The sequence below is a fragment of the Struthio camelus genome, chromosome Z, assembly GCF_040807025.1.
Source record: "Struthio camelus isolate bStrCam1 chromosome Z, bStrCam1.hap1, whole genome shotgun sequence".
NCBI lineage: Eukaryota > Metazoa > Chordata > Aves > Struthioniformes > Struthionidae > Struthio > Struthio camelus.
The window spans coordinates 65,126,319-65,248,203 of record NC_090982.1 but is presented as its reverse complement, the minus strand read 5'-3'; the positions used below and the strand labels follow the sequence as shown (position 1 = coordinate 65,248,203).

General features: G+C 37.5%; 1 protein-coding gene and 1 long non-coding RNA gene across 12 annotated transcripts; one reads left to right on the top strand and one right to left on the bottom strand.

The window, feature by feature from the left end:
- Positions 1-659: 659 nt before the first annotated feature.
- Positions 660-5,127, bottom strand: LOC138064531 (uncharacterized). Its single transcript, XR_011137789.1, has 4 exons — positions 5,017-5,127; positions 4,029-4,221; positions 3,833-3,923; positions 660-1,592 (listed from the first exon to the last, which is right to left on the bottom strand). It is a non-coding gene; the product is annotated as an uncharacterized lncRNA (long non-coding RNA).
- A 468-nt stretch (positions 5,128-5,595) lies between these two features.
- LOC104146915 (erbin) lies at positions 5,596-120,514 on the top strand. 11 transcript variants are annotated; one of them, XM_068927481.1, is made up of 29 exons: positions 5,596-5,908; positions 6,413-6,497; positions 25,699-25,809; positions 45,377-45,433; positions 55,107-55,304; positions 61,123-61,240; positions 73,668-73,746; positions 74,563-74,652; positions 82,937-82,993; positions 87,280-87,343; positions 89,398-89,472; positions 90,761-90,905; positions 91,370-91,442; positions 92,518-92,647; positions 93,052-93,167; positions 94,269-94,338; positions 95,371-95,470; positions 97,558-97,679; positions 98,228-98,398; positions 99,119-99,301; positions 101,610-101,724; positions 103,432-103,615; positions 104,453-105,977; positions 113,967-114,110; positions 114,969-115,100; positions 116,829-117,038; positions 117,975-118,067; positions 118,667-118,741; positions 120,181-120,514. In XM_068927481.1, the coding sequence occupies exons 5-29, from the start codon at positions 55,116-55,118 to the stop codon at positions 120,286-120,288; spliced, it is 4,368 nt and encodes a 1,455-aa protein (XP_068783582.1). In that variant the 5' UTR covers positions 5,596-5,908; positions 6,413-6,497; positions 25,699-25,809; positions 45,377-45,433; positions 55,107-55,115; the 3' UTR covers positions 120,289-120,514. The 11 variants fall into 11 exon arrangements, with proteins under 11 accessions (XP_068783582.1, XP_068783583.1, XP_068783587.1 ...); XM_068927485.1 differs by having other exon boundaries at positions 5,609-5,908; positions 98,228-98,392; XM_068927479.1 differs by having other exon boundaries at positions 5,813-5,908; positions 101,607-101,724.
- The last annotated feature ends 1,371 nt before the right edge of the window (positions 120,515-121,885 follow it).

Sequence of the window (121,885 nt, the reverse complement as noted above, 5' to 3'; positions counted from 1 at the left end):
GTGAGCTGAAGACTCATAAAGAGAGAAATGGGAAAGACACAGTGATTCGCATTTACTTACACTTAAAATTGAACTTCTTTTATGACAAAGAAACTCTGTAAATATTTGAACAGATTCTGGAAAAAGTCAGTATCTTCCCCAAAGTAAAGTTCTCTCTTACCATGAACCCTATTTTGCAGATTGATGAAAATCAAAAAGATGGTTTTTTAAGCTCTCTTAAAAATACTTCAAAGTAGCTTTTCTACAAATTAAATTACTTGAAGTACAATATATTAGTCTAACAGATCTAGAAATAGGATATTTCATCTCACTGGTATGTCTGTATCTCCTCGCTTCAATGGGATTTAACCTGTGTTTCCAAACATGGCAATCCGTAAAGACAGTTAATGTTAAATATCATTGAGTCAACGCTGAATCTCACACTCAAATATTTTTCGTCCTCATTTTTACATGACTGAGATTACTAACAGAAAATAGATGAATGGGTTGACAGTGAAAAAGTAATGAATTTTTTGTGTGTGCACATGCATACAACAGTGTTGAGAAAAACTACTTAGAGATTTGGATTGTCAGCGTTTAGCCCCTTATGAGAAATATTAATGCTCGGAATAGAGATAAGAAAGCCATAAAAAGTAAAATAAATGAAATTCATTCCACAATTACAGAAATATGGATTCATTCAATGGTTAGCGTGATGGGTATCATTAGCATAAATGTGCCTATATAGAATATTTCTGGAATGGTAATTGTGATACATTTACAGTGTCTATTTTCACATCACTTATTCACCAATTCATTACTTCAGAAGGGATTCTTATGGGTTTTCATCAGCTTAAAAAATCCACCACCATTAATTTTAAATAAACTTGCCACATAAATTCTTCTTTCCTACCACTGGAGAGGGAGGAGTGATAGTTTTCCTACAGGAGGATGCAGTACTAATTACCGGCCTTTGAAGAGCAATGTAACTAGTGTACAGCTACTCTAGAGCTAATGTAATTGATTTGCTATAGAAAAGTTATTTCAGGTTTGATTAGAAGTTGGTACGGTCCTCTTTCAGGATTGCTTTTTTGGACACAAAAAGCCTCAGCAACATTAGATGTTACCCTTTTTGGATCCGAGAAGCTTACCAAAGGCAATTGTTCAAAATCATCACTGGGGCACAGGCAAAATACTGAGCAAATAGTGTATTTTGGGCAACTCCATATTTTGCTCTGTCTGCCAACTTCACATTTAACTCTGTCTTCAGGGTGGCCAGAAGCAACTCTGCAGGCTCTCGTGAGCAAGGGATTGATGGTTACAATTCACAAATGCCAGTGACCTCACACGGCATGGCTCTAGTTTTGGTTCCTTTCCATCTGTTTTGACCACTGCAAGATTTATGTGCCAGCATCAGCTGTCAGAACAGACTCTTAGGCTAAGAGACTGCATCACAGCTTAAAGTCAGTGTTAAGGTGACTGTCCAGGAGCAAAGCAGTCCGAATCAGGGAACAGCAAAGGTGCCTTAACATCACCTTTGGGCCTTTTCTCCTCCATGAGGAATGCTGTGCCGAGTGTTCCTCGGTCAGAATTCAGGAGCTCACCCATGGTAACTAAGGAAGAGAAATACAAACAAAAAGTCACAATAAAATGTTTAAAAATAACTCTAAAACATTCCTAACCATTTCTGGAACAGAGCATATACAAAATAGGTTGTGGTGTTACAAAGCTTTTTATTGGAACTTGCATAATACTCCAAATCTTAGTCACACAATACATTTATGTTCATCACTATATTTGATTACTATTTGAAATATACTGCAACCAAATATAGAGAAAACCTCTTTGTATGGTGTAATGTAATATTTAAGCAGCGTAAATTTGGGACTGTCACAAAGTTAAACTGAGTACGAACTGTTTACTTAGTATCTGTTCACATGCAGTGGATAGGAACCTACACACTTCACTTAGGAAGTTGTAACAATGTACTTCTAGGCTTAAATCCTAATACTTCTAGGCCTGACAATATACTTCTAGGCCTAAACCATACCAGTTTTGTGCTGATGTAACTCAGACTCATCAGCATGAAAGTGGTGTCATACAGTTGTGAATCAGATCAATTCAGAAAATGTTACAGTAAGACTTTTGGCATATGGGCATATTTAAGTTATGGAATATCCAAAATAAATAACAAAACTCCAATGTTTACTTGTTACAGAAATGATTGCCTATTGTCCCTTTATGTCTTTCAGGCAGTTATTATTTTTACTAATTATAATTTAATACTTATATTGCAATGATGCCTAGAAGCCCCAATTCAATTCAAGTTAAAATCCATTGTTCAAGTCATTACCTAAACATCTAATGAGAAAAACTGCTGACGCTGAAGGCTTTTCAATCTAACTCTTAGAAAAGCTGCAACCCATGAATATAACTAACAATAGTGGTAAGGACAGGAAAAAGCAGCAATAAAACATTGTTACTCCAAACAACAACATATACGTTGTTCAGACCATTTGAAGTCTTGAAAGGGATAAATATAGATGTGGCTCTTTCAGCAACTGTTCTTTCAGTTTAGCTGTGTGCTGTTGCAATATTTACTAATGTCAATTTTCAAATATAAAAATAGAAATTTGAATGAGAGACGTTTAGGCTTGGTGTCTAATGTGAAACCATGTATGAAGAATTTGTTTAAACTTTCACTAGGATCACCTGCATAGTCTCACTTGAAAGTGTCTCATTATGTAACTTTATATTTTGTACTTTGTGCACTTAATCTGTAATTATATGGTAACTGGGATACCAACTCTGGGAATTAATGTTGCTGGGGACTCTGTTGTAGCTGTAATCTAAATACTGTCTTGATATTTATAGCACTTTTAAATCCCTGGGATAATTCTCGGTATTTCTTAATTTATATAGATAGTTGTATCTTGTCTATGTAAAATGTCTTCAGGAGCTGTGGTCTAGCTATCTATAGTTTCAGTAATCTTTGGCTAGGCTTTTATTTTTGATGGCTAAAACTGTAAGTGAAACAAAATCTTACATTGAAACTAACATCGCAACTACAGTAGATCCTCCATGGGAACAACAGTTGCTATAAATTTCCCACACCCATCTATTATCCAGCTGCATCAATAAATGCATTGGGCAATGTGAAATAAACATTGCCAAAGAACAATTTCACGTTAAAAAAGGTTATGGTAATCTCATGCGTAAGGCAGGTGCCTTGAAGAGTTCATGAAAAGGAGGAGGACATCAGTTACAGACAGGCATTCATATTAATTATGATAAGGATACTTTATTGGAAATTTGACAGGAATGATCAATTGTTCACATGAGATAAAATATTAGTAACTTTATTAAAGCTTCGGTGTAGTGCAGTATACCGAGAAATTTTAGATCCTTTTGTCAGTGCTTTTTACTTTAGGGGCTGAAGTTCTCGTGCTTGGCCTTAGTATGAAAGAGACTCATCTGAAGAAAATGGCTTATCTGAGCACAAAAAGAATGGAGGCGATTTAATGCTTTGGGAAATATATATATATATAAAACATTTTTTTATATATATATAAAAAATTCTTTTTTACAGATGCTGATGGTTATAGTAATTTAGTTTAAAGGTTTGAAACTAAGCATAAATGTAATCCCCAAAGGGGTTTATATGCGCTGTTAAGATGGAGAGACAATTCACTGAAAAGTAAAGAAACAATAAAAAAGTTTCATTATTATCCTAATAGAAGTGTGTCTTTACTTTCTGTATCTGAATGGATACATGTTAGATAAATATATGAATCCCATACACAGATAAGAAGTTGTAAATAAATAACAGTACTGTTAAACATTGTGGACTTACATGCATGTGATCCACAGTACATCTTGTTGCTAATGATTAAACTATCTTCATCCAAAGCCCCGCAAGGAACTGAATGAAGCGATTAATGATCCTGAACAGGAAATATTAATTGGAGTCATTTTGAAGGACTAGTAATGGTTTAAACAACTTTCCACTTCTAGGTGCCTGCTAAAATCAGAGGCAAGTTGATACTAACCTGACATACTGCTTTCCATTGCTGTTTTGTGGCTCATGCAAAATGGCTTTTTTTAGCATTTTGTCCATTTCTCAGTAAACACACATTATCATAATAAAGCACTATCCCAGCTAAGTTGGTGGTAGTCCCAGCAGAGAAGCCAGAGATTAAACGGGCATGAAAATGAAACTACCTCTATCCTTAGACGTGGTCTCTGCAGAACACAATTAAGGAACATAAGGTGAGCAGCATGTGTAAATCTGACCCGCTGTCATCTATGCTCTCTGTTTTGTGGCCGAACAGAACTTGAGACTCCAGGCTGTTAAAATGGCATATTGCGTACACAATAGGTTATCAAATATCTGTGTCAGACAATCAAGGAAATTAAATACAAGAACATTTCCATCAACATACAGTTGAGATCTAACACAAACGAGTATCAGTCAGTGACCTACACTGTCTGCTTTTCAAATATACTTGTACATTAGTAGATATTACAGCATTTTACATACAGTAACATCCTGTTGTTGTATTGAGGGAGCTGAAATTCTTAAAGAGAAAATACAACTTTGTATTCCAGGGTTTATGTGAAAGTGTAACTATATATGTAACATTATTGTAATTGCTGTTACTTGCAACTAAGTTTGATATAACGTATCCAAACATCTTGTTTGGCGGCTGGAGACTGTTTTCTTTTCCTCCCCCCCCCCCTTGGTTCCTTCTCCCAGGCTCCTGATAACTCAGTTACTGGAGCAGAAGGCACAACGAGGTGACAGCTGCCAGGACCGCTGCCAGTGTAAGTCAGCAAACGTCTGATACATGATCGATTGTTTCGGCGACTGGGATACAATACGTGCAATTATTGAATTAGGAAGCCGAGCTGCTCACGCCCAAGGAAACGCTTGTCTTTCCGGACTGAATCTGTCTCGTTCCTTCAGAAGGAAAACGAGCCACCCCCTGAACCCGCTTTAGTGACTCTGCCAGATACACGAAGGAAAAATAGCTGCACCTTCATTCGCTAACTCCTGTGTGCTGCGCGGGCGAGACAGGGCACCAGCAGGCGCCCGCGGCCCGGCTGGCCCGGCCCGCCGAGGCCCCGCGACCCAGGCCCGCCGCCCCGGCCCGGCCCGGCCCGGCCCGGCCTCGGCCTCCCGCCGAGGCCCCGCGACCCAGGCCCGCCGCCCCGGCCCGGCCCGGCCCGGCCTCGGCCTGCCGCCGGCCCCCGCCCGGCCCCTTGCCCTTTGACCCCCGCCGCCGCCGCGCCCCATTCCTCGCGGCGCAGCCCGCCGCCCGCCGCGCTCCCGCCCCCCGAGCAGCGCCATTGGCTGCGCCGGCCCGCCCCCTTGCTCGGGATTGGCTGTGCCGCCGCCGCCCGCGCTCAGCGCCACACGGCTCCGGCCGAGGCGGGGGCGGGGGCGGGGGCGGGGGAGGGGGAGGACTCTGGCGCGACGGCGGCGGCGCTGTTCCCTTCCCCTCCCCTCCCGCCGCGGCCGGAGAGGGCGCGAGCGGCGCGCCTGCCCGCGGCGGCCAACCCCGGCGGCGGCGCGGCGCTCCGCCCCCCGCTGCAGTGCCTCCCGCGGCCTGGGCGGGCGGGCGGCGGCGGCGCGCGGCGCGGCCCGGCAGCCGCAGGGGCGCGCGCAGCGCGCGGGCGTCTCACCGTTTAACCGCCCCCCTCCCCCCCCCCCCCGTTTCCTGGCCTCCGGGCCATTTCTGCAGGCCCCCGCTCCCTCCCCAGCTGCCTTCCCGTCTCCCGGGGCTTCCCCTGCCGCCGCCGCCGCCGTTGAGGCCAGGAGAAGGCCGGGAGGGGGGAGGCTGAGAAAGCGAGAAAAAAGGGAGAAGTGTAAGAAAGGAGGCGGGGAGAGAGGGCGGCGGCGCGGCGGCGGCGCGGCAGGCAGAGGCAGGTGAGGAGGCGGTTGGCCGCTCCCCTCGTGCCCTTGGCGGCGGCGGCGGCGGCGGCGGCGGGGGGGGGGGGCAGGGCAGGCAGGAATGCGGCCGGGGTGAGGAGCTGTTGGGACGGCGCGGAGCGGAGCGGGGCGCAGCGCCGGCGGGGGGCAGGCGAGGAGGGGTGGCGGCGGCGGCAGGCCTTGCCGTGCCGTGCCGGCCCTCCGGAGGGAGGGTGGCTGGCTGCGGGGCGGGGGGCGCTGCGGGCTCGCCGCCGGGCACCGTTTCTGCGGGGCGGTCGCGGCGCCGGGCGGGGCCGGCGCGGCTCGGGGCCGCCCGCGGGGCAGAGCCCGGCGCCGCCGCCGGCAGGGGCCGGGAGAAGCCCGGCTTCGCCGCCGCCCTCCCCCCTGCACACGTACGTCGCACGCCCCGGTCTGCAAACGCCTCCGTCCTCGTCGAGAGCTGTTGCATTTTTTTCCCCCCCTCCTTCCTCCCTTCCGCCCCCTCCTCCCTTCTATGAGAAGAAAACTTGGTTGGATTTAATATATTTCTTTGGGATCGGAAGGAACTCCTGCCTGCTGGATCTGGTTTAGACGCCCGATAGACAAGGTAAATTAAATGGAGAAGGTTTGGGAGGTAGCAGCAACAACAACAACAGAAAGAGCCTTCCTCTGTTGAAGGGGGAGAGGAGAAAGGAAGGAGTTCCTGTTTCATTTTGATATCTTGTTTTTGGCCTTTATTTTCTGATCGGCTTGTGTTCTCTGCCTTTCATAGTTTGACTGCCCTTTGTGTTGTCCACCCTCCCTCCCCCGCTAAAATGCTGTTTGTATGGACGTAGGCGCTGTTTTCATGGAGGTTGAGGAAACAATCTGGGGAGCCCGAAAGTTTTTAAGCTCCTCGGACACAGAAGTTTCTTTGTTCAGTGGAAGAAGGTACTGAACTGAAACTGCCCGGCTCTGTAACTGTGCTGCTTCAGCTCCTTCCCTTTGAAAACAATTGCTAACCCTGCAAGTATAATTATCAGGAAATAAGAAGTCCTGAAGGAGATAATCTCTTTTATTTAATCGAAAGATCTTGACGTTTGGAGCTCCCTATATCTGCTATTTCTTGTTTGTCTTTAACCTTGTCTTCTGGAATACCCGAAGTGTGTAGCTCGCCTTCTTAAAAGTAACTGTTAAATTTCTTTTTTAAAGATTTGTCCTCGTATTCCCCTGTAAATACTGTCGCAGTTTTTTTCCCTCGATTATTGCTGCCACCTCTCTTTCTCCCCTCTGCCTCCTTTCTCAAGATGACGAGTTAGGCTGCCTATTTTTCAACTTGTATAGGAGAGGTCTGCATTGCATTTTGATCCTTGCACGAGTTCATCTCGAGAACCTCCGTTTAAAAAAAAAAAGAAAAAGAAAAAACCCAGTGCAACTTGTCTGATTTCTTAGAAGTGCCGTGGAACCTCTGGGATAACATAGCCTTGTTTGGTTTGGGTGACCACTTTCTCCTTTTTTTTTTTTTTTTTTTTTTTTAAAAGACTCCTGTCTGAAGCTGTTGATAGTAAACTAAACGTGTAGTTCTGGTGCAAGGTTTTTGTAGTGCTGGTGATTACTGCTTGTTATGTCAAATAGTTGCATTTAGTGAAAGCAATGTTGCTCACCACAGATTGATTTCATATGCCTCCAAGAGGTAATTATTGGTTAGTTTCTTCATGGAGACATGGAATTGCTTGTCCTGTGAATGTTTAAAATGAACTATAAGCCATAGCTCTGTACTAGCTTATTTTTCTAAATCATTATTCTTGTTTGACAAACTCAAAAGCAGTGCCTTTGTCAGACAGGATGCACGTTCTTCCGTCTCTCAGGTATCTGAGATGGATGTGTTGATATTTATGAGAACCGGACAAAGTAACTCTTATGCAAACACTTTAAGACTATGATATTTGTAGTTCTTCAACAGCATCAGTGTAGTCTAGTGTATGAGAAAACATTATTAATTCCACTCAGGCTGTTTCATTAAATGATACAGTGCAAGGAAAAATGTTAAACTTTAACTGACCTAAAGTGGCTTCTGTTGCTGATAACAAGTGATTTGGTTTGCAACTTACAAATTTACCTTTCTAGGCAGCAGTAAAGGTTATTCTTAGGTGACTGAAAGGACTGAGCAAAATAAATGGTAGTGAACTTCAGTTTCCTTATATGGCTGATGCTTGGCAGAAAAGCAGTGAAGTCTAAATAGAGTAATCCCTTTACAAAGAACGATCACTTTCCAAGGCAGTGTTACAGCCCCAATAATGACTTGAGATTCTATGAGAGGGTGTGTGTGGGGGGGGAACAACGACTTTTAGCAATGCATGACAAATTCAGTTGTAAACCCTATGTTCTTAATGGATGCATTTTTGTTTCTTTTCAGACCTTTTGTGTTTCTCATGATGCACTTGATATTTTTTCAATACCATGCAGAAGAATAGATCCTTGTAGTGGAGGCACAACTTCTTACACTAGTGTTTTGTCACCATGGTAGCTATGGATAAGTCCCTTTTTAATGATGAAAATGTAATTCACTACTGCTCACAGTTAATGGTATCATAGAATGCCGGTCACATCATTAATATAGTTTAGTAGTAATAAAGGACTGTGTTTCTTCTCAAGACCAACTGTGTCTCGGCTAAGAATTAGATTGACATTGATACTCATTTTATGAATAAAATGATTTAGGTATACCCATGGCAGCTCACGTTGTTTGAAACAGCACTTTCATAGGTATGTGTTGATGGCTTGGGGGAACAGTCTTCCTACCTGGCTGTTCCTTACTTGTTAATTAAATTTAAATTCACGTAAACGTTGGTAACTTGAGGTATGCTTACGATCAAAGAGCTAGAAGTTACATGTATGGCATGCTATCATGAAGACCATAGGATATTGTTTCAACAATTTTAGTGAAAATATGAACAGACTTGCCTTATAAATGGGTGAGTTAATAATGTGTAGTATAAATGTAGTGCACTGTAAAAATACCCATTTGCACATCGTGTTCATACAGAATTGATTGGGGGGCTCTGTGGAGAAAGCATTACTCATTGAGAATTGCCTAGTGTCTTAAGCTGTGGTGGCATAATAAAACAAGGTTATGATTTATCTCAAGTGGAATTCATTCAGAGTCTGTACCCTTAGGTGTAAAGAACAATACTTGAAACATCTAAATTAAGGGAAGGGATCATGCATATATATGTGTGTGTATATATGTGTGTATAAAATCATACATGTGATAAATATGTATATTGAAGTTACCACGTTAGCAGCAGGTTCTAGAAATAGAAGGGGATGGGAGCAGAATTCCTCAACTGAGCTTTCCCGTAGGGGTGTAATGAATTATTGGCTGACTGCTTTGGTTTTTTTTTTTTTTTGGTGTCCTTCCTGCTCCCAAACAAAAAGGAAAGTCTTCCAGGGAAAATCTTATATAAAGATCAAGTGTCTAGTATTTCTTCTTAACAGTAGATTCTCCCTATGGCATAACTTGATTCACTAAAGGAGCATCTAACATTTACTCCACATAGTGAAATTACAAACCTAAACTTTTCCAAGTGTACCTAGTTGACTTGAAGAAAAAGCTGCTCCTACTGATAGCAAAATAGTAGATTATACCCCTGTGTGAGCCTGCAAATGTTGATTGTGACAGCTGAGGTAGGTAGTTAAACGTGAACTATCTGCAAAATAAAGGTTTAGATATATCACTTTTTTCTTTTGCTTTTGAGTCAGCTTTTGAGTAAGTAAAGCAACTTGTCAGATAACTCCACTTTTCACGTCAGCATGAAAACATTGAGCATGAGTAACACTTTTCACTTTCCTTACTAAAAAGTCTGTAAATTACTATCTATGTTTTTAGTTTTAAAATTGAAAATGCACAGCATTTGATGTAACCTATTCAATTGCTAGCTTAGTGTCTTTGAAACATCTTGTAAAATCCGGTGCACATGTGTGAGGTATGGATTACTTTTTCTACAACTTCTGAAAGTTTAACTGGTATTGAGAGATTTTCTTAGTGTTTTGAATGTGTAGGGGATATCTCTCTGTAAGTATTGTGGGTAACTTGTAAACAGTTCCATGGCTACTCGCCTGGCAGACTCTGGTCCAGTTCTGGACAAGAAGTACCTTTTTTTTTTTTGGCTTGTCAAAGCTTGAAACACACCATGTTTTCCCACAGTCCTTACAGTTCCCCTCGTCCGTTGGGGGTCAGCTGCGGTATGCCACTGCAATTTCCAACTGTGAAGGTGGCATGCAGAGCCCACTGTATCAGCACAGCTGGCACAGTCTCTTGCTGGGTAAGTATCAGCAAAAATTATGTGCTGATACTCAATAATATTGCCTAGTGTACTTCAACCTAGAGCTAGTCTATGCAACTTTTTAAGATTGTAAGGGTGATCGAGAGATTAACTTGTCTGCTTTAACGACAAGATGCCTGGGGGTTTTTGTTTGAAAGACTTCTGGCTCTAAAACAATTGCTTTATAGCCATCTTTTTCACTTCCAATTAAGAATACAATGTTTATGTACTGTGAGTAAAAGGTTTTAAATATAAAGTTTTGAGAGTGAGGATGCTGCTTGAGGAGAGGGAGTATAAATCTCATGTTCTGCCTGTGTAAGAAAAATGAGAAAAGCAAATATTACTATGTTGAGATTGGTAGTATTTTTATTATATAATAATCTTGGAATAATTCAGCTTTTTCTGTTGGTCTTTAAGATACTAGTTTTTTCATGCTTTAATTTACGTATGGATGTTTGACCTATTTGTTTATTTTCATCTGTGCTTCCCCTGAGGGTGATAGAGGAGCGTGGTGTTTCAACACTAGATTGCCCCTTCCACCTTTAAAAATGCATCAGCATTTTGCATAATTGAAAGATAAAGTTAAGCAGATCTTAGTTTGGCTTCATGTAGACCAAATGGAAGTGTACTTATGTTGGAGAATATCAGCATTGTGACAAGCTTTGCTTGGGTAGCTTAAGTTGAAAAGTAGATTAGTTCTTTCTATATCTGGAGCTCATTTGTAGATACTTGATACTAAATAATCACTATAGATAAGAACAAAGAGTAGTGATGATTAAGTGGATTCTGAAGACAGCATGAATATCTCTGCTGCTGTGGCTGTTCTGGGGGTTGTAATACCATGAGAAGGTACCATGCCTTTGGAGCTTCTTGTGTTTGATTGAATGTTGTTAAGATAACATAGTATATACTGTCCTCTCCACTTTATCCATTTCAGTAGATAAAGAACGGCCTTACTCTTCCATCCCATTCTTTGGCACGGCCAAGGGCCAAGAAGATGTTAGGGAACAACACTTGTGCGCAGCCTTTATTGTACACAACTTCATTGATTAAAGAAGGAGGAGGAACGTTTTGTGCTGTCCTTTGTTCTGTATCTATGCAATGATTAGACACAGTCTAGACCTTGAAGATTACTTGTGATAGTAAGGAGGACTTGTTTCCCTATAAAAGCAGAGCTACTGAAGGGAAGGTAAGTGATTCCGAAGTGTGCAACTTTTTTTTTCATAGTTTCTAAGTTTTTAAATATCCAATATTATACACCTTTGCATCTTCTATAAATAAAACTGCTTCTCAAACTTTTGTTTCACATTGCTGTATAAATGAATCCTGCAAGCATAAAGCTGTATTGTATAAGCATAGTATAACAACTGCTAAAAGCAAATATTCTTTCTAGTTCTCTTATCTAGATGTATATTGTGAGAGTAATAACTGGAAGAAGCTGTAGATCAGGCTGGTTAGTTCAGCACTCACAAGATGTGTGAGCTCCCTTTCCAAACAAAGTCTTCTAAGCACACTGAAATCTCCCAAGTTGGTATAGAACCATATGTGCAGTGCGGTGCTTCTTGTCTTGTTGCCCCTGTCATGAAGCTGGCTGGGCGGAATGAGCAGAACTAAATATATGTGGTCCAAGAAGTTACTGATCTTTCTGTTTTGGATTAATGCACAGTTCCAATGGGAGACTTTGCAGCTATATGAGTAGAGTTTCTTTTCTGGAAGAGGTACTTCCCACCTACCCGTTTCTAAGTGTTGAGCTTTGTGTTCTCTTCAAATTATAATGGCACTTCTGAAGTAGATACTTGCCTTATAGTTGTCTTCCTGTGAGCTGTTAATGCCTGGTCATGACTACTTTTGTCACTTATCTAGTGCTCCCTTTAGGAGGAATTCTTAAGCTCTTTGAAATCTCAATGAAAGTTACAGGTACTTGAAAAATTTCTTAGGCAACTCTAATTTGGAATGGGTAGTATCTCCCTCTAAATTGGCCAGGGCCTTATTCTTATTGGTGGGATAAGCTCCAATATTAATAACTGAATTCAGAGTATTTGAAGTTCTGTTAGTTTACTAAAGGTAGCTGCAGAAGGATGTGTGAAAAACAGTATCCATCATAGTTTCCGAGGTATGGTGCTTTAATTTTTACTGCTGCCTTTGGAACCTTCTAATCATTTTTTTAACTGTAGTTGGCATGGGGATTCCCTGTAGCAGCTGTACAGAGGTCTGGCTCTTCCCAGTCAGTTCTGGAAGAAAATTTATGTGTTCTTCAGTAGTTCCGTCTCGTAACGTGGGGTCTAAGTTAATACAGTGGCAGAAGTATTATTATTATTATTTATTTTTTTCAGCCTCCCTGGCCCTCCTTGTCTTTGGAGTCTTTCAGTATATATCTTTAATTCTTCTAGCCCTGCTTTTCTTAACAGCAGCTGTTAAGAACTAGCGTCCTGTGTGTATGATCAACGTTGTTCAGTTTCTTTTTTCCTTGATGCTTCTGCTTGATGCTTAAGAATTCAGTTATTTTTCAGGAAGACTTCAACTTCCGAAGTCTCCTAAGAAAGAAAGGAGAAGGGTGTAGATGCTTCAAGCTACATCAGTACATCTCAGTAATATCTGAAATGCAATGCCAGATGCCTGCAAATGTCAGTCACAGGTTCAGCAAAATCTGATTTGGATGTCATCCCGAGTTTGGACAATAGAGAGTTTCCAGACTCTTCTGGAAGACATTCAGTAGGCTGAAAATAAATGTTTTGAGAACTGCTGTCCCCTCACCCCCGCAATGTGGCTGGAGCCTTCTTGGAATTAGTCTTGGAGAGGTGATAGTTTAGAAAATGAACCCTATTATCGGCAACTTTAGTCAAATTACTTTAGGTCTTCTGTCCTCACTTACAGATAACCAAGAAAATAGGATGGAGGTTTATATCTGAAACTGGATATGAGGAAACTCTTCAATTTAAATAATGATGCTAATGTAAATTATAAATGTCATCTTCCTCTGTGGAAACGTTATGCTTAATATTCTGCATGTGCTTAAGCATGCTTGTAGTTAAAACCAACAAAAAGCTTGTCTACATAAGTATTTGCAGGATTGAGGCCTGTATTTTCAGTAAAAGTAAACTGAAAAGCATGTCAGCATAGCAATTTAAGTCTGTCACGTGAAAAAAGCTTATGCTACAGAGTATAACATGCAGGTGTTGGATTTACTCTGTTGCTTCAACTTTGGCCTACTAGATAGGTGTTCCTGAATAAGGAGGTGGGTGTGTGGACTGCTTTCAGTATTCATTGATAGCCTGTTGCTGCTACATTTGTTTGCTGTGGCAAATTAGCCTGTGGTGATCCAGAATGTTAGCTTGGTAATTAGCTCCTTTTAGGAGAAAGTACTCATTTTGGGTTACTTTTGGTCACATAATCATATATGATGCTAACCCTGGAGTTGCAGGTCATTTACATTCTGAGGTGCTCTATAATTGTGTGTGTGTGTGTTTTCTTTTTTTTTTTTTTTCTTGGGAGTAGCATCTTCACTGAGGGAGAAAATTCAAAAGTTCACACATCTCTGAGGTATAGCTATAGCCTTTGTACCATTTATTTCAGTTGTGGTTTGATCAACTTGTGTAGGATAATTTGTTGTAAGTAATGGAGATTATTCATTAGTGTTTCAGCAGATCTCCTTTTGGGGAAGATCTGGAAGAAGAGGGGATGAAGTAAAGAATGTCAGATGAGAGTATTTGGAGCAAACCTGGAATTTTTCTTTAGGGTCATTTCTATTAATAAGATTCACCTATGGGTATTTCAAAAGCTATTTAAAGTAAAAATTAATTTTTGAAAACTCAGCTCTAAGTAAAAGGAGGAGAAAAAGATGTTTAAACCTGTGAGTTCCCCTTCTCCCTGGGAATGTGACAGGAAAGGGAAAATCAGCTGGAACTGTGAGTTTGGTAAACCATCTGACTTAATTCTGGTAGAAAAGATCATAAACATTGATATTGGAGAAAGAAACTCATGGATCAATGTGATTTAACTTTTTTTTTTAAGACTACTTTTCTGAATAGTGTTTGGGGAAGGGAGTGTTTTTGTGGCTACTGAAGTCCTGCTCGTTCAGTGCATTGTTCCTAATTAAGATTTTCATGCTTTGGATCTAGTACCAGAAATGTAATCTAAAGAAATAAAAATGCAAACAATACAAATATTAGAAAAGCAAGGTAGACCTAAATATATTTAGACTTTAACAGAATTAGGCAAGACTAACGTTCTCTTCCATTTGTGTTTATCTGGGTGAGATCCTCTACCTTTCAGGGAACACTTATTTTGTCTTGCTTTACTGAAACAAAGCAGAAATGCTGAGGGTCATGCCATTGCTGGGTGCTTTTTGCAGTGCTGCTTTTGCTAGAGAATGACAGTGAAGCAGGCAAGTTTTCCTGTGGGATTCTCCTGCTTACTACTAATAAAAGGGAAGAAAAAAGAGATATTGCCAGAATTTCAAGAGTCCTTTAGTCTTTCATGAAACCGAACTGGTTTTGTGATAGCAGTCTGTGACCCCCTCAAGGGAAAGATTATGGCCCTGTTGGTGGAGCAAGTTGAAAGAAAATTATGTGATAGAGAAACGCATCTTTAATCACTCCTTTCTTCTAGTCCCTTGCTTACTTCTCTCCTCCCTCTCCATAAAATAACTGATCAAGAACCAACAAATACTGTTACTTAGATTAAAAAAAAAAAAGGTGCTCTTTCTTCTGTCCCAAACGGAGAGAGTCCTTTTCTTTTTTCATTGAATGCAAGTATATATTGGCTCATTCTAAAGTCATAGATCACCCATCACACCATTTGTGTTAAATCTTGATGAAGTTTTAAATTTTAAATTGTAAATATGAAATATTGAGGAATAACCTTCACTCAAAATACAGATGTTATTCATTTGCCCCATACTTGTATTAATTTGTTTTTAACCTTTCAAAGATCTGAAAAGAACTATCCACTGGACAATTAAAATTTTTTAGATCAGAGTTATAGAATTTTCTGAAGTTCATACATTGTGCTGTTCAATTTCCTTATCCTGAGGAAAAGGAGGCTGACATGTTAATAGCAAATCAGTACACCACTATGCCACTTCAGTAGTGTCAGAGTCATATTAAAACTTTCTTCTTCCTACTAGAAAGCACGTGATATCAGGAAGTTAAGTAACACTTTAAGCTGAATTTTTATTAAATCAACTTTGAATTCAGTTTTTGATCTTTTAATTTCCAGTGTGATGGGGAGGAAGAATGTTAGTTCTACTTAAACCTCCTGTCAGGTGAAAAACATGTTTTTGACTTTTGATAGTGAGAGCTTATCTATGTTAATAACAGTACTTTAAGAGAAACTACTTCAATGTAATTGTCTAAATTCCAAATAATTCTCCCCCCCTCCCCCCCAATGTAAGCAGTAGCTATCACTCTTCCCTATCAGAGAGGCAAAAATCCTTTGGAAACTATTCAAGAATATCCGTCTGTTAATTTTGTAATAACAGTTGCTTATTTGATCTCCAAAATGCCTGATGTAATGAAATGAAAATTATGTAATGGCTCTTTCTTTTTTTAAATGACAATATTCTTTTGATTTAGGCACACAGCTAAGTGAAAATTAAAATAATCTAGTGTCAGAAATACTAGCTTGAATGCTTGCTTTCTGTGTTGAGGGTGAAGGGAAATTATGGGTTAGCAAAAACTAAATGTGCACTGTGAGAGTGAAGATGAATAAATGGTGGACAAGAAAAATAGGAACAAGTGCTCAGCCACACAATATGTGAAGAGTCTGTAGCTGGAACCATAGTTCAAGCAAAGAGGAGTAATTCCTGAGGATCAGGAAGGATGATTGGAATGGATCAGGATTTATATATTAGATGTGAAATGAATTTAGAAGAAACAAAAGAAACTGAGGTGCAGTTCAGGGATTCCTTTATTTGTCCAAGACAATGACTTTTTAAAAACTGCTGATAATATTAAGCTAGCATGTGTTATAACTTTTGTATGAACTAGATGGAGAAGATGCTTGGAATGGAAAAATACTATTTTTTAAACTTATACTTTCTATAGGAATAGACAGTGGCTGTGTTCTTTATTGCAGTAGTGATGAAGGTGTGTTAAAGGAAACTTTTTAAGTTTCACTGTAAATAGAAGCTTTTCATCTATAGTATTGAATTTTATACTACAAAAGTGCAAAAACGGAAAGGAAACTGGCTTGTTGAGATGGGTGAAGGCAGGGACAAAAGTATTCTTTAAGGGGGAAGGTTTCTGAAGTTGAACTGAAGTCCAGTTGTATATGCTGTTTCTTTGAGTAGTGACTTTCATTAGGGTACTGTATAGTATTTTGTGTGTCACAATATTTTTTGTAGGATTTAATTTTTGAAATATAACTACCAAATAGTCAATTAAAATGTGTATGTGCACAACTTGTGCATGTGTAAAAACTCTCACATCTTCCCCTTTCTTACACTGTGTTCTAGGAACATGTCTCCATTTGTGTACCTCTCAGCACAGATTGGACTGTGTAACTATCTAGATTTGGTGCAGCAATTTTTCTGCACAATTGATCCTTTTTGGTATTAGGTTTGGGGTGTGGTTCCTCCTCTTCCCATGTACTCAAGCCTTTGATTTCTTTTGATTTCTCTGTCTTACACTGTTTTGGGCCCACTCTGTTTTTCTGACCTCTGTTGTTTGGTCATCTGAATTTCAGGTAGAAATTCTTGCAGCTGGTTTTTGGGGGGAATGCATGTAAAACAGGGCCTCAGGGACTGCTTTATGTTAATGTATGGACAACACAATTTGGAAAAAAAACAAAGTAACCAGGTATCTTCTGATGGCTGTTGATATGAAATTGCTTTTTTTTTTTCTTTCTACTTCAGTTTGTGCTGAACTATAGTGCATTGTATATTGCCTGAATTTATGTGCAAGCAATTATATGGCAAGTCTGCTTTATAGGTTAGAACTTTTCTTATGTATTGAAATACTGTATATGTACAACAATGCAGCAAACTGGTTTGAAAACCTTTGGTGTCTGCTGCAGATGGCTGCATAGTCTAAGGAGTGGTTTCCTGGCTGCATTGTACATGGAGTGCCAAACATGAGAGCAGTTTTGTTCTGGAATGCCAAAATACATTAAATCCATTCAGGAAGTATCATATGTCAAATGAATAAAAATATCACTGTCTCATGCAAAACAGAGTATGGTAGATATGTTTTTCAAAACTGACTTTTTGCCCTGAATTATGGGGTTAAAAGAAAGACGTTAAATAAAGGACTTCTTGTATTAAGTACTGAGGATAGCATTTAACGTCAGTTGCTGTTTTATACTTTCAGCATTTTTTTCTTCTTTTTATTAACATATGCAGTATGTTGAAGTTAAAATATCCATAAAGTACCAGAAGGAGCTGCTGCATAGGGAAAGGAGTATTTTTCTTCCTTGGATATCTAGCATGTACAGCATACAGGGTTTGTGGGTGGTATGTGTTTGTTTTGTTGTTTTTAAGGATGGTAACTTACTTTTTTCTTTACATTGCTAGAAGGGATGTAAATGACTTCTTGGCTTTGCAGATAGGAATAAAAATGAACAGTGAAGGATGTTGATTTGGCCCGAAGTCTGTAATTCCAGCAAGTTTTCAAGGCAGGAAATGTAAACATGTATGAATAATGGCTCCAAACATCTCAGGATTTTTTTATGATAAAGAACCACGCCCAGGGCAGAGAGTATTCTGTTGCATTTTACTTCCTTGTCAATAAAGTGATAGTCGCTTTGATTCTTCTTTGTTGGCAGACAAAGATACTAAAAACTGCATTGACAGGAAAATACAAGTTGTCTCTCTGAACTGTAATTCCATCACAGATCAGATCAGTTTCTAACTGTATTTTTTGCATGAAATTTTCCTTTAATCTGAAGTAATATGGAACCCTTGATTTCATAGGTTTCTTGAAAACCAAAACACCCAAAAACAACCAACCAACCAAAAAACCCTGAGTAAAGTGTGTATCTTTAAAGAAATTTTGTTTGTAATTTCTGAATATTTTGCCTCATTTATTTTTTCTCTTTCATCACTATGATTAGGCATACAATTATAAATGAACTTCAGTGAATTATCTTACATAAGGTCCTTAGTGCCGAAACACTTAACGGCTTGCCATGTGATTTTTGTCCCCTGGATTGAAAGGGGAGATTGCTAGTGCTTCTTTTTCTGTTTTAAAATTTTCAGGAAGCAGGAAGGGCAGAGTTTAAGTGTTCCATGGTAATGATGCAGTCAACTAAGTATGTGTTCACATGCTGAGATGAGACATACAGCCCAAAAGAACTTTTGCAGTTGCTTGTCTGTGTCTAGATCCTCATTAGCTGGGTTCTCATGTGCCTTCACATTTGTTCTGGCTCTCTGCCTGTCTTCTCTGCTTGAGATGTATTTTAGTTTGTCTGGTCTGAGCCTTTTTGAAATAATTTTGGGAGGGTTTGTAGAAAATATGTTGGAGTATAGAGGAACTGTGCTTCTCCTCTATCTTAATTCTTCCGTAAGTGTGAGATCTATTTTCATTCAAGTCATCAAATTTGATGTGCTTGCTGAACATACAGTGGATCTGCTAGCCAAGGAAGGCCTAATCTGGTTGATTATTATGCATCTCTACTTTTCTTCCAGGTATCAATGGCTAAAAGTTTGTAGTGAAAAGTTTTGTAGCTGTTGAATTATAGGAAGAACCAGAAATAGTAGCATGTGGGTGTCCGTTTTTTCTTTTTCCTTTTTTTCTTCTCACCTTTGAGTTATTCTCAAGTATACCTATGAGTTATTCTTTGAGTTAACCTGCATTATTAAGAGGAAGATAATCTCCTAGAAAGTGGCTGCTTCTGATGCTATAGGAAATTTGAGGTGCATCTTGTGACTCTTCAGTAACTTCTTATTTAAGAGTACTGAGACATACCAAACATACATCTAGGCCAGTGTCCTGTCTCAGCAGTGTCTCCTTTGTGTATTTTATGCCTCAGATTTTTTCTTTTTATCAATCTATTCAGTGTTTAAAAAAAAACCTTCTTTTAAAGTTACAGGTTGATACTCATTTAAGATTTTGTACAAAAATAATTAACCTTAATATTATGACTACCTCCTCTCCCTCTGATGAACAGCTAAAACTCTTTACCAGGAATACTTCTTGACAAGACAGTTTCTTTTACTAGTTGTTTTGATTTTTTTTTCCAGAATTTTTTTGGTAAAATGAACTTAAGAGTAAATAGAAATTACCATATTGAGGATGACAGTCTGTTTTGTATGTGTAGTTCTATTCCCTCAAGCCTTCTATAAATGTGAGGCATTGCTTTGTAGGCAAGTAACTGCCTCTTTATTGCAAAAAAAAAAAAAAAAAAGTGCAGTGCTTTCTGAGAAGTTAAGACCACACATCCTGTAAATACTTCTTTCAGTTCTGAAATCAGGGTGTATAACATTAACTGCTGACATATCACTGTCTGGACAATAACTGTTTACTTATCTTACGAAACGAATGTTTTAGCTTCTGGCTGCCTGAAGTATCTGTAGGACTGAGATATTTGCTGTGGAAATTAGGAAATGTCTATTAAAAAATTGTTTTAGAATTATATTTCTTGCCTTCATGGGTTAATTCTTTCAAAAAAACTATGAATCCAAGGCTAACTAAATCATTAGATTATAAGAAGTCAAATTTATAAGCTGTCAAGCTTTGTAGGCTTTCTTCTATGGTTGTACTAAACCATCGTATTTTACTAATGTGCTGTTGCGAGCACTTAATTATGCTTGTAAACATAAGGACCTTTCCATCTCTCATACTAAGAGAAAAATGTTTAAGAGAAAGTGAAATTACAATCTTTACTTTGAAGAAATCTTAATTTAGAAAGCCTCTGACTAGAGGTATAGTCTTATCTGCTGAGTCTCCTCCAACAGTAGGCAGTAAGCTTCCTGTTCCCTTATTTCTATGCAGGTCCTTTGCTTCCTCTGTAAAGATTTTGTACTCCAGCTCAGTAAGTATGAGTTGATCAGCAAGCTGATCTTATTTAGAAAAAAATTCCCCCAATATTTTGTAGGGTCTTTTTTGGGTCCGTTCACTGATCTGATTAGTGATATTGTTGTGCAAACCCTAGATTTGAGAAAAGGTAGGTGGGAATGGGGGAAAGCAGGGCTTGTCCTTTCTTTAGCAGACTGTAGTTTGTATTAAGCACAGTGTGAACTGACTTCTTAGTTGAGCTCCAGTTGCAGGTTTGGAATATTCTTTCACTTGATCACAATAAATCTAAATTTCACTTTTCTAAACTGATCTCTAATTTGTTCCTCAATAGATCTTCCATTGAAGTCAGGAGTGCAGTTTAAAAACTAGAATATTTACCCAGGTATGTTTCTTTCAGGGAAATTTTAATTAGTCTTTCCTGCTCTTTAGACATATGCAGACTGGCTTTTAGACTCTGGACTGTAGGCTGGAAACTTCCAGCCTATCTTCCACAGACCTGAAGGTAGTTTGGCCTTTAAGAACAGGTCTGAAATATATCTTATTTAGTCAATTTCCAGAATATTTTGACAAATAACAATGTTTGATCTTCTTTAAAATATGCTGTAATTACTGTGATGATGGGAAATAATTAACTTTGGTAAGAACTGAAGCTTGGAAAACACAAAGCAGAAGAGGAATGAAGAGCTGTTCAGTCCCTCATTGCTGTGAGACATCAAATCCTTTTTTCCTGAAGGCTACCTTCCGCTTGCTCTGAGACTTTCATACCTAGTTTCTTTACTTCCTAGGGATTCCAGGTGGGTTGGTATTTTTCATCATCTGGAGGGTTTATTGACCAAAACGTGTAGTTCACACAGAGTTTGAATGTGGGATGCTTTGCTTTCAAGCTGGACCTTAAGGCTAGTGTGAACAGAGAACTAAGAGGTGATAGACAGCTGGTATGATTAGTAAGCAAATTCATATGTTATGCGCTATCACTTACAGAAGAATGATGCTGCTAGACAGGTTTGTCACTGATACTTTTTACTTTACCTTTTCATCTCTGATGAACAATGTATATCCATACTAATTAACTGAGACTGAAGGTGCAACATAGTTTAGGGAACTGGGTAAATAAAAGGCATTGCATTTTTGTAACTCTAAAATCTTCTGGAAAGGTTGCAGCCCTGATTTAAAGGTGCCCTGTGACTCTGAAGTGTGGCAGCGTAGGCGACAGCAGTCTTGCTCGGCTGTCTGCACCCAAGAAGTGCAGGTAACAGTCCTTCTGATCTTTTTCCCATCTGTGGCTTTTTTTTCCCCGAAGCATCAAGCCTGTGCAGAAGAGGAGGTAGTGTTGATTGGCATAAGCACTGTAGACAGAAACAGACTTTCTCTGTTTTGATACTAGTTTTTTTAAGACTCTCTAATACTCTGCTTCCTTCTTTTACTCTCTGAAGAGATTAGAGTGGGAACGAGTGGTTTTTTGTTTTTTTATTTTTTTTGCCAAGATATCTGTACTTGGAAAAGCACTAATAAGTTGTTGTCCCCTCCCAAGTTTCTGTAATCTCATGTAAAATTCTTTTCTTGAGATGTGAGTTTACATTGCTGTTCCCTGCAAAGTATTTCTTAGAGCCACTGCACGAGAAGCATTTGAGTTGAGTTGTGCAGAGTTTTTCCTTCTTCAGTCATACTAATGTTAACAGCAACAACTTCTGCAAGAGAAGCTTTGTTGGAAGATGCCTGCTTATTGAAGTAGTAGTGTGTCAAGGGGATATTCTTGAAAATGCCCTCAAGGAGATAAGAAGCTATTTCTTATGCCAGTTGTTTAGAATTTCTGCCCCCTGCCCTCATTTTCTCTATTTGTATGTCTTTCTCTTTAATCTATAAAATGACTGCTTATCCTGTTATTGATTGTTAAGTCTATTGCATGTTGCACATCAGAGGAAATACAGTGGTTGTTGAAGAGAATTTTTCTTGGGATGCAAGGATGGCAACACAGTCCTCAGAAAATATTAAATCAAGCCCTAAATAATTGAGTGGTACATTGGAGAACATACCGAATGTGTGTATTTTTCTTTCAAAACTGCATAGTACAAGAATTGACCTAAGCAGGATTTGGAGGCAGTTAATTCTTTCCTTAAGGTAGTTTTCTAATGGAGGAGTTCTGCATGCTTCAGAGGAACTAGTTAATGATATTAAATTCTCTAGAACTGAAACTTTATATTGTGGAAACAAAGATAATGTGATGCTGAGTGTGTCTTTCTCCCTCCTCCCCCACCCTAAGTCAAAATGTACTAGGTTTCCTCTTAAATGCATTCCTAGTCTATTTAGGAAATAAAAAATGAAGTGTCTGTTGATCTTGCAAACAAACATGAAACAATTGCATGTACGCTTCCTTCATGTGTACACTTCATTTGTAAGCTGACAGTATCTGTATAATAAGAATCTAGAACATGGTAAACTGGAATCGACTCTGAACCTGGGGGCATGTGTGTCTTTTGATGTAACTTCCTGTATGTATTTTTTTCCCCCAATAGTGAATATTTGACTTAAATACTATGAACAGCATTCAGACTTTCCTGTTTTTTCAAGTTGTCTTCTCTCTGGCTTTTTCACTTCAAACATGAAGTAGAAATTCTCTTCATTCTTTTGTTTGGACGCAGTAGACAGTCTTGTCTTCTTGGGAGGAAGATGCAGAGTGCTATTACCCATGAGAAACTGGATTCTAGCAAAGGTTCAGTGTATATGTGTCATATCTTAAAACATTGGGTAGAAAAGGTTTGTGAAAGGCAGTGACATAAATATATTTTTGCATTTATTTTTTCTGCTGTATGTTTAGAGTATGAGATGGACACTTCTTTGTGTTTATGCCTACCCACCCACCCCTACCTTAAAAAAGGGGGAAAATATGTATTTTAAGATTAAAAAAAAAATCTTGCTTTTTCCAGATACCTAATACTATAAACCATGTACAATAAAAACAGTTTCTTCTGTTTTAATTTGCAACTTTTCTCAAATGGAGCCTGACTTTCAAAAGCATGGTAGTGGAGAAAAATCAACTTGGATTTTTCTCCACTACTTGACTTTAGAGCCACAAAAGTACTTGTTCTCTATCAGATGTTGCTTGCAAGGGATGATATTGTGCATTTAACAGCACAGATCTGGTTCTGAAAAGTCCTAGTTGTCCATAACTCTTCTGAAATAAGAACTTACAGCTCAAATGTAGTATGAATGCTTTTTTAAAGGGTTACCTGCCTATCAGGGCTTTGAGTTGGAATCTGTTCTTGGTGTTAATTAGGCAGGATGTGTGTTAATTTAAAAAGAAGAGTATGTGAAAGTGAAAAACCGAAGATTAAGTTGTAGCTTAGTTCTACTTAAAATTTATCATATAACCATGTTGTGAGGAAAAAGTTAATTAGATAAAGAGGTGCCAGAACAAAAGAGCTTTCTTTTTAAAGGTGTATAAAATGCTTATTTCCCTCCTCCTTCTCCTTTTGGGGACTAGCTTAGCACTGAGAGCTCTTGTAGCATGTATACCAGCGTATGTGTCAAGAAGTCACAGTTGGGGGTGTGTGTGTTTTAAATTAAATCTTTTTTTTTTTGGGTATGGTAACAAGAAGGTGGTTAACAGTCACAGGAAATATATTGCATTTGACAGTGGAATTAAATTAGTGCCTTAGCTTGTGTAACAACTCTTTGGACATTTTTCTTTTAGGATGGTGTTGATCTTTATTATCTAAGTATATTTATGTGTTCAGAAAGAATCTTTCATGTAACAATCTATGCATTGCTCATTGTTTATACAGTTTTCCAGTTCCTGTTTTCTTGCCACCTGGGGGTATAGTGAAGGGGTCCATGACTAAAGCACTAAAGGAGGCTGCCACAGAATTAAGACTTGTTAGAGGCTGTCCCAAGTTGGAACACGTGCTCTGAAGGAGTTGGCGTGTCTATCTGCCTATAAGGATGCCATTGTAATCTCAAGTTCAAGTGGAAGTTTAACCTTCTGTGGACGAGACAGAATGCAGGGGAGTAGAAATTCATTCTGCTCTTGTTAGTTTAGAGCCAAAGAAATCAAGCGATTTCAATTTTCACATCATAGAGCAGCAGCTCCTAAATGGGGTGTATGAATGAAGTTGCTAGCTGAATGTAAACTTGATTTAGTCCTGTGCTTCTCTTAGTATTTTTAGTCATACAGAATTTTTGGCCATAGGTGGCAAAGCAATAGGAAAATTTCAGAAGGAAAGTTCCAGAGCCACTGCCATAAGGGATAGCAACCCAAATTTCTCGTTCTCCAGCAAGCCAGAGAAGTTGTAGTACAGTCGTGGAACCCTGGCATCCTTCAGTGGCTCTAGCTAACCTGGCCACGGCAGCCTGGCCAGCTGATACCAGCAGTGTTTTTGGAAATGGTAGCTGAGATGCAAAACAACTGCTAAACAATTATGTCAGTATGAAGAGTCTAGGGTTTGCTAAGTCACTGAGTATTCTGGAATTGGCAAAAACAGTTATTTTAACAATCACTCTGTTGCTCATAGTCTTAGTTAAATAATTCCTAAAATTTCCCCATTTTGCATCTATGCATAGAATGCTATGTGAAAACAGTGTATTAGTCAGAATCTGATATCCTGAAGAACTTTTTTTTGGTGTGGGATATTTGCTGTTTTGAAAGCGGATGACAAAACTATTCTTCTGTAATTCACTGTGCTCCCTTTTGTCTATATTTTGTCACCTTATTTGAACTGGCCCCAACAAATGTCATCAAGATGAGGTTATGGGTGTGTTCCATATACGTTTTAGACTTACTGTATTATTCCAGCATGCTAGCCAGGACCACATAATAAAACTTTGTATCCTCAACTTATAGAGTACATGGCAATACTCCACAAAAGCTCTCCAGGCAGAATTAGCTTCTCAGAAATAGATCCAACTACTTGTGAGCAACTGTCTCCACTCTTGCCAATGGCTGTGGCTGCGGACTTTCAATAAAAACTCGTGTTAAGCTAAATGAAAGGTGGCTGGCAGGTCCAATTAAAATAATTGCAGCTTTTTTAAAGCCTCATCTGTTGCTAGGGGTTGTATTTCCCCATGAGGGCTGTGGGAGTATTTGTGACACAGTGTGGGTGGTATAGATTCTTTCAGAGAATGTGTTTCAGATTTACTGGAATGGCAGCGCTTTAACAAGTTACCTAGTTTAAGTCCTGCAAAAAACTTACTACGTTTTGTTAACCTCAGACATGACAATTCCCTTTCTGTTATTTGTATGGATGGCATTGGTTTGAACTCAAACTTATTAGCGAGCCATATGTTTTGGCTTTGGCTGGTATAGAAGGAGTAGATGATAATACTACCTTTTCTGTGTTTTGGCACGCTGTCTCTGGTGTTCTTATCGCTTTTGAGATTTGGTAGAGGGCAAAAATGAATAATTGTAGAATGTTTGTGGTGGTGGTAAGTTATAGTACAGCTTCTGTGTTTTTGTGTTCTATTTGATGTTAATGTCTGGCTTCCAAACTGTATTACATTTCTATAAGACCCCTGATAGCCATCATCCTGAAAACATTTTTGTAATTATTTTTTGCAGTTCCATGTGAATGGTTTAATAAACTCCATTCTGCATCCTGGTGATTCTGTGGTCCAGTTCAGAAACTGATTGATTCCTATGGTGTGAATTGGAAGAGGTGCAGTGATTCGGGTAAGTGACTATCCAGATGTGTTGAAGGAGATAAGGAGAGGGATATGTTGTGAGTGCATTTGTTTCTGTTGTTTATTGTTGTTCCAATTACTCTTCAGTGTGCTAATAGGAAATCTCTTATCCTTACGTAAGAACTTTACTTTTTTTTTAATTGCTGAATCTATATTACAGTAGCTTGTAGGGAAGGTGCATAAAAACTGATGATTGTGGCTGCTTTCTGGCAAAAAGTGCCCTGGAAAGTGATTGCAAGTTAGCATTTATATTGTAGGTAAATACACACTTGCTCATGGGCAGGCTCCACACGCATGGATCACAAAGTATTCTATGTATCTGTGGTTTTAATGTGCTCATATTCTTCTATATGAGCACTTGTGTAGAGACAGTCTGTCTTCCATTGCTTCTGGTATGATTTTCTGCGTTGTTTACTTGGAATGTTATGTAACATGTGTAGAGCAGTCATTTTATGACAATGTGTTCAGGTACTTCTGTGCAAAAAATAATTTCAAACAAATACTTCTGCCTTGGGTAAGCTAACTTAAATACTGTTATTGTATCTAGAGAGATGTTAATATGAATGTATATTTTTCCCAATTACAAGCATGTACTTTCTTGGTTTTATGTATTTTTATATTTACATAAGGTTAATGTTGGTTTGTGATAGCCTTTTTTTTAAACAAGAGATGAAACTAAACTTTTTGTTTAAACTTATTTTTTATCTCATCATTCAACAGCAGATGCACTTAGTGCCTCTCGAAGAGTTAACAGGATACTATAACCAGAATGTAGTAGACTTTTTTTTTTTAATGTAAATGTATGCCTAGTTGAAATGTTGAAGAAGATCTTTAATAGACCACAGTACATTTCAATCTTAATACAGTGGAGGAGGAATCATTGTGCTGGTCCTCATTAGGACCTTTGAGCAAACACATTTTTCGCCCTTCTTGCCCCAATGCAAGAATGTGGAGAGAATACACACACAGATATTTGCAACTACGCACACAAAATGCTTGACTTTGGGAGGGAAGTACATTTTAATAGCAAAAATACTGTTGACAATGCTTAATAGCATTACAGAAATGATGCACTTGGAAATGCAGGTGCATTACGACATTTAAATTTATAACAGTGTTGAAAGCTAATACAGATTCCGGGGAAAGTGATTTGGAAAAAAAAGTAAAGAGAAAAAGCAATTTTGTTTTCAGAAGCAGATTTTCTCTTTTTGAGAGGAAAATCTTAACTGGGTTTATAAAAATACTTGAAGGTATTCTGTGTGAGTGCTTCAGATTAACCGATTCCCTGTAATCAAGGATCTATAGAAGCAATAAAACGTCCTTCCCCCCCCCCCCCCCCATTATATTTCTGAGGTTTCTTTCACTGTTCTCTGAAACAAATTGATGTCACAAGAGAGTTGCAGTTTTGTGATCTGGATAAGCTGAGACTTTTCATAAGCTATGACTTTCATATTTACTAGCAAGCTAGCAGAATGACAAAGCAGGGAGCTCAAGCAGCAGTGCATAGCTTTGATTTAGAGGTGGTCCTTTTCTTTGTTGTTATGCTATTCATATTGTTCAATAGTTTTTCCTAATGTGCCTAAGAGTAGACTGATAATAATCGAACATCTGTGAAACCAACTGTTTTAGATTAGATTCTTATTTTATTATCCTATTTTCATTGTAGATCTGCTTGTTTTGGCATTGAAATGCTTCTTAAGTCTACTTAAGATAATTCAAACGGAATGGTTAATCTGTAGTTCAGTTGCTTTGCATTAGTTTGCTCTTACTTTATGTGTAGCCCTTCATTCATTCGTAATTGTTGATTTGTGGGACAGACTCGATTAATAAGCCTTTTTTTTTTTGGGGGGGGGGGGGGGGGGTCTCAACTGACTAAGATGACCAGGACTGAGAAGCAAGTGATGTCTTTGCAATAGGCTTGTAGCTACAAGCCTATCTCAAGTAGTTGAATTGTACAGCATAATGTGATGAAGTATTTACTGTAGTATTGCAAGGGACATAATCAGTGTTTCTGATGTTTTCTGATCCTCTTGGATAGAGATTTCCTACCGCTGAATTGAGTGTATGTTCTCCAAATTCTTCTCAAAGTTTTGAAATAGATAATTTTCTGGAAAAGATGCCATAACTTGTCATGGTATTAAATCCAGAGTTAGCACACTGCTAAATGATTAGATCCAGAACAAAGATAATGTATTAATTTGTGTTTACAGGTACTAAAAATACCCAGTGATAATATAGATCATGAGTGACTTCTTACTTGAGTATAGCTGAAATGTGAAAGAAATTTTAAAATGCTAGAATTTCAGATCTTTATTTCCCTATTTCTAATCCATGTTCTACCTAGTAATTGAATTTGACAAGTCCCAGAAATCTTCAGTCGTATGGTATATTGTGGTCTCTTTTGCAGTGGAGTAATATTTTATATTTGGTCTTCTAACTACATCTTATTTAAGCTGCCTGAAGAGTTGCATCTGAATAAATAAATAACAAAAAAAATTGTTTAGAGAGGAGCCCTATCTCTATCCCATCCCTTCAATATTCTTGTGGCTCCTTTATTCTGAGTTTTTGGACACGTTCCAAGCTTCTTATATAAGCTTTGGTCTGCATATTTATTCTGTGAGCCCTCTTGACTTGCTGATTCATTTGTCCTTGTAGCAGTAAACATTGGCCCAGTTCTCCTCCTTCCTAGTTCTATTGACAAGTTTTGGCATGAAGTGCCTGCTCCAACCTATCTCAGGTGGTTCAGTTACGAACGTTAATTAAGTCAGTGCAAGACTTGTTTTATCCCGGCAATCTGTATCGGGAACCCTGTCTTTCTGTCAGCTTCGTGTCCTCTGTAACACAGAGGAGGCATGAACAAGCTATCTCGATAGGTAGATAAAACAACTTGGCTTCATGGACGTTCATAAAGTCTAAACTGAACATTCCACAAAACAGCCTGAAATATTTTAGTGTTGAAGGAGAGTAGTTAGTTAAAAATGAGTGTGCTGCTAATGGAGCCTGTCTAAAACAAGATTAGGTTATCAAAGGGTTGACTTGTGTGATAAGCTTCCTAGTTCTGACATGGCCAAAACTGGATATTTGAAGGAAAACCACATTCATCCTGAATGTATCTAGGCAAATTTGTTTAATTCTATGCAAAGACTAGGAATTAGGAAACTCTTTTGCATTGTGTAAGCAATTCTTGGATACTATTTCTCAATTCAGCAACTATCAAATAAAAAACATTTATTATGCAGTGCTATAAATATGCCTCGTGGTTTCAGAGGGAAAGTATGGAGAGAACACTTCTAACTTATTTAAATAGCATGACACATTCTGGCTTCCTCCTCCCCTTTCCTCTCTCCTCTCCTATTTCAGCTACATTGTTCAGTGGAGACAGAATTAAGTGCCAGCAAATGTATACAAGCAAACCTCCTTTTGATACTGTCTTTGAACTCTTGACTGACTGGAGTTTACTGGTTCAGGAGTATGTATGCCTATTTCTTCAGTTTAGAAGTAGCTTCTCTGTCATTCATAGAGGTTACTGAATGTTCCTTCCTCTTTGAGTGTTTTCCGTGGAAGAATTTTTCCCAAGGATTTATTTGCATCTGTCATAATATGGCCATATGTTTTCCTGCTGTTGGAAGAAATGGCAGTGACGCAGAAATGTCTAGTAAAATGCACTACTTTAAATGATGTCATAGGTAGCCAGGGGAGGATGTAAGGGATGTGCCATAGTTTGTTTTTACTGCCAAAATATTTTCTTTCACATAAAGTGCAAGTTGAATCATTTCTTGCAGTACTACTATCATGTCTGGAGGGCTGTACAACAATTGTGTGGAGAGCTGGAAAGACTGATGTGCTAGAAAACTCCACATCAGTATGAGAGATACTGCCCATCACTGAGGAGGAGTGGAAAATGGAGCAGGCTAGTTCACAGCTAGCTATTTTGCAGTTGGTTCAGACATCATACATGGGAAGCATGATATCACTAAGAAAATATCACTATTTCCTTAATAGGAAAGGGGTCATACAGGAAGAATACTTTGTATCTAAGAACATATAATTACCACCAATTTATCAACCTGCAAATTTCAGAGAGTCATTGAATGGAGAATGTCCTGAAGTCCAGGCTGCCTGGCTGGCAAGCATGTCCTTTTGCATTTCAGCATTGAATAGTGTGTTTTCAAAAGAATGAAGAGGCTGCAGGTGATCTTCAAACTTCTCTCCTGACAGCGAGCCAATGAAGACAAAAGGATTATAAAAGTGAGATAGCTGGCTAGATGAGCGATGAAAAAACAAAGTGTTGATTTTTATGAAAGGCAAAAGGATGGATTTTTCTAAGAGAGAAAATTTGAGGTAAGCATTGATTGTAGAGTACAAGCAAATAGAGTAAAGCATGTACAGGAAGGAAAAAGCTTTATTTCCAGTATCTTCTTTTTGTATTAAAAGAAGAGAGTTGATCAAGGACTGTGAATAACTTTAAGGATCTAAAGGGGAAAAAAAGTGTTAGGTTCTCAGTTTAAAAAAAAAAAAAAACGTTTAGGGGGAAAAGCTTGGTCTGTTCAATATCACTTGTCCTTGGTGGGAAGAGTCATGTGATTAGATGGTTAAAATAGCTGCCTATAACTTAGGAAGGACCAACTGAGGAAAAGGGAAAGAGTGTTATTTTTAGTTAAAAAAGCCTTGCCTATTAACTTCTGACAACTGAAAAATACAGGACATTAATACTTGTTAATTGGTATTCTCTGAGGTAAGCCACAGGATAAATACCTAGCTACTGCAAGCCATTAAATTGCAGTCATGTTCAGTATGATGAACTCTTGTAAGTACAGGAAACTTCATTTTTATGTGCAAGTGGTCTTACACTGCTAATACTAAAATGTTCATTTAAAAAAAAGATGATGGATGCAGTATTCTTAGAAGCCAGTGCAGAAGGATGAAGAATAGCAACTGACACTGAAAGGTACCAAGTGAGTGCATAATTTACGATGTCTCTGATAAAGTGTAAATGACTATGAATTGGTTTTGATTTTACATAATAAATATGAAGTGTAATCAATAGCATTTATTTATTCCTTTTTCCAAAGACCACTTGAAAGCCATTCAGCTAAATCATCTGTATAGAAATTCCTTTTCCCCTCCAATTTTAAAGGGAAATCAGTTAAGGTTATTCTATTAGATGCTTAGAAAGCTACAATTTTAAAACAAAATAATGCAGGAGTGAAAAGTGACCATCTGTTAATTAAATTAAAAAAGACGCAGAAGTGGCTATAGTTTAGAAGCTAAAGACTGCAGAAAGTGAAGGTAGCAGAAAATTCACCTAAAACATGTTGTATGCTCTATTAGGCCCACTGAGATGCTTGAGAAGGTGATTAAAAAATCCAATACTTTGTTTTTAATATACTCGGGAGATATAGTTCAGTTACTTGATGTAATTCAGAAAATCCAAGAAGACATGGTGATCAGACTCCTCTGTAGGCTAGTTCAACGGACAAGTGGCTCACTTCTTTTAATTCCTGATCTTTCACCATACTTACATCTGTATCTTCGATTTGTATTTAGTTTGTAGGATTCATGATTTTTCCCTAGTCTATCATGCAAAATAATACTTTCTTCTCATGTTACCCTTCTCTCCGCCTTGAATTAGTTTCTTCTGTCAGAGCAGACCACACTTCATCTTTTGCATGTTACTCTTGGTATTTGAGGATATAAAGCTGCTTGATCTGCCTCTCTTCCTTGGTTATATGAAGAAGCCTCTGTGATCTTTTGGCTACTATCAGGCTATTTAGAACTCAAGCTGTTCTCTTGCTTAATATAGATGCTTATATGGCTGGTGCTGATCCTGCATTCCTTCCCTACCCTCTGTGCTGAAATACAGACTTCTTCTATGTCTATTCACAGTTATAAATGTGTTCACATTTACTTAGCAGCTGAACTATCTCCTCTCTAATTCAGAGACAAAACTCCTTTAAAGCATGAAGGTAATTTCTTCAGCTGTAATTGAGTTAATCAGAGCACAAGAAAAAAATCTTGCTTTTAGATGTCAAGGAAATTGCTTGAATACTCTTTTTCATCATTTGCTCTCAATACAAATCAAATTAGAGTTGAAGGCTGGTTTCCACAGATCACTTATTTCTCTGTTATATGGGAATACATAGTCAGGTCATAGTGTATTTCTTCATTTGAATCTTATGTTTGTATCAAATTTTATTTGCATTTTTGCTAGCTCTTGGTCGGGACAGTAGAGAAGGAGATCCTGTGTACCTTTCTGATTTAAGTTTTTCTGGTTAAAAAGGCTGAATGCTTTTAGCAATGTAATTCTGTTGGTCTTGTTATGCATATGCTTCTACAAATGTAATGCACGTAATGCATTTTAATAAATGCCTAAAATCATTTTTTTTCCAGATGGCATGATTGCTCTTTGAGGATGTAACCCAAAGGAGTTGTAGAAAAGCAGCTGGAATCACCTGTCATGATTCAACAGAATTGTAGCATAAAAAACAGATTGTATGCCCTCTATGACAGGCAGAGATAACCTAGCTGGATGAAGGAACACACTGCAATGTTGGGGGGTGAGGGGAAGTATTGATTAGCTTGATGAACAATGATATTTGCACATCAGCAGCCTAGTGATTGTCATGATCTTATTTTTGAGCATTGTTTTGAAGGCAAGAGGTAAGGAAAGATGAAGGAATGCACAATGAATTAATACTATAGGTCTTTCTGAGGATGGTTTCAAATGCTGCTTTGAAAGTTTGAGAATGGTAATAGAACTAAACTTCACTGACTGATCAGGAATTTACCTCTTGATTCTGAACGAGATAGATAATGGTATGGAAAATAAAGTGAAAATTAGCTGCTCATCTGTAATAGGGAACTGGAAACCATAATAGGGGTCCTTGGAACAGCAACACAGCCAAGGATTTTACTAGAAATTATTTTTATAGTAAGGTTTTGTTTTGGATGTATGGGGCGGGGGGAAGTGGGACTACAGGAATATGAGGGAGGAATGACTGAGAAGAGATGTGGGTATGAGTAACAAACAGAATAGTGGTGATTTCCACTAGCTGGTGAATCACCACTATCTAGTGATAGTTTCCAAAGCTGTAGGAACAGCTGCTGATGGCGGCTGAGACCAGAGTTCCGGTTTTATACCTATTGAATTTAAGTAGGCAATCCACAGAGGTGCTCATCATCTGCAACTTTCCTGTGAAATGGAAGCGTCAGGGAAACCTTAGTATTAGAAAGGCAGAGGAAAGCAACTGTAGGTGGCAAAGAACATACAGAAAAGAAAGAGGAACGGGCAGAGGAGGGGAGAGGAGTGGGCTAACGAATGGAACAGGAAATCCCAATGGAATAAATGAAGCAGAAGAGATGGTTCTTTTGGGGCTCTCACCTTCTAGAGAGTCTCAATGAGGACTTTTATCACTGGAAGGATCTCCTGTATAGCATACTAGGTCTCTGAGAAGCTTTGAGCTGATGGAAGCTGTGTTAGCAAACAAACTTAAGTCTTTTCTCTTTTGTGTGTTGTTTTTTTTAAATTTTCTTTATTTCCACATTTCTCTTAAGAGAGAAGACTTTGACTCAGAGTAAAGGCTTCTCTCTAAATTTCACTACTTCCAAAGTTTACCAGCTATAGTTTTCTTTAAATGTCTATTTAAAACAAACAAACACTTCAGTGGATATAAAGATGTGTTTTATGTAGAGAATGATTGCCCAGACATTTTTACATCTAGCAAGAAGGCCTACTTAAACAGAGAGTATTAGATAAATTGGTCAAGTTTTGTCTTAATGTTTGCTGTTTTTGGTTTAGATAGTGGCCTGATAGGTCTAATTAAAGCTGTTCAGATTGCTTTTTTCTTTTTAATTGATATAATGATAGTACTAGTGTTGTCTAACTTAGTGCACCTTCTGGTCTTTCTGAAAGCATAGATCGTGCTGTAAGCATTTATTCTCAACCCACCTTCTCATTGATGTAAAACCCCAGACTACTATTAACCTTCAATGCTTTTTTTCCTATACCTATATAATTTTATAGGAACACTGGACCATGTGCTTAGTCTCCGAGTGACTGCATTAAAACTGTGTTGAATTATTTTATCACTGACACTATCAGTCTGTCTCAGTTCTGATCCCTTAATGGTATTAAAATGAAAGCTGGTATCTAGAGTGGAATTAGTTCATTAATCTTGCTACTGATCTCTACTGAAATTTTTCCCTACTAGAAAGAAGTCTTGTGCTTTTTCAGCTGTTAATACACATGACTGGTCTGTTAAAAATCAGCCTGTGGAACAAGTTGAGGTCTTGTTCCAAAGTATCCTAGTGCCATACAGAAAATTGCATAGAGGTGCCATCTAATACAGTTTAATAAGTGACTGATTTTCCTCTCTAAAAGGCTAGAATCCACTAATCTGCAGGTGATTTGCTTTGCTGCTAAGAAAGCTTTAGGTGCAGACTTAAGTTTTCGGTTAAATCCTTCACTGTGTCCAGAAAACAGGAGGAATTGATCGAGATTAGAACACAAGTATCAGGTAGTTTTTAGAGCTTCCACCCTGCTTCCTCTCTCACTCAGAAGTGAGAATAGAACTGTACGTAAATGTTTGGCTATTAGATCTAATACTGCATTTTGTATATTACTAGAAGATACTGTGAACTGGAATGGGCAACTCCAGTACAAAGTATTTGGAAAGATGCATTAATACAATCAAAATGCAGTTCAAGGCATGCAGTTTGGGAGCGCTTTCATCCATGTGTGAAGGCCTCACGTTCCTCCAGGCAGTAAATTTCTCTGAGAAGACTTTTCAGACAGTGAGACAGATTGGGAATGAGAAACTCAGGGGTGACTTGCATCCTGTGTGCAACCAGCAGTTTGTGTGTGTTACACTATGCTACATTAATTTAGATCAAGTTCTTAATTAAACCATTAAGAATTGAGGCAAAAACAACCCTTGTTATAACCTCATTATCAGAGGGAAAACAACAAACTCATATCCTGATCTTTTCCAAACGCTGTCATCTTCTACCCGGAGTTTTAAACAACAGTCATATTCTTGTTTTTTCAGATTCTAAAACTATCACTTCTAAAATCCTTGCTTCGAACTGCTTGAAGTTCTGTCTGCAGAGGATTTTTTTTATCAGACAGGAAAAAAAGGACCATTTTGCAATCAATTGAATTCAGCATATTAATTTCCTTAAACTTTCTTATGGAGTTGGGGATTAATTACTTTGCAGCTATGCGATTTCAAATGACAGAAATCTTTATTACCTTCACGAACCTTTTAGTTCAAATGACTTGTGGTACTAGATTGCCTTTGCGTGTCAGACGAGGAACGTCATCCTGTTGCACAGTAAAAATCCAAGGGGATTGTAAAGCTTCATTTCATCCATAAAGCAAATCACTTCTAGAATAGTCTTTGTGGAAATATAAATTAACTTTGCAATACGGTTTGGTAGCTTTAAATTACATGGTAAAAAGTGACAATCCACACACTTCATCATCGCTTCTCAGACAGGTAGCGAGGAGATCTGACAACATGCCAAGGCTTAATGTTTATAAATTGGCTCAAACAATGAGATTGAGCAGCAGCATTAGTCTTCTCAGGAGTAACGTGATAAAGTCACACTAAAACAAATCATACCTCAATGGCAGATGGCACATGCCTGTATGAAATGTAATAGACTGAAAATACATTTTGGAAAGATGTTGCGTATGGTTAGTCATGGTCAAGTAGCTGTTGCACTTAATGATGAATTTAATGAGTTCCTACAAACAGGAACTTCAGTTTCCAGAAAGACACCTGTTTGATTGTTCACCACTTATTAAAAAGTTTTAACAGTGGACGCTTGCCTTGAGAGCTTCTCCCTACTTCAGATCAGGGTGCTTTTAAAATTCGTGTGATCCTGCTTTGTTCCTGTCCTACTATCTAATTCCTGTTTTGAATATAAAAGTGTAGTATTCCTCCTGGGTTTTTCTCTTGTTGTTGTTTATGGAGAACAGTGACATTCAAGAATTGATCTCCATAATGTACATATGGGATGAGTTAATGATACACTGTTATGCCAGCAAATTGATACACCAATTAATTTGCAGTTGACGTTGTAAAAAGTATCTGACAGTTCTTTTTCTGTGCTTTAAACCCACCCAAGCAAGCAAAACCATCTGAATATTTTTGTATCAATCTTTATGTTCAGAGCTCAGCTGCGATTGATTGCATTTGTAGTTATGAATGTTCAGCAATTTTGTAAGCAAGTTCTGAGACTGCTAATTATATCTGTAATCAAAACTGGTCAGTGATGTCTCATGGTAGAATCTTATAAAGTAGAGCAGGACAAAATAAATGCAGATGGAAGTAAAAGGCTCATCATAGCAATTTTTGATTAGAAAGTTATGCCTATTCACATATGGGGGGAAAATGACATCTAAATATAGATTTCAGGGTTGCTTAACTAGTACTGCTCACCTCTGCCCTGGAAGGAAAGGGAACTCAGGAATTTACGTGTCCTAACAATGACTTGGCTGATAGTGTGACCTATAATTAGGTACACAATTATAGCAACTGCTTGCTGTTACTTTCTGGTTTGTTTTTTTTAACAGTTTAGATTTGAAAAGTTCTGTCTTATGCTCTAATGAAATATGGGAAATGCCACAAATAAGGAAGTAAATGATTTATTGTGTTCTTAATGTCTATTTTCTAACTTAATTTCGGACAATAAGTAGGTGGTTATTGATACTGACAACCTATTCCAGTATATTTTATGCATTATTTGATAGACTTAAAATAAAAAGCCTTAGATGGTTCAGATAATAGCGCTTCAAACTGTGTCACATAATCTTCTGGAGCAGCCAGTAATAATACTTTGATAGATGGCCACAGACACAAGGTAAATATATGCATTTGGAGTGCCACTAGCATAGTCTGTAAAACTTGCTGCCTGGATTCTGTGTGTGCATAAGGCCCTGTTACCGATTCTGTCCACAGCTTCCTGTGTACTTAGTGGACTTAAACAGCTCTAGTATATAAAGTTGTGCATAAGCTATGGTAGAAATGACAAAGTATCTACCTGATGCAGTAGGTGTATTCAGAGTGCTTCTACCTAAGAAGGTTTGGAGGGAAATATACTGCCTTTATAGTTCTAATTCATGTTATATATATAAGTAATAGGTTATTCATTGGAGATGCTGGAGACCAGCATCATTCTAGATCATTCACCTGTTAGGACAGGAGAGCACACTGTAACAATCTCTTGGTCATTCAGATGAACAATTTGCCCTGGGATTTGTTTGATCAAATCTCACAAGCTGGCATTGGAAAGTTCAATATGCAATTAATTATTGTGTCCAAAACCTTTGCCAAATCTGCTTTTTCTTCTTCTCATGCTTAGTAGTCATATTCATTTTATTATTTAGATTGCTTCTATCTCCCTCTTACTAAGTAGTTAATGAATTACCTGTGTTTGTGAGTCAGCATCCATTTAATGCAATATTTAGCCAATCCACCCACAATGTGGGTGTTGGGTGGCACCTGCATTTTATGCACACCCATGGTCCCTAGGTCCCTATAAGACATGGTGCCGTATTTCTTAAGTACTGAGCAAACAAAATAAGAAGTGTCCCTCCCTAAAGTACTTCAATGTTCAATAAAAGATAAGAAGCAAAACGTATGTGTGATGAAAGTAGAAGGGAAAAAAAAGGGGTATGATGAGGGGCAGTGGGGAAGGAGGAGCGTGAGCGTCATAATAGTAGCATCATACAGGTTAATCGCCAATTTTGCTTAGATTAAATATGTCCTTTCTCATTAGTGGTATGAATTCTGGTGTAGTTTAGTGTCTGTGTAGTAACTCCGATTGTTTAATATTTTTAACTATAAATCTTACTACGGAAGTTTATGAAATGGGTATATTCAATCTCTTAAGCATGCCTATTCTCTCTTAGTCTTTCTTTGTGAAACTGTCCACTTTCCTATTTTTCCTTAGCCCAACAGAGACTGATGACGTGAAGGAAGGCCGAGGTCTGAGCACATTTCCTGTCACTAACAGTAATAGGTGTGGAGAAGCTTTGGCTATTTGGAGCTGTCACTGTCTGTCTAGGGTACATGTGCTGGCAGGAGACCTTTACAAATAGAGGGGGGGGAAAAAAGGTGAAAAAGGAGGAGAGTGGCATGGAGTGGAAAAGGAGGAGCAAAGAATGAGGGCACCAGATGCAAATAGTTTTCTCATGGACTTGCAGCCCCTCTTGTTATCCTGAGCTCTCTTGCTGCATTCTGTTTGTGGCACTAGTTGGCCTCCTGATGTGAAGTAGGTATGTCCTGTCCTTTCTAGAGTTGTTGCCAATTCTGCAGCTCCTGGGGAGAACTTTGAAATTGCTGAAACTTGGGTAAGAGTTATCATAACTTAAAAGAATGCGGGTGTTTTGATTTTTCTTTTAATCTCTAGATCGAGTCAAGTTAGATTCTTTGTCTTACCACTGGTGATAAAGCTTCTTTAGGGTGGACTGAGGCCTTGATGTAGCTTGCAAAGCTACTCATTTCCAGTCAATGAGTTAATACAAATGTCACTTAGAAAAGTGACTTAGTAAACAATTCCGATGATGCATGAGATGTACGCTGTAGCTGTTCTGAGTTCTGCTGGTTCGGTGGTCCCTAAGCATGATTTGTGAGATTGAGGTAAGTGAATTCATGAAGCTTTATCTCCTTGATTGAAGACCTCAGATGGTTTTCTGTTCTGTATGGTTTCTTTTTTTTTCTTTTTTTGCTGCTGTATTGTGTACCTCAGAGAGAAGAAACAAATTGATGTCAAAATAGATCAGTAGACCTGTTTTGTTTTTTGTGTAAAAAGCCTACGTTAGATGAATGCGGTGTTTAAGGATGTCAGGCATATTAACATTTCAAATGCTTGATTTTAAAAAAACCTTGCTAATATACTTTTTGTAACACTAAGTTTTGAATATAAAATCAAAGAATCAAGTCTCTGTATTTTCTACTTTTTCATTCTCAGTTTGGTCTCTGTTTGTTTGAGCCGATTACAGTGGCATCACCCTGAAAACACCAGGGGATACCAGTAAAGCCTAAGCAGGACTGTTATATCTGAGGAGGATTAAATTGTTAGTATATACTACTGTGTTATTACTGTTTTGCAAAACAACCCTGATTTGCAGAAATTAATAGTTTGCAAATCTGAACACTTGCTGTGCTTTGAATGCATTACCTCCTGCAAATTAGTAATAATTTTCAATTAAATAGTGATTTCTCTAGTCTGATTTCTGTCCACTGATATGTAATGTCTTGGTTCTGTAAATGGATTCTCCTGATACCTTTATTTTTTTAATATAGGAAATGATACCCGAATTAATGTGGGATGGGGCATTGTGTATCATTAATTCAAGAATGATTAAATCAACATATGATTATTCATCTGATTAAGACTTGAACAGAGTATCTTGGATACTAGTTATGTCATCTTGGTAATTTTGCTAGAATGGAGGCAAGGAAGCGTATCTCTTCGTGGTTTGTGAAAAACACTACATTTCAGCTTTCTCTACTGGAAGTTTTTCCAAATAAGCCAACAGACCTCCTTCCTATCATACATACCAACACTGAACCTTAATTGACAAGTGAAAATGTTGGTGTTGGATCTAATATTAAAGTTGGCCCTGCTGTGATGTATGTGGGGATGGGAGGGTGTTAGACCACATGACCTGGAGATGTTATTTCCAACCTGTGTTATTCTGCAATTTTAATTAGTTAGGGGCCAGACAATGGAAAATAGCATGCTGTATCTCCCTTCTTTTAGGGGGAATATTGTGTTTAAAGGTAATGAAACATCAGAATATGAATGTCTATCTGCAACAGCTAAGCCTTCTGTGTTGTAAATATAACTGTTTATGCTTAATAACAATGTTATATTTAGTTCTTATTATAGAAGAACTTTTCAGAGTATACCTCTAGGACTTGAGCTCTGAGAATGGAGGGTCTTGATTCTTTAGTTTTAAGAGTTGAAGAACTCCCTCCTTATGCTTATGTGTGGTAATCTTTCACACACAATATTACACTCAACTGTACTAGTCAATTCTGCGCTAATTGCACTGTTATAAAGGAGGGGGGTTTGCATCCCTGGTACTTCTAAATCCATTTATTTTGTTGCAAAGCCACACTTCGCACTCATAGCATTTACACTGTGGGTTTTTGCTGTTATATCCACAGAGGTGAGAGAAATCATTTGAAAACAGTTTGCTAAGAAATTTGAGTTCAAATTTGCTTTGTTTATGCCTTGGAAATCTGTTTGGAGACTCTTCTTTGTTGACCAGCTTCCCCAAGAAGCAGCAATTGACAACAAAATTAAATACACCTGTTTTTTGCATACATGAAGATATGCATGTATGTTATTTTCTTGACCATCTTGTCCAGAAGTGCTGTTATGATACTGTAAGTATTGAATAAAATTTTATTATGCTGGGCACTATATATTTCATTCAGTTTTAAGATAATTAAAAATATCTCTGAGTTCTAGATGCCCTGGCAAAACAATCAGGCTTTAAAATAATAATTTATGTTGCACTTCAGTCAGTCAGGGTCCTGCAGAATCTCCTTTTCCGTTTCATTATTATTGAGAAGCATACCATATCCCTTGGCAGAACACTTCTCAAATGGATGTCCCATGTAGTATACTAACAGTGTTGCTAAATGCTGAAAGCGAACATGAATCTTGGTGTACTCATGGAGAACACTCTGTTAGCTGTCAGCTTCCTGCAGTGAAGGATTGTCTGCCAGCAGCTGTGACAGCGTTGTAAGAGGAGGGAGCAAATCTTCAAGTAGGTCAGTCTCATGCTGCTTAAGGCAACATATCGTAATAGATGTCGTAGGCCTCTCCACCCGAGACCAGGAGAAAGACGGTGCAGCTCCTGGAGCTTGTGTCAGATGTTCTCAATCTGTTCAGCAGAGGTGGTTTCTCTACTTCGCTCTAAATGTCTGGCCTCTATTCAAACACCGAGGTAACAAGAAACAGTAAGGGACAGTGACATCTGCTTCCAGAAAGAACGTGGTGCATGCTTATTGATATTAGTCTCTGAAACCTCTCCATCTCACTGCTCCTCTTTCCTTCCTCTTCTCCTTACCACCCAAACACAGGAATCTGACATTAACTAAGCTTATTTTGGACTACAAACCCTTCTATTTTAAGTGTCAAAAGTCTGTTTGATTTCAAAAGGCACGCTATGTAGAGATAAATATTTTGCAAGCTAAACTTATCTTGTATTTCCTCAGTTAAGATCATGTTTTGTTTTTTTCCCCAACACTAACTCACTGTAAAGCAAAAATGTCTTGCCTGTGTAGCAGGTTGTGATTGAATAAAAAGCTTGCCAGTAACCATTAACGAAACTTCCTTATGACTGTAGTACATGAAATGATTACATGCATCTCTGTATATACTCTCCTGACACTTTAATTTAAACTGGCAGATTATTTTATTAACCTGATGTAGTGCAGAAATCGCCCAAGTTCATAAATGTATCCTTCTGTGGTACTTTAGATAATTCCCTCAAGTCCTAGGAATGATTTTTTCTTTTTTTTAACTTTGGTAGGGATTGTCACAATTAGTGTATGGAAACTTATTGCAGTACAGCAAGGAATTTGCCAGCTTTTTATGTTTTTATTTATTTACTTTAAACTATTAGTTGGTTGTAAGTATTCTTGTGCAGGCAGAACTTGATTCATTGAGGACAGTGATACTAATAGAGCATTCAGTTGCACTTTCTTAGTCGTCTGGAAGCCCTCATCTTCCTGGTCCCTGCTCCAAAAGTTTGTGTGTGTGTGTATCTGTGTAGCAGTTTACAGTGTTAGCAAGAACTACTGCGCTTGATCAGATTGCTGAAGTCGTCTTAGGTAAACAAACTGTCTTTGTCATTAAACATGAGTGGATAGATAAGGGCAAGCATAGATAATCCTCGTGCTGTGGAATATTCACCTGGAAATACTTAATGAAACATTGTTTTGAGTGCTTAAAATGAGGAGTGATTGTCAGGGGCTGCAGACTGACTGAAATGACTCAAAATTTTTAAGGTTTTTCTTTCTAGCTCTTCCTTAGACGAACAACATAAATGATATGACTCCTTCCATCCCCCTTGTTTTTTAATTTTTTAAAATTTTTTAATTAGAAATGGAGAAAGGAAAAGTGCTTGGTGATTATTCATTTCCATTCAGCTTACTGAAGTATTATCCTATTTCCTGATCTGTTGTGCGCAAGTTTGCCACTAGCATTCTAGGTGCATCAGTATCCCTTCAGAGTCCTCCAGTGAGCAAGTCAAAGATTCAAGGAGAAATGCGTTTCTGTGAAAATTTTAGTAAGACAGATGTTGAGTCAACTGCAGGCCTTACTAGTCTAAAACCAGTGGCAAGTTGGAAATGAGATACTTGAATATGTGAACAGTTTACAGGATACAGTGAAATGGTAAAGACCAGCTGCACCGGTGCAGACCGGCAGCCCATCTGACGGGCATCTCTGCGTTTAGGTTGTACCCAGAGAAGAGTAAGGACAGGATGAGGACATACGATAATTCCCCCAAGTACTCTCCCAGTCCTTTAACCTGATTACTATGTTTCTTATGCCGTGCCTTTTTAGTTAGAGGAAGCTAACAGATTTTGAGAATCCACTCATTCAGATGTGGTTCATGTCATGTACTAGAGCAGGACTATATAAGATTTAGTTAGATATTTTTACCTTGAAGGAACTTTATCACTAATCATCTAAAGCACCTACATATCTACAAAATAAACTGGGAAGTGACCTTTCTTCTGAGCTGACTGAGATCCTGTTGCAGGATATAAAGCTCATTAATTGGGAAGCTAGCACATAAGATATTTTACTTGCAGTGCATTTATTTGAAGTTGTCCTGTACAGATATATTCATTGACATGTATGTGCCTCATCTAGTAATCTTTCCTATATTTTCCTGATTAAACCTCACACTTAAATGTAAATAAAAGTGCCCTACTCCTCAGTTGTGAACTAGCTTTCATTTGGAAATTTAAGCAATTGCAGATTCCTAATGTGTACAGTCATAGGTTAGGTGTATATGTATCTAAGGTAATTGCTTAAGAATCAGCTGGTAGCCTGAGTGCCATAAAAAAGAGCCACTACTTTTAGTTGCATGACACAAGAAAACTGATTGCGTTTGCTCTAGGTACTAAGAATTGACTGATCCTAGAAATACTAGTAGCCTTTTATTGCTAAAACTTAGGTTAGTGCTGAATTATCCTCACTGCACAAGTTTTAATCTTCTAGATAACATGCAGTTCCAAGTACTCTGTATCTTTATTTGAACCTTTTTACGCAGAAACTGTCAGTTGTGCAAGATTGCATATTCCAGTTTTCAGTTACACTAGCTTAGGAATTCATCCAAGGCTTGAGGTTGTGACCTCATACCCCAGACTAAAACTGAAACAAAATCCTGGGGAGGCCAGCGTTGCAGTTGTTCCAGTTGTGTTTTGTTTTTGTCCTTGACATCTGTGTTTTTGATGCATCTTTTAATTACTCCGTTTTAAAACATGAGCTTTGATGATATACAAAGGTAAAACCTGTTCTTTTAAAACAAAATTGTCAGGTTATTTTTAATGAAATTTGAAGAATGGAGGGTAATACAACTCTGTAGATACCAAATTGACTGAAATTCTACTCTTGACCTGCACATCACTAGTTCAAGAAAAGCTCAAACTGCTCTATGTTGTCATTTTGTGCTCTGTGAAATACAGGCTTGATTTGAAGATAGCGTCCCAGTTGCTGTATTATCTTCTCTGGACACTGGGAACGAAATGAGTGTCTTCTGCTTGTTTTTGAAATCTGTAAACATTTTACAATTTGGTAATGGCTCCTACCACTGAAATTTATTCTCCTGAGCATTTCAACAGAGCAGGCTTAACAGGTGTCAGGAAATGATATGAGAATAATCTCTTCTGTTTATTGTTTCTGTAATCATTACGGGGCCACCTAACTCTTTGATCCTTTTTCTAGTGTGAAAGCTCTGCCTGCAAAGTCTTGATCGTACGCAATTTTCTTTCCAGAGGCAGAATTCCCTGACTGTCCTGCTGCTACAGTATTCTCTGGATTAATTCTGTTTATCTTAGCAGAGCTATTGCAAACCTGCAGTTCTTCTGTTTGGGATCCTGTGTACAAAGCCTCCAAATAGCTTTTTGTAAAGATTAAATAGTATTTCAGTAGCAGCAAAGCATAATGTGGAAGTAAAGAAGCATGCAGCCATGGCAGTTTGACATAGACTCTTCCTTAGATCTCAGATTTCAAACGCAGGTTTGATTCTTGCTGTCTTTCTTGAATGTTGGATGTGGGGGTTTTTGTGTTTTTGTTTTGTTTTGACTGCTGCTGTTCTGTATTTCTGGAGTGGCTAAATTGATACAAGCTTTTCAGCAGGAAACCCCAAAGACTTGAGGCTTCAGTATTACTCTTACCTTTATTACTTTTTTCCTATGCCACTTGCGTATTCTGGTCATCCTTCTGTTGAAAATAACTGAACATGTTTATCCAGTAGTGTACAGTGAGAATCTATTTGGTATGAAAACACAAACTGCTACCAGTAACTGTTGAAACGAACAAAAATGCAATATGTAAAAAGTTGGTTCCAGTGCAATCCTGTTGTGTTAATCCTGGCTTCCTAAGGAGTTTATCCTTCTGTGATGGTACTGTTTCTTGATCCTTACCCTAAACCAAGTAACTTCCACTGCTTCTGGAACAATTTTGAAGTCTGTCTAATTTTTGTTTGTTTTTTCTAAACTTTTGGACACATTTATGATACTTTCTATGATAGACTGTTTCTGCTTTTGAAGGCTCTTTATTGGAAATGAATATTATTGTATTTATGGTAAATCTCCTCTTTGAATGAAGTTACTACCTGCACTCCCCCGACTTTATTTTTGTCTAAGCATTACAAATTTGACTAATTATACTCCAGCTAACTTGACTCCTTAACTGTTGTAATATGTGACTTTCTGCTCAGTTAGATGATCTCTCTGACCACAGTGATATTTAATCCCCCTGAAGAGATGTGCCTTTCTTACAGGCCCAGCCAATAATTCAGTGTTCAGTTGAGATTTGTGTTGAATGGTTTTTGTTTGTTATAATTATTTTAATTAAGTAAAGATAGTATTATCTGATATGCTTTGTTAAACATGTGTTGTGACTTTCTAAATAATTCCTTAGGTTAATAAGTTCATGGGTGAAGTGTGCTGTTGTATTGTTTTGTTAATTGTTATAAAACACAAATTTTATAGCAATAAATGCTATATTATCAGAATGCTATAAAATCAAAACTGAAATAGGGTAAAAAGTGATGTTGCTCTGTACTATATATTACACACACAGTAGTTTCCCCCAAATATATTTTTTATATGTTTTTGAAAAAGTATTTAGCGTTCTCCTGAAATTTTCATACTACTATTCACACATATGCATCTTAAGGGAAAAAAAAAACACTCTGCAAAATGAATATATCTAATACAACAAAATATGAATTTATTCTTATCCAGGAGGGATAGGGCTGACTAAAATTTTTGTACCTTTTTCTTAAACAGAATGTTGGGTTTGAAAGCTCAGGGAAGAAGCAGCAGGGAGAAAAAAGTAACACAGTGGTAAGTATCATATTTTCTTCCTTTTGGACCAACTGAACAATAAATTAAAATATAAATCCTCTTTTGATTCATATGTCGCAATAATCGACTCAAATACTTGGATTTTAATCTACATAAACTCTCATGTTGTTCTAAAGCCAACTTTTGTAGTTACAAATATCTGTTGAATGAGCCAAATGAATGATGTGTATTTATATGTAATTGTGTATGTATAGAAAGGGCAATATGTAGGAAACTAAGTTGTAGGATACCTGGAAAATAGCTGTCTGTTTTAAAGCTTAATATCCATTATTAAATGTTTTGGCCTATAAAGCATTAACTTTTTATACTGCCTTTTAAAATAAACATATTTCTTCAGTTCCTGGGGAAGGTAAGCCCACTTTCAAAAAACATTGATAAAAGACGTTTGAAAGAATGCTTTGAATGCTTGTTGGACCTTATAGTGTCCTCCTTTGCTGTGTAGTTTTAAAGCCCGGGGGGCATGATACTGTGTCATTTCTCTCTCTTCTGGTATATTAATGTTCTTTAGTTTAAGATCATATTTAAAAGCCTCAAAAATATTAAGAGGCCAAATAAACTTCAATTTCCTTTTCAAAGCTTTATGGAAAAGCAACACTTTTTGAGAATCAGCTTTTTTCTTTTTTAATGATGCCAGTGCAGATGTTGCCTTTGCCTCATATTGTAAGGAATTCTAGAAGCAAGTATTTCTCATGAATAAAAAGAATACCCAAAAGAGTATTTGTTTCCTATATAAATTCCTCTGGAGTGTCTTCCAAAAAAAAAGCTTCCATCTGCTCTGAGGTTATTAATAGTGCTGTTCAGATTGTGAAAAAGCTAATAAATATCAACACATCAGTCACTGTAACTTAAAGCCTAATTATAAAATACCAGTTTAAAACATCCAAAATCTTTTTTTTTTTTTAAATCTGGCCTTGTTACAACCAATGTGTGACATTATCCTAGTTTAAGAACATAGAAGCATATGCACATGCTCGCTCTCTCCTGCCATTGAGGTAGTGCACAGTGCTGTAGGCGTGTGTGGGCTTCGGCATCCTTTCCTGAGTGAAGAAACTGCTGTGCTGCCTCAGCTGTGCTTATTGCTCCATAAGGACTGTAGCTTCCTATGGGCCAATTACTTGCAGTGCCTCTTTCCTTTTCCTTTTCTTTTACTGATTTAGGTCTTTTGACTATGTTGTAATAACTAGTGGAATTAAGACAGCATTTCTTCCTTTCTGCTTGAGTACAGGTTGACAGTATGTGATACACAGCATTTACTCATACAGTAGCTACAGACATAATCCCCCAAAGGACTAAAGCATAAGCAGTTTAATAAGGTTTTATAGCTCTTCCAGCAGGCTTACCATTTCTTAGTCTGGTTTCTCTATGCATTTAATTTTCATCGTTTCCTTTGTATAGAAAATCAGGACTTGTCCTGTTTGCCTCCATGGATCTCTTCCACAGTAGCAATAAAAGAAAACTGAGCTATTTGATATAGAAATGAATAGATAGGTACAAAGCAGTTGTGCGGTAGCTGTGATTATTTGTACTGCTCTGCTTTTTTTTTGTGGTGATGAATGGGGATCGGAGTTCACTTTAGTTATCCTAGTGAGATAATGAGACTATTTCATATTCCTGACCATTATGTATAAATTCAAGAGTAAGAAACCCCCCCAAACTCCAAAACCGAACAAACAACTGTTAGTTCCATGTTGTAAAGAAAATATTTATTCATTAAAAAGAAACATCAATATCATAGCTTTTAAAAAGCTCAGGTTTGTGAATATTCCTGTGAATTGTGAGGGGTTCCTAAGTTTCCCTCAAATGTCGGATTGTGATAGTAGATATGCTTGAATTTATATAGCTTTATTGATTTTTTTTTTGAAAGGGGAGAAAAAACCCTCAAGCACAATGATTTTTTTAAACAGTTTATTCATCTTAATGTTCTCTTAGTAACGCTACAAACGCTTACCCAGAGAATATGCAATCAAATCAAACATCAGAAAGGAAGCTCAGATCTAATACTAATCTCAGCAGCACTGTTAATGGTATACAATTAGAGACCATTCTTCAGATGAGCTATTATAGTAGCACTTACTTTGTTTTGGCTGTGCAGATGGAAGCTAGTTTCCAGAGCTACCTTTAGAGAAAAAGCAAAAAGAAATGTGTCAGAACTAAGTTATCACTACACAACACCACCCCAGGTAATTATAACGGGGCAGTGGGGAACTCTAATACGCTTCTTAAATGAGAGCAGTTTGACCATACAAGTGCCAATAAGCATTGTATGTTATTGTGCAGTATTAGTGTAAAAATCAGCATTACAGTTATTTGGGTATCTGAACATATTTTAATTTATAACTGTAAACCTAAACTGTATTTTTTTTATTACCCTCTTTTTTTAAGAATATTTCTGTAATGGATCTTACCTTAAATTAGACCTGTGCTCTCATGTAGCTCTGCCTTACTGGTGTCTTGGTCTAAGAATATAGTAGAATACTGATTATTACTACATTTCAGTAAAAGTCTGTGCTTAAAGTACAATATCTTCTTATTATGCAGGTATTTATCAAGCATTTTCTGCTTCTTATATCAGTTTAAAAATATTTTTGTTGTTAATTTGTTTCTATATTCTATTGTTTTGTTGTTAATTTTTTGGTATGATAAGACCAAGTACTGACTTATCTGTTATATTATTGCCATATTATAATTGTGAAAATAAATAGAAGTAAGTGTTCCAAAGATTCTTTTCAATATACTTATGGTGGGTTTGACTTGTCATAATAACTCCTCAGATTTTTTTAACATAGTTATTTTCCAGTTTATCTAAACTAACTTGCAACAAGTCTGGTTAGATAGTCTCTAGTTGCAAAACAGCAAAAAAACCCACTGTTGTTGAAAATACCAACACCATCAACGCTTTTATAAATACATAAAGAGGTTCTATAATTAATTAGAGCAAGAACCTCAGGTCTTTAAAATAAATAAAATTAATAAAAAATAAAAAAAAAATTATTTACAAAATAGTAAATTCAAGTCTAGTTAGAATTTACTCCATAGAATACAAGAGACTTGGTGAGTAGAGCAAATGCTGTCTACAGGATTCACACTCGATATTGCTCTTCTGGAAGTTACTGAAATTATCTTGCTGACCTGCACCTTGGAGTTTGGTGTGATGGTGTTGTGCCGCTTGTTGTTGTGGGTTACATACGTACATTACATATATGTGTATATGTATATAAATATGCATACGTATGTGTTTAATGAGATTCCTTTTAGTTTTTGCATTGAGCAGTTGGTTTTGTTTACTAAAATATATTCCTTCTGCTGTTACCGTTCACCATTGTTTCATGAGAAATGGCCTTTTACTTTACTCGATTGCTGTCAATGTTATATGTGACCGATTATAATGTTAGTTTTGGTGTTCCCTGTCTGCATGAGGGCATCCAGCCACCAAACAGTTGAGCAGTCTTTTCATAATCAGGTGCAGGCAACGCTCAGGCTGTAGTTTCATGTTAGAATGGTATTGTTCCAGAAAACCTTTTACATAAGTCTTTTATTTCCAGTTACTTGTTCTCTCCCCCAAATTGCAGCACTTTGGTTCATTGATTTGTGCTTGCCTGAGTGTTTGCTGATATCTCTTTGTAAAATAAATGACATAAAAAATGAATTGGTTAAAATTTTTTTTTTGACACCTCTCCTCCCCCAGAAAAGACAGAAGCAAATAGCCTGGATGGGAGACAGGAGGAGGTGGAAAAACTCTTAATTTGGTGTTGTCACCAAGTGAGCCTTGAAAGCGCAACCAGAGAATCCTAATGCCATTTATAAAGAGATAGTCTCTTCACAGTATACGCTTCCTTCTGATGTTTCAATTTGAGCAATGTCCTTCAGGTTTGAAAGCCATACTTAGCTGTCATAGAGAAAATGAGAAAAAGGGTTATTGCAAAACAAACTTCACAGTCACAGCTTACTGGATACTAGTTGCTATCTGTTAAATTAGAATCCTTTCTGAGATGAGTGGGTTGCTCTTAGAGGAAACCTGAACCCAACCTTAAAAAAAATAAACAAAATAAGTCCAAAAAACCGTTTAGCTTTTGTACGTGATTTGCTGATAAGCAAGAGATGCCAAGCCATTTTTGAGATTAAAGAATGAAGATGAAGGATAATTCTATCATTGCTTTCCTGTAAGAGCAGAGGATGCTGGAGTTCGTTAAGGTATTAAGACGTTTACAGTTCCTCCAAATTCAAAGGGACTAGTGCTGTCACTTGTTGGAGGACGTTATTTTATAGTGTGCTAGGAGTTTTCAGTTTACTGGTTGTAGAGAAAAACCCGTAACATCTTTGAAGGCCCCAAAACATGTCAGTCTGTCTTTAGAGATGTTAGATTCCAATACAGGAACCTTAGTTTCTCTTTTTTTAATATAGAGAAATAGAAATTATTAACTATTTTGTTTTTAGTGGATTAAATAAGATTCTTAATAAACAATATATTTTTCTTCTCTCCATAATTCTATTTTTCAACAGGAATATATTGGAGCTTTTCTCACCTGGCCAAATAAACAGCTTTGTGTGTGTTAGGCTGCAGTACATGTTTTTTTTTTTTTTCCCCCACGTCATTCCCTTTCATATGTTTACATATCCAAAACTTCACAACTCTGAAATTTGTAGCTATTTTAGTGGGCTAAAAGGAACCCGAACAGATACTTTTGTGTGTAATTCTTCTTCTTTCCCTTCTGTATAAACATCTGATAGCTGTTTTCATTTTCAGCTTTGCTGCTGATGTGACTGATAAACACCCTTTTGAGGGATGGGAGAAAAGTGCTTTCACCAGCATAGAGCATGAGTGATCACATCCTGTTAGCATCAGACAAAAGATTCACATGACAAACAATACATTGAAACTAACTCTGTTCAGAAGTACTACTGCTTTTATGGCAAGTTAACAGAGATTAAGGAGAAAAAAAATTATTATCTTAGATTCTACTTGTAACAAGCATGACTTCAGAGTCTTCCAGGAAGAGTAATATTTCAAGAGGTTTTTTTTACTCTTCATCGAAACACAGCTAGACATGCAGTTCAACAAAAATGTCCTATGGGGTTTTGGAATATCTGCTATTAGGCTGCCAGGTACTTGGATAAATGGAAGTGTGCAGAGAATCATCCACATGTTCCAGGAAACAGTGATATTTCTGGATGGTGCTCTCTTCTGAATTAATACTTAGTTCATATCCAAGCTTGTTGTTGGTCTCTCTTTCATTGGTCATGATCTTTCAAGCTGATCCTTTACTTTTCTGCTTCTAGGAATTTCTTTTTTTCTTTCTCTGTTCAGTAAAGATGTCTCAACGCTTATGGATACTGTCCACTATTACAACATCGAAGTGGTAGAATTATTATATTTTGCTCTAGATTCTTCAATAAGTTTTTCTGGATATTCTGTTAGTTGCACAAATATTGTTACTTCAGTATTTTTTAGCTGACATCACCACTGAAATTCAATCCTTAGTTAACAAGGTTGATAAATGATTTTCTGTTATCAGCAACATAATATATGGATTTGTTCCAAATACCACTGAACGATTTCTAATGTAGCAAAATACTTTTTGCTAATAAAATTAAATATATGAAGAGTTTAACAACTGAAGCATTTGAAAGCATAATTTGTCTGTTTTGTTGTTGTAAAATAGCATGCAGTCTGTAAAAACAGACATGTCAAGTTCAGAGATAATTAGCTGGCCAGCACCTGCTAATTAGCACTGGAAAGTACAGAAATAGCAATGGTTAGGAAAAGGTAGACTATAACTGCAAGTGAGTGAGACTCAGGCCAATCTTCATTTTGAACTTTTACTTATACCTCTCTCGCTTCCTACCTGTTGGCTGCCTTGCAGGTTTGTTTTCATAATAACTAGAGCATTTGCAATGATGCTCTAATAATAAATATAGCATATATGGTGTTTTGAAGGCATACCTATTTGATAGATGTGTCTTCAAGAGTACTGATGTGGGAAACGTGGGAGATTACCTTTTAAAAAAGGAGGAGGAAGAACTGAATTGGAAACTTTAGAACACTCAAAGATTTAAGTATAGTATCCTTTCAGTGTCCTTATGTATCCTTTCAGGTTATACTGGTAACTCACAAATAGCAGTGAAACTTCAGTCAAACTTCTTATAAATTCTTGTTGAAGTAGTTCAATGATTCCTTGTACTGCAAAATCTATAAAGAAAGAAAAATGTTAGGCAATATAATTGTGTATGTTAGGATAATTACGTTAGTTAGCAGTGTGATGTTTTTTCTTTTCCCTCTCCCCCTTCCATGGGGAAGCTCTTGTTTTAAACAATTTAAGAAAAGCTTATATTCTGTGCAATCTCACGTTTTCCTGTCTTTGGTTATAGTAGTGGACTCTCTTCTTTAGTACATCCTTCTTTTACTTCATTGCAACTTTTCAGCTCGTGGCAACTGACCAGAAGTAGATAGGCGTGTATGTGTCTACCTGTACGTTTTGCAGAGTGGTGCTGGTGTAGAATACTTGTTGCGATGATCCTGCTGCACCTCTTGCCTTGTATTGGCAGGCCATCTCTGTTTTAGAGCACTGATGCTCAACATGTTTAGCAGGGAAACATGAACAAATATAAGACAACTGTGAATTGAATTACATTGCATGGTTTCCAATATTTACTTAAATATGGGTCTCTACTTCGTTCTGGTTTTTGAAGTATTATAATAAGATGTATGCTCAACTTGATCAATGTTAATGGTTTTGGGTGAGTAGTGGGTGGTTTTTTTTTTCGAGGAGTAGTTTTATTTTTTGATATTTGTCTGTGAAATTTCAGTGTTTTGGCTTGGAATATAAGCTGTGAGTTTAGCTACTTAAACTGACACTGTAACTGACTAGAGGTTTGGATGGTTGAACACTGGAACAGCTTGTGCAGAGAGGTTGTGGAGTCTCCATCTCTAGAGTGATCCAAAACCTGACTAGACATGGTCCTGGGCATCCTGCCCTAGCTGACTCTGCTTGAACAGGGGAGTTGGACCAGATGCTCTCCAGAGGTCTCTGCCGACCTCAACCATTCTGTGATATGACAAAGCATCATGATGCTGCCCAGGCATTTGTTATTGATCCATGTTTGAGGTATACTGTGGAGGCACATGGTCCTTTTTTTTTTTTTGGAAGTCTTTCTTCCTCAACACCCTAAAAAGCTCAAGCGCTCTCTCAAAGGTATAATTAGAAAAAACTGTGGAGGTTTAGGGGTTTAAATTAAAAAGGATATTTTATTTCTACTTTTTTATGAACAACATAGTTAACTTTTCTTGTGTTCTGGAAACAAAAACATACTTCTCAGAAGCTGAAACAACTGTAAGAAGCAAAATTATTGGCTAAAGCTAGTATGATACAGACACGTGTCCTCCCCTGTCAGACTTCTGTTAATTGATTTGCACGTGTCATCTCTGTTCCCAGTTCTTACTGTTTTCAAAACACATATTCTTCCATTTATAATCCTGTCGATGGAGACTGCTGTTGATGCCACGTTCTGAAGTGGTATGTTCTTCCACAGCTCTACAGAGCTCTGAAATAGTGTGGAGCGAAATGAGAATTTGTTAAAGGCTCACTCTTTTGTAAATGTTGGCAGAATTCCTCTTGTATCTTCATATGCAGCCTCTGAACCTTTGAGGACACTCAGAGGTAGCCCTAACCCAATGAGCACATCAGCTTCGGTAGCATCTTTGGCATTTGCTAGGTTGCCAGGCTGGAGCCTGTTCCTGTGGATGGGGAGGGGAAAAAGGGAAAAACAAAAACAAAAAAAACCCACTGTCACTTCTGAAGGCTTTCCCACTCCGTAGGAATCCCCAGCAGGGAACCTGCAGGCTGTAAACCCTTTGCACTGAAATACAGTTAAATATTTTTAGATACTTTTTATTTAAATAACCTGGATGGAGGTTTATGGAAAGCATTAAGTGTTCTGACACATAATCAACACTATAACAAAATCCTAGCAACATTAAAATATTATTAAAAAGGGAAGTCCTGACATCCTACCATTTAATGAAGAGTTTTCTTCCATCCTTTTAATGGATGTACATCTAGCTTGAGAGCAGTAATAGTCATCCTTCTATTCAGTCAAAATTGTAAGGTACAGCAGTTCCCCAGCCTGTTGTCATGTAAATTATGCATACTATGAAGTACTTGGCACATTAGCTGCCTAAAGAGGAAAAATCCAAGTGCATGGCAATCTTTTTTTCTTGTTTTAACAAGAATAAGGATCCTGCAGCCTGAGGACTGTATGCAAGCTGTGACTTCATATAGCACAGTGGTTCTGTTATTTTACTTGTTCCCTGTGTTTCTGTTGGCTAGCCCTACTCAATGTGTGTTCAAGTGTGGTCTGTCAGACGTGTCTGAAAGGTCCTTTTGGTGCTCAGAGAGGAAAATTCCCTTTTACCAGTCTCAAAGACGGAACACAAATTTTACGCTTCCAAATATGTGGGATTTTTTTGTTGCCTTTTTTTTTTTTGTTTTAAACCTCCATATCTTAATCTGGAATGTTGGCTTTTCGAGCTGAAAAAAAATTTAAGTGGTGTTTTGGAAAAATATGGGGTTATAAGCCCAATTTCCTGAGAAAATGAAGCTTACATTATTGTATTGCCTATCTGCATATACGGGTCCTTCCTCAAAACTTCTGAGTCCGTCAGCTCATTTCCTCCCAGCTTGAAGCTGAGGTGACGTTTTGAAGATGATTGTTTTTCTGAGCTTTGTAGAAGAGTTCATCATAAATTTGTGCCCTTGCTGAGGGGAAAGAGGTAGAATATGGCTTGTGGATGCTGTTTGTCAGTAATGAGCTAGCAGGGTTCCACAATTTATACTTGCTGTCTTCTGCCGAGTAGGAATGTTACAGGAACCATGGAGTTAGAAGGGAATATCGTAGCAGTGATTGAATTTAGAGGAAAAAAGAAGCACCTCTATAACAAAAGAAACTTAATTAGTTCCAGTGTGCACAGTGTGCTTTGCTGAAGTTTTCCAAACTGAATGGGATTGCGTGAAATTGAAGGAGCTTCTTTACCTGAGCTCTTGGAAACCTTTTCTTTTAAACTGTAGTTAGATAAGTTTGTAGAAACCATGTTGGTTCTCTGCTGTATTCTGTCTTTTAAATCAGGGATTTAAGATCAACATATATGAATTTTATCTTATTTGTTACTTAAATTTAGCTTTTTTTATAGCTAAATTTTAATGCTCCTTAGAGGGTGGATTTTTTATAGTAAGCAAAAATATCATCTAATAACCTTCGCAAAGGCTAGAATAAGAAGATATATCGTAAAAACACAGAACTGACATTTCAGAAATGTTGATTCAGAACTCTTCTTCTGTGCAATCTAGTGCCATGCTGGTAGGTAACAAGTTACAGACTAAATTTTGACTGAATCCACTGGGGTTTGTAGGTATGTTAAACCACATTCAGTGCAAGTGTGAAGATCTATTGTTTTTAAAAGTGTACACAGACATTTATAGGTGTATATACTGTATGTACTTGTATATCTATATACTGTACATATACATATACACACACATGCACACACTTTTTTTCTTTTTAAGTATTTACCAGACATGGGAAGTTTGAGAAAATGCCCAGTTAGGTATTTCTGAAATTGTCTTGTAGGTTTTCAAATTCACCAATTTCCTTTTTACAGTGCCTGAAAATGACAACAAAGCGGAATTTGTTTGTGCGGCTGGTGCCATGCCGCTGTCTGCGTGGAGAGGAGGAAACAGTCACTACGCTTGATTATTCTCACTGCAGCCTGGAACAGGTGCCTAAAGAGATTTTTACTTTTGAAAAGACCTTGGAGGAACTCTATTTAGATGCTAATCAGATTGAAGAGCTTCCAAAGGTAGGTTGCATGGTTTTCCTTTTTGTGATGCATATTAACTGTGTTACTTCATCAGCATTGGTAGGACCTGATAGTGTCTAGCTTTCCACTTTGGCTTTCAGGCTGCAATTTGCCAAATGCTTTTAAGTTGATATTGGCCTCCAAAGAAGTAATCCTGAGGAAAGAATATTTATGCACTTTAGCTGGACCAGTTTCTTCTACTTGTTTGGAAAGAAACTGCTCAAAATACTGATCCACTCCAAGAGAAGACAGTGGTACAAAGTGGAAGAGGCAGGATAACTCATTTCTGTAGCAGTGTCTGCTGATACTGACTTAACTGTATTGAACAAATTGTGGTGTTATTTTGAATCTCTGATAACATACGAAAATAAAAAGGTGCAAGGTTAATGTCTTATTCAGATTTCCGAATAAGTCGTCCACAAAAGACGACTACAGTCCAAAGCATTTATGCACTTGAAGTCCCGCTTCCTACTTTGGAAGGGTGAATTTTGGAAGTATATACTTTAAGTTCATAAGCTAGAGAGCTGGAATATCAGCTTGATTACATCTTCATTAAATAAATTAATATTTATTGTTAGTTCTGACATTGGAAGACAAACTGCACTGAATTAACAATATACTAGGGGAAAAATGAAAATTGTGTCAGGGAGACTTTTGAGAAGTTTGAAGCGATCATTACAATGGATAACATTACTAGATCCTATCTTGATAGAATTAGGTTAGTAATTAATATTTAAAATTGATTTTATCATAATTGTATACAAATCTTCACTGTCAGGCAGGATGACTGCAGAATGCTTTGTTAGATTTTTAGAATGTTTGTTATGACCATCTCAGTCTTTGCTGTTCTAGATTTTTTGGAAGTGAAGATAATTGAAATTCATAAGAAAATAAAGCAATGGTAGGACACTAACTTATTGATCAGAAGACTCTGATTTCAGTGAAGATGAGTTAAACCAACCGAGTGCTTTTGAAAATTCACCCTTAAATGTGCCTGAAAAGCCATCTAAGAAAATTCATACTCTTATGGTGAATAGGGCTAAAAACATATGAGTTGAAACTGGATGTTTTTGACAGTTGGTATAGTTTAGAGCTTTCATTGCTCTATCTGTGTCTCTTCCCAAAGAGCATGCTGCTTTGAGGTTTAGGCCTTTGAGTTTTTAGTAGTTTGCTTGTGAAGACTTTGTATTCGGATGATAACAGAACTTCATTCCTGTTTCTCTTTGCATTGTCTTTATAACAAAGAATATTGCATGCATAAAAAGCAGTGTAGAATACCTCTTTTTGTTAGCCAAAAAAATTTAAATCTTCCAAACTCTTCCTGTGGTCAATTTGTAACTTATTGCCCAAATAACAGGAATTAAGAAAACGTCATCTGTCTTAACGGAAAATAATGGTTTAAAAAAAAAAGTTTTATTAGTCTTAAAAGAGGAGATGGTCTGTACTGTAGTAATCAAATGAATGTATGTTGGAGTTTAGACCAGAAGAGGTTATTAAATAGTTTGCTTGGTCTTCCTTTTCTCTTACGTGCCATGTGATTTCATTAGTCAGCTCCTGTATGAAATCCAGTTTTGAGAGGTGAATAAATTGAGAGGTGGGCAATCTTACTTGCCTTGGCCTATTCAAAGATTAAATTCTTCTCCCACTTAAAAAGACTGCTTCAACATTTTGAATTTTATTCTCTTTTGCTTTTCTCTGCTGGTCTGAAGGGACCTATAATGCGTACACTCACTTCCTGTTAATGCATTTGCATGTTACAATAAATCATCTTTAGAGTCTTATTTTTGCAAAGTTAATGTTTAAGTATTTTTGGTAAAGCCTTCTTTTCAGCTTGTGGGTAATTTTAGTAGTTATTTTTTGCTACCCTCCCATTTTCAACCATCCTGAGAAGGCAAAAACATGTGAATTGAAATACTGTAAAGAAAAGAAAGAGCTTAGGGAGTAGTAAAGACATAATAAAACTCTGTGTGGTTTTTTGGTTTTTTGGTTTTTTAGTTTTTTAGTTTTTTGGTTTTTTGGTTTTTGTTGGTAGATAGAACTTGTAATCTTAAAACTAGTTGGAAGCAGATAAACTTCCCTACCAGGGAAGTTCTAATAATGCTTTAAAAAGATTCTAGTAGATTTGTAATAGGAGTTTCAAGCTGTGTAAGCCTTTGCCCTAACCCAGGCTTATTTAGTCTTTCAACTCTGAAGTAGGCTTCTAAATAAGCCACCCTCTCAGGCAGAGGGTGCAGTACTTTTGGGGCTCCAGCCTTCTGAGGTCACGTTAAGGTCCACTCTTTCCCTTTTGTCTTTGCCCCTGGTGGTGTGCTCTTATCCCTGTTTTGACGTTTGGTACCCCTTTGTATGTGACAACATAGCTGTTTATTGGGCTATCTTGTCAATCTGATCACCAAAATGGCCTGTAGGGTTTTTTAATCACCCCCAATCCCTGCTGGGAAGTTCACCCCAGAATACCCCAAAGATTGTTTTTAAAAATTCCTCAATTAAGTTGACCAGCTGAGGGTGCAGCATGAGTGGACTGTGATGGGGAGAGTGATAGTAGTAGAGAAAGATTTGACTTTTCCAGAGATGCTAGTGTGAAAGTGTTAATTTGGGTATTTGAAACATTTATCTTGGGTGCCTAAATCACTTCTGAAAATGTTCCCTGTTTATCTCAAGTGCTACAATATGCCTTTGAGACTGTACCTGTGTTTGTTTTCCTACTTATTTTGTTATTGGGAAGAAATTGGTAGCAGTAAGTAAAATAGACTTTATCTCTGGAGTTGAGTGCCAGTAATGATGATCTACTTAATCACAGAATATGCAAGCATTAGAAAATAAACAAAACAACAAAAAAAACTCATCCTACAAACCTTTCCTCTTCCCTTTTTTCTGCAAGGATGTTGCAAGGATGTTCCTTGTGCTGCATTTGTTTTTATCTGACTAATTAAGGAAATTTCTAATGATTCCAAGAGTCCAGATTACTGTTTTCAGGGATGAGTTTTAAGTGTATATTCTTCCTTGAAGTACTAAAACAAACCAATGGCTCCAAAACATATGAGTTCATCATAGTTTTTATTCCCATATAATATTCTAAGGTAGCTTTAACTTTTCAATGCCTAAATGATATTGACTAGTTTCTAACAGGTGCACGTTTCTGAGGAGTCAAACATCGCTAGGCAAATTGAAGCTCATTCTTTGAGCAGTCCATCTTGCTAATTTATATCTTCTTTTGTTCTCGGGTGGTATATGCAAACATTAAATCAGTGGGGTTGGTTCAATTGCTTGTGGTTAAAATAATGGCTGTTTAATTGAGAAGGACCCAAGGAATTATTTAGACTAAGCCTGCTGCTGTGTCCTTAAGAGTTAAGATAAATTTTTCTAGTTGAAGAGCACTTTCAGTTTGTGTCTGATCTTTTCTCCATATTCTGTAAGAAAAGAATGCTAAACAAATATTTATGAATGACCTTACTCAAAATTGTTGGGGAAAGAAACTTTGTGTACCCACAACTACTTGGTCATAAATTATTCAGGTTAACCTTTTCAGCCACTTGAAGATATTTATTATGTGCTGTCTGGAAACTTCCTATTTTTCCCTCTCTTCCCCACGAGTGCTGAGGGAGCTGGCGGATATTATCGCTAGGCCACTCTCCATCATCTTTGAAAGGTCCTGGAGAACAGGAGAGGTGCCTGAGGACTGGAAGAAGCCAATGTCACCCCAGTCTTCAAAAAGGGCAAGAAGGAGCCAGGAAACTGTAGGCCTGTCAGCCTCACCTCCATCCCTGGAAAGGTGATGGAACAGCTCCTCCTGGAGGTCCTCACTAAGCATCTGGAGGACCAGAAGGTGATGAGTAGTCAGCATGGATTCACCAAAGGGAAATCATGCTTGACCAATCTGATAGCCTTCTATGACGGAATGACTGGCTGGGTAGATGAGGGGAGAGCAGTGGATGTTGTCTCCCTGGACTTGAGCAAGGCTTTGGATACTGTCTCCTGTCACATCCTCCTAGGGAAGCTCAAGAAGTGCGGGCTGGATGAGTGGAGGGTGAGGGGGCTTGAGAACTGGCTGGATGGCCGAGCTCAGAGGGTTGTAGTCAGTGGTGCAGAGTCTAGGTGGAGGCCTGCAGCTAGCAGAGTCCCCCAGGGGTCAGTCCTGGGTCCCGTCTTGTTCAACATATTCATCAATGACCTGGAGGAAGGCACAGAGTGCACCCGCAGCAAGTTTGCTGATGGTACTAAACTGGGGGGGGGGGCTGACACACCAGAAGGCTGTGCTGCCATTCAGAGGGACCTGGACAGGCTGGAGAGCTGGGCGGAGAGGAACCTCCTGAAGTTCAGCAAAGGCAAGAGCAGGGTCCTGCACCTGGGGAGGAATAACCCCATGCACCGGTACAGGCTGGAGGTTGACCTGCTGGAAAGTAGCTCTGCCGAGAAGGACCCTGGGAGTCCTGGGGGACAGCTAGCGGACCATGAGCCAGCAATGTGCCCTTGTGGCCAAGGAGGCCAATGCTATCCTGGGGTGCATGAGGCAGAGTGTTGCCAGCAGGTCGAGGGAGGTGATCCTGCCCCTCCGCTCAGCCCTGGGGAGGCCTCACCTGGAGTGCTGGGTCCAGTTCTGGGCCCCCCAGGACAAGAGAGACGTGGCACTCCTGGAGAGAGTCCAGCGGAGGGCTACCAAGATGATGAGGGGACTGGGGCATCTCTCCTATGAGGAAAGACTGCAAGAGCTGGGCCTGTTCAGCCTGGAGGAGAGAAGACTGAGAGGGGATCCCATCAACGTATACAAGTATCTGAAGGGGGAGTGTCAAGAGGATGAGGCCAGCCTCTTCTCTGTGGTGCCCAGCAACAGGACAAGAGGCAACGGGCAGGAACTGGAACACAGGAAGTTCCATCTGGACCTGAGAAAACTTCTTCACTGTGAGGGTGACAGAGCACTGGAACAGGTTGCCCAGAGAGGTAGTGGAGTCTCCTTCCCTGGAGACATTCAAAACCTGTCTGGACGGGATCCAGACGTGAATCCAGACTAGATTGCACCTAGTGTAATGTGCTCTAGGTGACCCTGCTTGAGCAGGGGGGCTGGACTAGATGATCTCCAGAGGTCCCTTCCAACCTCAACTGTTCTGTGATTCTCTGTAATATTATTGGTCTTACATTGTGAATTTGAAAAGTTTTTGGGTAAGAATCTCACGGAACCTTGCATATAGAAAGAGATCTGCCCCAAGCTAATATTCTATACAATAGCTGCTGCACGTATTTATTATAATAATTTATATACAGTTTTCTGTCTCCTTAGATAAAACTTGCACTAGTTTTCATCTTTTTTTAGATTTTAGTGTACTTGAGTTAGGAACTGTATGATAGATTAGTAGAAACTTTTTGGAAGATAAAGTAGAGTTTTCTAAAAGAAGTTAGTTTTAGATCAGCCCCTACTGAAATGCTGTGTTCCAGAACTATTTGACTTTTTAAAGTGTATAAAACTTTTTTCCTTTTCTTTTTTTGTAATAACTTCTGGGTGTCATCTAACAGTTCTTATGGGAAATACTCTGTACTATGTATAACTGCACTTCACAGTTTCTGCGATACGGGAAGGGCTTTGTAGGAAGTGTTAAACACAGCTACTGGTTTGCTGTGGCCGCTTGCAGTTTTTTGCCTTCCTAAGCATTATAAACTTGATTCATTTTGAGTATACTAATTGTCAAATGAAGTTTCTGTAGTGAAAGACTCCAAACAGTTTAGTCTTCAAGCTGTGAGGTCAGAAGTTAAGGGGATTAATAACAAAAGGTATACAGAGGAAACTAAGAGAAAGTCGCATTCACTTTTTCCTTTGTTTCAATAGCAACTTTTTAACTGTCAGTCTCTGCACAAGCTGAGTTTGCCAGACAATGATCTAACCACATTGCCAGCATCCATCGCAAATCTCATTAATCTCAGGGAACTGGATGTCAGCAAGAATGGTAAGTCACTTCACTTATTCTGTTGGGGTTGCTAAAAGGCAAATCAGCATGACTGTATAAAGGTACAAGTGAAAATGTTATTTTTAGAAACTCTAAATCTAATAAATTTTAAATTGTTAGTCTAAATCATTGCTTCACATAAAAGGTGTTCTTTTATAGTCTGTTTGTAATATACGTTGTTTTTGTTAACTGATTTGTACTTTGAGATTCATTACTGAAACTGATGTGGTGAAGGATTCTCATATTCTCTCAGATATGCATATGCACAAATTTATTACTCTTAGTGGCCCTTCTAGGGTTTCACTATACTGTAGGAAAGTTGCGTGTGCAAAAGCATTTGTAGAGTTTTTAGGATTCTCTTCTGCTTGGTTTCCGATGAAAGTTGTTTGTTTATAGTACACAGTGTGAAAACTGTAGTAGGACTTGACTGCTTTGTTATCCGTGCTGTGAGGATGGTAACCTCTGTTGCATGGGGAGAGTAAGCAGTTTTGGACAGTGACTAGTTCACATCTCTGACTCTTTAGAAATCTATCATTTGGTGCAAGTCAGAGTGCTTGATAAATTATGAAAAGATGTCAGCCAAGTATTGTGCATATGGGTTTTTCTAATGGTACTGTTTTGTCAAGTTGGCGGCTGTGCGCAACTATGAGGAAATTTAACTAATGTCGTCATCAGACTTGTTTTTGTGGCATATTTAAAAAGAAAAAAAGAAAAGCATGTTAAATCATATGCTGAGTTGATGAGAATGTAATAGTCTTGCACTGCTGATTTCAAAGTGAAGCTAGAGGACCGGTTGCAAAGTAAGACTAAAAGTTTTCTTAATTTAAACTGTCATATTTACTTCCCATTGATGAAATGTCCAAAGACCAAGCAGAGCTCAGGATATTCACGTAGGTATAAATTGTTGAATGAGAGTTCTCTATAACTTAATGTAAAATTTTTAGGTCTTCACACCAGTGTTTGCTGTTGTGTTGTTTTTCTTTTTCATTTCAAATAAATTTCAATTTTGCCTGGAGATCTAAGTATCTGCTTAAACTGATGTTCGAAAATAAGAGTTGAATGATTATGCAAAATATCATCTTCCATCAAATTCATTATTTTTTCAGACAACTAGCTAATTATGACTCCATAAAAATAAAAGTTCTACTTTTTTATAAAAATATTGCAGTCACTGAAGTATTGTCATTCTCCTTCAGTGTCTGTTGTAGCCCAATCTATGCTTAAACTGTTACGTTATTTTTTCTATGTGATGAATATAGCATTTACAGTGTGATAAAGTGACTTGATTGTTACTGCTCTGTTCCTGGTACAAGTGGATTAGTCTTTAGTCTTTTCTAAAGAACACTGTCCTTAAACTTTCACAATTAAGTAAGAATCTTTTTTTTTGGGGGGGGGGGGGGTTGAGTGGACCTAATATGAACTATTAAAAGGATTAACTGTTTCCAACACAGAAGTTTTCAAGGAATAAGATTTGAAAGCAGCAAAAGGGTTTTTGAGTTTTAGTTTTGGCAAAATACAAGTAGGCAGCTTGTCAGTTACTGACTAGAGTTAGTTGTCCACCCAGAATAATGTAAGCTTTAGCTAAGCCTTCAAAGAACTGCTGAAAGAACATTTGTTACTCTGAGGCGTGTAAAGTATTTAAGAAGGCAATAGCTGAATCACTTATTATTCCAGTAAACTATGGAGAAGTGTTTTTGGGAGTTGCCTTTAATATCTTGCAGGACAAACAATTGATGGGACACTAATTTAAACTATTGCTATGTGCCTGTTAATTTCACCACAATTTGAATATGTTCTCTGCCTAGCGTTGCACATCAAAAATAGCCATGAGATTGCACCTTTACTTTTCTTTGGGCATCTTACTCTCCCCAAGCCCGCCACTCCTGAAAGCTTTGTAAACTCCAGAAACAAGTTGGGATCCTTGTTTGTCCCTGCTTGATGAGGGAAGGAATGGTGGGTTTTCTTCTACTTTCTGATAAACTTGATGCTGTTTGAGACTTCAGTTTGCCAAGATAAGTGCCTTTTTCTTTCTCTTACCTATTACTGTTGCAACCATTGAAATTCCACTTTCTCTGTTCTTTCTGACAATTGAAATGCTGTTTTCTTTCCTTTCCTTATGTCCTCTTTTCGCTTGATAAGTTCTTATATCTCAGTTTCCCACTCTCCAGGATTGTTCTGCTTTTTCTCTGTGGCATGACTAAATATAAATCTCTTCAGTTTTCCAAGAACCAGTAAAACTGATCAAGCATCAGTCATTTCCCTCACCATCCCCCTCTTCCCCCCCAGTATTGAAAGAATATGGTATGGAAGCAATGGTTTTGTGGGAAGCGCAAGAGTTATTTTCTCTAATCTATCAAAAAATTGACTGGGGAGTAACTAGCAGTCTTAGTGAAGGATGGTGAGAGATGCCAAACTTTAAAATAGTTTTCTGTGGCTTTGTTCGTCATTTTCCTGCAGTTATGAAGGTGATAGTCCTATATTTTTTTTTCTCGTACTAATACACTGTTAAGTATTGTCTTTTGCCATAGATGGATTTAAAGAGTGGAGTGCCAGATGCTTTTGGATCAAATATGTGTTTAGTTACAAAGGTTGTGGTTTTAGAAAAGTAGTTACAAAGGTAGACTTTAATTTTCAAATACTAATGCCCATGAAATATGACAGGGTTTTCGTGTAGGATATTTGAGCTGTGTGCTGAATTGCAGAGTGCAAGTTTTTAACAGTTGCATGTTCTGGAGCACACAAGTTTCAGTATAAACATTTGGTTTGGAATATACTACTTGTGGCTGCTGAAGAGGTCATGGCTACATGAAGATGTAGCCTAAAATACCAATTTGCTGCTATGTGTGCAGCAGGCAGGGAACAGAGTTAACTTTAACTCTGTCTTTAGTCTTGGCAAGAGCCAATAAATTCTGTATCTTTTTGAAGTACCAAGTACTTCAGTTGTCCTTTATGGCTTTTCAACCTATTTCCAATGTTATTGTGAGCCATTGATATCAAAGGTATTCTGTTACTTCTGTCCAAGTACACCTAAGCTTTGGAGCTTTTCCCTGGAAGCTTGATAGTATCCTGTTCACAAAGATGAAATGGTACTTGAACAAATGCTACAATAAATAAACTATATGCTTATATCAGAAATCACATTCTACATTGTGTAAAGCATAAGAGATGTCCTTCTCTGTCCTATTGGGTTGCATCCTAAAGAGAAATTGCAACAAACTTGCAAATCTAAAGTTAAAGGCCTAAGTAGAGAAACCAGTGTTTTATTTATTAAACTGAAAGAAAATTTCAAACTGTTATTCCTGTATGGCTAAGATGCTATTTATCACTACTGGCACAAAAGAACCTCAGCAACGAAAACAAACTCTCTTCTTCCCTAATTCTGTCTTGTTCTGGGTTTTTGAGCCAACGTTCTTCTATAAAGCAGAAAAGCCATTTCCTTCTGGCTCCTGGATGCCAGGTTTAGTCAGCACCTAGAACATTGTGGAGGGGTGTCGTGGAAATGTTGTTACCCCTCCCCTGAACAACGAGAAAGCGTTCATGTTCGCTGTATGATGGCATGTATACATGGTTTACATGGACTGAAGAGTTAGCTTCACAGGTTACTAGAAGCAAGTGATATGAAAGGCTGAGGCATATGATGAGGTGACTGCCAGGGAAATTAGGCTTCCCTGGAAGCCTGGGAAATAGGCTGGAAATCCCTGTGCCAGTGAAGTTACCTTGCAGGGAAACAGAGTGAGAGAGTCTGTTACTGCTTACTAAAAGGCAGTGGAAAAAAAAAAATTTGGATTCTTACACTCCATATTATTAATGCTTTTGAAAGACTAAAACAGCAAGATTGGAGAATAACAAGTAGGGCCAAGAGGTGCATGGTGTTTTGCAAACTAAGGTATCCTTAATAGTCTCTTGGATATTATGAAGTGGTTCTTTTTCACTGTAATGTTATAACAGATTTAAGCATGTCACCTTGCCGGTTGGTATTGCAGGGTATTTTCTTGGGGGAGGGGGGAAACCACATCTACCTGTAAAATTATTTAAAGGTGTTTTTATTATTAAGAAATGCAAATCTAGATCAAATATTTTTTGTTTAATCTTTTAAAATCATCTGCCGACTTGGCAAGCTGGCTTTTGTATGCTGTGTGCCAAAAGTTAGGGAGCTGAAGGAGAAGGAGAATGTCTACTCCAGTGTGGCCCATCTGGTAGATTTAGAATTTCTCAATGAAGTGAGAATTTCTGATAGTTAGCAGGGAGACTGAACCAAATTTTATTCCCCATAGGGAGATGTAAGAGAGGAAAAACCTATGTACGTAACTTGCTGTAGTTTACCTTTTCCTCCCTGTACCAAGGCAGTACCATACACAATGGTGAAATAAAAGAAATTAATATTAAAGAAATGATGCTAAATCTGCGGGCGACTCCTGAGTGTGTAGCCTTAATATAATGCATCTTCATAGGGGGGTTATAAATTTGAACTTTATCCTAAATGTAGGCAGGTCTTCTATTTACAATTATTTTTTCAAATGTTTTTAGTAATTTCTTAAATATTTTTGTCTTTTGAAAGACACTGAATAGAATGCTTCTGCCAAATAAAATTAAATTCTGTATATAAAATATATATGATAGGATGTGAATAAAACTGAATTCCAATGCAGTTAAGGCATAAATTGAGTTTTGAATATGAAATTTGAGTGTACTTATTTGAAATTCTGAAATAAGTCTGGAAACAGATTAATATTAAATTTAAATCTTGATAACACAGAAAAGGCATTGTTGTAGAAGTAATAATGATTTTTTTTAGATATGAATTGCGTGTAAAGGTAGACTATGCCCTTTTCTGTAAGGGGTCGTTCTGAGTGACTCTTCACTGAAGTCACATTAATGTACTGGTATCAACCAAAATGGCTGAGGAGACAACACTAAATTTGCAGGTAAGGATGGTAGGGGAGGGAGAATAAGCAGGATGCAGCCCTTAGATACTCGTGTTACCTTTTGGTTTCAGGTTACTCTGGGCACTCCACAACACTAACAATGAATTAGACATTGTTCAGAATCGTCTGAAGCTTGGTAATCTCCTGAGACATTGTTACGAACGAAACAGCTGCCTGCAACCTTCCTAGTATCCCATGTTTTGCAATTTTGTCCTGCCCTGGCATGTTTGGTATTATGGAAATCAGTGTCTTAGGTGTGTCTTCAAGGAGCAGCATTCTTGGTTATTCTTGTTTTCCAGACAAGAGGCATTTATTTAGGAATCTATCTTGCTTCTCAAACTCCTTTACATTGTATGAGGCACCTAGAGTTGGCCTGGAGAGGTCTTGCCCTAAAAATTGAAGCTCTTCCGACTGGTTTGAGGATGAATGCTTGGAAAACTCTATTTGGTTTATTGAAGTTTTCTAGCTGTGTCGGGACATGCTTATACAAGGAGTAAAAACATAAAAGGTGTGATTGTAGTCTTGGTTTCCCCCGGTATCAGCTCAGACAGTTTAGCAGCACAAGTTATTTGTAGTTGGAGAAAGTGATTAGGAGGCATTACCCATTTAAGTGGCATCAGGAGTCAAACATATGACAAAAACATAGAACTCATTACCTTCTGAGCTTTTAAAAAATGGCATGAGTTTTTAGCTTTCAAAGTAATATTTTAAAATTTTGAATTTCACAAGCTCTCAAAAATGCTAAACTTGACTCAGACTTCTAGTGTGTTCTAAGCAAGTTTGAAGATGAGGAGGAAAAGCTTATTTTTGAGAACCAGCTTTGTCATACGTTTTATACAACTGTAAGCATGGTATCTTTATTTTAAAGCTGGGAAGTGCTATTAAAAAGCATTTTGCATCTTTAACGCGGCTGCTCTTTCCAAACGTGGTCACTTTCTCTGCAAAAAAAAAGCCTTTTGTCTTCATTGTGAGTAAACATATTTTGTTACTGTATAATGAGAAAATATATTTAGTTAAGTACCCCCCTCATTACCAAAACGAACATCAAATATATTGTCAATGTTGGTTGTTTTTGTTGTTGTAAATCTAATTATATTGTAATAGTTATCACAACCAATAAGAATAAACTTTTCCTTAAATCTCATTAGAAAAGCTTAAAAATCACCCTATGGAAATACTTAATTTTTAAATAGAAACACTGATTTGTTTGTCAGTTTTGTAGCTCAATTGATGCTTTTGCACTGACATTTGTAAAGTCAGTATAATGACTGTTTCTTTGCCCTTCCAAGCTGTCTTGCCCTGCCACTCCCAAGCAACCCTCCAGAAAAAATCCAACATATGTTTTTTGTTGCCTGAACTTAAGACAGCACTGTAGTTGTAGCTTAAGCTCACAAACCTGCAAGTGAACATAATTAAAGGGAGGACAAATAGGAAAGGAAAATTTAAAACTTTCAGAGTGTGTAGAAGTAGAGAAAAGTACTTGTAAAGCAGAGATAGAGAGGTGACTGTTTACCAACCTATAAGCAGACACTTGTGAGGTAAAGTTGCTCCAAACAAAAATGGGTAAATCCAGTATAGTTCTTGTGAATTTTGTAAACTTTGTGAGACTTCTAAGTAAATTATTTTATTGATTAAAAGCAAAAGTTTTTCAAATAAGAGAGCTATTCTGTGTAAACAAAGTAGGAGGAGCAGAGAATGAAAGGCATATAAATTTAATCTGTGCTTTGTTAAATCCATAACAAGCTTAATTACTTAATAGGCTAAATCCATGATAGGTTTGTATTTGATTTGTGTTCCTTGAGAAAGGTAGGCTGCTTTCACAGGTCTTAAAGCTCATGTTTTTGCCTTTAGTAAGGGACAAAAAGAAAGCCATAGGTACCGTAGCACTCATACGAGTATAGAAGAACTAAGCTGAAAGGTGCTTTACTAGTTTTAGTGCTACAGCAGTTGGCGGTCCTCTTCATGAGACTGCAAGAGGAGCAACTGATGTGACATACCGCAGGCATTAAAAGCTTTGGGATATTTGTTTACAGAACTAGATGAGAATATAGTTGCTATAGTCCATCCTTACTCCTGGAATTATGACTTGATTTCGAATAGGTTTTCATTAGTAATAAAGGACTAGCATACTAAGACCTGCCTTTTGCACAGGTATGCAGAGGCTAACGCTGTGCCTTGTGCAGCGTTGTAACTCCAGCTCTGAGAAGGGAGCTGTTACTGCTGCCCTACAGCCTGGTCAAGCATCTCATGGAAATGTGGGATCCTGGCTCATCTGAAACCAGCTGCAGCAGTGAATCTTCTAGGAATTTTGGAAAGAAGAATGAATGCTAAAAAGGAAGGATGAATGAGTCAGGATTATGCAGTGAATTGACTGGGATCTAAGATGCTGCTTACTTTACTTAGGGATTTCTACAAACTTCTGCAAAGCAAATTATGTAAATAATATAAGAATATAGACCATGACTGATACTGTATGTTCATTTTTCAGATAAAAATTTGAGCTTTTACAAAAAGTTTTCATTATCTTTGGGACAGTCGTGGCATATTTTCTTGAGCTCTGAAAATATTTCATCTTGATTACCATGTTTGATTCATATTTGCTCCAGTTGCAGCAAAGAGGACTGAGTGGAAAACTTACCAAAGCTGCTCTCTTTATAGTGGAGCTGCTTTCAGGCAGGTCCTCGCAGCTGTTTGCCCAGGAGTGCAGGCCACGGTGAATAGAGTAGCTGTGGAGGGGACATACATAATTAAGGTTGCTTTTATATTCATGCAGACTGAGTGTATATGTTTGATTCTGTGTCATCCCCACTTGTAAGGCTGCAGACTGGGAAGGGTGCACAGAGGGCATTTGTTCTTGCAGCAAGAGGACTTTTGGTGTGCCTATGTGCCTGTTTAGAGCAAGAAAATGTTTTTCTCACGTTTTTCAGAAACTGAGAGACCCAGCTGTAAACTCTTTCCTTTGGGAGTGTTACCCATATAGCTTTCCCAGGTCTCATATCTGTTACTGAAATTTTTTTTTCCTATGCTTTTTAGGAATTGGATGATTAAATCTCTTAGCAACCCTCTGTTTTAAAATATTCCTCTGTGAAAAGAGGTGGAAGTTGATTTGGAGGTACTGCCACTGCTGTCTCGAGCAATAATAGTTTGAATAATTGAAGTTTAGGAATACTAGTGTTAGCATTTGATTGCAAAGAAAAATGTGCGAACATGACTGGAGTATGGGCAACAAAGCAAAACCCCATCTTCGGTATAGCTGAAACAATTGCACGTGTCAGCCCTGGGATCCATCACAGTACAGGCTCCTGCCAGCAGTGGATCTGATTTCCACAGTTTTCTGCAAACTCAGAACTGCTGATATCTGAGTGCAGAATCTTTTTTTTTCTGAGGAAGAGAAAAGGTGGTTCCAGTTTTCACTCCTGCTCTGTGAGTAATGCTGACCCTGGGGAGAGGAAAGGGTCTGCTATCCGGGGGAGGAGATCACTGTAACTCCAGATGGTGGGTGAGACCTCAATTATACTTACAATTGCCTTAATGCAGTCTTAACAATGAGGGAGACATTAGCACATACTTGTTCTATCAACTGTGCCAAAACAATTATTGCTCTCTGGGGAGATAGAGACCAGATGAAATTCCTTATTTCAACAGTGCTATGTGATTCAGGACTGAAGTCGATTACATACAGACTTATGGCCGTTGACCCTAACTCCCTGTGCGACCTTTTTGGTGCCTTTGCACACATACTGCGGCTGGTCTGGAGACCTTGATTAACCATCACCAGTCTGTAGGCTGTGCTGCTTGGCTGGGGAGTTTTTGCCAAATGGAGTTTATGAATGATGAATGATTTCTGCTTTTTGGCTCAGCCCAGGCAATTTAGTTTTCCCTTTGCCCAATTGCCAAATTTTCTGTAACTATTGTCCAATTTTATTCCCTTTTTCCAGTGTCAGTTATGATAGGAATTGACAATGAGTTTAAAATTCCTGAGATTTGGGCAAACGAGGAGGAAGGAGACATACAAGTAAATACTAAATGCTACTATTCAAATCTCACTTCTGTAGGAAATTACATTACAAAAATAATTTTACTCTCAGTTTAGTTTGTGGATCCAGTGGTTAGAATTAAAGATTACCAGCAAGCCATGTTTTTTCCTTTTGTGCTTTGCAAAAAGATCATAGTCCGCAAGTGTGAGGGGTTTGTTTACTGTGAGATAGTTAAGTATGACCTGTAAATCAGTTACAGCACTGAAACAGGGTGGAGGTTGTTCTGTAAAGTAGGAAACAGCAGGATAAAGAACCTATCCCTATGACGCTTCTCAAGGAAAGTGGGATAAAACTGCAACAGACTGGATAACCTAGAAGTGATCTGTTGCAGTGTGTTCCTTTTCTATAATCCTTGAGCATCAGTAGATAAAGGAGATGATAGAAGATCCTGAAGGAAAATAGGATTTAGAAAGCAATGTGAATCTCTCAGAATTTGTTCATTTGATCCAGGTATTTATTGAGGCTTGAAGCTTTTTGTAGAACCAGTTAGTAAATGCTACTTCTTATCACCTAATAGAGATGAACAGTCTCTTAATTTTGTTCTGTCTTCTGAATATGTACTACAGACTTTGAGTATATTGCTTCATGCTGTCATTCCCAATTTACTGCTGTTCTGAATGATAGCTCCCATTTATCCATACTTAAGTGTTAGAGGTTGGTAAGATAGTATGGACTGTGACAGTCCTGGCTCAAAGAACAAAGCGAAACTTAATTCATGGGCTACTATATTGTTAACTTTTCCATATCAGTTGAATTTCAGTTATTAGTTTGTTTTTAAAACTCTTGCTACTTTTTTGTCCAAGGCATAGTTAAACAAGAGACTGCTGTGTAGTCTTCTGATTATGTACAAAAGCGTGCTGATTTAACATGTCTGTATTTGGATAGCTAATATTTTATTTGGCTGTGCTGTTGAGAGCAAGTTTATATTGGTATCCTCTTCCTCCTCTTCTCTAGTGGAAGGAAGAGCCATTTTTCTTCCTAGATATTCATTACAGATTTAAATCTTCTGTGCTTTAATAAATTCTTGATGTAGGTAGTGGACATGATATTAATATTGAAAACATGAGTTTTAACATGTTGTACCAGAGTATATGACATCCAGACACCAAGCTACGGTCAATATTGTGATCATCTTCTGCTCTGACTTTTTTGCTTTGAATCCAAGAGAGAACTTGGGAGTCATTTACTGTAGTTATTGTAGACGTCATTTATTTTAAGGAGGAAAGGCATCATACTTCTTCCTCATTAACCTTACCTGCAATAGGTAAGGTACTTTTCTAGTGTTTCTATGTAGTTTTCTAATCTTCAAGACTATCCCTGGAGCTGAAAATATCCCTGCTGCTTCCCAGAAATGAAGCTTCATTATGTTACAAATACTGTCTTTTTTTGGTTTTGATTCTAAACTGTGAGAGTGACAAAGTGAATTGAATTAGTAGCTCTGTCTTCTCTTCCTGCTTCCACACAGTCCCGCTCTCGGTAAAGTTCACGTGGCCAAAGTTGTATATTTATTTACACACAGGTACTTGCGCACACAGGGAAACAAGAATTATCAGAAGTTTTCGCCTGTGTTACAGTTGAGAGTTGAATTCCTCCTGGCCTCCTTGTTCTATTCCTAATTGTCTTTGAGTTCAGTGAGCTGTTTCCTAAAAGGATCCATGATACTTAAATATGTATTTAAACACCTGGATTAACTGTGTGACTTTGTTATTTAGAGATAAAAGGCAGGAAAAGCACACTGAGTACAACACCTGGTATGAGTCAAAAGTAAGACCTTCGGCCATTGGGCATGACAAACAGATTCCTGTCAAGAAAGGCCTAAAAGTCTGCTTTGGCAGAATCAGAGTTCCTATTTAAATAGAATTTATGAACATAGTGACTTTTTTGCCTTAACATCATTAATTGATTTAATGTAAAAGTATATATTTTGTGGCTAATTTTCTTATCAGGTGGTATCATGATCTCTTTTGTTATTATTTACAAGGTCAATCTTGTTACTGCACAAACGTAAAAAGAATCAAAGGCTAAGCTAATGTGAGAAATTGTATATTTCTTATTTTAGCAAAAACATTACTTAGCAGTTGATGCTTCACTTCCCCCTGCCCCCTCTTCCCTGTTTTGGTATTGTCAGAAACATGCACAATGAGGGAAGAGGTATGAAATCCCACCTGTCAATCCCAATTAGAAGACACACTGCCATTGTATCTCTCTCTGCAGCTGGACTGTGAGAGTTAATGTTGCTGAGAGTAGCCTGGAATTTCACTGTATCACTGGAATACAAAGAGCATCCACAGAGCACAGTTACTGCTTAGCTGTCTTGCTCCACAGGTTCAGACTGCCCTACCCATGCTCCTCTTCAACATTTTAGAAGCAGATGAAATTACATGCCTTAATTGTAATAGATCTTAACTATTTATCTTTCAATTGTTTTAAACTTGTTTTTATTTTACTAGCATATGGATTTTTTTTAAAGGTAGTGGTGAAGGATGAACATATGTTCTTAATCCAGGCCAAAGTAAAGCAGTATGCATGTTTGTTATACTTATGACAAGTTTATTTGAAATACAAACACCTGCTTTAGGGTAGAACAACATTGTAGTGGTATATTGCAAAAGGAAATATAGTTGTGATACCATCGTTTTATTTGTTTTTCAAGGAATAGGAAAGATGGAGATGAAACTCTGGATAGCAAAATGGTTTGGCGCTGATTTTCTACTGATGCAGTTGATGCTTGTTTTCTGTTTTCAAAGCCTATTTTGTCATTCACTGACAGATACGAATTTTGGCAAATGTATTGGTTGCAAATTCACTCTGACATTTCTGGAGCTAACCTTAAAAAGAAAAGATTTCGTAATGTTTTGATCTTCTGACATAAAGGTGTCTGCAGCATGTTTTGCTTTCTCTACAAATAGTTTGAAGCTAATAATATCGCTTCAAATAATAATATATAATGATATAGTATAGTATGTGTCACGTTTTGGGAGATCTTTTCAGAACCTTTGAGTGGTGTAAACTTACTTTAAGAAGAGAAGCCTTTCCATTTAAACAATGTCATACCAAGCCATGTACATGACTAACAAATCCTGTTTGAAACTTTGCTGTATGTGTATGGATGACTTTTAAAAAAAAAAAAAAAAATTGTTGTAATTAGGACCGAGAGCCTGATTTCAACAACAAACAAGTAGATTAATATTTGGTAATGAGCAGTGGGAATTGTAAGTGCACTCTTATGCTGTTTGTCTGCTAAGATGCAGTCTGAAATGCTTTAAGAATAGATGGTAAAGAAATTGATATTGCATAAGGTTTTTTGTTTTTGTTTTTTGTTCTTAATGGAAATGGTCTCTAAATAAAACTTCAGAGAACTAGTTCTCTGGTTGTAAAGTTTTTACGGTTAGTGGTTTTATGTGCCTCCTGTGAGGGAGTCTCATGTTTTAACACTGTTTCCCTATTTCTCTCTGTATTTTACAGGCATACAGGAGTTTCCAGAAAACATAAAAAACTGTAAAGTCTTGACAGTTGTTGAGGCCAGCGTAAATCCAATTTCAAAGTAAGTTTGTCATTTTTGTGATATTTTATATTTTAACCAAACACTGCTGAGTCTCAAACATGCCCCAGACAACTTTTTGTGAGCCAACCTTTGGAACTGGAGGTGAGGAGCAGAGTTACCTGAGTCACTTGGCCGGAGTTACAAGTGTCTTGATTTACCTCATTGCCCTGGGATACGGTGTGGGTGTGTCAGTGAAGTATTTTGCCCTAATAAATAGGCTATGTGAAGAGTGCTGCTTTATACCATGCAGCTTTTCCAGCTTTTTTTCTTTTGTCCATCACTTCTCTGTAAAGGTAGACAAATACACTAAGAGAGTTATTTCTTAATAAAAATAATTAATTTTATTCTTAAGCCTATACAGCTGTTTTTCAAACTGGGCTTAGAGGAAGAGACTTGCCTGTCACCTTCTACAGTGATAAAATTAGCTTACCAGAATTAGCACTTGCAGAGATAGAAACTTTGCTTAAAGTAACTCTGGGGGTGGGTAAGTATTGCATAGATTTTAATTTTTCAAATTATCTCTAGTGAGTGTATCTTCCATATTAGGTGTCAGAGATCACAAGATAGCAAAATGATATTTGTTGTTTTTATTGCCTGTAGATATTGCCCTCAATATTTAAAAGTTATTTCTGAAACTATTCTTACAATAAATGGGTATCTCGTGCATTTTTATAGAAATTCTAGTACTACTTTAAATTTTCATGTTACCGCTATATTATAATCAGACTTAACACTATACTGTTGCTTAAGAAAGTATGACAATGCACTGAATATAAATGAAACAAAAGTGTACTACATTACTTCATTTCTCTGTAGGCTTCCAGATGGATTTTCCCAACTGTTAAACCTAACACAGCTGTACCTGAATGATGCTTTTCTTGAGTTCTTGCCAGCCAACTTTGGCAGGTAAGCTGAATTTGAGGCTTAGGATCTACATTTAGTTTTACATTATGCAGAGCAGTTCCTGGTGCTTCTCAAGCAAAGTAGGAAGTGGAGGGGAGGGGAGGAGGAAGTGTTCATTACCAATACATTTATTTGATATATTAAAGAAAAAACCTAAATCCTTATCACCATTATTTTCATTGACGTTTGGAGGGATAATGTTTATAAAGAGCCAAGAAACAAAACTTACTTAAATACTTGCTTTATTTGCTTCTCAAGTCTAAGTATGGGAGACCAATATTTCTGAAATAGTTTAGTCACCATCTAGGAGCATTTGCAGAGAGCAAATAACAGCATCTGTCATTCTGCTTGTCCTCTCCAGGATGCACAGATTTTCTATGCAAATTTGTAACTCCTACCCTGTCAGGAATCTGTCTGAGAGCCACAGCATCTTCATGGTATGCAGGACTAAGTAAAGTAGTAGTTTAAATGAGACAAATACTCAACCCCATACCTTTTTAAAACAGACTTATTCTTGGAAGCAAAAATATTGCTAAAATGAAGGACTCTCAGATAAGCATAGTTCATCCTATTCTCCTTACTGTGCTGTGATTTCTGCTTTTTTCTTCTCTTTTTTCTTATTTTCTGCTTTCTCTTTTCCTAGTTTATGCAACTCTCCTATGCCATCCCGTATCCACCAAGCCTCTCTTTCAGGAATTAGGGCCATTATTTAACTAGGCATATGACTGCATGAAAGCAGTTGCCTGAGGTTGTGTACTAGTTGGGTCAGCTCAATTTACAAGAGATGATAAAAGCCTTGAGACTGAATGCTGCAGAAGTTTGACAGAAAAAAATATCTGGAAGATGCATTTTTTTAAATCTTTTTGGCCTTTTAATAATAGTGTACACGTTGTTCTGTCTTCTTTCCTTTTATTAGTGTAACCAAAAGGACAGGTTTTTTATCAGTGCAAAACAGCCCATAGAGCTAAAAATGAAGACTTCAGCTTCGCACAGTTGATCTGCTAAGAAGTTAATCTTAAATACACTTCTTAAAAGAACTTTCATTGTCATTTTTCTTCAAAACCATCCCCTTCTGTATCACCTAAGGTGTACTGTAAGTTGATGAATGGTTAGGCAACTGGTGAAGTCATTAATTAAAAGTCACTAACCGAAGAATAAATCGGTTACTGAAGGTAGCCTGAAAGCCAGTTCTTTAATGTTGTGTTTATAGCTTTGAAAATTTCAGCCTTGTTTTTAAAAAAAAAAAAAAAAAAAAAAAAAAGAAAATATATATCTTAAGTAGTGACTTGCAATACTTAGCTTTTAGCTAGGAGGATGAAACTGAAATTGAGACTTTTCTCATCAGTTGTGTATAAATAGATTCAAAGTACTTATGTACGTTTGCCTACTTAGCAATGGTACAGAATTAATACTGTTCTATAGGAGTATTTTTAGATTACATAAATTAGAAAATGATGAATCTGGTAGAACATACTGCAACTTCGTTAGGTATCTGAAAATATTAGAACTATTGAAATATTAGAATAAGGTGGAACTGTAATAAAACCCTAAAAGTTATTTCAAAACAACCCTGTGCTATCAGCTTATCCTCGTTGTATATTAGTGTTGAGGCTTTGCTGAAGAGTGTTAAAGTTCTGTAAATATAACTAAGCTATAACTGGCAATTAATCCTAATGTTGACACAAAATAAATATATACTTGGTTACTGCTTGGAATTATGTGAGCTGGAAGAAGGAGGGTTGCTGTCTTTCTGACCTATACATCAAAAAATATCTTTTCATTTAGAGAATTTCTGTTCTTTTTAAGAAAAACAGTCTCTCAGATGATTCTTTTTTCTTAAAGCTCTGTAAAATGGTTTTCTTTAGCATATCAGTGATGTCCTTTCTTCTGTCCTCCTCCATGTCCTCCTTCCTGAAGTCTGCTGTTGAAGCTGAGCTATGTTCTGTAGAACTAGGAGCCAAACTGGGACGAGTCTTTCTGATCTCTCCTTCCTATAGGATGCAGACCATCTGCCTGAAAATTTGTATGCAGAGGAATTTTCCCCCACTCTAGGGCTTCCTGCAGGAGTAAATCTAGCTATTCAACTGAGCTCTTGCTGCTTCTGTGAAGAGTAGGTGATCTTCAGAATTTCACTTAGTTCCAGGATATGTTGTGTCTCCTGAAGAGAAGTGATGGGGACTAAATGCCTTCATACATTTGAACTGAAATAGTGTGTCAAGGTGATGAAAGTGTTTGTGGGTTGGCTATATATGAGGTGATCAGAGTGAAAACTCAGTGTTAAAGGGTGCTAACTGCTCTATTTCTCTTCAGCAGATAGACATTAATTCAATGAGTTTCAGTTCCTAATGCAATCAGTCTTAAATACATGTATTGTATAGCTGTACCATATCTTACATATGTTGTCATTTCTCATTCGTAAGAGAACTGTAAGCTGCCTTGTCTCTGAAAAATATAGAAAAATTTAACAAAGGAAACATTTTTTTCCTGTTTCAGATCTTATCTGAAAAGTAAATCTCAGCTTTGGAAATGTGCTTCATATCATTGAAACTGAGTAATATTTGGCATTTGGTAAAAATGCCTTTAGTTTAGAGGTCTGTGAGTAAGCATTAATTGTTGATGCCACTATTCCCTTTTTTGTCATGCAAATATATGAAGGGGAAATAGTGATTTGATGCTTGTTACAGTTGACCTTGTATGAAGCATTATTTTTTTCGAAGTAAAGTTCAGCCCCTTCTGACTTTGAGTACTTGTGTTGTGTGAATGATGATCAGACTGCGTTAACAACCCACAGCTTTGCAACTAAATACCAGTGCTTTCTATTGCGTTCAGTCTGAGATATAACTTTGTACTTTGGAATATGGGAATGCATTTGCAAAAAAACTGCTAGATATTTAAAGCTTTGGTTATTCCCATCCAGGGAATAACCTGGAATAAACCTGGAATAAACTTTTTCTAATTTGGTGCAGCAATTGTTCCCTTTTTTTAATCCATTTGTTAGACTAAACAAGTTCTTCTTTTTCCCTGATTATGTAATAGATCTCCTTGAACTAGTTTCGGTTTGAATCCATCTTTCCGTTTTTTCTCTCTTCCCCCACTTCTGCCCCCCTCCCCCCCCCCGAAGACGACAACATACAGAGCTATATTTAGAGTTCAAATTGAGATCTCTTCGTGGTCTTGGACAATGTCATGATTATCTTCTTGTTTCTCTTGGAAATGTGTGTGGCTACGCTCTAGGGTTTCACCAACCCTTTTTGCAGCTGCCTAATGATGTTTTCCCCCATGATCAACTAATGCCCTAAACAGCTCAGTTAGTGACCAGTGAAGGAAATCACAACTATACAACTTCACACTGTGGCATCTCAGCCCTCTTCTGTTTTTCCAGTCCTCAAAGCTATGTTTTGTGTTTCCTGCCCCCCTCCCCCTTGAGTGTCCTAATAGTTCACTGTATTGATTGTGACTCCTGTTTTCTGTTGTACCAGCTAACTTGGTCAATGCGTTTTTCCAACGCTTTGTGTTAAGACTGTTTAAAAATTTTTGAACAGGATCAGTTCCAAAATAGGTCTTTAAGCGCCTCCATCAGTAATCTTCAACCTGATGCACAGCAAAGAAAGCTTTGTTTTTTGTGATGCAAACTACTATTGGCAAAAATCCAAGAAGCATGTTACTATGTTTACCACCATGTTTGATTCTCTCCTTCAGAATTTGTGCTAAAGCTCTGCATAATACTGAGGTCAGGTTAAAGACATTAAATTATCTGACCTTTTTTCCTTTCTTTGAGTACTATATATTTGCTGTTCTTCAGTAATGTTGTACCAGTCCAGCCTGTTAGACTCATTAAAGATCACCAGACTTGTGATTAAATGTGCCAGTTCCTCTGGAATTGTGAGGTGATAGTGTTTTTTCCTCCACTCCCAAATTCAAATTTGCATATGTTAATATTGACCAGAATCCCAGAGGTAGCCACTATGCCAATGCACAGAAGTTTGAGAACCACTGGGGTTATGGTTACCTAAGAAAAACCATATCTGTTGTTTCTAAATACATCATAAATAGTTAAATTTAAATATACAAATATAAAAATAGAGCATTCAAAACTTAAAGCTCACCTCATGCTAATGTTGAGACTCTACTTTAAAAGGGTAATGTTTTGAGGGTTAGATACAAGTTTTATTTGTCCAGCAGAAAACAAGAGCCACTAGCACTACATTAAACAGAATATAGTAGATAATCTTGGTGGCTTTTCTATAAAGTATGTTCTGGTTTCTTAGCAAAATAATAGTTATTGGATATGTCTACACAGCTGATAGGTGTTTACGATAAGCAAGGAGTTTATTTTCAGCCTATGGCATCATTTTAAAAACCCTGAGAATGTGGTCTGTAGTGGGATAATTGCTTTTGCTTTCAGAGACTTTTTTATTGTGATGTTGCTGTGAATATACTTGCAATTTTGTTCCCTGAAAATTTGCAGGGCATAAGCGAAGAAAATGCATCCTGTGGCAAGCTGTACTTTGCAAAACAGTTTCAGCAAAATTAGATATATGTAATTAAGACCCCACCTGTATCATCATTGTTCATTTATGCAGAAATGAAAAGATAGCCCAAAATAGATACTACTAAAAATTTATTTCAGTTGTCTTGCCTTTATATTTTATTTATGATTTAAAAAGTATATTTCTGCATTATCAAAAGTACAAGAATCTCTATCTGTGAAATATTTTCAGTTATCCAAAGTCATTGCTGTTCTAACATGAATTTTTTTAGTATATCTGCTGTATATTTCTCCTATATTTTTACAGATTGTCTAGTTAACAGAAAAGAGTTCAGATTTATGAAAAATACTGAACTTACTCTGGGCAAGGTACTTATCTAGATTTTTTTCTTAAATGAGCCACATTTTAAAAGTCATTTGCATAAAATAATATTTTTGTTGAAACCATTACACCAAGTATACTTAAAATTAAATAACACTCCCTTTAGCTTTGTTTTAAGGTGACTTGTAAATATTTCTGTGCAGTGTTTGATTGTTGAAGACTCCTCAACTGAAATGATTCTGGAGTTGCTCATATGTGCAGCTTTATTTTTAGATCAATATTTAAAAACAGCACTGCTGAAAAAGTATTAAAAACTTAAGCAAGTATCTGGAGTTATGAGCCGCATCAGAAGCGGGGGGTGGGGGGGCATGAGGAGCATAATTTCTTCCTAACCTGTGAAGAATTGGTATCTTAGTGGAAGAATCATTTTTCTTGTTCTCCAGTATTCCTAAACAATTTCAATTTCCAGAGGCTAGTCCCATTCTGAGGTGGGAATTGGATGGTCTAATACCAAAAGAGATGAAGACTTGTGATTCTGCTATTGATACGTTAAGTTCATCATTAGGAGTATAAAGTGTAACATCTGCAGTCTCCAAAGAGAAAGGACTACTGTTCTTTCTTCCTAGAGAAGATTGTTCTTTTTATCTGTTGTATTTTCACAATCCTTTATATTGAAGACCTGCATCTAATTATAAGTCTCTTGCTGTTGCGTATTATCCAAGACTGCGATGAATCTGGGAGGGAGGAGATTTATAGTGGGTAACATGAACATTTAAAGGTTTTGGAAACAGAAGAGAATCACAGAATCACAGAATCGTTTAGGTTGGAAGTGACCTCTGGAGATCTAGTCCAACCTCCCTGCTGCAGCAGGATCACCTAGAGCATATTGCGTCTGGATCCCATCCAGACGGGTTTTGAATGTCTCCAGGGAAGGAGACTCCACTACCTCTCTGGGCAACCTGTTCCGGTGCTCTGTCACCCTCACAGTGAAGAAGTTTTTTCTCAGGTCCAGATGGAACTTCCTGTGTTCCAGTTCCTGCCCGTTGCCTCTTGTCCTGTTGCTGGGCACCACGGAGAAGAGGCTGGCCTCATCCTCTTGACACTCCCCCTTCAGATACTTGTATACGTTGATGGGATCCCCTCTCAGTCTTCTCTCCTCCAGGCTGAACAGGCCCAGCTCTTGCAGTCTTTCCTCATAGGAGAGATGCCCCAGTCCCCTCATCATCTTGGTAGCCCTCCGCTGGACTCTCTCCAGGAGTGCCACGTCTCTCTTGTCCTGGGGGGCCCAGAACTGGACCCAGCACTCCAGGTGAGGCCTCCCCAGGGCTGAGCGGAGGGGCAGGATCACCTCCCTCGACCTGCTGGCAACACTCTGCCTCATGCACCCCAGGATAGCATTGGCCTCCTTGGCCACAAGGGCACATTGCTGGCTCATGGTCCGCTAGCTGTCCCCCAGGACTCCCAGGGTCCTTCTCGGCAGAGCTACTTTCCAGCAGGTCAACCTCCAGCCTGTACCGGTGCATGGGGTTATTCCTCCCCAGGTGCAGGACCCTGCTCTTGCCTTTGCTGAACTTCAGGAGGTTCCTCTCCGCCCAGCTCTCCAGCCTGTCCAGGTCCCTCTGAATGGCAGCACAGCCTTCTGGTGTGTCAGCCCCCCCCCCCAGTTTAGTACCATCAGCAAACTTGCTGCGGGTGCACTCTGTGCCTTCCTCCAGGTCATTGATGAATATGTTGAACAAGACGGGACCCAGGACTGACCCCTGGGGGACTCTGCTAGCTGCAGGCCTCCACCTAGACTCTGCACCACTGACCACAACCCTCTGAGCTCGGCCATCCAGCCAGTTCTCAAGCCCCCTCACCCTCCACTCATCCAGCCCGCACTTCTTGAGCTTCCCTAGGAGGATGTGACAGGAGACAGTATCAAAAGCCTTTGAGAAAATTTTGCGGTAATCTCAGTTTGTCTGGGCTGATGATGAGAATGTGAGACTTTTATTTTCCCCCTCCTCATGCTAGAGGAGAGGCATAGCTGGTCCCGGAATACTCCTTTGAAGGTAGACTCTTTTGTTGACTTATTTTAGAGCATGTTTTTCTTTGAGTACAAGAGTGCAAAATTAGGTCATTAGTGCTTTGTAATTCTGGACTCTTGTAGTTCCCTGAAGCCTGGTCTGAACTGTATTTGAATGCCAACTTGATAAGGGCTTATTGTACAGCTGTTGTAATGTTAACACAGGTGGGGAGGCTATCCCAAAGGATATTAAAGTATTCTTCTGGCATTGTTATAGGGTTGGTTTTTTTTGAGAAAGCAAGGAGAAGAGGTTTCCCTCTAACAGTTATTACCAGATGGCAATTATTGCTTGCAATACAGGGCTAGGTTGACCTCTGCTCTGTTTCAAGGTGGCTGTTATGTTGTTCATAGGTGCAGCAGATCACTACTTTTGAATGCATCTATAAATGAGATAATGTTTTGAGGAAAACCAAATATTATTTTTAGGCTTTCTATTTTTATTTTAAATATAGTTCTTACTGCTTAGTAAGAATTAAGCTTTTTGTCTGTGTCCTTCCAATATATTTGGTTGAGCTTCTTCAGGAAAGACTAGTCTGTTCCCTCTACTCCTTCCTTAGTCAGGGAGCTTACTGCCCTATTTTGTGGTGTATGAGGGCTGCTAGGTGGGTGACGTGAAGCGTTTGATCCTTATGACCCTGTCTGCATTTAAGCCAAACTCAGGGTCCATTTTTCATTTAATGAAGAGACAATCTTATCGCTTCTGTCCTACCCAACAAAATTCTATTGGGGGCTCTACACTGCTTGAATGGCAAGACTGCTTTGAACTTACCTTGGCCAAGCAGTCAAGTTTGGAGATGTAGAGGTTATTTTCTCTTGCACAAAACGTTATTGAAAGAGAGGTCAAACTGCCCTCTAATAGAAAATATCAAAATGAATTAAGAAACCGACTAGAAAGAGTCTGAAAGGAAATCCAAGAGGAATTTAAAGGTCATTTTTACCATGTGGAAAACCACAGGTATTCTTCTAATGAGACTTTTTGTAAGAATATGTGGTATCCTTTGATACATAGGCCTGTATTAGAAATTCAGTGTCTTAATTTTTGTGTACTAATCCTGCCTTTCTTCATTTCCTGTGTATTTTTGTATATGAGGCTAACACATACTCATTAGGAATCCAGTGAAATGCTTTAAAATATGGGATGCAGGAAAAAAGCGTGTTCAAGCAGGTGCAGAAAAGCAGTTGACATCCAGTTTGTTTGGTGCTGTACCAAAACCATACCCCAGTAACTAAGAGAAGAACATACTAATTTCTGGATAAAACATTTGTCATTTGTATTCTTGAATAGAAATTATTCCAAACATTTAGGTCTCTTTTTACAGAGTATAAACTTAGCAATATAAACAAGTACTGAGATTGTGTTTGTCATAAAATACTGTATATTGTGATAATCTGTTATTCCTTTCTGTTACAGATTAACTAAGCTCCAGATTTTGGAACTTAGAGAAAACCAGTTAAAAATATTGCCAAAGTAAGTGCAGATGAAATTTATTTTAAATACCTTCTAGAATTTTTTCCTCAGTATTACTAATAATATTTTACTAATATTTTGGCACTTGGTAATTCTGTAACAAGACACTCTTTTCCTTCAGACTACTGCAATTACATTTCTGTTCAAACTGACTGATCTTATTCAGAGATTTGCCTGAATTTTTTTCTGGTACCCCATTCTGTACACAAAGATGTCTGTCTCTGTCCAGCTCTATGGATTTCTGATCCACCTGTAGAGCTCTCAGCTCAGCACGTGGGCACTTCAGGACGATCATTTTGAGGTGTCGACGTTTTCCACATAATGCAACTGTATTGGTCCCCAGATACCCATCTGGGTACTGTTGTGGTGGCTGAGTGCCTGAAATTTAGGCACTGCTAGTTAAGTACTAAGATCTCTAAATGAAATGTGGGATTTGAGATGCTTATTCAGAATGACTGAGGGAATGTGATTCACACAATGTAAACAATTTTTTTTTAATTAATGTACTTCACTACTGAAAAAGTAATATTTTTGTGTTGTGTGGCATGGAATCTGTTTATGTAATACGTATTCTGTAATATTCCAGGCTTGTTTAGCGTAATGGAAGCATATTCCTCAGCCATGTTTTCTGTAGTTTTAAAATTGTTCTCAAAATTGTTGTAGGATGTGTTTTAGCAGTAAAATTCAGTTGTGTCTATCTCTCAAAATATTTCTAAGCCCTACCTTACACAACTCACTCTTGTTTCACGAAACAAACCTAGGGTGACAACATTAAATTTCCTGTGTGTCTATGAGCTAGACAAGTGCTCTGAATTGTCTGACTTGGATCTAGAGGTTTAAATGCATAATGGAGGCCTGAAGGTTAGTAAGGAGAAGGACAGAGATCCCAGTGGTGGGACATGAATAACCAGCTCTATAGTACTGAGTATGTTGCGGTGTGCAGTAAAAGGGGTCTTCCTCTAGCAAGAGAAACTGTTAAAGGGAGGTACTGCTGTCAGATGTTTGGGGGTAGAAGGAACTAACAAGTGAATATGCACATTGCCCAGCTCATGTGCTAGCAGACTTGTATGCAGCAGGCTGAAGTGTGAATTGCCAGCCCTTCAACTACAAAAGTGAGTTTTCCTAGTGACTCCAATTAACTATGCACTTGAGAAACAAGCAAGTCTGTTTACCTGGACATCCCTTTTGACAGAATTTTGTGCCGCTTTTTGTATTGTGTCTCGTTACCATGCTATGTTTGCTACATACAAATGCCAGAACTCAAATCTGGAAAGAAATGTAGCACCAGAAAGAGTAAACTTAAACTTTCAAAAGTGACATGTTCTGTAACTCATTAGTGTGATGTAAATACTTCTCCATCCTTTTTTATTCCTTGTGATATCATTAATTTTCAGTAGCAAAAATTAGAGGATGTGTAATTTGGGATACTGGCTGTGTAAATTAAGTTAGGAGTAACTGAAGAACGGTAGCTAGGATTAAAAGCATATTATTAAGCATACAACTAACGCAGATTTTGTTTACAAAATTACCCTGACCTTAATTGCTATAATCAATGCTAACAGCATGAATTACATACATTTTTTTTGTTTGTTTTTAAGTAGTTTACAGAGGTCTCTTGTACTGATAAGGGACATTTACAGGAATGCGGTAATGTATTCTAGGCTAAATGCTACTACTGTTGAAGCTGCTGGGAATCTTTCCTGTTGATTTCAGTGTTTCCAGGGTTTCATTCTAGCTGCATAACTCAGCTCAGCTGTCATGAAGGTGTCCTCTGTAGTGTCTCCGTAATGATCTACAGTACAGGCTGAGCTGCCACCTTAATTGTTCTCTTCTGGTGCTCTGGTGGTTTTTAATTAAGTGAGATTAAAGCTACTGGGACTACTTACTTTTAATTTAAATACATAATTAAGCATTTTACTGCACTGAGGCACTAGAAAAATACATTGTTTATATATGACGTACACTGGGAAGAAAAACTTACTGTGGTGTGAATAGTATGTAGGAGGTGAATGTGCCTTTCAGCAAAATACATCTGTTCAGCAATTGACCTAACCAACAAAGTGATCTGTGACTTTGCTTTTAGCTATTAAGTCAAAACTGAAACGGATGTAAAATTATAACTTACATATTTTTCAAAACCTGAACGTGTTCCAAAGGAACATGATCTACAGCTTTAAACAGTGTAGTTGTAAGCTGTAGCTCAGAAAAACAAATGTTTTGTTGAAGCTATTGCTACATAGCAGTACATGCTAATATTTTTACTATGAAATACAACAAATTTTTTTTTCTTATTTCATGGCCACTCTCTCTTTTTTCAATATTTTCATACTTATGGCGGCTACTTCTTTTGTTTTTGTAATCATAGATATATTTGGACAAAGTTCTACAACATCAACTAGCTTTCCTGCTAAATTCAACATGAACATAATTTTTAACACTGAAGCATAAAGCACTTGAAAGATTGTTAATCAAAATAAGTAATCAATGCCAGCATACTAAATCAACCTTGTTTTGTGCCAAATGCATTGTTTTGCTTGGAGCGTATCCGGAGCCAGAGACTACAAAACTGGCAGTATTGTAATGCAGACCAGCTCAGTAAAAATATTTCTACTGAAAAGAAAGCAAAAATATGCAGAGGTCGCAGAATGGTTGAGGTTGGAAGGGACATCTGGAGATCATCTAGTCCAGCCCCCTTGCTCAAGCAGGGTCACCTAGAGCACATTGCCCAGGATCGCGTCCAGACGGGTTTTGAATGTCTCCAGGGAAGGAGACTCCACTACCTCTCTGGGCAACCTGTTCCAGTGCTCTGTCGCCCTCACAGTGAAGAAGCTTTTCCTCATGTTCAGTTGATGCCCGTTGCCTCTTGTCCTGTCGCTGGGTACCAAGGAGAAGAGTCTGGCCCTATCCTCTGGATTCCTTCCCTTCAGATACTTGTATACGTTGATGGGATCCCCTCTCAGTCTTCTCTCCTCCAGGCTGAACAGGCCCAGCTCTTGCAGTCTTTCCTCATAGGAGAGATGCCCCAGTCCCCTCATCATCTTTGTAGTCCTGAATATTTTAGAGGCAATTCATCTGATACGTAGCTGGAAGTTGAGAATATAGTTTAATGCAAATATAAAATGTTGAACTTGGAAAGTTTCTTTCTCTCTTTTTAAGCATATATCTGTTGTCTAATTGTCAATAAAAAGAATAACTCTTTAAAAAGAAGCAAATTGAGGGGATAATTATGATGATTCAGGACCCAATCTTGCTATCACTCATACCTCTTGAATGTTATGCTATTTGAAGTAAGTGGTATTGTTAGCCTTAGTGAAGTTGTCTATTTACAGCTTTAGAAACTGAGGCATAATTGGAGTAACTGTTCTGTTAGTGTTAGATTGATTTGACAGCAATTTCAGTAATATGAATTATGAAACAGTGTTATCAGTTTATGAAAGAGCTTACATAATGCTATGCCTGAGGTAGAAAATGACTCAGTGATCTAGTAGATTTTTTTTCGCTCTCAATCCGGTATTCCCCCTCTTCTTTAGTACTGAATTTTTGTATTACATTAACACTTTCAGCGTTTCACAAGTTTTGATTGCTTTTTAGCTGAAGGAGTAGTGGCTCCGTAAACAATATGGGAAAAGTGAAGAGATGTTAGTTGAAGGAAACATTGTAATAAAATAGCTAGAATAAACGTAAATTGCATAAAAAGTTGAGGGAGGGGAGGGAAATAAGTGATATTGCAAAAACATTTGTGTGCGTTTTACGCATGCATTTTCAACATAATTTTTATTTTAAGAATAGAGAAATAATTAAGATTCCAGGTCATAGCATACGGAAGGAGCTTTGTGAACAGCCTGGGAAGGGCGAAATGTGATGTTTGTTATAGCGATTCAACAGTGTTCTTTTGCGCTTTAGCTGACTCGTATTCAGTGGTCTTGGAAAATATATTGTTAACCAGTTTGTGGCTACTGAGTGGTGTTTATGACCTTAGGAAGAAAGTTGAGGCAGCCAGTGAGGGGATAGTAACTTCACTGAAACGCTCTTTATTGTGAAGATGACTGTTTTTCAATTTTTGTGAACTAATCTGTAGATGATTTGCTGCACAGGACTTTCGGTTAGTTGGCTGGTTAGCTGAATGATATATGAGAGTTTGACCTTATTTAGACATCAGTCTGGTTACAGAACATCATCATGATTTGATACTTACATAAAATGATATGTCAGTATGAATACAGTAAGATTGGATGTAACTGGTATTTTCTTAAATCTAATTCCTTATTAATCCCCTTCCTTTGCAGAACCATGTCCAGACTGACTCAGCTGGAGAGACTGGACTTAGGAAGTAATGAATTCACAGAAGTGGTGAGTTTTACTAAAGTAGCAGAGCTTAGAATCTTTTTGATAACTCTTTATCCTTTAATCTATTTTAAATCATCATCAAATTGTAAAAGTAAGCTTAAGAGCTCTGCTGCTGAACAAATACTGCATATATCTTATACTATTTTATAGAGCCTGTTTTAAAAATTGTGTGTGTGTATATATATATGAATATAAGTATACATCATACCACACTTTGAAAATAAAACACTATGTTATACTGGGGCTAAAGTATTGGCAAGAGGTTAATTTAAATGTGTAAGTTGTATGTGTAATTTAAATGTGTAATTTAAGTTGTAATTTAAATGTGTAATGTGTAGGCAGAATGGTTTGGCTTTATAATAAATTCTGAATGCTTACTGGTCTTTGTGTACTTAAGTGTTGCAAGTTCTGTATAAGCTGTATGAAGCATGCTTTTATTAGAACGTGCAAACTATTTAGATCCAAGGGAAATTTTATTAATTTGGTATAAGTTTGTCTTGAGTATGGTTCAAAGTAGCATTTTCAGTTGAGGTGCTCAGGTTTTTTCTTTGGCGTGGATCAGCTTGTTTCCTGTTCATGGTGTCACAGACAAATAAATCCCCTTCCACTTATATTCAATAACATCCCTCTGCTTCTAAAAAGGTTTCCAATTGTAAGGGAATTTAAAAAGACAGTGATCGTTCTGACCTGCCATGTGATAAAGTCAAGCTTTTATTTGCCACCAGTAGGTATTTCATTAGTCACTGATCATGCTGTGGATGTTGTCTATCTTGGCTTTAGCAACGCTTTTGACACTGTCTCCTGTCACATCCTCATAGGCAAGCTCCGAAAGAGCAGGCTGGGTGCGTGGACGGGGTGGGGGTGGATTGAGAACTGGCTAAATAGCAGAGCAGTGGCACAGAGTCGAGGTGGAGGCCTGCAGCTAGCAGTGTCCCCCAGGGGTCAGTCCTGGGTCCCGTCTTGTTCAACATATTCATCAATGACCTGGAGGAAGGCACAGAGTGCACCCTCAGCAAGTTTGCTGATGGTACTAAACTGGGGAGAGTGGTCGACACACCAGAAGGCTGTGCTGCCATTCGGAGGGACCTGGAGAGGCTGGAGAGCTGGGTGGAGAGGAACCTCCTGAAGTTCAGCAAAGGCAAGAGCAGGGTCCTGCACCTGGGGAGGAATAACCCCATGCACCTCTACAGGCTGAGGGCTGACCTGCTGGAAAGTAGCTCTGCCGAGAAGGACCCTGGGAGTCCTGGTGGACAGCTAGTGGACCATGAGCCAGCAACGTGTCCTTGTGGCCCTTGGAAAATTTATTATTGGGAGCCAAGACTGTAATTTTTGCACGAATACTAATAAACTAGCATAAAAAGAAATTGAGCTGTGCATTTGGTTGTTCAGCTGCAGGTAGTTCCTGTTTTTATTGTACTTTCTCAGGAGGGAAGTTTAAGTAAAGTATATGCAGTATTGGTGTTTATCAAGAAGTGTGGTCTTTTCCTAGTAGCACAGAATATACTTACATTTAAAAAAAAAAAAAAAAGAAAAGCTTTTATCAGCACAGAATAACAATAAGTTGTAATGGGAATATATCCTGCACTTCACTTCATGGATAGAATGGTTTGTTTTTATCATACAGATGCATCTTTTGTTTGTTGCTACAAAACTTGACTCTGTTTTTCAGTTTTCTAGTTCAGTATCTTGTCAACTTTGTGGCTATTGAAAAACAGGTTTTCTAAATTCAAGGAATTTAGGGTTTTTAAACCTCCTGCATGAGAGGAAGACTTGCACACATAAGAATTATGATGCGTTTCAGCTGGAAGATAATCTTTTCTACTAAGGATCGTTTAGTGCTGTGATCAAGTTGTTACCAGATTTTTGTATATCTAGGATATATTTACATTTCAGAAAGTAAAACATCTGAGTTGTATTTGATGACCCAAGGAAACAAGGGTATATAACAGTTATAAAAAGACATTAAAGTTGCAAATATATGTATCATTGTACTTATTTTGTCTTTTGACTCTTTTTTTTTTTGCATGAAATTTTTTTTTTAAATTTGCTCTTTACAGCCTGAAGTACTCGAACAACTGAGTGGGTTAAAGGAATTTTGGATGGATGGTAACAGACTAACACTTATCCCAGGGGTAAATCCTTTTATTGTTTTAAATATCTTTGTATTTGGTTTTATAGTGGTATTTGCTTTGTCAGGTAGTTTTTATGTTGGAGTTATTGCATATTTTAATGTTACCCTAAGCCAAAATGTTAAGTGCTCCTGCTTAACTGGCCCACTTAAGTTGTCACTGATCTTGTGAGAGATGGTATATGGCTTTTCTTTCACTGAATGTTATAAATCTCTCATGTAAAAGCTATGTTCCAACCCAGCAAAGGGATATGTAAAAATCCTAGATCAAATTAAGGGTTTCCCAGCTTTCCTTCTGGGAAGAAATTACATTATTTTAGAGAGCAAGCGGGACTTCACAGGATAAAAATGTTGTATGAATTGTGATTGGTAATCGCTGTAGAGTAAGCAGTTATTGTTCATATTTTTATGCCATGTATCCACAGACCTTAGGTATGTTCCTGAAAAAATGTTCTGCTGCCTTTATCTAGGTTCCTGACATCTCTCAGAATTATTATGGGGTCCAGGATAACCTGTTATCGCAGTCCTTGTGAACCTGTGTTTATGTTGTAGTAAACTGCATTTGAAAGTTTGTAAACAGCTGGTCTGTTTTCAGACCTGTAGGCTTCATCTACTGCCTTTCATTGCTTCAGCTAGTTCTTCCTCGAGGAGACCTGAATGGGTGTGAATACTAAACCTTTGAACTTCATAGTAAAACTGTATTTGTAAAAGTAATTGCATCTTTTTTGTGAAGATTTCAGTAGACTAATGTGTGTAAATCTTCATGCTTATTTTTTGATTGTATGGCAATGGAGTAGAAACTTAGGTTTTTGGCTTTTGTTCTTGAATTTAGTTAGTGATTCATCATAGTTGTTTTTGAGGTTAAGCAGAATGCAGTTTTACGCAAAATGCAAAAATAAGCATCTGAGAGACTGTACTCGAACTTGATTATGTCCCTGTGTTATGGTAGATGAATTTCTATCTTAACTCTCTTAAGCTTTAGTCCTCTGATGAGGAGTCACTTGATTCCACAGTAACTGATTCAACAGTTGAATTTACAGTGGGCTGACTTTAGCGAGAGCTATGGAATAACTGTAGTGTGTCTGTATGTGTAGAAAAACATTAACTGTGCATGTTTGCACAAAAAAATTGTATGATGAAGTTTGGGGATTCTACCTAAAATTGTATTTCAGTCCTATAAATATGTTTCATCTTTAACCGTAACATAACACTTTAGAGAAAGTTTATTGTCAAAACTACTGGCTTTTTTGTTTTGAACTTACACTTCTTAGAATCCATTTTTTTCCTTTTAGTTCATAGGTACCTTGAAACAGCTGACCTACTTGGATGTTTCTAAAAACAATATTGAAGTGGTTGAAGAGGGTATTTCAGGTTGTGAAAGCCTACAAGACCTACTGTTATCCAGTAATTCACTTCAGCAACTGCCAGAGTCCATTGGTTTGTATTTTCACTTACTTCATGCTCTAAAACTTGATGGTTTAGACACAGAACGCTTCACTTAGATTTTAAAATACCATTTGTCTATTTTCAGTCGATTTAAATTTCCAGTTTAGGAGAAAGCTATAACACATAATTGAATAGTAACACTTATTTGGCTTGGCATGTTCTTGATTTTATTCGGGAGTTTGTAAATGAGCAATTGTTAACTGTACCATAGAGTTAAATTTTTTTATTTTTTTTTCCCCCTATGGCTGATGTGTGGTAAGCTGGCAAGTAGTTCTGTAAGTTCATGTTCTTATTTTTGTAGTAGGTTTATAGCACTATAGGTGTGCCAAGATTTCAGGAAATATAGAAGATGTGGTGACTTGCCTATAGTGTGTTTTTTCCCTTTATTAAATTCAATTTTTTGTTTAAATTAACTCTAATGTTCTTTTTGATCTAATTGTTGGTTTTTACCACAGGTTCCCTGAAGAAGGTAACAACGCTTAAAATTGATGAAAACCAGTTAATTTATTTGCCAGACTCCATAGGAGGGTAAGTATTTCACTTGAATTAGCCTTCCTGTAAGCTTTTCTGTAACAACACCTGCTCTTTTGAATGGTTTTCTATGTCTCTGCTTGATATATCTGCTACATGTTACAGTAATGTCTTAATAAATTTGAAGGCAATTGCTTTCATATCTTCTAGTTAGCTGCATGTATGTTCTTTATATATTGATATATTAATATCAAAAGACCTTAGTTCCTCAGACATTAATGTGAGCATCAGTCTATAAGTGAAAAATTGAATATGAAAGAAAAGAATACAAACATGTTTATGAAGGCCTACAGTTCAGGAAAGTATTTTGTGGCATAGTGCAAGGATAAAGTTCTAGTGTCTCAGCTTTGGCTGTGTTAGTTACATACTGCAAATGATCAAACCTGTTTCAACAAGTATCAGTTGGTTATAAAAAGTAAATCTGAAAGGCACATATAATATTAAGGTAAATTTTTCCCCAGTTAAATGGAATCAGCAGGATTTTTTAAATGTACAATTTGGTGTTCAGCAATTTAACTTAAAATTCACAAACAACAGTGAAAATAAGAACTCAGAGTTAACTGCTGTACGAATGAAATGTATTTGTTCCAATTTTTTTCTCCTATTACATTTTTTATAACTAATGTAGGTTACGTTATTCTTCTGTCAGAATTTACAATATACTACTTCACTGCCAAAGCCTAATACTAACTCACTCCTTCAGTTCTTTCCTTGTTCACGAGTCGAGCTCAATTCCTGTTTGTCTATGATCGGTCTCATTCTGATTGTTTTCGGGACTTTGTGCTACCATACATGTAGTGCACAAAAATTTAATGTTGCAGGCCTTCTGCTGTTTATACTTAAAGCTTTCTTATGTGGACAGTATAAAGGAGATTTAAAAGAAAGAAGAGTTCAGGCAAATTGGCTAAAAAACTTCTTGGATTTGAATTTTATTTGGGTTTCTGAATTTCATTTTGAATTTAATTGGAGATTTGTAATTGATAGTAGTATCAATTTCATGTAAATTTTAGAAGTATCAAATTGATGTTGGATGAATTTAGCTGTGTGGAGGAGTAACTTTTTATTTGTTCAGGTTAATATCAGTAGAAGAACTGGACTGTAGTTTCAATGAGATTGAAACATTGCCTTCATCTGTTGGGCAACTCTCTAACATAAGGACATTTGCTGCAGATCATAACTTTTTAACACAACTGCCACCAGAGGTATGTGTTTAGTTTCAAAACTATAAACTGAATTTTTCTTATTAATTGATTTTATACTATATACTCTATACGTGATTTGGCTTCCAACTTAATAAATTTGGAGCAGATTTTCTGGGTGTATGTTTTTAAAAGAGTGTATGTAAATGTACAAGTTGTCAAGTAAACAAAATAACCGAATGTGTGTTTGAAGCAAGCAGGAGAAATTAGTTGCTAATGTATTGAAGTCAAAAGGGGGAAGAACATATTTTGATTACAGCATGTGTTTATTCAGTTTTTCATATGTAAGAATAAATCTAATTGCAACTTACAGATGAAAATAGCTTTAATAGTTATTTTAAAACTGCAAAAAATTGTGTATTTGGAGCTGTGAGGATGAATTAATTCTTTGGATTTTTTTTTTTCAGATAGGAAACTGGAAGCATGTAACAGTGTTGTTTCTGCATTCTAATAAGATTGAATTTCTCCCTGAAGAAATGGGTGATATGCAGAAATTAAAAGTCATCAATCTGAGTGACAATAGGTTTGCAAATTAAATTTATTAATGTAGGCAATGCTATTGCATTTTAGGCAATTCCTATATTGTACTGTAACCAATGTCTATCCCCCAAAGAGAGGTATTTTTGTGAATATATTTTTTATCTTTCCTTATCACCTGCACTGTTTCAGTCTCTGTTGCTCTTTTAGTGTATTATAGTGTGGTAATAATATGCACTTTCCTGATGTCGTTACTTTGTCAAAGCTTCCAGAGTTGTTTGTCTTCTGCAGAACTGAGATGCATGTATTTTATTATTGCTGTGTTCTGAAGCTTACCGCTTCATACAGTGGAATGGCATTATTTTAATGACCTTCATTAGCTTTACTACATTCATGATTGTTAGGATGTATTTTTATAGGAAATGAATTCAAGTATCTTCTAAAAACTTAATTTTTTAGTAAAGAATCAAATCTAATAGCTGCCTTTATTGTGTGCAAAGACACAAAATACTGTCAGGGTATCTTGTAAAATACTCTGTGTGCTGGGGAAGGGGAGGAGAAAGCTAGTTTTATTGGAGCTGGTAACTTCAAACTGACAAAACATTTCTTTTGGGAACTACCAGTTTTATAAATTAAAAGACATTTGGAGAGATGAGTCTAACCGAGCTCTCCCTCTAGTTTTCCCAGTCTGGCTTCTCCATACTTCAGTACGCTCTGCTTTATCTGTGAATGCCAGAGCTTCTATTATCCAGGGCAACCTTTTCACCATAAATTTTTCTTGGAAAAAATCACTACTTTTTCAGATGTAGCTCTTCCCCCCCCGCCCCCCCTTCCCCCTGCCCCAAGCTGGAATGCATCTCTGTTTTGTCCTATTCAAGTTGCTAAACTAAGTTAAGTTAAAATGCATTGTCTCAGTTCTTTTTAAGGTGCCTGTTAAACAGTGTAGAAAATAATGATTTTAATTAATTCCAGGTATAGCCTTGAAATTAAATGCTATTGCCTTTCCATTGTCAATAGTTATTCACTTAACTATATCTTTAAAAGTCTTTTGCAAGCTTTTTTACAAACTAATGCAGCATTTTTCTTAACAGTCTTAGCACTGGTAAGCAAGCATACTTACATAAAATCTTCCTGTTATGAATTGCAGACTGAAGAATTTGCCCTTTACCTTTACAAAACTGCAGCAGCTCACTGCTATGTGGCTGTCAGACAATCAGGTGAACTTTCTTTTTTACATATGGATGAATAAAATATTGTTGAATTTATTCCTAATGGAACTTACAAATACAGAGCCATCTGTTGAATGATGAGTAGTAGTACTGTCTATATGCACCAATACTTCCTTGATGTGAGTTTGTCGATTCTGTTAAATTAAGCAGCATTGAGCCTGCCCAGCTTTGAGACTTTTATATCTGTGGCCAAGTTCTGTGCTGTTAGGAAATGCCCTTTAACAGATGTTGGGGTTCTTGTTTGTTCTTGATTGGGGCTTGTTTACACAGGAAAGGCAGTGCTTGATAAGCTCGTGTTCTGATATATAGTACACTGTTTCTTCCACAGTATATACTATTGAGGAAATTTAGCATGCTCTCTTTTGCACTAGACTGCTTACCCTGCTTTTGAACTCTCTGACTGTCCAAATTTCAAGCTACTGCAAAGTAACTCGTGCTCACAGCGTGCATCTTTCCTGTGTATTGAAGCCCTTGGTACTATATCAGTTTTCTGAATGGCATTAAAGTGTACAGTGCTACCAGAAATCCATTAACTTCAGGTGTGGTCTATTAAAAGCACTTTGACTAATCCAGTAATTTAAGATTTCCTGCTCTTTTTTATAAGGGCTAGGGAATACTCAATCTGGTATCAATATCAAACTCTTAAGTACAAAATTTTTCTCCTTTTATGATTGTCTGCAGCTTTAAATGGCTAAATGTATCTGTGTGTTCCAGATCAGCATGTTTTGGGGCAGTAATATGTCCTAGCAAGAAACTGGGTTATTTTTCAAATAGCCGGCGTTTGCCTATCTTTTAAAACCTGTTACTGAGTGTTTTTCCAAAACCAATGGTCTGTCAAAGACATATGTGTTAAAAACTTTATTTTGTAAAATTATTCAGAGGCAGAGCAGTCTTCAAAGTGTAATGGAAAGTGTGCCCTGTTACATGTAGATAAGTAGCAGGAATTTAAATATATAGGTCCTGTTTAGTTATTACACATATACATTCTAATAATGTGTCATTCTTTCTTTTCCTTCTCAGTCTAAACCACTTATCCCTCTTCAAAAAGAAGCTGACCCTGACACACAAAAAACAGTGCTTACTAATTACATGTTCCCCCAGCAACCAAGGACTGAGGATGGTAAGAATTTCTGAAATGAGCTTGTCAGAATGCTCACTTCGGAAAATAAAATTGGGAAGACAGTCCAGCTCACATGCTTTTCACTAGATAATACTACTTAGATACAAGTTTGAAGTAAACTTGTAGTTGATGAAAGGTTATACACAAAAAATGAGAACAATAACTTAAAAACGTGATTCTGCTTAGTAGTAAATTTCAAGAGAAGATTTGTTTGGGAAGCGTGCCTCTATGGGGAGTGGTATGGAAGCCACTTCTCAGCGTGACAACCTATTTCTTTCCAGCAGAGTTTAATGGTTTGGGTCATCCTTCCTTGGTATCTGCTTCAGACTGAGTGTTTTAAGAAAAAGTTAGATAAAATGTTTTGTCAAATGTTTCATAGTTAAATACAGATCAGTATGCATTTAAAAAAAAATCAGGCTGGGGGGGAACACTGCAATTTGCTTGCATGTAATCCAAACTGTTTTACAAAAGATTAGGCGTAGACTAGCAAGACCTTGCTAGAAAGTTACTTCTGTACACTTGTGAGGTAGTTACAAAGATGAGTACTATTCCGTGAGTGACCCCATCGGGGGTCAGGGAAAGACGATAAAGGTCTCTATTTCTCTTCTCCCCTTCATGCAGATGAAGGGAAGAAGTTTGTCTCCCTTTTTAACAGAAAGGAGACAGACTATTTTTATGATAAAGTACAGTAAGCGTGGAGTTGTGTGTGCCCCTATGGTGGGGGGGAACAATGGGAATCATTTTGAACTGAGAGGCGGCAACGTTTTCTGTTCCATGGCACAAGCCTCTAGTACGCTGAGAGAAGTAATCAGAAAAGTATCTGGAAACACAGTAAATTGTGTGTCACTTTTAGAGCTCTCTAATGTAGATAGTGCACCTGTGTTAGAATGTAAGAATTAGAAAAGCATTGCGAAATTGTCAGTGAAGTAGAAAATAGTTCCTGAAAGGATTGTGTTTCCATTTGAGCCTCCTAAAACCAGTTACAGGGGCGTCCTTCTGTGGACGAGGTAAGGGCTAACTGTTTAACTTAGGTTGACAGAAGACCCCCCTCTGACCCCTTGGTGGTCATCCCAAATGGAAGGCTTTAAGTTCAATAGATACTTTGATATTCTTTGTAAAGTTTTTTGGACGTTTTGGGTTGTTTGTTTTTTTTGTTGGGAACTGCTTCAACAATAGTGACATCCATTCAAATATCAATAGTAAGTTTATTTAATAAATGCAAAATAATGAATATTGCAATGAATATTCCAGCTTTGCTAGCCCTATAATTAAGCATTTTTCCTATTTGAGCTGAAAAATCTCTAGAAATAGTTAATATGAGCAGTCTCTTCGTTGCTAGTGAAGCAATATGGGGTTACTGGGGGTGATGGTGGGAGATTCACTAGACTGTTTGGGTTGTTACCTGACCAAGCAATAGACGTATGTTAGAATAAGAGGTAGAGGGTAGCTAAAGATAAAGATTTCTTTCTTCTTGTAAAATTAAACGGAAAATACTCTGTAAAGCTTCTGTTGTTTGTATAACTTCTGCTAAGGTTTTAGAAGCTTTTCGCTTTGTTTTGTTTTTAAGGGTTAATAATAATGCAGGGTTTTGTCAGTAAATTATTATTATTATTCCTTTGCTTTATTTTCATGAGATCAAATCAACTGAATGCTCTTATACATGCTTTAGTAAGACCCCATCAGAAGGTCAGGCTACATAGATATTTTTGTGTACAAACGCCCATACACATATACCCCGTGTCCATCCATCTATCTGAATATATATATATATGTGTGTGTGTGTGTGTATACATATATTTTACAGCTGAGAGGCTTCTGTGAACACTAGGAGAGTGTTCACACTAGTCTACAGCTGTATGTAAGAAGTTTTTTCTACTTTACAGATGGAGGTTTTACTATTATGAAAATATGGCCAAGTTCTTAGAGCAGTGACAGCACAGTTAGTCTTCAACTTCTGGCACTGCTAGTCTGTTATCTTTTCAAGTACAGATATAAAAGCACATAAATGCTATCCAAGGAAAAGAAAGTTTATTCTTATTTTGTTCAATTTTCATATTCTTACTAGAGTCTGTTTTGTTTTTATTTAGTTATGTTCATATCTGATAATGAAAGCTTCAATCCGTCTTTGTGGGAGGAACAGAGGAAACAGCGTGCTCAGGTGGCTTTTGAATGTGATGAAGACAAAGATGAAAGGGAGGCACCACCTCGGGTTAGTACTGAATGTATTTTGAATCCTTGGTGCTTCCATGCCTCCTCTTCTGCTCATTTTTCCTCACTTCGGCTGTGGATTTCACTCTGCTGAAAAAAATCAAGTCTTCAGTTATTAGTTTAAGAGTATCTAAGGGGGTTAAACCCCTCCCCCCTTTTTTCCCTAGATCATTAAAAATGGAGCACAAGGGAAAAAGCTGGTGTAAGGCAATGCTAGGAGACTACTGTACTGATGGTGCTGGGGGGAGGGGATAGTGGGAAATAATAAATTAATCCTGTTTCTCTAAAGTGTTCCAAAGTTTTCTTTAAATACTTTAAAGTTGTCATAGTTCCTTCTGTTTCCAGTGAATGGAAAATTAACAACAACAGCAACAAAAGTGGTTTATAATCTTGCTGGGTTTTATATTACTTATGTCTGAGTTAATCCAGGTAGACTCAAACAGCAAAACTGAGGTTCTAGATTGCTCTGCCAAGTGTCGTTTCTCTTTTAAAGGTGATTAATTATTGCATTTGATTAAAGTTAGAATGTTATTGCCTTTTTTAATGCAGGAGGGCAATCTGAAGAGATATCCAACTCCATATCCTGATGAACTGAAGAATATGGTCAAAACAGTCCAGACAATTGTACATAGGCTGAAGGATGAAGAATCTACTGAAGATATTGCCAAGGAGTCAAAACGAGAAGGCCAGACAGTTTCTGTAAAAGATGTGGGGGTAAAGGTTAGATGCAACGTTCTCTTCTGACTTTGCAAGAACTTCCAAAGATCTAGAGTATCACTGATTCATTTTAATTTCCTTCTCCTTCCCAGAAGGAGAGAAAGGGCGGGGGGGGGGGGGGGGGAGTCAAAGAATAGAATTTACCTCTTCAACATCTTAAGTATGTAATAAATGGCTGCTTTCTGGCAGTGATTTTCCTCTGACACTAAGAACAAGGAAAGTGATTTGCTTCTTAAGCAAATACAAAATTCAGCTGGCTGCTTCGGTTTCTGAAAGATGGCATCTTTGTCACGTTTTGATCCTCCTTTATCTGCCAAACCTCAAAATGAAAATTAGGATGATTTGTAAGGATCTTGCCACTGCCCTCATGGCTAGAGGGTTTACAGGATGAATTAGAAATGCAACAGTAGTGAGTTGGCACAGGAATTGTTAACAGGTTGATGTTAGCATGATAGCGAGGTGTTGAGCCTGCTGATTGGTGCTGACATGTCTCATTGTAGGTATTCCTCTCCCCTCGAGAGGAAAGCACATTCGTGAGAGGTAGGAAACTGTACCTCAGTAATCTACAAAGATCTTTCTCTACTGGGTGTATTTCATAGTTCATGATTTCAAAGGACAAATCTTCCATTTCAGTTTCCCAAAACATATTATGTTGACTCTACATACCGTATCTTACTGAATATCTTTCAGGATGTTTTTCTGCTAATATTTTTAATCCTGCAGACTTCAGAAATTGCTCCGGTAAAGAACAAAGCAGATGAGAGAAAGCAATATTCAGCAGGAAACTGTGTACAGAAGCCTACTGAACCAGAAGCTGAGCACAGCACTGCAAATTCACAGATGACTGCACTTGTTAAAACCTTAAAGAACACAAAAACAATTGTCAACCATGAAGACACGCTTGAGGTATGGCATTGCGATGGAAATCATAGCAGTCAGAGAATCGTGCTGGTGTTGAACTATAAATTTGTTACTCTGAGAGACAGCAATGAAAGTTTATGTTGACGATAGCAGAAAATTACCATCCATAAGTGCTGTAAGTACAGATGGTTGGCAACGTTTTTTTACTTCAGACTGTTATAAGTAAAGGCTGAAGTATCTAATTAAAAGTTCATAATGAAACGATATATGAATTTAAAGAAAAAAACAAATCCAATAAGAAGTCATGAATTCTTTTTTTTTATTTAGGACATGTTTGAGACTTGTGACAAAATCTGGAACTTGTCAGTTAACTAGTTGTCAGTCATAAGTAAAATCTGTCCCCCCCCCCCCCATAGTTTCACTAGCAGGTCTTTATGTCTGTGTTGTGTAAACAGTGGAAACGTGTATGTGATGCTTTCATTGACAAGTTGTAGTTGCTACTAGCTTTTTCTGCACTAGCATGTTCCTACTTCTAAATACTATATGAAAATTTTAGTTTTGACATTTTTCTTTAATTAAAAACAAAATTTCAGAAGATCATATTTGTTATCTAACCATTGTGGTAGCAAGTCTATGAAGTTGGCTGTATGCCAGTAAGTAAATGAGACAGCAATGGGTAGTCCATTGGGGAGAGATACTGAATTTTTTACTTCCATGGGATAATCTGCTGGTAACTCTGTTACAGTTGAACCTAAATATCTAAACTTTGCATGCGTATAAGTTCTTCAGCACTGATATAAAATCTAGGGGAAAAGGAATTGTGATAGGCAGCAAACAGTTGTCTGTTCTGATTGCAAGGAATAGGTGTTTGGTAAGACGACTTTGCCATCTGTTACATAGGTTTTATAGCATTTCTAAAAGGAAGCATGCTTACTAGAAAGAAATTTTAACTCTAGGAAAGGATTCCCCCCCCCCCCCCCCCCGTTCAAAATCTTACTGAAAATAATGGTTTTATGAAGATAATAGGAATATAGGCCTCATAATAGACCCTAAATTCAGTCATATGTCTGCCCTTGCAGGCAGCTCTGTCAGTTAATCTCTTTCATAAATGCACTGTGCTCCACTTTATGGTTAGAAGCTTGCTGATTTCTAGCATAAACATATTCAGCATCACTTTATTCCTGTGCTGCTGCTGTTATTGAAGTTAAATAATTTCTCATCCTCTTGGAAAAAGGTTAGTAAGGGAAACTTGAAGATAGGAACCTAAGATGTATTTGATCTTTGTTTGCCTAGAGTACGCAAGCCAAGCTTATTCAATTCTTTCTCATAACATACCTCCTCCTCCTTAAGATCATCTTGGTAATGCTGCTGTGTAGCTGTTCAGTTTGAGTTCCTCTTTCTTTTCAGCAAAACCAATATCCAGGTAATCAACATCTAGGGTGTTCGTTGTTCAGTGACCAATAACTTAATGAGAGTCAACACTGTAGGCAGCTGGGAGGAGAGCAGAAGCAAACCTCACTGATGTGTCCGAACAGGAATAAACTGGTAATTTCTTAACACGTTTGAGACCTCAGCTAGTATGTCCAGTTGCAGGCACTGAAATTCAATGAAGATGAGGATCAGTTGGATGGAGTCCAAAGGAAGAGTAATTTAAAAAGAAAAAAAATTGTCAGTCAAAGGTCTAGAGAATTATAAGGAAAACTGAAAACATTGCTTTCCTTTAGTCTAAAAACGTGATGCCTTTGGGGCAGGAGGCAGGGGGAGCAGGTGCACAGTAGCAGTCTTATATCACATGAAAAGCACCTGCAGAGAGAAAAGAAGTAAACTACACCCTGTTTCCATTGTTAACAGGACAGAAAAACATTATGCAATAGCACAGATACTTCCCTGTCTGTTACTGGAAATACGTTCAAAGTCTGTATTTACCACTTTATGCTAATATATAGATCTATTAGTGCATCATTGTATGATGATGTAAAATGATGGGTACTGCCTTCTGACTTGAATTCAGTCAGGGGTTTTCTCCCGGGTGGTGAAACGGAGGCTGCACCTCCCTGCTCCAAGTAGTTCTCGTAGCTGCACTTAACACCAGTTTGACAGTCATTCCTGTGAAGTTTGTCACTGACAGCGTAACTCTGCATATACTGTTTCTTAAAGATAATTCAGTGGCAGATGTTATTAAATTTGGTTGATTTGCACAACAAATAAGTACACTTGCTATAAGAAGTAAGCCTGTGTTATGTTGCTTGTTTGTACTTTCCCCTTTATTTGGTGTGTGACAGTTTAACAGCGCTTGACCTTTAAGCAGTTCTGTAAAACGTACAGCAGCATAAAGCTGTTTTTTCTTTAGCAGGAGTCGGAAGAACTCTCCTCTGATGAAGAGATGAAAATGGCAGAAATGCGGCCACCACTGATAGAAACCTCCATAAACCAACCCAAAGTGGTAGCTCTTAGCAATAACAAAAAAGGTTAGATACCATAAAAAACAATAGAGATGTTGTATGATTCTGATAATTTCCTGTTCTAAAATGGCTGTTTTCCAATTAAATTACTGGACTTGATTTAGTGTTTTTAGACAGATGATCAATGCCCTAATTAAGCAATGGAATCAGAAAAAAGTTCTGTAGTATCTTATGCTTAAGTGTGCAGTAAGGAAAGCTGTTGTTACTGATCCAAATTTTCTTGGAATCTTGCCATCAGTTTAAAAAGCAGAGGGGAAGACGAGAGGCTTGTGTTTTGGGGGATTGTTCGCTTGAACACACTTTTGAAGAAACTTTTAAGAAAAGGATTGCAGAAAGTGTTTTTTGTCTTAACTAAATTCCCTGTTTCTTCCCTCTCCCAGTTTTTGTGGATTATGGCTGCTGCTGGCTGCAATATTACCTGTTTAAACTTTTTCAGAGAAGCTGTTGTCACTTGCTAAGGTCTAAGCATAAACTTCTCTGTGGCAACTTTTTCCAAAATCACTTTAATCTTTTTAGCTTTTTTTCCCTCTTGCGGGAAACTATAGATCATTGTATTTTTTAAGTAAATTTTTTTTTATTGCTGCTCTGAAAAATAATTTCAGTTTGGATAAGCATTTTGTTAAGAGCAAGGAATGGTTTAAGGTATGGAGAAAACAAAATTTAAAAGTAGGAGAGCACACTGTATTTTGTTTCATAGGGTCTAGGTCTTTTCAGGACAAAAGGTGGTTCTGGCCATCACAGTTAAAAGGATAAGACGTAGTGAAGATGAAGGAAGACCACAGGGAGGTAGCAGGAAGGTTCTACTGAGGTTTGCATGCAGGAGAAGAGGCTGATGGTTATTAAACTCGTCTTTGGGCTTTTTGGCTGGCTAGGTCAAAACTTCTTTCTTTTCTCTGGAGCTCCTAACCAGGTTCACAAGATTTTTGCTTTTAGCACCTATAACTGTCTCAATGCGAAACTTTAAAACGCATTGATTTGTACACTTTTTGCCAATGTTAAAATCATGGCTGGCTTGAGATCTTTGAGATAAGTGATTTTCACGTGGATGTAGTATATAAGCATGCATGTGTTATGCAAGAATAAATGTGCAGAGGTATAAATAATTTTGAGAACACTAAGTGATCTGCAAGGCATGACAATGCATTGGATTCCAGTTATGCGGAAGAATGTTTTCTTTTCTGCTTTTCCATTTATAAAAGTATTATAGACCTCATCCAGTGATCTAGTTCCTTCCAGACTATTTGGTCTAGTAAACTGCTATTTAACAATGATACAATGTTCAAAAGCCGGAACTGTGTAGCTTCCAAAATCATGTGAAGCAGAGTGTTTTTTTTTTTAATAGGGGCTAATAGACTTAATTCAGGACTTTTGAATCATAAAAACAAACATGATTTGGTAGATATTATGGGGGAAAGGTTACATAGTGTAGCACTGGCTTATGCCAAGGAAACTTGGAAAAAAGAAACAGGTTAAATTTCGTTAATAGGTGGGGGCTGTTTACAGTGAGTTGAGTATTTCAAAAAACAAACTATTGCCAACGGTCTTTTCAATTTATACAAAGTTTGCAAAGGTGTTAGGTTATATGTGAGTTTCCTGTGATAAGTGTTACTCGAGAATGAGGTATGATTTCTGAACACTAACATGTACACATTAAAAATTTATTTTTTTAAAAAGTACGTGTCTCTTAACTAAAGTAGCAAATTTTTATTTCAGATGACTTAAAAGATGCTGATTCCTTATCAGATGAAGCCACCCACAATAGCAATCAAAATAACAGCAACTGTTCATCTCCTTCTCGAATGTCGGATTCCGTTTCCTTAAATACTGATAGTAGCCAAGATATTTCTCTCTGTTCTCCAGACAAAGAAACACATGCAGCTGCTTTGTCCAAAATCAGGTTTGTAAAATACTGTATGTCACCAAGCAAGTGCAATAGAGAAGTATATTACTTAAAATTTCATATTGCATGTCCATCCCTTTTAATTTTGTCAATTGTTATTTTAAATCATTAAATAAATAGTTTAAATATGTTAATGTTAAATAATGGAATACTTCTCTTTTAATTTTGTTGTCCTAAGTTTTAAAAAGGCAAATCTTAGTGTGCAAAACATGGTTCCCATCTCTTCTAATAATCAAGGAGGATGAAATTATTATAACTGATATTTTGTATGCTTCCAATACACTATTTAAACTTTGTGTTTTTATTTTCTGTGAAGTTGGAGATCGATTTGATTGCTAACACAAGTTTCCAAAAATTTTTTTTATAGTTACAAACCATGGACTTAAAGGTTGCTGCTCTCTGTAGTTTTAGTTAAAATATGCTACTTTGTTAAAATGTGCCAAAAGAAACAAAACAGTTGTCTAAAAATTGTTCTGGAACTTGGAGGAATCTGATAAGAAATCTGAGTGATTGTCACTCAGTGCTTTTTGTGACTTTATCTCTCTTTAATCATCAAAGTAAGAGCTGAATTTAATTAAACTTCTGAAATCACACCGTGATCTCATAATTAATGACCTAAACAAGAATTGCGAAATTGAACCCTCTGCATAATATTTTTGCTGATGGTAAGACAGCAAATCATAAATTGGTTGTATATTGGTCTCTGACCTGTATTATGCACACAGTATGGCTATGTTGCATGATAATGGCTAATTTTTCTAAAACCGTTCTTAATACAGGAATATATTATTTTTCATTTTGAATCTCTTTCAACAGTTACTTTTTTTTTTCCAGACGTGAAGATGAAAATTTGAATAATCTCTTGCAAAATGGAGGTGAATTAAGCATTACAGTAGAAGAAAAAATAAATGTGCAAGACAAGGTTACAAATCTGTCCAAATATGATTTAAGCATTGAAGAAAGATTAGGCCTGATAGGAAAAGATGTTGATCTAAACGCTCCTACTGAGGAGTCTCACAAATTAGATCAAATAAACATGAACATCAATAGGCTGGCTAGTGAAGAGGCAGTGCCAGTTCCCATAGAAAGATTAAAATCACAGGAAATAGCATCATTAAAAGGGTTTTTGAATAACAATATGAAAGAAGAAAACGAGCACTTGGAAAATGGAAATAAATATCCTATAAGTAAAGTAAATGGACATCCTGAGGAAGTAGTACCGTCTCCCATCAGAGATGAAGTGACGCGAAGCACTACAGTTGATGGTGATTCTTCTGCTGAGCTGTCTATTTCAAAGAGCACTGAAGATCTGTCCCCACAGAGAAGTGGTGCTGTGGTAAAATCTCACAGTATCACCAGTATGGATACTGGTGGTCTGAAAATCTATGATATTGTCAATGACAATGGATCTCAGCAGCCAAACACAGTGGTTAAATCAGCCTCTGGTAGTGCAGATGGAAAAAACATAGTCCGAAGTAAATCTGCTACTCTTCTGTATGATCAGCCTTTGCAAGTTTTTCCTGGATCGTCGTCATCATCTGATTTAGTATCTTCTACAAAGCCTGTGTTCAAGTTTGACTTGAATCACAATCCTGAAGGTGCTAACGTGGTGAGAGGAGCAGTGGCAAGTGGTGCACAGATGTTCTGCACTCCCCAGTATAATATTCAGTACAGCAGTAGTGCGACAGCCAAAGATACCCTGTGGCCCCAGAAACAAAGCACCCAAGTAGAGCCAGGCAGCTTACCTCCTTCGCGTCTGCTTAGGTCTGACAGCACAGAAACCCCTAGCTATGTAAAGCATTCTGCCAATATGAACTTCTCCAATCATAACAATGTTCGAGCCAGTACTGCATATAACACTCATCAGCGGATGGCTGGGAGACATATAGATATGTGGGCTATTCCACCAAATGATAGACTGGTCCCAGGAGCAACCAGAAACACTCTTCAAAGGCAGAGTAGTGTAACCTCTACAGCTTCTGTAAATGTTGGTGATACTGGACCCTCAAGGCGGGCCCAGCTTCCTGATGGGGACTACTTAACATACAGAGATTTGCATTCAATGGGAAGAGCTCCACCAGTAATGCCTGGGCATCAGAGACCTCTTTCTGCCAGGACATACAGCGTTGATGGTCCAAATGTACCCCGACCACAGAGTGCTCGACCTTCAGTGAATGAAATACCAGAAAGAACTATGTCAGTTAGTGACTTTAACTACTCACGGACTAGTCCTTCAAAGAGATCAAACCCAAGGGTTAACTCTGAGCATTCTTTATTAGACCCTCCAGGAAAAAGTAAAGTCCCTCATGACTGGAGGGAACAGGTGCTGCGACACATTGAAGCTAAAAAACTAGAAAAGGTAAAAATAATAATTTAAAATTGTTTCCACCTTTCTGTCATCTGGAAAGAAGTTAAATAATACATGTTTGAACCGCTTTTAATTACTAGCAAAAATACACTTGTGATAACTGCCTTAAAAAGGATAAATACAAGTTTGTATTAAATATCTGAGTAGTCGTCAAATGGCAGACTATAAATGAACTTTCTCCCAAAAGAGAAGGAAAGATCCCTGTTGTTTTCGCATCGTATTTGCCAGCATAGTTCAATTACTTTAGAATAAATTAAAGGCCAGCTCCTTCAGGCCAGGCAAATGTTATTGTTCTTGTAACAGCACTGTATTCATGTTATACTAAAATATTCCCTTATGCCTCTTGGTTTTTCTGTTCTGCCTTTTTTCTGTTTCTTCACTTTAAGAACAAGGAAAAGAAAGTAAGTTCTAGTTGGAAGCATAAGTTTGCAGCATCAGTTGCTGAAGAATGCAAAAAATGTAATTAACATATATCGGCCTTCAAGCCACTTGTCTTTTGAAGTTGGATATTTGACAGATTGCTGAATGAATATTTATTACTGCGAGATGAGAACACTTACAAATCATGTTCATTCCAGGAAATCACAGGAGGTTTTGATACAACTATATAAGACAAACAGGATTTTTTATGTACTTTAAACACTATGAAGAATTTGAGCTGATTTGCAGAGCTGAACAATTACATATCTTCAAAGGATTTGAGTAAAGACTGGAAGACTAATCTTCTATGCTGTCCAGCTAAATTAGTTTAAAATGTCATCACTAAATACAGGGCAGTGTTACTAGTCTGATCACCTTCCCTCCTCCCTCCGCCCCCCCGGAGGGGGAGGCAGTAACCCAGCCAAAGTGCCCCCAACATGCTGATTATGCCAGCTAGGTAGATTATTCTGTTTCAGTTTCTTTTGGAAGAAGGTATTTGTTGGCTTGTAATTATGTTAAATACTTCAATAGCCTTGTTACCTGAAGAAATTTATTTAGAGATGATTAAAAAATGACTTTCAACCATATTTTTTCCTTTGGAAACCCAAGTATTTGGAGGGATGAGTTTGTTTTAAATTGTGTAACTTCTGGTGATAGGAAGTTTTTTTTTTTTCCTTTAATAAGTAAAGCCTGCACAACAGCAGTACCTGTTCTTGTGATCAAGCTTCAGTCGCATCTGACAAAATATAGTAAGGCTTTCACAGTGTTGTGCTGTGGCGTGGTGGACCCTTACGTGTCCCGCCAGACTGGTGACAAACCTCAGCATGTTCAGTCCTAGAAAAAAGTGTATTTCTCTGATCTTCCGTTCTCCTGTATGTATATATCAATTTTTACATGAAACAAAAAAGGCAAAAATCACAGCAATCCTTGAATGCACAAAGGAGACAAAAAAAAAAAAAAAAAAAACTTCAGTGCACTGCTAATGTCCTTCATTTATAGTTTATTCTCATGTTATCTGCATTTGACATGTTAAGAATGATGTTAAATAAGTTAGTGAAACCTGTAAGGTACTGTAGATCCCATAGCAGTGTAGTCACCTTGAACGAAATGAAACTTGATTCCCTTCATCTTGATCCCCTTAATATCTGTCCAAACTTAATTTCACGTTTTTATGTAAACCTTAATTTTTGTTTCCTTCTAGTTTGGAATGGTATAGCTGCTATGGGGTTCTTAGCTGTGAGCTTAGAAATCTTTATCTGTCTGTCTGTATCTGTCCAGCTTTCTGTCTCCTTTTCAGTCGCTTAGGAGGTGTTTCTTTTGTTCTGGCCTTGAGGTATTTAGATTTAGAGTAGCTTTTACTTAGTAATCTGAGATTTACTTATGGCATAAAGTGAAAATGTGTGTGTGTCTGTATATTCTCTGGGATACGACTGACTTAAAAATCTGTGAAATGTGAGGAAATGCAGATGCGATCCTATATGGCTGCTGGCAAATATGATAATGTAGAAATTCTAGTAATTGACTGAGTATTTATTTCTTCTCTTAAAATAATGGTTTTAGATTTTTCTACTTGTAATTGAAAAACAGCTTTTTGTGTGTGGGCTTACTCTATAAACCAGACTTCAAATGTGCTTGCAGTCTGAAAGAAATTTCAGAATTTACTTAAAAACTCTCATTTAAGGAACAAGGATTTATTGGAAATTGTGTTGAGAGAGAACTTCCACAGATATAAAATGCCATTTCTTTTTTTAACTCTTAAGTCGTAGCATTGGCAAAAGCAGGCATAGAAAATTAGGCTTTGTGATACATACTTAGTTCATATCTTGTGTGTGGTCATACACAACAGTATAGGTTAATAGTATTTACTTTTGCTGTGACTCTTGAGCGTCTGTTACTGAATTAATCACATATATTTATTATTTCTACCCTGTTTAGAAAATAGTATATTCTTTCTTTGTTTTTTTAAAATGATGTTCCTGAAGCTCTAGTTCTTTTTTGTAAAATCTAATAACTGGGGGGGAACCCATTTAAATAAGCGAAGTCAGCTTGTCAGCCAAAACTGGAGAAGCTAGTTCATGTTTTATTTATTAGACCTTTTCACCTGATGCAGGTGAAAAAAACATTTCAAGAATTTCATTTGCACAAAGAGAGATATAGGAAAAATTTATGTCCAGCAGGAACGATTAACAGTAGATTCCAGCCAAGTAACTGGTATTTGTAATCCATTTGACAAGATGCAAAGGGGCTTACTCCAGTGAACCAAAACTATCTGTTTGGTGGAGGGAAAATGAAAATGGTATATGAGACCATTTGTAAATAGAAATTTTGCAAAACAGTTTGCTTCTGTTGCAAAGCATATTTTATTGTGGGATAGAGAGAAGGGTTTCTTTAAATGCCAAGCTGCTCTCTAGTGGTTATGTATGTAAGTTGTTGGAAAGTATGCAGTCAATTCCCCCCGACTCCAGCCTCTTAAATTTAAGTGTTTAGATGAGCTTTAAAGAACGATAATATTTTTCATCAGTTTTTCTTTCAAAGTATGTGAATTTCCAAATTTACTATGCAATATGTCACAGTAGTGTTCTATCGTAGTCTTATTAAAAGCTTTCATTTCAGGAATTTAACTGAAATACTGTCTACTTAAAGCATTAGAATTGCACACATTTTGCTGTGTGGTAGAAGAATTTTTTGTCTATAACCTGCAATAATAAATATCTGCAACAGAGTTATCTGCAAATATCTATTACATTTACATATGTTAAGTAAGCAGAAATAGTTGTTGGGCCTTACTGGCCTTTGCTTACATATGAACATTTTCTTTTTTGTTGTGATCTCTTGGGAGTTCATCAGGTGCGTGTTTGCTTTCAATTCTAATTTCATCTGGAATTAAGCGCTCTACTTTTTATCTACCCATGTCCCTAGAGGATTCCTGAAAGGAACTCTTTTCGAAACCATCTACTACGTCATTTGTAAATGATCTCCTTCATATTTGGCTTTGACATTGGATAATGCCTTCTGAATTAAAAAAAAAAACACAAACATGCTTAATAAAAATTGATACTGATGAATTAATCAAATAAGATCAACAGCTGATTTCCTGTCCCGAAATCTCCCCTTCTATTTAAGAAAGAACTAGCAGAGATGAGGTCATAAAGTTGGTTCCTACTTTCCTATTTAGACACCAAAATAGATGTTGTTAAAATAATAATTTTTTTTCTCTACATGTCTCATGGAAAATATTTTACTTGGTATGGCCTCAGATTTTTTCCAAGTTTGTTTAAATATATTAAGAAAAGTAACTTCAGTGGGTTTGTGCACACATTTAAAAAGTGTTTAAATGTTCATAGGATCATAGCCTGAAGAATATTTTGACAAGAATAAATTAGGGGAATGGTACCTATTCAGTAGCTGTTAATTTTAAATTTTGGCTTCAATTTTCTTTTGTTTCTCCATTTTTGAGTAGACTACTGAAGCATCATTGCATTGTAATGATTTTTTATGAAGTCCAGAAATCGATGCGTCACACTTTCAAACCAATGAGATTCTTGTGCATCTTGAATGCAAACAACAAAGTCCTGACCCTGCAAACATTTTATGAGAATAGAATTTAAAATGCATGTAATTTTTCATATGTAGTTCTTCAAGAGGAATGCTGTTCCTTAATAAAGGTAACAAATTTTTGTGGGATCAGAAATTTTAATTAGTGCCCGCCCATGTTCAAGTTCCTTTTCTTTGGGATAAATTGGTATTTTATTAGAATTTTATAAGATTTCAAACAAAACTTTTTTTTACTTTAATGCTTTAAGTATTTCTAAGTAAAAGAATATATTTTAAGCATTTCAAGAATTTCAAAATACTTTGAGCAAACTTTTTCTATCCAAAATTTAACTAAGGAATTTTAGATAGAGGTGGGAATCACAAGTCTCTTCCCCCCTCCCTTACCCCCAAAAAACACTTAGAAGGTGTTCATAAAAATAAGAAGCATGTGCTAAAACATAAATTGTCATGAACTACAGCTACATTAAACTAGTGTCAGCAGCACTTGGAGCTCACTGAAGATTCAGGATAAATTTCTGTTGTAGATATATGGTAGATCTAGGAACTGTAGCGATGGTATGTATTGTGCAAATGCCCAACTGGCCATGAAGAATTTGCAACAAAGGTGTCAGATGCAGAACCGTGGAGTATATAGAAAAATCAGAGAGGAAAAGGTAAAAAGTGAAGTTGAAGTAGTTGCTGTAATAAGTCTCAACCCAGTAACAATCTCAATGCAGCGACATTGTAACTTCAGAGGTGAGATTTATTTTTGTTTAACAGAGTAACTGCAAAATGCAGAGACTCCAACCAATCTTACTTAGTTACTGCAGTATTATCCAGCAGGAATTCTCCTAGGTGAATTCTGCTGCTTATTGTCTTGCCCCTAAGTAGATGCTTTTGGTAAGCTCAGTTACAGAAGACACCCTTCTTTGAACTCTGAAATTGTTAATTCTCTCATAAACCGAAAAATACAGAATATGTTCTAACTCTTAGAATTGAAAAAGAATGTAAATGAGCCTCAAAACTCTGTTACTAGCAGCCTGTGTCTAAACTTACTCCATTAGAGGCTGGTTTTGACTATGAGTCCTGATCTATATGCCGAACACTTTGCTCCTTTGTACATAGCCATTTTTCATGATCTATTATAGGTTTTAAGACATATTCTTCACCACTAATGAGTAACTGATTTCTTGTAAGCATACAGTTTTTGACAAAAAGATGTAGTGGAACATGGCATGTATATTGGTTAGTGTGCGTTGGTTTAGAAGTGAGTTTTCAAGCTTCAATATCTGAATTTGTAGAGTTATCATTTTGCAGGCTATTATGCTCTAAGGCACTATAGCAAAGCAGGTAGATAATGCAGCTGGTGTTTAGAATTAACATAGCATTTAATTTGAAGTTTAGAAGACTAACTTACTGCATCATTTGTAATAAATTGAAGTAAAAATCTATTTTTTGGTGGCATCTGCATATTCATATTTCTGGAAGTGTCTTCTCTGATGCAACAGTCTTCAGAAAGCTCCTTAAAAATGTCCAGCCTTCACTGCACCCATGATGAGATGCAAAGTTAGTGGATATCATTCTGTGTCCACATACCTCAGTTTCTCCCTTCCCAGATAAAAACAGGTAGAGGAAGAATACCTCTGCATTCATCACTGGGATTATTGTCTTGTGTTGAAGTTGTAAGAAAGCTTTAATTTATATAATTTATATCAGTATTTGTTTTGTGCAGTTCATACTTGCGGCATACTTCTGATGTAGAAATGCCCATTCTGAGGCACCGTGCCCAGTACAGAGAAGGAGAAAAATGGTTTTCAGTACTTTTTACGTCTTTCCTACTTCATTTGCACATGCCACAGTTTGTACTTGAGAAAAGTAGTCTCTACCAAGAAAAGAGATTTTATAAACCCTTGAATAAAACTGTTCTCAGGCTATCACAGAAGGAGAGAGTCAGTGAAATAACCTTGAAGCGCGCTAAACTGTGGTAAGTGAAACCTTAATGCCTGATGGACCAGTTCATGCACCTACAGAGTCTAGCATTGTTGTGTGTCCTATTTCAGACCAACTTCAATGCAAAAAATAGTGTTTCTGTTTGTGAGTCTTTTGGTGGTCAGACTTCCCTTGGTGCTAAGGATTTAAATTGTCACTATTCATTGAACATGTCTGGCATGGTTTTCTCATTGCCTCTGACAGTGAATTCTCGTTAGCTGTGGACTTCCCTTTGGGTTGTCTCTAGAGAAGAGTGGATCTAATGGATTTGTAGGGGGTCTTTTTTTGTAAAATGGGCTTCTGGAAAGACTTTCAGAAAATAACTGTTAGTCTGACAATGCATTCCTTGTATTTTTGTCTGTCTTGTTGCCATTAACAGAAAATTCAGAGAGATATAGGAGCCTAAGCCTACTGTAAGAAGACTTCAGGGAGTTGCTTGCACAAATGGAGAAGTAGGCCACTGGGCTAGTTATAGAATATAGAATATTTTGGGAAGAGAAATGGGAAGATACCTTGAGGCACTAAGGAGAAGTGGCTTTATCAGTTTCACCTGTGTGTTTTGAACTGACACCCAGAGGAGCAGTAAGCATGGATTGAATGCTCAGTAAAGAGACTTGAATGCTAAGTAGAGTTTTTGCTTCCCTACCCCACTCCCAAGAGGGCAAAAGCTTCTAGAGACTCATCTGGAGGCTTGAAAAATTCATGGATTAGAGGTGTATAGAAGGGAAAAATGAAGCCTCTCGCTCGATGTTTAGCGAGCGCTATCGAAAGTAAAGCCAAGTAGTGTCAGTAAATACTGTTCTTTGAGAGTTGGTACCAGGGCATCTGAGAAGTATGACTATGCAGAGGCATATGACTTTGATTATTAAACTAGTTGTTATAGTTTCGCAGGATAAAGCTAGTGTGAAAGAGGAAAAGTCTGCCTGATGACTAGTGAGTATTCTGAAAATGAGAATTGTATATGTGGTCAACAGCCAAACCCTAAAATGCATTTATTCATGTAAGAGTTGTTGCAGTATCTTAGTCAAATGATGCGTGTTTTAATTTTTTCCAGCATTTTTTGTACTTGGAAAAAATTAGAAACTTCATAAAAACAGGAAGCTTTGGATTTACTGGGGTTTTATGTTATGTATCTTTTAATATTAATATACACCTGTCACCATGGGTCTTGTCACCGTTCTAAGATGGGTCTGCTTCATTTGTCAGGTGGGACATAAGGGATTTTCCTTTACTTCTGCACTGTCTTTTTTGTTGTTGTTTTGTCCTTAAAACTACACAAGTCCATGGTGGCAAAATAGTATTGTGTCTACTGCTATTCTTTCTAATACTGTCACCAATATTGCAGATGTCAGTTTTGCAAGGTAATGTAGCTCAAAATCAAACCACTATCGCCTCTGTTCTTGAACTTAGGTTATCTTTTTGGTTGCCTGCAGTCGCACAGGAATGGTCTCCAGGGTTTCTTAAAGTCCTTTTTCTGTTTAAATGAGGCTTGTTCACTTTCTTCAATGGGGTGTTACTGAAGTGCCTGGTAGACATTGACAGCATTGTATCAATAACAAGAAAACACAGCTAAGCCTTCCAATTCCTATCTCTAGGTAAATTTTTATTTGTATTGTACAAGTAGTGGAAAAAATGAGACAAAACAGTAACAGAAACTCAAACAGTTTTCCACAAATGTGTATCTTGACTGTCAGCTTCTGCTTCTACCAAAATCTCTGGTATGTTGGAAATTCAGTGAAAACCTAGAAATTTAGATAAGCTGTACACCTGTGTTTTTTTCCAGACACACATACATGTGAATGGCTTTATTTACATGTAACTCTGCATGTAAACTGTTGGTCACATGCTGATTTACAGTAAATAAAGGTAAATGGGGATCACAGAGTTGCTTTTTTATATCACGGGCACTGTTCTTTGTTTGCATGGTATTTATCTTGCATGACAATGGAATATGTCTGTATTAGTCTATGTATAACATGTCTTGTGGTTTATGCATGCTGCACTAATCTCTGTTAAATCTGTCCCCTCTTTATTCAGAGCATGCTGTCTAGGTCCTTTAATTCCAATTACGCTGCAGTTAGCAGCTTTCACTATGGCAGCTCTAGGGATCTGCATGGCAGCCAGGGTAGTGTTGCCTTGAGTGTTGCAGACGGAAGAGGTTCTGGTGTGCACGTTGTTCGAGTGAGTACCTACAGGAGGCCACTGCAATACATAGAGGGGGAACGAATAAACTGTGAGAGATGGTCTTTAAATTGGTCAAGCATTATCTTTTTATGGGTAGACAGTCTTTTTTAATAAAAGAGCATAATTGTGCTGGACTCTTTTTTTTTTTTTTTAAATAGGCATCAAATCAAATACTTTGAACTGCCTTCACTTCATGTGCCTTACCCTTAGTACAAGGCTTTTCAACTTAATGCTGTGAAATAGTTTTCTAATTGGCTCTTGTGTATGACTGAACATATATAAAAATGCCTGTTTTTTCTTCTACATATTGTGAGCAAGAGATTATCATTCTGAATTTAACCTAGATTGATAGTTTTGAACAAAAATTTTATTATGCTTTTTTCCACCAAACAAGTTCTGATGATGTAACCTGTATTGTAAGATACTTTAGGCATTCAAGAAAATGAATATTTTGATTTGTATGTTGTTTCCTAATATTTTCTTCATCTTAAGCATCCTGAGTGATGTTATGGTATCCATGGTGAGCAGCGTAAAGTCAATGGAAGACTTCTGTTAACCCTGTGGATCCTTGAATGGGCAATCTTTAACATTTGTTGGCTTTTCTTAACAATGAATTGGTGATCAAAGACCCCTCTGCAGTTGCAAATTTTTGTAAATGTCCAGCAGCGTTTCATGGGTGTGAGGTCTTGGCTGGCAAGGTTTACATTTTCTGCATAAACACTATGCTAGTTATTGATATGAGAGAGAGAACAATAAAGTCCTTAAAATGTTTTATTATTAGCTTTTTTTAGAAAACTTTTTAGTTGTTTGACAGTATGAAGACAAGTCATCTTTACTTCTTCACTCTGTTTAAAGCATCCCCAGGCTTCTACACCAGGAGAACAGTGCCAAGATGAGGTATTCATTTCGGGACAGCAGAATTACTCATCTGCCACGCTTAGTCTCAAAGATGTTCCTCCAGACAGCATGAAGAAAGTAGCTGTGCAGGTAATTAGCTACATGACACAATAAATAAGACACATTATTGCTGGAAATCTTTGCTGGAAAGACAGCAGTTGGAACTGGTGCTTATTTAAAATATAAAACAGGATTTGACTTTCACCCGCAGTATTTAAGGTAGCATAAATGAAATGGCGTTCTCTTTTTGGGAAACAAAGTTGTTAGCTATATGGAGGGCAGTTTTCATTTTTCCTCAGTGAGGACTTTGAAAGAAGAAATTTAGAGCATAAGACATTACTCTAAGTGGAAATCAGAATATGGCAAATGGTTTTAGGAAAACAAAAGTGATTAAACCTTTTAAAAAAAAAAAACTTCACATTTGTGATGAAATTAATGTGATAAGCTAGATTTGGTTGGATGGCATTCTGTATGCATCTCTAAGGATCCTCTCTATACAGTCGGAACTTATTACAGTGAAACTAAATAGGTATTTTATTATGGTGCGGCAATAACCTGTAGTAATTTCAGTTGCATTTCTGCAAACATTGGATATTGGGAAATTGCATAGTTGTTGATATATGTGGCCTGTGTAAACTTTCTGTCTTTGACAATGTGACAAAAAATAGTTACTTTCCCATCGTGTTTTAGATTCTTCAGAAAAAGCAGTGGAAAATCTTGTAATTTTAATACATCTGATTTCTAAATAAGTTTAGAAAAATATTTCCAGCCTCATTACTGTTTTTTCAGAATCACTTTGATATAGATACTCTTGTTAACAGAGTAGGTTCTGATATATGTCCACTCACATAGGATGGTTAAAGGTTGAAACTTGCATGCATACTTCAATCGTATTGAGAATTAGAGTATTTTAGTATCTTTTTATCCTATAACTAGTGGGATAATGGCGGTAGGCAGAAAAATGTGTAACTCAAAATTTTAGCATTTTTAGAACGTGGGAATTCTGCAGACAGATGATCAACTGTTTGAACTCGGTAAGGGTGTGAGGCCTTCAGGTGAGGAGGGAGGGAAAAAGCTGCCCATCTCCACACAGCTCCAATACCAAAGAGTAAATTTGAGGCTTCAGTAAGAAATGTTATTGCCTGCAGCATCGTTCTTAGCAAAATGATTTGAATGCACTGTATGTCTTCACAGTTGGGAATTTTATTGCTATTTGCTGTCAGCCTATCAAATCTAAGTGGCATGTTCTAACAAAAGAATAAAATTTGTTGGAAATGTTCTTATTACAATTTTGACATTAAAATCTTGAACTTCTATATGAATTTCCTCAGAATGTTTTCTTGTGAAGTGGTCACCCAGAGATGCTCAGCGGGCATATAATTTCTGTTTATTAGCTTTGTGGGATTTTAAGGTTATGTATGATCTACTAAATTGTTACAAAAACATCTGAATTTCATGTGTTACAAGTGAAAGCTACAATTATATAAACTAAACAGCAATACTGTCAGTTGTACTCCCAGAAAATAATGGTTGAGATAACTCAGTTAAGCCTGTGCTAAAAGCAAAGAAGAGTTTGTCTGATCTGTTCTAGCAGATTAGTGCTTAGAGTACTTGTTTTTCAGATTTGTTCTCAGGAAGTCAGAGCTGATGTCTATATAATGAAAGTTGAGTGCAACTGTACATGATCAAGCTTGGTAATTTTAGTAATGCTCCTGAAATTAAAAGCAATCAAAAGCATGAGAAATATTTAAATAAGGAAGAATTCAGGCTTGCTGCTCATAAAATACATGATGTAAAGAGTATTCATGTTTTATTCAGATACCTTTGACAAATGGACAGATGTGCCAGCCACAAAGACCACAGGCAAACTACAGCCAAGTCCATCATCTCCCTCCTCAGTCATCAGTAGCAAGACATCCATCTAGAGAACAACTAATCGATTATCTGATGCTGAAAGTTGCCCACCAACCTCCCTATGCACAGTCCCAATGTTCTCCCAGGCAAAGCCATGAAATGGTAAAGCAAGAGGTAAGGATAAAACGTAACTTGACTGTATGACTTCTGTCTCTTAGCAGTAGCGAATGATTACATTGTTTTTTTTTTTTCATTATTGATGCTCTGTAGATGGTGACTGAAGATGTTAAGGAATTTAACTCCAGCAGAAGACAACGCTAGCTCAGTGCAGTTCTGTTGTTGAAATCGCATTCCTTCTGGTTTTGAGCTCTTTTCCTTTTCATGTGCACATTGTTAAAGAGATTTAAATGTGGTAGACTTTTTAAGAACGTACCAGAAATCTATGCTTCCATGTCTTCATTGAGATAGAAGTTGTTTCTCCACTACATTTATTGATCACCAACTTATTTATGTAACAACTGAAAAAACTGCAAGGTAGCAATTCAGTTCAGAGTACTTGGCATCTATTCAGTGCTATCCAGAATGGTTCAATAACATGGAAACATAGTAGTGTACCACTACTAAACAAGGCTAGGATTAAAAAAGTCTGAGTGTCTGAAAATTTTCAGTTTTGTCTGTGGTGGACAGATGAGGATAATAAGAAATTCACCTGCTTCTTAATGGTCTCTTCATTGTGAGCATCATTCTTTTTGTTCTTGGAGACAGGCTGTTTCCTCTGTAATTGTTTTGTTTGATAGAAAATTTTGAGCTCTTTGTTTCATTCTCTACTAGAATGAGAATCTCCAAGTTTTGTGCAAAATAAGTAAGTTTACTAGTCCACTCCTCTGGCAAGAGAAAAGTGGGACAATGCTAGCTATGTGGAACTTAAAGTGAAACAGGAGCCAGATTTGATAAAGTTCAACTGGAAGAAATAAGGAAAGAGAGGAAACAATTTTTGGACTAATTTCTCTTTTTAAAAGCTTTTGTTCATCTGAATTACTTAGTAATAGTTTCATCAGCTTTGGATATAAGTTTTTAGCTTGTTCTTCTAACTTTGGTTGTAACATTCAGATTCGAGTGAGAATTGACAAGGATCCCGAGCTTGGATTTAGTATATCGGGAGGAGTTGGCGGTAGAGGGAATCCGTTCAGACCTGAAGATGATGTGAGTATTTTATACTAATGCATCTTTTTAAAATCGTTCTGATCAGCAAATGTTTTCAGTGTTTACAAAACAAAAACCAAACTCCAGGATCTGGTAGGAAAGAAGTGAAGATGTATGACTGTGGCAAATCAAGAGGGTAGGTGAGCGCTCAGACCATGTGACGATCCAGACGATGACTCTAGCTGAGTGTTTTTTATTTATAGCCTTTCAGACATCAAGTAACAGATTTCAGATAAGTGAATTATGGGGCTTACAATTAGGAAGCCTCCAAAAAGAGAATTATAATTTAGCCTACAACCTTATTTCCAGTGACTGATAATTCATCTTGATGTATACGTCTGCCAAAAAACAAAGGCTTGAGTTAAACATCAGGCAGATCAAACTTTGCCCTTCAGTACTACTTTAAAAGCAGTTCTCCTGGATTTTAGGTCAGAAAAGGGATAGCAGTCACAAAAGCCAGTAGATCTGTAAAATACTATTACGTGCTCTTCTACTTGAAATGGAAAATTGAAATAACGTTTTGAATTACATCGTTTTCATGCTGCCATACTAGTCTTGAAGTAAACTGTCAAAAATGTTTTCCACCTCTATTTTTCAAGGGTATATTTGTAACCAGAGTGCAACCAGAAGGACCAGCATCTAAGCTGTTGCAACCTGGAGATAAAATAATTCAGGTACTGTTGTCATCTAATTAAATAGCCTGTGTTTTTTCCAAGAGCAGAATGCTTAAGTTTTCTGTAAGATTGCCAGTATCTTTTCCAGAAGCATTTTTGTATGCTGGCATGATGCTTTGAGTTTCCTTCCCACTAACATTAGGATAGGTGATCAAGACTGAAGTATTAATCAGTTGGATCATCTTTCAAATTCTGACCAATTTTTACGCTTGTAAAGACAAAAAATAGTCCTAAAGCTGCTGTTCAGGATGGAGTGTGAGCATGTTCATGAGGATTTTACAGTCACTCAGTTACTTAACTTGTCATTCCTGTGCAGTATTCTGAATAATGCGTTGTCTGAGCACCATACATTGCCCCTTACAACCGCTGTTCCCAGCTGCACCTCGTTGTTGCACCCCCTCCATCCTGCAGTTCCTGCCCATCTTTGCTGCCTCTCCCCAAGCTGACGGGCTGTATGTACATGGGCAAGCACTGGCAGAAGCTACCTGTTTGCTGAGCCATAGGCTGGGGGTCACAGCACGAACCTCCCAGCTGCCCCATCTGCTGCCAGGTGAGCCAGATACCCCAGCTTTCCTAGGGCAAGCGAGCAAATAGATTTGTTTCAGGAGCTGAGGCTTCTGGGCTCTGCAGTTCTCTAGGGAGTCTGTACCTTTCAGGCCTTTTCTGTGTCAGATTTGTTTGAAATTGTCTAATGAGTTCAGCAGTTATTTGGGGAGGGGTCAAGGAAATGGACAGTGTGATTCTGTAAGCCTTTGTTGTCTTGTGGAAACAGTTTAACAGGACATTCAAACAATGCTGCAGCCACCCTTCAAGTTGGAGAGCTAGTCTCATGATAAAATGATTTACCACCTTCCTAGTGAGAGAATGTTTATACAGTTAGACTTGCTGCCTTTCAGTTTTTCCTCCAAAAAAAAAAAAAACAACCTCAAATTGCAAGCTAGCATATAAACAGTTTCTAAAACAAAAGCAGATTGAAAACACAGTATTATCCCTCCAGCATAAGAAAAAGCCAGCTAGCATACAAGAAAACTAAGCTAAGATCAAATTGTTCCAACTGAAATATGGTATTTTTCATGATAGCTTAAATAATTCTGTACATGTTTGTTCTTTCTCATCAGTGGAATGAGAAAGCTAGTTTCACGTCCTAGTTCTCCTATTGGTGTAGACATCTGGTCGGGGGGAAACTTCTAGCCCTCCATACAGTAACAGGAATTAGACAGAAGTTATTTGCATGTATCTTTGGGGCAAAATTCTTCCAAGGCGAACACAGTGGTTTCATTTCTTGTAGCCTGCAGCATGTTCTACTCATCAATAATATAACATGCAAATCTGCAGTATTTTATTGCCTACATTCATTAAAACATTGGTTATTTTAATCGTAGTTTAAGCCTAAATAAGCTACCATGAAATATGAAACTGCCATTTTCAATTCTTTTTAGGCTAATGGATACAGCTTCATCAATATTGACCATGGACAAGCAGTATCCTTGCTAAAGACTTTTCAGAATGCAGTGGAACTCATCATTGTGCGAGAGGTTTCTTCATAAATACTGTGGATAGGGGGGGAAAAGCTAACAAGATTCATCGAAGGACTTATGGGGAACTGAGTATTTTGACTATTTTTATATATGAAAGGAACTTGAATTATGATCAAAATTTGTACAGGAAATGAAATATTGAACTTGTGGTTGAAGGGGGAAAAACCACTGTATAGAACGTACAGGAAATCATTTTGGAAATGCATATGGTGAATAAACTTGTTTTTAAGCATTATAGCAATCTAAGGATCACTCCTCCAAGAACAAACCTGTGTTGTTTTTTTGTACAAATGGTAGGTTTATTTTTGGATAATTCATACACATTACTAAACTTTGTGCAAGGCTTTGAGAAGCCTAGGTTGTAGCCAGTGGACAGATGGCAGGGCTGTCTGTCCTGTAGCTGTTTATTGCCTTTATTTTTATTCACCGGATATTAATGTGTTAGGCAAAACCACTTCTGTAGATGTGGACAGGAGATATGAAGCATTGGCTTTGCTATGTGCACATTGTGTAGATGAATGGGTAGATGGAAGGTAGTGCTGGTTGGACAGAATAAAGGCCGGGTGAAACAACTTTTTGCTATCTAAATGTGGAATCAAGGGAGAGGAAAAATTGTTTAGTTTTGGAGTGTACATCTACCGATAGAAAATGCAATAAAAGCTTATGGTGTTTTTTTAGGAAGACTATAACTGCAAGTTTGTGATCTTCTACAGGATTTGTTCTTAATGTAGTCACTGAATATTCATTTGCCACATGCGATTCAAGTTTAGTTGGGTTTTTTTGCATACATAATTTTTACAGCTGTACTGTGGAAATGTACCCAGAGATTTTTCTCTGCCATGAAAATCCCCAATTTTGTGCAAATGGTGATGCTTTTATCGTTATAAAAAGTACTCCATTTTCATCTTAGAGATTTTAAAAATGAAACTGAAATGGCCAGTTTTTAAGATTGTTGCCTGTAATACACATCTAAATACATGCAAAGTGAATCATGCAGGAAGGGTTATGAATGTCATCTTGATTTTGTTTGGCCTTTGCATTACCTTGTTAATCAAAAAGGAAACCATACGCATGGAGCTAGGTAACCAAAGCACGTTTGTGAAACTTAAGATAGTGATGGAGAATTGCTGTGGGGAGCTGAAGAGCAAAGGGAGGGTGTACTTGCAACCCACCAGTTCATAATGATGTTTCGTAAAGGGCTGTTCCTACAGGTAACTTTAAATGTGAACTAGACGCTTCAGAGTCATTAAAGGGTTTCTAACTATATTAATAGAATAGTGAATTACCACAGGCTGCCTTTGTTCCTTATTACTGTATAAAATATTCAATTATGCTTTTATTAATTTTGTTTACCAGAAACATTAACTTTATTTTTCTCTTTCTCCTTTGTAATTGAATAGCGACTGCATAATCTGCAGTGATAATTAATACACGGTTGTTATGGACCAGGGAAAAGTGCCATAGAAGACCAGTAACTGTTTTTAATCAAGGCTAATGATTAGCCTGTCATTGGAGCAATATTTAGTTATTGCAGTTTATTTTTAATTACATATAAGTTGGTAGTTTGAAACTGGTATAAGTTGCTTTTTTTCCAACCCGTATATAC

Bases quoted from the DNA above. Each gene is read 5' to 3' on its own strand.
- LOC104146915 (XM_068927480.1), top strand. From the start codon at position 55,116: ATGACAACAAAGCGGAATTTGTTTGTGCGGCTGGTGCCATGCCGCTGT. The intron at 92,648-93,051 runs GTATGTGTTTAG...TTTTTTTTTCAG, and splicing joins TAACACAACTGCCACCAGAG to ATAGGAAACTGGAAGCATGT. The intron at 114,111-114,968 runs GTGAGTACCTAC...CTCTGTTTAAAG, and splicing joins CTGGTGTGCACGTTGTTCGA to CATCCCCAGGCTTCTACACC.